General features: G+C 36.4%; 5 protein-coding genes and 1 long non-coding RNA gene across 6 annotated transcripts; 1 reads left to right on the top strand and 5 right to left on the bottom strand.

The window, feature by feature from the left end:
- Window positions 1-19,613: 19,613 nt before the first annotated feature.
- Window positions 19,614-20,570, bottom strand: LOC131920106 (olfactory receptor 4K2-like). The gene has a single exon (XM_059274516.1). It carries the CDS (start codon window positions 20,568-20,570, stop codon window positions 19,614-19,616), a length of 957 nt encoding a protein of 318 aa, XP_059130499.1.
- A 3,454-nt stretch (window positions 20,571-24,024) lies between these two features.
- On the top strand, window positions 24,025-108,680 carry LOC131920071 (uncharacterized). The gene is made up of 3 exons (XR_009381490.1): window positions 24,025-24,160; window positions 65,674-66,379; window positions 108,438-108,680. It is a non-coding gene; the product is annotated as an uncharacterized LOC131920071 (long non-coding RNA).
- LOC131920068 (olfactory receptor 4K2-like) lies at window positions 41,867-42,841 on the bottom strand. The gene has a single exon (XM_059274487.1). The coding sequence runs from the start codon at window positions 42,839-42,841 to the stop codon at window positions 41,867-41,869; it is 975 nt and encodes a 324-aa protein (XP_059130470.1).
- Window positions 67,592-68,518, bottom strand: LOC131920070 (olfactory receptor 4N4C-like). The gene has a single exon (XM_059274489.1). It carries the CDS (start codon window positions 68,516-68,518, stop codon window positions 67,592-67,594), a length of 927 nt encoding a protein of 308 aa, XP_059130472.1.
- Window positions 88,205-89,131, bottom strand: LOC131920069 (olfactory receptor 4N4C-like). The gene has a single exon (XM_059274488.1). It carries the CDS (start codon window positions 89,129-89,131, stop codon window positions 88,205-88,207), a length of 927 nt encoding a protein of 308 aa, XP_059130471.1.
- A 1,295-nt stretch (window positions 108,681-109,975) lies between the features above and the next one.
- Window positions 109,976-110,917, bottom strand: LOC131920067 (olfactory receptor 734). The gene has a single exon (XM_059274486.1). The coding sequence runs from the start codon at window positions 110,915-110,917 to the stop codon at window positions 109,976-109,978; it is 942 nt and encodes a 313-aa protein (XP_059130469.1).
- Between the last annotated feature and the right edge of the window lie 2,717 nt (window positions 110,918-113,634).

The following is a 113,634-nucleotide window of genomic DNA, read 5'->3' as shown; positions in this document are numbered from 1 at the left end:
ATGTTTGCATTTCTGAACAGGTTTATCAGTTTCAAATGCTGACCTGTGGTAACAAAAGTGGAGAACTACAAGGATAGAAGATTAGAAGACTGGAGGACTTATTCACAAATCAATTCTTCTAAGAAAAATTGTAGAATGGGCAAAAAATAAAACACAGATCTATGGTCACTTTCCACTACTAATTTTAAGTATGACATTTGATTTAACCATCTAAGGGATATACAGAACTTGGTAGTTATTTTGTAGTGTAAAGTAACACTGGTTAGTTTAGGCTAATATTTTTTCTCTTTTTTAACTCTTCATGTTAAAAAATATGTGTGTACCTACTTTACAGAAGGTAGTATAGTTTAAGTATGACAATGCATGGCATTTACCATATGAGTAATTTTATTATAATGTTCCTCTTAATACATTAAAATTCTATAATAAAACATATAAAAATTCAAACTGTTGCTCCAAGTTGTATACACTTTAGATGATCCCTACTAGAAGACACTATTTAATACATGTCATCTTGACCTACAGTTCTAACATATTTGTCAATTACTAACCTCAAACAGTTCATAAATGAAATTATTATTATTAAAAATGTGTTTTTACTTATTGTTCATGAATAGTACCTACATTTTCATTTTATTTTCCTATAAAAATTAGGTGCTACTTATATTCTTTTTTTTTTGAGTGATTATTGGTTTCTGTGAGTGCTAGCTTTGGTGCGTTGTGGGGGGGGGACAGGGTTGGAGTTTTCACTGCCCTGTAACTCACTAAGTAGCCTATACTGGTTGACCATTGAGCCTCAGAGATTCGCCTCTTTCTGCCTCCCTGTCACTGGGATTAAAAGTGTGAAACACCACACCTGGCTTTAAAAAAAAAAAATGAGTTCTTAGGATCAAACCCAGGTTTTTGTGCTTGCCCTCCATGAATTTCTCAAGGATAGCTGAGTTATTTCAGAATTGTTTTTCAAAAAGAATAAATCGTGATTAGATTGTAAACTTCCTGTGTTCTTAAAAAATACTTTGATTAGAATCAGAATAATCCTTCAACACACTCAGAGTCTCCTTTCTTATCTCACAGTCCTGGCACTACAAACATTTGGGTTTGAGTGGTTCTCTGTTACAGAGGATGGCACTGTGACAGAGCAGCATTCAGAAGCCTCTTTGACGTTATGTAGATGTCAGACACACTTATTCTTCAGTTGTTGTAACTAAAATGTCTCCACACATTGTCAAATGTCCATTCAGACAAGAAAATGATCTAAGACAAGAACCAAAATGTTAAACCATCTTTAACTCAGGTTGTTAGTTTCTCTTTATATCTACCAACAAAATGTTTAGTCTGAGTGATAAGAGATATAAGTAAACATAATTAAGATAATAAAATTTCAAAGTAATCCTTCCTCAAATGTTTCAAATATCTTTCATTGTTTTCATTTTTAATTTCCCCTTTTTTTAAAAGAAATGTCTTAGGTGCATACATGTTTCCTATCCAATCATTTTTCAAGCTCCTTGGATCTTTGACACCCAGCTATGCCATACTCAGAGAACGTACTTCATCAACTTCCCTAAAAGAGCTGCGATTACAGCTAATTTGTGAGAAGTTTCAGTAAAAGAACTTCTAAGTTCCTTTTAGAATGTTTCCCATTAGCTTTCTTTACTCATGGAACTGCCCTAGAAATAGATGTCACTGAGTTTCTGGCCTCTTGGCTCTCCTTCATTAGCTCTTCTCTGTACATTTCTTGCATATTCATTTTTACCTGGTTTATAATATTAATTTTTTCTTTTCTTTTTTCTCCTCCTCATCTCTTCCTTTGGTATTTCTTTGGCATTTATTTCTGTGACATCAATTATCATTGTGTGCAATTATCATTGCAATATATCCTGGTATTTCAAACATGTTCCTGAACTTTTTGTAGATGTAAATATTAAATAGCTACCTGAGATTCGAGTTCACAATTTCTCTTGCCAATTCATTCTCCTCCCTTGAAATTAATAATCACTTCAATGAAATAATAAACCTTCTCTTCCTAATAATATCCCATCACGTCTTAAATTTAAAAAAGAAAACCAAAAAAAATCTGACTTCCTTAGAATGACAGTCATGAACATATAATCTACTTTTGCTGATACCATACTCAACACATAGCATTGATCAGACTATTCAGTATTATTTAAGCTTCAAAAAAGTTTTACTCATCTTCTCATGTCTTTTGCAGATGTCATATCTTCTAAAAGCCTTTCAAGAGGCAGTTTCAATCTCTTTTTCTTGATGTCACTACAGGATGTTTCTTGATACATACTTTATATTGATCCAAGGTGAAAGAATTTATTGCCTATATCATTTTCCATAAAATTAAGAGTTCCTTCAATTCTTATATTTTTGTATGCTGCCTTTAGGATTAGATATAAAAATATACTTGAATTAAAATTTTCATATGTTAATTTTAGTATTTGATTACATATATTCACTTTATTTTTTCTATCTTCTATCATCAACTTTTCTATCTTCTCATTTTCCTTTGCACAAAATATTATATAGTATATGTTCTGGAAATTCAATCAAACAATTCATGACCTGCATAAATTTTAGCTTTACATGGGTCAGAATTATTTTATTATTTGAGAATAAGTCACAGTTAAATCATTAAAGCATGACAATAACCAACTAGAAAATTCAATGAGAATAAAATAATTAGATTGAATTACAAAAGAGAGGAAATTGTTTGTTGTAATGGAAGCAAACCGTATTTGGGTAGCCATGTTTTTAAAAGGTGATAAAATAATTATAAATACAATCTTAAAAAGAAATTACACTCCACTTCCACACAGCCAAACAAATCATTTTGTCCACTTAATGCTCAAATGCTCAGTGTCTAACAAATTATTGAAACAAAAGTGCTCTAACTAGAAACATATAACCAAACAATATTTAACATTCAAACATTCTAATGGTTCCTTATAGTCTCTCTCTTTCCCTCCCTCCCTCCCTCTCTCTCTCTCTCTCTCTCTCTCTCTCTCTCTCTCTATCTCTATCTCTATCTCTATCTCTATCTCTATCTCTATCTCTATCTCTATCTCTATCTCTATCTAACTCTCTATCTCTATCTCTATCTCCTCTCATTTTTGACTCAAATGCTTGCTTACTTTGTTTAATTAGGTGACAGAAAAAAAATTCATGATGGATTTTTCAAAAGTCAGTCATACTTTTTCCTACTTTCCCCAACAATATTTTATAGCTTTACCTAAATTCTAACATATTATCCAAAGAATGCTAAAATACAGACATGAACATCTTCATATTGGCTTCCTGCTTCTGATTATATTTTCCTCCTTTTGAAATCCTCTCTGAGGTACAATGTAATAACTGAATATACTGTGTAATTGGACACACTCTAAGCATATTTTTGTTAAGAATATCTTACCTGTACAACATACATCAAAGAGGCAAAGTGAATTCTTCATTTTTTAAATGTCCATTTAATTTCGTTCATTTAATGATATTTATATGTGCCTATTTCTTTTGTCAAAGTGGAACAGCACATAAATTTAGTTAAGTGACCACTTGAGGCTTCTGAGAATATATAGCCAAGGTTTACCTTCCAATGGGGATTATTACTACTTTCCACAACATTTTTCACTGTGACAAAGTAAATACATCTTTCAAGATAGGCAATTAAATGAGCATTGGAACATAAGACAAAAAGTGATGTTCTTTTAGCTTTGAGGGTGAATGTGCAGAATAAAATGACTTTTGTGAATTCTATTCAGTTGGACTTACTACCCCAGGTGAACTATGTAGAAAAGTTCATTTTTATGTCCTAAATAAAAAGAATATTTACTTGAAGTTATAAAGATATACTATGTTGTTGATACTTCACCATGTGGAGATATAGAAGAAAGTCTAATTTGTTAGAACCTAGAGAACAGGTCTTTTATTTTCAGTTCTATCAAATTTTGTATAAAATCGTTTTTCTCAAATTGTGTATAAAATTATTTTTCTTGTTTCATGTGCTGGAAAATAAGAGAAATACGAAATTAAAATACATATGTGATATTCTTCACAGTATTTTATAATTGTTTTAATTTTATTTTTATTACATCTAAGATATGATTAGAAGAAATATATTGTATAACATTCCCATAAAATATTATATCATTTTTAATGTCATTTTTAATTTTTACTCTTTTTTACCCAAAATAGTTTTTTCATGCAATATATTCTGATTATGGTTTACCCTCCCCCAATTCCTTCTAGTTCCTCCCCACTGCCCTGCCCACCAAATCCACACCCTTTCTTTCTCTTCTTCATTATAATGTAAATAGGTATCTAAATAATAATAATAACAATAAAGTTTAAAAACAGAAGAGGACAAAACAGAAAAAAAAAGAGCCGAACCAAAATCACAAGAAATACATACAGACACTGAGACACACACCTTTACATACACAAAAAAACCATAAAAACAAAATCAGAAATCATTATAGATAAACAAGAGAGTTGTAAGGTCAAAAAAAAAAAAAAAGAAATACATAAAGCACGATGTAACAAAAAATCCTCCAAAAACACCATTAAGTTCATTCTGTGTTGGTCATCAGTAGCTGGGCATGGGTCCTGCCTTTAAATGTGGTTTGTATACAAGTGAAAGTCCTTTGGAGAAAACTAATTTTTCCTTCAAGAGTGGTTATCTATTTAAGATAGCTTCTAGGTTAGGGATGGGGCCTTGTATCCACTTCCTCTCTGAGCACTGGGACCCCCACCTGGCTCAGACCAGTGAAGGTCCTATGTATGCTGCCACCATCTCTCTGACTTCATATGTGCATAAGCTCTGTTGTGTCTGGAAGGTCTTGTTTCTTTGGTGTGTTTCCATCTCCACTGGCTCTTACATCTCTTATTTCTCCTCATAGTTCCCTGAGCCCTGAGGGGAAAGATTTGATAGAGACATCCCATTTAAAACTGAATATCCCAAGGTCTTTTCCTCTCTTCACTTAGTCCAGATGTAGATCTCTAAATCTGTTCACATCTGCAGGAAAAGCTTCTCTGATGTTGGCCAAGCAGGATACTGATCTACGAGTATAACAGAATATTGTTAGGAGTCATTTTATTGCTACACTCTGTTAGCAGAAAAGGAGTATTTGGTTTTCCCCTAGGCCCATGGCCTGTCTAGTCTCAGGTTCTTGGTCACCCAGACAGTGTCAGACATCTGTTGTTGGGCTTCTAGGCTGTTCCCAATATCTGGCTCTTATATAGAGAGCAACACGTGTCCAGCACCAATTTTAACATGCTGTCTCCCTTCCAGTGTGTATTTCTGGCTTCTTTATCAAAAATAAGGTGCCTATAGGTGTGTGTACATATTTGTTTGTCTTCAGTTTGATTTCATTGAATAAAATTTCTGTTTTTATGCCAATATCATGATGTTTTTATTACTACGGCTCTGTATTCTAATTTGAGATCAGGTGTTGGAGCCCATTTAGGTTTCCTAGTAGCTTTACCCAGCAGGTCTGCATAAAGAGAATGATTGGACCACCGGCCTAAGTACCAAGTGTCTGAGATGGTCTGCACTTGGCTGTGCTGGGGGAGTGTCTTTTGCTCCACCCCTTGCATTCCTTTAAAAACCCTAGGGCGAGTTTCCCTTCTAGCCCCACCGGGAAGGAGCCCCTTCTCCAAGACCCCTGGCAGACCCTGCAGTCTCCACACCCTGCCCCATGCCCATCCGCCCAGACCCCAGCCACTTCCTGAGACTTAGAGGCTGGCCCCCAGCTCCCATCCTGCCCCAGACTTCCCTTCTGGAAGAGAGAGAGAGAGAGAGAGAGAGAGAGAGAGAGAGAGAGAGAGAGAAGAGAGAGAGAGAGAGAAGAGCTCCCATCCTGCCCTGGACTTCCCTTCTGGACAAGAGCTCCCATCCTGCCCTGGACTTCCAATTTGGACAAGAGAGCTCCCATCTGGACAAGAGAGAGAGACTTCCTGAATCTGTCAGCTCTGTCTGAACCAAGTGTGCGGATAAGGCCAAGAACGAACCACAAGGAGATGGGTAGACATCAAGACAGAAACACATACAACAAAATGAATAGCAATACAGCATCACCAGGACCTAGCCCTCATCCAACACCTAGACCTGAACATCAGAAATTGGAAGAAGCAGAAGAAAACAGCCTTATGAATGACATCATGAAGAAGCTAGAGGCTTGTGTAGAGGAAAAGACAGAAAAATGGGAAGAACACTGTAAACAACTAGAGGAAAGGGCAAACAAATTAGAAGAAATCAATAAAGTCCTGGAAGAAAACAATAAAGTACTGAAGGAAAATCAAGAAAAATCAATGAAACAAATGAAGGAAACAGTCCAAGACCTGAAAAGGGAAATAGAAAAAAATGAAGAAGACACAAACAGAGGGAATGCTGGAAATAGAAAATAGGCCGATAGTATCTGGCAGATTTTTCAGTTAAGCAGAAAATTTAAAGAACTGTTTGCCTATTTTGGCAAAGCTCATCAGTTGCTTTCCTCTGTGTTCTGCAGAATGTATGGCAATTTTGAGAATTAGAGTGTAGTTTTCTACACTACTTCCAGATGAATTGTGGGTGCTAATGATCTTGAAAGACCCTGAGAAAATTTAGAATTATGGTTAAATCTTGGCTGTAGTAGTCTGTGAGGCTGCATCATCTCAGCCAGTTGCCTTGAAGCTGTTCTGGATGTTGGATCATCTGGGCAATAGATCCCATTGGAGACCTCTCAGGGGTTCTTCCTTGATGGAACCATATTAACCCTAGAGGAATCCACAGCTTCTCATCCTCTGTGGAAATAAAAGCAGAGCTTCTTGTCCAAAGCAACATATCCTTAGATCCAAATTTTGAAGTCAAGACAACTTTAAAATATATATGTTGGTTTAACTTAGCAGCTCCACAATCAAATGTCTCTCTGTAGTCAAAAAAAAAAAAAAATCCCAAAGACAACACAATAATATGCAGTATGCAGACTCTCTGTGTATTTTCCACCTTTATGTGGCTTTCTTTTATACTACTTTTACTGTCTCTCTAAAGACTTTATTTTTTTAAAGTATTTATTTCTATTTATAGTGGGAATTCACTCCACCCATGACCTTGGCTTATCTGGCCTGATAGAGGTGGTGCTTCTTATCTGCCTACATGACTGCTTAAATCAGAGAAAGGGGAATCGTGCTCTCATAGATGGTGAAAACCAGATCAGGTGGTGTGAAGCAGCGTATGATCATATGATCGGTCCCCAGCATTCCAAAGACTCTGCAACTGGATTTACTTTATCCTGTATCAACCAGTGTGTTTTCCCTATAGAACCCCTTAAAAAATTGATATATATATAGATCATTGAGGCTCTCATTACACTATGAATTTCTTCAGTGTCTGTTGTTATTGCTTCCTTTTTGTCTCTGATTTTATTAATTTGAAACTTCTCTTCATCTTTTAGTTAATTTAGCTAACATTTATCAATCTTGTTGATTTTTCTCAAAAAATCAAGTCTTTGTTCCATTGATTCTTTTATTGCTTTGTTTCTATTTATTAATTTCAGCCCTGAGATTGTTCTTGTTGTCTACTCCTTTTGGGTGTGATTTCTTCTCTTTGTTATAGAGCTTTCAGATGTGATCTTAAGTTATTAATATGGGAACTCTCTTTTTTTTATGTAGGCACTTAGTGGTATGAACTTGACTTGACTGTGTTCCATAGACTTGGATATGTTCTGTTTTCACTTTCGTTCAATTCTAAAAAGGTTTTAATTACTTTCTTAATTTCTGTCTTGATCCATTTATCATTCATTAGTGAGTTGTTCAGAGGAGTTTGTAAATTTTGTTCTTTCTGTTATGGTTGATATCCAGCTTTAATCTGTGATGGTCCTAAGCAACCTGCCTGACTCCATTTTGAAGGCAGGAGCCATTTTGTTGTTTTGTTAAAAATAAGTTTCCATTTCCTGTAAAAACTGAGTTTCTGTTTCTAAATTTCTGTTTCCGAGAACCTGACCTGCCCCAACCCATGACCTTGACTTGTTTTTGAGAACACTCTGACCTTCCCTAATCAGTGACCACTTGATGATGAGTGTTTTGGTTTTGTTTTGCTTTGTTTTGAGATTTTTTTTCTGTACTTCCTACAAAAATAAAATTAGAAATGAAATACTACAACAGACACTGAGGAAATTTTGAAAAGGGATATACCTTAAAAATCTGTATTGCCCTAAACTAGAAAATCTAAAATAAATGGATGAATTTCTTGGTATATCCAATTTAATGAAGTTATAGCAAGATGAAATAAACAATTTAAACAGTCTCACAACACCTAGCAAAATGGAAGCATTAATTAAATTTGTTCTAACCAATTAAGAAAGCTCAGGGCCAAATGGATTCAGTATAGAACACTACTAGACCTTCAAAGAAATAATGTTAACATTCCTCAAATTATTCCACAAAATAGATACAAAAAGAACATTTCCTAATTTTTGTATGAATTACTATTACCTTGCTATTAAAACCCTAGAAAGATCTGACAAAAAATAGAAAATTATAGACCAATATCCTTTATGAACATATGTAGATGTAACCAACCGTCTTATTAAATAATAAACACAGAGCCAATTCAGAGAAGAAAGCCAAGAGGTCAGAACTAAGAGCCTTACCCTTCCTGCTTCAGCCAAGAGAGCTCTCCAAAAAGGGCTACTTCCTGTCTGTTCATCTTTATATAGACTGTCTGTTCTGCTTTCTTATTGGTTGTAAACCCAAACACATGACTGCCTCATCACTGCCTGTATGTACATCCCTCCAGGTCCTCTATGGTATTGAGATTAAAGGCGTGTGTCTCCAATGTTGGCTGTATCCTTGAACACATAGAGATCTACCTAGCTCTGTCTACCAAGTGCTGGGATTAAAGGCGTGCGCCACCACCGCCAAGCTCTTGCTATGGCTCTAATAGCTCTGACCCCCTGGCAACTTTATTTATTAACATACAATTAAAATCACATTTCAGTACAAATAAAATACCACCATAAACATAGATGCAAAATTTCTCAATAAAATATTTGTAAAAATGAATTCAAGAACATATCATAAAGACTATCCACCATAATCAACTTGACTTAATATCAGAGATAAAGGGATAGTTTAACACATGTAAATCAATAAGTGTAATCCACCATATGAACAGGTAAAAAGACATAATCATCTCATCAGATACAAAGGAGGCCTTTGACAAAAATAAAATATCTCTGCAAGATAAAAGTCCTGGAGAGACTATTATAAAAGGAACATACCTCAACATAACAAAGGCAATTTACAGCAAGCTCACAGTCAGCATCATCCTAAATGGAAAGACACTCAAAACGTTTCCACTAAAATCAGTAATAAAAAAGGTTATACACTGTTTCTAAACCTATGCAATGGAGTACTTGAAGCATTCTTAGCTAGAAGAATAAGACAACTGAAAGAGATCAAGGGGATTCGAATAGGAAATAAAGACATCAAAATATCCTTATTTGCAGATTATAAAATTTTGTACATTGAAAAACCTAAAGACTCTACAAGGAAACTTCTATATCTGATGAACACATTTGGTGAAGTAGCAGGATATAAAATGAACACGCAAAAATCAGTAGCCTCCTTATGTACAAAAGACAAATGGACTGAGAAGGAAATCAGGGAAACAAAACCTTTCACAAGGCCCTCAAAAAGATATTAGGATAACTCTGAGAAAATGAAAGACTTACATGATACAAACTTTAAGACATTGAAGAAAGAGACTGAAGAAGATATCAGATGATGGAAAAATCTCCCATGCTCATGGATCGTTAGGATTAATATAGTGAAAACGGCCATCCTACCAAAAGCATTCTACAGATTCAATTGAAATCTCTATTAAAATTCTTACATAATTATTCACAGAAATTGAAAAAAATCTTCAACTTCATATGGAAGCACATGCACACATACATAGCAAGATAGCTGAAACAATCCTGAATAATAAAAAAAACTTTTAGCAATATCATCATCCCAGATTTCAAGTTGTATTACAGAGCTATAGTAATAGAAAAAAAGCTTGATATTGACATAAAACAGGTACATTGATCAGTATAATAGAATTGGAAACCCAGACATAATTCTACACACCAAGGAAAGAGACACTAAAAACACACTGAAGAAAAAAATACTGCCTTTTCAGCAATAATGCTGGTCAATCGGCATAGCAACATAGAGAAGAATAAAAATGGATCCATACTCATCACTCCTCACAAAACTCAACCCCCAATAGAATGCAGACCTCAAAAGAAGACCAGATACTCCTATCTGATAGAAAAAGAAATTGGGAATAGGCTTGAGCTCATTGATACAGGAAATGACATTCTAAAAAAGGACAGGCACTAAGAACAACAACTAATAAATGGGACCCCATAAAGCTGAAAAACTTCTGTATGTCAAAGATTCCATCATTAAAGCAAAACATTAGGCTACAGAATGGGGAAAAAATCTTAATCAATTATACATATGATAATGGGTTAACATCTAGAATATACAAAGATTTTTAAAACTGGAAATCGAGAATCAAATGACCCAAATAAAAACAGATGTGGGTACAAGCTCTAAGGTTCTCCACTGAGTGAGAGAAACCATCACCCTGTCATGTGTAACAGGAATAATTCATCTTCCCTGTAGATAAGGAGGAGGTTTTCCTAGTCAGGTCTACTCAGCCAGACACAGGAGCAGCAGACTTCTGCCAAGCCTTGCTTCCCAATGCATTCCTATCCTATAAAGCAGTTTACTGTGATGGGGCCTGTGACCCATCCAACATGGGGGTACTACTTAGCCTGAGGGTGTCCTGCTACGCACGTGAATTGTAAACTTAAACCATTTTTTATTCAAGCATTCACTTTTCCATACCAGTTGTTTTAAATATACTTGATTTTTGAATATTATGTTAAGTAAACTTTAAGTTTACTTGTAAACTTGCTCTGAGTTAGCTGTTTGGGATTTAGCTTTAACAGTGTGTGCAGAAGACTACAGGATGGGATATATAAATCCATCTCTCCCTCCCATCTTGCATCTATAAATAAATTAAATTTGTACTTATTATGACTACAAACACAAAGACATTTAATCACTGAGAAGGACAATTATATTTGTCTTAAGAACTTAAAATAAATTAGTAATTCTGACAAGATTAGGATTTTAAGAATTAAGGTAATTTACGCCAATTATGATTTTGAGTGTTAAAAGTTACAACTTTTGAATTGAAGTTCTTTTACTATCCCAAAACATTTTAAACCAGAAATACTGTCCATGGAAAAACTGGTAACTCTATTCTCCTGATTCTCCTATAGAGTAGTTTTACAAAATACAAATCAATTTAACAAATCTTTGATATTTTACCACAAATAATATAATTACAAGAGAGAACAATAATATTGGTTCATATAAGGAAACATTTATAAGAATAAAAGGAGATACCCTGGGAGGAGGGACCCTGGATTAAAAAAATGCTTCCATAAGATGAGGCTTAGCAAGCCTATAGGGCATTTTCTTTATTAGTGATTGATGGGGAGGGCCTAGTCCTTTGTGGGTGGGGCTGTCCCTGGGCTGGTGATCCTGAGTTCTATAAGAAAGCAGGTTGAACAAGCCCTAGGAGCAAGCCAGTAAGGAGCACCCTTCCCTGGCCTGTGTCAGCTCCTGCTTCCAGGTTCCTGCCCCGTTTGAGTTCCTGTCCTGACCTCCTTCAGTGATGAACTACGTCATGGCACTAAGTCATATAAGCCCAGATCTCACCCTGGGCATGACTGACTGGACAAAATGAGAAATGGCCACACAGGATAATTAAGAATGGCAGAGGATGCTGGATGGGAGACCTAAACTTCCTGCAAGGTGACTAGTGACATGTCTCCACCAAGTCAACCACCTAGGGGCCACAAAAACTGCTGAACTCTTCAGACCTAGGTATTATGCTCCAAATTTGAAAAGCCATCACTTTTAGGGGTTCCACCTGTGCTCAGGTAAACCCCAAAGGGGGAAGGAAGACCCAACAGGGATCCAGGCTTGAGGAAATGGGCCTAGGTAATATTGGGAGTTGGGCTTTACTGAAGTCAGGCCTACTGTCTGAGGCTATAAATATTGGCTGGTGTTTATAAGCACCTCAGAATCGGTGGAGGCCTGCCCCACCAGGACAGAGACTGTTGCAGTAATTATTAAGAAACTTCTTTAGGAATAAGTTTAAAAAACGAGGTCATGAATTTAAAAGTAAATAGGAGGTGGGGGTACTTGGGAGGAGCTGGACAGGAGATACAGAAGGTGGAAATTATGAAAATATGCTATGAAATTCTCAAAAACATTGAAATAAAGACTTCTAGTGACATATTGTTCTACCCACAGACCAGTGCTCTCCCTCCATGGTCTTCATTTTCCATGCTGACATAATAAAGGGCCAGGTAGATCAGAACTAAACACATCTCACCACAGGGGAAGTAAATGGACTACATAAACACAATGGCACAAAATGTCCTTCCCTATTGGAAGAGGCTGGGCCTGAGTCAGCAATTCTGATGAGCTGCCTACCCCTCCCACCATGCTTCACACCAGAAGATTAGTCTGAGGGGATGGGGAGGGGCATTGTCTCCAGACTAAAGTACTAATGGCCCCAAAGCATAAGATGGGCTAAGGAAGCAGGGCAGGAATGTTGATATACTACCATACCTGAAGGCTGCCGGGCTCCAGGGAGTCTGAAGCAGTGTGGCCTCCTAAACTGAGGACAGGATGATGCCATCTGCAGGCTCCGAGGATCCATGAAGCTCCTGACATGCAAAACCAAAGGATGGTGTGGTCTCCTGAGCTGCCCCCATTTGTAATTACAACTGAGACAGCAGGAGACTGAGAACAGACCTGCAGATAGAAACCTCCACCTCAAGAACTCCTTTTGCTCATAAAACCCCAAGGCCCGTTTGTCATGTATATGCAGTTCCTCAACAAAACTGTCTCCCCACATTGTACTAATTAAAATACAGTCTGCTTCTATTGAAGGTCCATTTGCTCTTTCTTTTATCTCTACACACACATCCCAATCAATCTCAGTCTAACACAGATAATCAACTTGTGATCACATCAGTTTTAAAAGATTTTAATTGATCCAGCCCCATCTCTCAGCCAAGGCCAGCTCACCCAGCAGCAGATGGTAGGGGCAAGGTAAGTCACTTCCCAGTCCCTAGGGCTGGTCCACACCCTGACTTCCTCCTAGACGAAAATTAATAGAGACACATAACTGAAAAGAAGTAGAGAGAGTGCTTTGGAATGCTTGGCCCTAAATGGAATCCATTATCACACCCATCCCATCAAGGCTCAGGGATCTATGCAGAAGAGGACATGGGAAGACTGCAAGAGACAGAGGCAGTGGGTAATTTTAAGGAACCTGTTTCCGAACATATGAGGGTAGATGCACAAATGAACTCACAGAGACCATGACAACATGTACAAGACCTGCAGAAGCTCAAGACAGAAAAAATTTCAGCACGAAAATGAAGTAAGCACAACGTCCCACCACCAGTCAAGAAGCTATTCCAAAATGATAGCTGCTGGGAAAGGGAAAAAATCAATTTCATTCAGTAGAGTGACACTGGGGGTATAACATACTGTGGGCAAGCCCCATGTTCAGGACTAGTTGGCTAACACACATAAGACTCTTTGTTTTTAGTGGCTTTGGGGGTTTTGTTTTAAGAGAGAAAGGACACGAACCCAGCTAGATAGAAGGTGGGCAGAATCTGGAAGGAGCTGGAGGATGGGAAAGAATATGATAAAAATATATTGCATGAGTTTCACAAAGAATAAAAACTGAAGGGAAGAGAACAGGAATAAAATGTTTTATATATGTGTATGCATATATATAAACATATATATCATGTTTGGATTGCTCTGATTTAATCAGTTTGTTTATATTATGTCTATAAATACCTATCATCAGAGAAGGGAGGAAGAATAAAAAAGGAAGATTTGAACTAACATTTTATTTAGACAATAAAAGTAGCAAAATTAAGTGAAAAATAAAGGTAAAGAGGTCTGTTTTCCCATCCTCAATTGGAGTGAGGATACTCAGGGGCCACCTGTACTACATTGCTCTTTTCCTTTGAGTTTGGGTTGGTATCTTCCACTGAGAGCAAATCAGTATGTGGCTTTCCTTGTTGACTCTGTCTTGTTTTGGCCACACAAAAATGTTGTGGTTTGTGGACTGGGCTGTGGTTATTATTCTGGGTAAACCTCTGTCTCTAGCTACTAGGCAGTACCATCAGCAAACTGTATACTAGTCTCTCTTAGGCTCTGGCACCTTTAAGATTTACTACTATTTCTTTCTTCATGAAAACTAGTGACTCTCATTGCAGAACCAAAACAAGATTTCTGGTTCTTGATCAAAGATTTCCGCTTTAGTCAGAGGAATTTTGTGAAGATCGTAGATGGTTGGCTGTGGGCCTTTAGGATGTCCAAACAAGATATGTATTTTAAATATATTCAGTTTATTCACACAGATATTCATTATAATATCACACTAATATAAAAGTCAAACAGACATCCCAACAAGCATAGAATAGTTGATTGGTCAGAAAATGCCACTGTAAGGATCCATTGGGGAATTTTTGCCAGTGAAGCTGTTTCAGAAGCTTTCAGGCTCAACACATGTCTGCTAAGGAATTCTTTAGATGTGGCAGGCTGGGAGGATGGCACTGATGGAGGCCCAGAAGGTCCAGTGGCTAGTGCTGACAGGCAGGCATGGGTGAGCCCAAAGCTAATGTCAGAATTTCAACAGTCACTGAAACCAGGGCTACCCACAGAGGCCAAACTCAAGTCCTCTTGGTAGAAGTTCAGAATCTTGGGAGCACTCCAGTGAGATCCTAGAGACCATTTTCCAAGTTCCAGTTTTTATATCCTTTCATTAAGCGGTGGCTTTGTGCTATAAGTGTTCACAGGCTAGTGGTGGTTCACATATCAATGTCACTTTAGTGGTAGTCATTAGCATATGAAGGCCTGTCTTGCGCTTGGCTCCTGTCTGAGCCCCAGGTCCAAGGTAGCCATGTCTCATAAGAACTGCATGGTGGCATCTCTTATCTTCTAGGCATTATATTATTACAAGTGGCATAAAATGGTTTTTAAGTTGTATAAAATGGTTTCACTTTATGTTCCTAAAAGTTTTGAGGACAGATCCCAGCTGATACTCCCTTGACATTTGTTCTTGCTTCTCAGAGTGGAGAGCACAAGGAGGGAGGTTTTCATTCGGCCTCCTAGTAGCTAACTCCAGGAGAGTCATTTAAAAATGGCTTCTAGAGACCATTTTTCTGAGTCAAAAATGACTCAGAAGGTAGAGGCACTTACATGAAGGACTGGTGACTTTGATCCCAAATCCCACAAGGCTACAGGACAGAACTAACTGCTGACAGTTGTCCTCTGACTTACACACACACACACACACACACACACACACACACTCAATAAAGAAATGTTTTAAGTGATACATAACATTGTACTGGCAGAATGCCAAGAGGAAAATAGAATTTTCTTGGCATCTGCATGACATACACACTTGAGGATTCGTGTCTTGTTGGTCTACAAATATCTCCGTTAATGTGATTTTTAACATCTCTTTTTCTTTTTCTCCCTCAGGAATGTGGCTTTCATCTCTTGCCCCCTTTCTCTCTCCCCCTCTCCTTCCCTCCATCTCTTTCCTTCCCCATTTGCCTTCTCCTCCCTCCCTTTTTCCTGTCTAAATTCTCTAGAAATAAAAGCACGATGCATATTCTCTGAGGCTCTCTTTGCCTGTGGCTATGTTCCTGACATCTGCATCAAACTCACTCCACACTTTAATCTAAACATTCTTATATTACTCTACATCATAAAATTTTCTCCTTTTGGGGGTGGAGTTAGGGGAGAGTGTTGCTATGTGGCCCTGGGTGTCTTGCTACTCACTACATAGCCCACAGGGGCCTTGAACTCACAGCAACCCTCCTACAACAGTGTTGGAATTGTCATGTTCCAGCACACACATGAAATATATATCCTAATATATACCCCACAAATACCTTTTGATAAGTAGTGTGGTTATGAAATCAAGACAATACTAAGCATTGACCACCCAGAATGATAGTGACACTCATTGAGCATGACTGTGTGCTGTATATGATTTATGTCCTTGATTTGTAAAATATCTCTATATTAATTTACAGTATCATTTTCATCTCCTAATATAGAAGCTAACTCTGCAAGATGTCAAGTGTCATGCCCAAGTTTATAGTACAAATACTATACAGGCATTACATTATTCCAAGTCATGTGAAATGGTCTTTAAGTTACACAAAATGGTTTCATTTACACTCCCAACACATATTTTGTCTCCATTATTAAAAATTTTTTAAATGATCAGAGTCAAAGATTCAGAATAGACTAAGGTCTGCAAAGATAAAATCTTGTAAAACAGAAGGGAATCTCTTAAAGGAAAAATAAATTACTGGAGAGTTGCAAGGACTGTCCTAGGAGCCTGCAGGGCATGTCATACTTATATTTTACTGGCTTCACAGTGAACCTACCACCTTTGAAGTATCCCATATTTTGAAATTATCCTCAAGATATTTTGAGAAACAAGCATAATTTGAAATTATTATTGTCACTACATTTATCTGGTCTCATTTATCACAATTTCTATCTTATCTATTTTCTCTCTTACAGCTGACTTGTGGGTAAGTTTTACATATGCTAGGCAAATATTTTATCAACCAAACTCATCTCCAGCTCCTCATACCTATTTCTTTCTTTCTTTTTCTTCTTCTTCTCTTCCTCCTCCTCCTCCTCCTCCTCCTCCTCCTCTTCCTTCTTTTACTTTAAGTATTTGTGGCAATCTATGCTAATAATTCTGACAGAATTTGTTTGCCATCACCAACCATTTTGTCTACCGGCTCTTCATCTTAATACTCTGAAATTTCCTCTATAGCTCAACATCAAATTATTCTTGGCCTGGTATTATGTTGTTAGCTGATGTCTATGCATCTGTGATGCTTTGCAGTCTCATTTATGCCTGAGAAACTCAGTGGTAAATGGCACCATTCTTACCACTGCTTAAAGACTCTGAATCCACTGCTTATTTAGGAAGCATTGTGATAAAATTATCCTCTGTAGATTCCATTTAAGAGGTTTAAGTGTTTTTGTAACACTTCAAGACATCTTGAATGCTGATTCCTCATGTTGATACCCCAAGGAAGGTAGTACTCACTTTTCTTTATAAATGAAGTATTCCACAAACTGAATAGTCCTACTCATTACCAGTTACAAAGTCATTGGTACTCAATTTCACTATTTGACTTGCACTGCAAAGCCCTGTCCTGACCAATTTCGTTCCTGAAGGATTTGGGCATATGCTTTTAAGTTTGAAAATTCTGCATGTAATCACTGAAAATTGATAATATCCCTTCCAAAACACTCCATATTTCATAATTTCTTTGTATTTTTTGAGATTATCATATAATTACATCATCTCTCCCTTCCCTTTCCTCCCTCCAAGTCCTCCCATATACCCCCTTTGCTCTTTTTCAAATTCTTCTTGTTGTTATTGTTGTTTCGTCTATGTTTTTATTTCCTTCTAGTTTACATTAAAATTTACTCTGAACAATATTTTACAATTTATAGTTTGAAGATTCTCCTTCTTTTCTCAAAGTTTCAAGTAGCAGTTTGACTAAAACAATAATTTATTTTCATGACAATTACATTTTATAGTGCAGCCATTTCAGTGATGTTCTGACGGATGAGAAATATTTAATATTGTGAAAAGCAGTTCATTTTTTAAGGGATTCCTTGAGCAAATAACTACTATATGGAGTAATTATTTGGAGTGTTACTAAAACATTAACTAAGGTAGTTTAAATAAATCAAATCATTGAACTTTAATATGTAACTATGACTAAGAGATCACAACCTAAACTTACCTATTTAGAATACAATTTCAACTAGAATTATGCAATTCTGTCACTGATATAATGTGCTCTCTCCCTGTGTTAATACCACCAATGTCTTGGTTGTTATTTTCAAAACTGACTTAAAATCTTAAACACAATATCACACAGTTTTACATTAAATCTGTTTCTTTGGTTGTTTAGTGTGTTTAATGAAAAAAACACAAAGTTGAAAAGTAGTATAGCCCCCTTAAATTTGGCTTGAATTGAAAAGTTAGAGATGTCTTATTCTAATTCACCTCCTATATATGATATAATACTTTAATTCATACGTAATTTTTGTGGTTCCCTTCATTGTTCAGTAATTCCAACGAATAAAAACAACCAAGTATGCATAAGTATTTGTTTGTTGCATATTCTACCTTTGGTGGTTACACCTGGGAAAATATATTTGATACCATTTTTACAAATACTATTTAGTAAATTTCAAATAATAGTGAATTACTCAATGTTTGCTGTCATTTTAAAAGGTCATTTGCAAAGTACAATAAACAGAATCACAATATTTTACAACTTCTAGTACTTGGAATTTGAATCACTTTCAGCGGGCTGAGAGTCATTCTTAGTGTACAAAGATGAAAATGTTTAAAACACTTACCAAAACTTGCATATATGAATACACATATTAAATGAACAGTGTGTTACTAAACAGAAACTTATTTTTCCCAAATATGAAACAGAAGTAACTCTTTAACCAAAGGATAAAGCTATACAATAATTTGGAGTTAAGCTGGCCAGTAGTGGCACGCGCCTTTAATCCCATCACTTGGGAGGCAGAGGCAGGGGGGTCTCTTTGAGTTTGACATCAGCCTGGTCTACAGAAGTAGTTCCAGGACAGTCAGAGCTGTCTGGAAAGATCCTGTCTCAAAAAACAAAAACAAATAATTTAGAATTAAACATCACTCTTCACAAATTTGATTGTTATTATCAGCTATCTTTCTTAATTTAATTCTAATGTTAACGTCCATGGACCTGCTGAAACACAAGACATCAGCCTTGCAACTCACCTCATAACATTGTCTGAATTTCCAGATTGTTGCATTAGTCCATAGATCTCCATTGTCAGAAGGAGAGGTCAAAGTAGTGTCACCGTGATGATTAACGAGGTATCTGGGTGTAAGAGTGAGATACTAATATGCCCCTTAACTGGTGTGGTTGGTGGAGAATCACCTCACATAATTTCTTTATACCTCATTTATATTTTCATATTTTATATACCAGGAATTCTAGAAGTTACAAATTGTTCTAAATGTGAAGTAGAAATGGCTCAGGGATGTAGAAAAATGATGGTTTGGGGACAGAAATTAATTTTCTACAGCACTGCAGAATTCCTAAGGATCATAGAAATCTTACACATTTGCCATGCTTTAGGAGGTATCTTGAGTTTCTGTGTGTTCATAACTGGCATTATTTCCTTTAATCACTTAATTCCTCTTTAAGCTGTAATCATTATGTGGTCCTTTTTTCTATTGAGTTGATTATTCAACATCCTAACTAAACAGCAAGTCCTGATATTTTTATAATTTTTTCTGTAAACAATTACTTTCATTAACTTCTTTTTAAGGTTTCAAATGTACCTTTTTACACTCATCACACAGTATTTCTGTTTCATAACACCTGTTACACTTAATAATGAAGAATTTAAAACTAAAATGAATGGGGACGAGCTTCTGTACTGAAATTGAGAAACTTACTTCTCAGTTTCTTCATGGCTGAATTTACTTCGTGATTTCTCAAAGTATATATTACTGGGTTCAGAATAGGAGTGAAGATGGTATAAAATACAGACAGGGTCTTTTCTATCACAAAGCTGTTTTGTGGCCACATATAGATGAAGATGCATGGTCCAAAGAACATGAAGACCACAATGAAATGAGCTGTACAGGTGGAAAGGGCCTTAGATGATCCTCTGGAAGAATGATGCTTTATTGTAACCAGCACAATAACATATGAATTAAATAACAGAATAAAGCAAGACAATGCAATTATGCCACTTGTTGAAATCATAAAGAGACCAAGAACGTAAGTATCCACACAAGCCAACTGGAACACCACAGGAAGGTCACAGAAAAAGCTATCTATCTTATTGGGACCACAGAATGGTAATGTGAGGGCAAATATGACCTGGCTCATTGAATGCATGATTCCCATGATCCATGAAGACACCACAAAGAGAATACACACTTGGGGACTAATGATTGAAGCATAGTGCAAGGGTTTGCAAATAGCAATATACCTGTCAAAAGACATAGCCATTAGTAAAATAATCTCAGTACCAGTGAACAGGTGGAGAAAGAATATCTGGGAGATGCACCCGCCAAAAGAGATTGTTTTATGGTCAGTTAGATAGTCTATGATCATCTTGGGAGTGGCGAAGGAAGCAAGAGACATATCAATAATAGAAAGGTTGGTAAGCAGAAAATACATAGCAGAGTGTAGGTGAGAGTCAGATACGACAATGACAAGTATGATGCCATTACTCACCATCGTTGCCACATAAAAGAAGGAAAACACTATAAAGAAAAATATCCGTAGTTCCCAGGAACTAGAGAGTCCCAGCAAAACAAATTCGGTCACAACAGACTTATTATCCATATTAATCATCTGGATTCATAGGTAGAGACCTGCACATATACAAAAATATGCATAAATATACATGTGTGTATATTATTCTTACTATCCTTTTCCTCCATCTTATCTAATATGTTGACTTGAGAGAAGATTATATAACATTAGTAAAGAAACAAATACTTTTTAAATAAGTGTCCTGAAAACAGCACTTTTTTCTGGCACTAAATACTAGTCAAATGCAAATAATAAGAACAGATCTACCACGTATTTGTCCATCTGTTCATCTACACAATCTTAATGATTATAGCTAATGCATTGTAATAACTTCCTTCACACTGACAATATATTAAGCATGTATAGAGAAACACACATTTGTTTACAAATATACAGCAAGTCATTGCAGACATAGTCATAAAGATACCCATATTCAAAAATCAAATAAAAATATATCACATGTAAGGGAGCTTAAGTAACGTAACAGCACTTCATAGAGCAGTTGCAGAAAAATTATAAATTTCCAAAGAACTGATGACATATTTATAAATATGAGTTTCCTGGTTGATCCACAGCACACATACTTAGAAAACTACTTTTACTGGTACTGATGGAGAAGGCTGTCCTACTTACAATGGACAATGCCCTATTTTCATACACATCTAATGGAAGAGCATTATCCCCTATAATCATTGGAAATGAATTACCTTCTTTTTTCTCACAATTTCACTCGTACTAAATTATGAATTTGTTCCTCCTACAGACATATGCAAGTTTACAATTCAGAATTTATTTTTTGCTCCTAAAAGATACATCACACAAATTTCTATGGATGAGTTCAAAAATAAATATATCTCTTTTGTCAATTTTTCAACAAATTCTTTCTGTTCTGTGGTATATACCAACATACATAAGCTGCTTTATTGATGGGAGGAAAAGGACCAGCAATTAAGACTGTCAGAAGAAGTCTTTTATAATAAAACATTACTTACTCTGTCTATGGCAGAATCCAGGCTCTAGATTTATTGAATATTAAATAAGCTTCTTTCTGAGATCCCTAGGAGACAATTTCAAACGTAAATGAGTGACCCTGCCTACCCATTTGTTGTTTAGAAGCTGTAAATTAAACAAGCATTGTAGGGAACTGGAAATTGACCAAGAAATCATCTTGCAATGGGATTTATTAAAAAAACAAAGAAGTATCACATTAGTGAGCTCACAAAGAGAATTCAAGAATCTTATGGGATTTTATAAAGGTTGTTTTCACCTGGACCTATGTGCTTTGAGAGCAGAATGGAAAATGGAAAGGTCATCATTTCAAAAGGCTTGGAAATACCAAGCCAACTAATCACAAGTGTTGGTTATTCAACCCGGTATGGAAGTAATTGAGAAAAAATCAAGAACACTCACCTCTGCTTTAAGTAATCTAGGGTTCTTTGAAGATTTCAAACATCAATAAATAAAATATTTGGGAACACGCAATGAAACATATCCTACATGGAAACTATTTTCCTGGAATCATGAGGGAAATGGACCTCAGGCAACAAAAAAAGTCTTGTAATGTGCCAACTATTATCAAATTGTAGAAAGTTTTCAGGCAATCCAAAGCAGTATTCTATGTATGGACTCACCAAGGAGCTCTCAGAAGGAAATTAAGGCAGGTAATTATTAGTTAAATAAGTATAATAGGTAATTTTGACTAAGGTATTAATGTGAATGTGATCATGAAAATTTTAAGTGAATATTGTTCTGAATAATTTCACTTATCAAGTGGCAGTTCCTGCAGTGGACTGCATTTATTAAAATAAAAATTGGTGGTAGGCTGTGGAGATGACTCAGTCAGTAAAGTACTTGTATGCAAGAATAAAGACATGATATCAAGAATTCACTAAAATCTGTGCACAGTGGCACATAGTTGCTTACTTTCAATCCCACTGTTGGAAAAACAGAGGCAGAAGGGCCCCTAAGACTTTCTGGCCAGCCAGTCTAGCTGAGATCACGAGCTACAAGTTCAATGAGAGACCCTGCCTCAAAAACTCATGCGGTGAAGAGACCAGGGTTGACATCAATGCTGATTTCTATCTGACTTACATACACAGGCACACGTGGTACATGCAGCTACACACATATCACATGTATACACACACAAAATTATCCTCACACACAACACACATATATATATTCATAAGTTAATAAATATAATAATCCAAACAAAATCTGGCTACTGTTTTATATGTGATCCCTTCCATTGGGGATTCTACTGTGCCATGGAGGAGCACAGCTCCTGCTGTATTTACCAAATGCTTAGACACATGGCTTAGTTTGTTCTACGTAATTTGAACAGAAGTGACAACTGTGTTGGCAGTTTGTCTATTCAGCACCATTTCCTTCTATCTCCTTGGTCCCCGGACAAGTAGAATTAATACAAAGACAGAAGGGAGGTAACTATGCTAATAAGTAGAATGATAAAACATCATTAAGACGACATTTCAATTTTAGTTGTTCTATATATTGAACACCATGCAGATCATTATGTTCAACAGGCTTTAGGTAAAGGTAAGCTCAATGAAATTTACATGGGAGTGAAAAGGACCTAAAATTACAAAAGCAATATTTTAGAACAAACTTTGTATACTCATTCTCACTACTAGAACACTTAAAATAAACAAGTTATCAATATACTTACTACTTCCTAATACTGTACACGCTGATAAGTGGAACAGAGTAGAAGGTAATAAAAATATATATTTATAAAGCATTTTATTTTATTTTTCTTCTATTTTCAAGATTATAACAGTATTACATCATTTCTCCTTCCTGTTCCGCACTCCAAAACCTTTCATGTACCCTTCCTAGCTCTCTTTCAAATTCACAGCTTCTTTTCCCATTAATTGTTGTTACATGTATTTATGTGTGTGTATGTGCATATATATTCCCAATATATTTTCCTACACCTAACCTGCACAGTCTGTGTACACACACACACACACACACACACACACACACACACACACACACACGTACATCTGAATTGTTTATGAGCCTTAAGTATGGGACCTGTTTTGCAGCTGTACCTATAGGTACTGGCCTACCCAACTCTGCATTTTGATAAGCTGTAGTATTCTGTAGTGGTCTGTTACAAAAAGAAATTTCCTTGGTGGGAGGTGAAGTATACACATATCTTTGGGTAAAAAGGACAAACATTTAGATGTTCTTAGAGATTGTGCTGTTTTAATAAATTAGTGGTTGCAGATCCTTATCCAAGATCCATGACTCCATCAGCCCTGGGTAGTTGGCTAGGTTTTTAGTTCCAGTCATGATTATTCTCATGTTGAGAGGGTTTTAAGTCCAAGTAGAGAGCTGATGGTTAGCACTAAGGTATGTGTGCAAGTACTATAGCTTTAAGATTACTATGGCATACTGGTCATTGTTGAGTTCATAGGCATCATAGCAGGGTAGGACTGTTGGTTGCTTTCTCCACTGAAAACTTGCACAGCAGCTTCTAGTACAATGAAAGCTAGTCATCAGAGAGGAGCCTTTCAGATCAGTTCCAGCTCATCGGCCTCTTGCCCCTGTTTCTGAAGTACATGGTGTCTTAGGAAATATGGACATCCCTTTCACCTCTGGGGGTAAGGGAAAACCAATGGCAGTAGCAGTAGTCTGAATTGCTTGGAGAGTCCCTTGGACAGTCCTGGCCAACAACTCAAAAGAGAGCTTCTCATGCCTGTACCTGGGAGTTTTCATTGGGCTCTTGGAGGGAGCATTATCACCCCAGATAAAAAAAAATTCATTTAAACTACACATGTCTATTTATACACAGATGTATATGTGTTGTAGATTTTTAGGTAAATATTTAATAGTATTATTCCTTTTGACTTTTTCAGAAATCCTCATAGTTATTTTACCTTCTTCTGTATTCATCTCCCTCTCTCCTCCCTAAATAGTCCCCGTCTTTTTTTTCCATTTCTTCTGTCAGGTCAATTGTAACTTGTCTTCTCCTCTCTTGTTACCCAACCACACACCCCAGAAATGGTTCCTTATTACATTCCTGGCTTCTGCAGCTATCCCAGGATATTTACTCGTATCAGAAGATTTGGAGTTAGGAGCCTCCCATGAGAGAAATCATGTGATGTTTATATTTCTGTGTTTGGCTTACCTCGTTCAGTATGACCTTTTTTCTAGTTCCATCCATTTATCTGCAAAGTCCATGAGTTCATTTCTCTTTGCACCTTTAAATAATATTCTAATGTATATATGTAGCACATTTTCATTATTCATACATTGATTGAAGGATATTTAGGTTGTTTCCTTTTCTTTACTTATGTAAATACAGAAGCAATGAATGTGACCAAGGAAGAATCTGTGGAGTAGGATGTCGAGTCTTTGGGCATATGCCAGGAGTGCTATGGTTACGTCTAATGATAGATTTATTTTTAGCTTTTTGAGAATTTTCCACACTGATTTTTTTTAGCGAGTGCACCATGCATCAGTTTACAATCCCACCAACAGTGAGAGTTCCCTTTCTGCACACCCCATCCAGCATTTGGTTGTTTTCACGATCTTTTGTATTCTGACTGGGGTAAGATGAAATCTCAAATTTGTTTTGATTTGAATATCTATAATTGCTAGGGATGATGAAACTTTTAAAAATATTTTTTATCCATTCTTTTCTTCTTTCGAGAACTCTCTCTGCAGGCACCAGGCATGGCACAATTTTCAAAAGGGTCCTCTTCTTTTTCTTGACCCATTATTTTTTAGTTCTTTATGTATTCTGGATAGTAATCCTATGTTAGGTGTATAGCTGCCAAACATTCTCATTCTGTGAGATTCCTCTTCACCCAGTTGGGTATTTCTTCAGCTGTGCAGAACATTTGAGTTTTATGAAGTCCCAATTGTCAATTGTCAGCCTTAATTCTTGGGCCAGCAGAGTCCTATTCAGAAGGACCTTTCCTACACCTATATCATTCAGAGCACTCCCTATGTTTTCTTCAAGCAATTTTAGTATTTAAGGTTTTAGACTTAGGTCTTTGTTTCATTTGGAGTTAGTTTTCTGTGCAAGGTGATAGATACAGATCTAATTTCATTCTTCTGTGTGTGGACATCTGGTTTCCTCAACACCATTTGCTGGAGATGCTTTCTTACTTTTGTAGAATCTTCTCCAAATATTACAAGGCTGAGGTCATGTGTACTCATGTTGGGTCTTCAGTTTTCTTCCACATGTCTGTTTTTGTGCCAGTACCATATTGTTTTTATTACTCTGTATCTTAAGACCTAGAAAGGCAATCCCTTAGCTTTATTCTTTTGTTCAGGGTCATTTTGGCTATGTGGGGTCTTTCCTGATTCTATATGAATTTTAGGGTAGTTTTTTCTTTGTGTGAAGAAAGAAATGGGGATTTTGATTGGTATTGCATTGGATATGTAAATAGCCTTTTACTGGGTGTCATTTTCAAATTATTATATCTACCAATTCATAAGCATGGGATATCTTTTCTAGTGCCTTTATCTCTCACCCTTATACTTACACCCATATACTTACAATTTTCATTATAAAGTTCTTGGTTAGATTTATTACTAGGTTTAATCAAAGTTAGGTAGGTTTAGTCTCAAATATTTATTTTTTTTGAGGCTATTGTGAATGGGAGTCTGTCTATGGTATCTTTCCCTATATGGCTTTTTTTCTTTTGTTTTCTTTTGTTTTTTAGTGTATAAAAAAGCCAATGATTTGTGCATGTTGATTCTGTTTCCTGCCTCATTGCTGAATCTGTAGAACCTTTCTAGATTATTTCTGGTAGAATATTTGGGATCTATAATGTATACTAACTTGTTACCTGAAAATAGGTATAGTTTGACTTGTTCTTTTTCTATTTATATCCATTTAATTTCCTTTTCTTGCCTTTATTGTTCCAGCTACAGTTTGGAGCACAATATTGAAAAAGAGCAGGGACAATGAACAGCCATGCTCTTTCCTGACTTAAGTGGATATTGCCTCAAGTTTTTCTCTGTTTAGGATGGTAATGGCTTTGGTTTCCCATATAGAATTTTTATTAAATTTAGATATGCTTCATGTACTACTATATTATTTAGGATTTTAACATGAAAGCACATTGGATTTGGTCAAAGGCTCTTTTTTGCATCTATTGAGATAATTATATAATTTTGGGGTTTAAATTTATTTATATCATTTGTTACATATGTTGATTTGCATATATTTAACCATTTTAATCAACTTGTAATCAGATTGATGACTACCCTAATTGTCACCATAGAACCATCATCTAGTAACTGATGGAAGCAGATGCAGAGATCCACAGCTAAGCACTGGGCTGAGCTCTCGAAGTCCAGTCAAAGAGAGGGAAAAGGAATTATGTGAGCAAGGGGGTCAAGATCATGATGGTGAAACCCACAGAGACAGCTGACCTGAGCTAGTGGGAGCTCATGGACTCTGGCCTGACAGCTGGGAAACCTGCATGGGACAGAATTAGGTCCTCTGAATATGGGTGACAGTTGTGTGGCTTGGGCAGTTTGTGAGGCCCCTGGCAGCGGGACTGGGGTTTATCCCAGGTGCATGAACTGTCTTTTTGGAGTCTATTCCCTTTGTAGGCATACCTTGCTCATCCTCGATGCAATGGAGAGGAGCTTGGTCTTGACTCAACTTGATATGCAAGACTTTGTTGACTCTCTATGGAAGGACTTATCTGTAGCTGAAGGCTTTTCTGCATCCCACCCAGTCCAACAGCCACTTATAAAATAATCATTCAGAGGCTCAATATTAATTATAATTGTTTGGCCAGTGGCTCATGCTTATTACTGGCTAACTATTACATTTAAATTAACCCTTTTCTATCAATCAATGTATCACCATGTGTCCCGTGGCTTACTGGTAATGTTCTAGCATCTTACTCTTCTGTTGGCTGCTACCATCTCTTTCAACCCCACTCTTCTTTCTTTCTGTATTCAGTTTGGCTTTCCTGTCTAACTATAATCTACTCTGCCATAGGCCAACACAGCTTTATTCAACCAATAAAAGCAGCATATATTCACAGCAAACAGAAGGATATCTCACATCATTTCCCCTTTTCTGTCTAATTAAAAAGGAAGGTTTTAACTTTAACATTGTCAAATTACATATAACAAAACCGTTATCAAACAATATTTAGTCTATTTGTGTTTGGCAAAAGTAAAGAAAATACTCAATTATCTGTTCTATCTATGTGAGTCTAAAGTTTCATATCTAATATATCTTTTATCATAACTAAGAAAAACTATAACTATCTAGTCTTCAGCTCCATCAAAGACACCAGAAGGATTTAATATTGCCTGAGTTAACAGGAAGTGCAATGCAGGAAACTTCCAAAACTCTAGAAATGACAGAGACATCTGGCTGCTTGGACAGTCACTCAAAGTTCTTCTGTGACATTGGGACATCCATCTTCAGCCTATATGCCTAGAGTGTGTGGCAGACTTTTTGGTGAAGCAGGAAATTTGACAAACTATTTCCACCTATTTTGGCAAAGTTCATCAGTCTTTTTCTTGTGTGTTTTGTAAATTCAATCTGCATGGCACATTGTTAGCAGTCAAAGGCAAGAGCAGTTTGTTTGCCCAGTGGCTCACCTTGCTACAATGAAAGCAAACTCCATAAGAAGTTTCTTCAATGTCCATCATCTTCTCTGAGTAATTGGTGCTGCCAGAAGCAGACATGTCTCATGGTTAGGAAAAGCCCTAAGTTAACAAAACATTTAAATGTCATATTCTGTAAGTCTTTGAAGTGTTTGAAGATTATCTATCCATCTGAAATATATGTCTATATATCTAGAAAACCTAACTAATATGACTATAAGTTTGACTATTATAGATGACTATTCATTTGTATTTCTTAACTACACATTACATTTTGAAATGAGCTGCATAAACATAATACCTTAAATAAGAGTAGAAATATACATATGGTATAACAAAATTGACCTTAAATTTGTATCAAAAAACCAAAATCTATACCAATGTAAAATATTTTGAGATTAATAGTTGTTTTTGGATTAAAGTAGACTCAATAATCTACCTTTTTCATCATTTCTATATCATATTTCCCTTTTTTCTTTAGAAAGAGATTGACTATGTCCATTAACCATTTATAACCAACCCCCTTTAAATGAAAACAAACATCCATAAATAGTATTTTGGGAATTGAGGTGTAATTTTCTATACTACTTCCTGATGCTAGAGAATGCTGGTAATCTTATGGGGAGTCTGGGAAAATTTAGAATTATGGTCAAGTCCTGACTAGTGTACTTTGTGTGATTGGTCCATCTCAGTCAGCAGCCTTGAAGCTGTTGTGGATGTTGGATCACCTGCACTGTTGTTCCCATTGGAGACCTTTCAGGGAGTCTTGCTCAATCAAACTATATTAACCTGGAAGCAATCCACAGGTTCCCATCTTCCGTGGAAACAAAAGCATAACCTCTTTTCCAAAGCAACATATCCTTAGACCCAAATTTCAAAGTCAAGATACCTTTAAAACATATATGTTAGTTTAACTTAGTAGCCCCCACAATCAAATGTCTCTCTGCAGTTAGCTCATTAACAGTCAAAAATTCAAAGAAAACACAATATTATACATAATTCAAACTCTCTGTGTATTTTCCATCTTTATGTGGCTTATTTTTTACATGTTATTTTTACTGTCTCTTTAAAGACTTTATTTTTTTAAACTATTTATTTCTTTCTATAACTGCCTATACTTTTTCCTCTCTCTCCCAAGCCTACATACATTTTTAAAAACATACTGTGACCTGTTTGGAGGTTATATGCTTAACCAGGATAAATTGACCATAAATTGGTGTGGTATATTTCAAAATATATAGAAAAGAAACAAACATGCATTTATCTATGATCATCACTGGTACCATAACTTCTATGGTAGTCTCACCTGCATTAGACAAGATTATTATAGTGTAATTGCTGCTCTATATTTAAAAGTGCTATGTTATTCAATAATCTAGCCTTTCTTTACACAAAGAATGTATCCCAATAGAATGAAATCAAAAACATAAAATCTTTTATGGACTCAGCTCTGCATCTCATCTGATATTTAATCTATATATTGGCCAATAAATTTACAAGTAAGCATAGATACAATCATAGAAACTATTCTGATAATACTTACTAGCAATAAAAATATGTTATTGAATATAATTATTTATAGTCTACCTATGTGAAAATACATTTGCTCAACTCAAAAACTGCTAAAATTATATCCAATCAGAATTTAATTAAAAATCCAGGATTGTGTTTTACACATTAGCTGTGGGTATTTATGACAGTTCTCAGGGTGTAGTTCTTAATATTCTATGAGCCAGAAAGTTTGTTCTGTTCCCCCTTCCAAATTACAAATTCACAAGTAAGACAATGTTCAGATAGTTGCATTAGATTTGGAAATTCAAACAAAGACAAATGAACAACATGTTCATACTAGTCATTGCCCCCTAAGTTTGCTGGTATACTCCAAGGGCATATTTATACATTCCATACTCAAGAGTAAAGGGCTAAATTTGGCTCCTGTGCAATTGGACAAATTACTGATTTAATTAGTCTCAGATTCTGTCTTCTAAATTATCCATCCTTTTCCATAATAGCTGTCTTTATTCTGATGAGTAATTCCTTTAGTCTACTTCTGTTACAAAAACTAATACAATCGGGAAGCACTTTCTGTCCTTGATAGTTGGTGCAGTATCTCTAAATAATCAATGAAATATTAAAATGATAGCTGAAGACTTCACAATTCTTGAAAGAGACACAGATGTGAAAGTCAAAGAAGCCCCTAAAACTATTAAAATAATTGAGCATAAAAGGTCTTCTTTGATGTATATTATAGTCAAACTTTCAAAAGTGTAAAACAATAAGAAAAAGCATAAGGTTATATATAAAAGAATCATCATCAACTGAGCAAGGACAATAGCAATGCTACAGTGGACATGGGAAAGCCCACAAGGCCTCAGCCCTACACAAAGAACTACAAGCAACTGCAGAACGCTAACAGTGGAGAAAATAGTCTTCCCTGGAGAAGAGCACACCAATTAGTTATCCAACATCAAATGACCATCCCTGAAAACATTCATGCAAGTAGTATTATATAGACTGAGCAGGTTATATTTAGCAATATGTATTTTTATACATATATACATGAAACAACAATTGATGAAAAAAGAGGCCAGAAATCTAAAAAAAAAAAAAAAAAAAAAAAAGAGCAAAGCAGGTATATGGGAGGGTTTGGAAAAATTAAAGGGAAAGAGAAGTGGTGTAATTATATTAATCTCAAAAAATAAAATAAATACTGAAAACAATCATCACTAAAGACAGTAACTGTTAACTTCTCACTGAACCTTACAAGGTAGAAGAGAGTAAGATGAAAGAAAAATGAAACTATCAACTAATAATGCTGTATTCAGAAAGACTGTTTTTCAAATAAAATCTTAAAACACAAGAAAAAAATGATATGCGGGATGCTCTTCTACTTCTGCCATATGATCCAGTAGACCTAATGACACTTCTTAGCATATGAGGATGGTGTTTGTAGACGTTGCCAAGCACATTTAGTAAAACACAGCAGAAGTTCTTAATAATTTTTAGTAAGACCTTACCATCACCTGAAGGCAAACATACTATCCTTGAGTGACAGCACTTATCCAGCTTTTAAGAATCAGTGGTAATTGATCACTGACAATGTAACACCTATTCATCATTTAGTCTGAACTGCACACTATGTACTGGGTATTATCTGCTCCACACAGCCACCAAGTTGGAATGCAAAACCACAATCCATTATCAAGTAGAAATGAATCTGACATGATTAAGCCCAAGAAGATCTGGAAGCCACAAGTAAATTACTTGAAGAAGCTGCCCAAATGCCTGTCATCCCTACTCCTGCTATAAGACTTTATATCTGCATGGATACTTTTATTATCTCTTGGGATGTTCCCTATGATAGGCTGATGGAAGGACAACTTGACTGAGGCCAGTACAGTGTGTGTGTGTGTGTGTGTGTGTGTGTGTGTGTGTGTGTATGTAAAATATTATATTTTTTATATTTATTATATTATACTGCATCTAAATGAAATCACCAGATAATGCCCTAAACAGACACCTTATGCCCTCTAGTTCTAGGAATAGGTTACCACTTGCTGAGTCATTTGTCAAAGAGGTCCCACAAACCTCCACCCAAACATCACAGGCTAATGCCAAAGCTGTTAGCATGAACATCTTAAAATGCAGTTATATTACCACCTACACAGCAAGATACTGGAGAATTGTGGCCTGGTTTCTAGATTCTTGTATATGCTCTGGATCAGCATCAAATATATAGTAATGTTTCTCCCATATTCTCATTTTATGAGTTCAGTATTAAAGGACAAAAATTGGATGTGTACCACTCATCATGATCCATGTGGCTTTTTTTTTCTTGCTGCCCCAAAAATCTTGGTTCAACAGGGGAAATGAACTGGAAGCTAAGACTTCCCCCTGGCCATTTGAGTTCCTGATTCTCTTGAATCAACAGTGTAAAAAAGGACTTACAATGTTAGGAATGGGGAATTATCTAGATTAGGGTCAAATTGATCTACTACTCCACAGTGGAGGAAAAAAAGGGGGTATGTCTGCAGTGCAAAAGATCCTACATGGTGTTTCTTAGTGTGACCACATCTGATTGTTAAAGTTGATGGGAAACGGGCTGGAGAGATAGCTCGGTGGTTAAGAGCACTGGCTGCTCTAAGGACCTGAGTTCAATTTCCAGCAACCACATGGTGGCTCACAACCATCTATAATAGGATCTGATGCCCTCGTCTGGTGTGCAGGCATACATGCAGAGCACTCATACATAAAATATAAATAAATTAAAATTTAAAAAAGTTGATAGGGAACAATAACAACTAAATCCAAGCAGGATAGTAAATGGCCCAGACACATTAGAAATGAAAGTGTTAGTCATATCTCCAAGTAAAAAGCCAATACACACATATACACACAAAATTAAGTACAAATTTGACTGATAAAATGGATGGCTGTGGGAAAATAATTGATATTCTAGAAGTATAAGTTTTTCACAAGGTTTCTGAAGTGTAAAAATTTAAGGAATTCATCACTATCAGAAAAACCTTAAACAAAATGCTTTTTGGGGTTTTTCATAGAATCAGTGATGGTATAGCTACCATCATTAAAACATGGAAAGTGCAAACATATTAGTAGAGTAGATATACAAAACAGAAAAAATAAGTGTACTTTCTTGATACAAAAAAAGTGCTTCTTAATAACGTAGAAGAAGTGAACTGACTCCCAAAATGTGCCCTCTGACTTCCATGTACATTGTATGGCATTTAGGTGCATATACACATAAGCATAAACACATAAATAGATAAAAATAAATAAAATAAATAAATAAATGATAAAATCTATTTTAAGATAATATATTGCTTACAAGAAACTCATTTTTTGCCAGGTGTATATGCATATAATCACAGAACTCGACAAGTGGAGGCCAGAGGATCAGGAGTTTAAAGCCAATGATAGCTACATAGTGAGTTAAAAGCCAGCCAGATGATTTCTGAGCCTGTAATTTGGATTCTCATTTTCTTTTCTTTGTTTAGCTGATCCAAGGGACTGTCAGTTATGTTTATCTTCTCAAAGAACCAGCTCTTTTATTCCTAAATTTTTTGTATTGTTTTCCTTATTTCTATTTTATTGATTTTTGCTCTGACTTTTATTATATTTTGCTACTGAATGGGTTTGGATATAGTTTGTTCTTGTTTTTCCAAACTATTGAGTTAGATCATAAAGTCACGAATTTATGGTCTTTCTGATTTCTTAATATAGCATTCAGAGCTATGAATTTCCCTCATAGGACTAGTTTTATTGTGTTCCAGAGATTCTGTTTTGTTCTGCATTCATTTTCATCCAGTTCCAGGAAATTTTTTTTTTTTACTTCTGATTTCTTCTTTGACCAGTTCATAATTCAGCAATACATAGTTTAATTTCCTTGAGTGTGATGGCTAATGTTGGTTGCCAACTTGATTACATATGTGGAAACAATTAAACCTAAGCAGTTGGACACACCTGTGAATAAAAACCAACATCACACCCTTGGAGAAAATGCAGAAATTAATGCCACTGTCAAGGACCTGAAATATGCAGAGGTAGGTGTTCCCCCTACGTCTTCCTTTAATTCCCTCTCATAGTCACTGTCTGTTGCAGCAAAGAGACACCATCACCAAAGAAAGTCTTACAAAAGAAAACATTTAATGTGCAACTTCCTCACAGTTTCAGGACTTAGTCCATTATAATCACAGTGGGGGAGACGGCACTAGAACGGGAACTGACAGCTACATCCTGATCCACAGGCAGAGAGGAGAGAAAGAGAGAGAGGGAGAGACAGACTGGTTCTGGCATGGGCTTGTGAAACATCAAAGACACCGCTAGTGACATACTTCCTCCAACAAGGCCACATCTCCTAATCCTTATAATCCTTTCAAAGTGTTTCACTCCCTGGTGCTGAAACATTCAAATGTATGAGCCTATGAGGGCCATTCCTATTCAAACCACCACATCTCCTATCTTGTCTGTGCATATGGATCATGGAGAATGACAGTTGACTATCACAAACTTAATCAAATATTGACTCCTATTGTAGGTACTATACTAGATATGGTGTACTTATTTGAGCAGATTAACAGATCTCCTGTAGCACAATATGCAGCTATTGATCTAACAGTTGCCTTTATCTCAGTACCTATCTAAAAGAACTACCAAAAGCAATTTGCTTTCAGTTGGCAAAGCCAGCAGTATACCGTTACAGTTTCAATTCAGGGGTACACTAACTGTCTATCCCTATCATAACTTATTTAGAAGTCATCTTGACCATCTGCCTCTTCCACAAAATATCATACTGGTCCATTATATTGATGACATTATGCTGATTGGAAAAATTGAGCAGGAGATAGCAACTACTTTGTACCTGTTGGTAATGTTTATGCACATCAGAGTATGGGAAATACATTCAGCCAAAATTCAAGAGCCTACGATCTCAGTAAAATTTTTAGGAGTCCAGTGGTGTGGATAATGCAGAGATATTCCTTCTTAGGTGAAAGATAAGTTATTGCACATGCCACTCCCACCACCCAGAAAGAAGCATACATTAAGTGGGCTGATTTGGATTCTGAATACAGCACATTCCTAAATTAGATGTATTACTATAGTTCATATAACAAGTGACCTAGAAGGCTGCTGGCTTTGAGTAAGGCCTGGAACAAGAGAAAATTCTGCAACAAGTGCAGGATGATATACAGGGTGCTCTACCATTTGGACCATATGATCCAATAGACCCAACGGTACTTGTGGCATCAGTGGCAGATAGAGACACTTATTTAGAAGTGATCTTGACCATCTGCCTCTTCCACAAAATATCATACTGGTCCATTATATTGATGACATTATGCTGATTGGAAAAAGTGAGCAGGAGATAGCAACTACTTTGTACCTGTTGGTAATGTTTATGCACATCAGAGTATAGGAAATACATTCTTTAGTAGACCACTAGAGGGAATCACAGGTATTTGGGATTTGGGACCAAGGCTCAACAAACATCTGCAGAAATCTACTCTCCATTTGAAAGACAGTTCTTTCTTAGCATGCTGTTGGACCTTAGTGGAAGGTGACCACTTGAAAAGGGGCTACCAAGTTACCATGAAACAAACTGTTAACTATCAGCTTGATAATATCTGACCCACCAAGCCATAAAATAGGTTGTTCACAGTGGTATATGCATTATCAAGCCTGAGGAAGCCCTAAAGGCATAAGAAAGTTACTTGAGAAAGTTTCCCAAATGATTATTGTTTCTACTGCCATTAAAAGACACCACACACCTTAGCTGCAGATTGCAGAGACAAAAAAAATGCTGGAACTGAGTTGGAAGCTTTGTCTCTAGTAGCTAGCCTTGTGTGGGCAGCTGGGGGAAAATCCAGCAATGGTCTTGTATACAGACTACAATGCAAAAATGTAAGGAGTTAGTGCCTAGTAGGGGGAATTCATGACCTATAATGTAGGCCCATGGCTGGGGAGGTCATGGACACCAGGGCTGAGTTTACTACTTTAGTTTCACTAAATGAACAAGTGGTCAAACTTCCTGTTAAGTACTTATATTTATATTTATAAATGAGAGCTGTTCTCAGTCTCGATCAAGGGATATTTTCTTTTTATTGAATGGCATTTAGTGAAAAAAACTCATGAATAATCAAGGTATTGATAACAAGTGAGTGTTGAGTACTCAGCTTTAAATGGAATCCCTGTAGCACCTTCTTTAAGGCTGAGCGAACAGTGAACAAAAACTAACATAAAAACTAAACAATATAAAGAATGCCATGGAATATTGTCTTTATATTGAGTAAAAGACTCATGGACTCACATATCTTCAGTTCTCTGCATAGGGTCTGCATAAGACTGAGTAAGTAAATATTCAGTCATAAACAAGGGAGGGGCCCATAGGACATCTTCCTGACAAGGCGGTAAACAGCACTGGAGGGCTACTGGAGAATAGGGATTGTCTTCAGTTATGTAGGCATTGATGAATCACTGGATACTTTCACATTGATGCCCATTGAGTGGCCCTGGGTAAACTCATTTTATCATAAAGCAAAATAACCCCAACCCCCAAAAAGAGAAAAAATTATAGAAGTGAGGAACTTAATCAAAAGAAGGGTGGAGAATTGGTTAAGGTGTGAGGGGACAGAGAGGGTAAAGAGATGAGTGTGAGAAATATGTTATATACATGTCTGAAATTGTCATAGAATAAATTAATGGTAAAATAAAACAAAATATCAGTGATGATGAAATCATAAGTATTAATAAAGCTGTCTGCATTTATGATTGACCAAAAAGGAGGTATATGAGAGATTCATAAATGGGAAATACGTATTTTTTCATCTGAGTTAAAACACATTAGAATCCTGCTTCTATATTTTGGGTATCTGTGATCTACAGACTCAGAACTCAATTTGTGCCATTCTTTCTTATGTACTTATTGGCTTAGATATTGTTTCATGAATATATATGAACATAAAAGTTGTACATATTTATGGGGAACCATGCAATTGATGCAATCTATGTACTGTGTAATATTTTTTAAAAAGTAGTTCTGTATCCTCAAATGTTCATCACCTCTTCATGGTATAAAAATTCACAAACTTCTTTTTGGTATTTTTCAAATGTATAGTAGTAGTAGTACGTTATCATTGTTTATAGTCATCCAACTTTGCAGTTCATACCAGAATTTCTTTTTTATGTTATATAATTTTTATTTAAATTTCTTGTTCTTTTAAGAATAGAATACACAAGTGCTGCATTACATCATTTCCACCCTTCCCTCTCTCCCCACAACTCCTCATTTGCCCTCCCCTCCCTCTTAAATTCATGATTTCCTCTTCTTTATTATTGATTCACATTCACACACTGTTCTGAACTCATTTAGTGTTTATATATATATATATATATGTGTGTGTGTGTGTGTGTGTGTGTGTGTGTGTGTGTGTGTGTGTGTATTTAAGGATTAGCATTAGCACTTGGGACTGTATATGTATAAGTGGACTAATACTCCAAAAAGACTGATTCTCCCTCCCTCATCAGCCACTGACTGTATGTAGCTCTTCATCCAGAGATGTGTGAGATTTCCTTCAAACATTTTGGCATGCCAACTGGTTTTGTTATTATGCAGGTCTTGTTTAGACAACAATATTGTTTAAATTTTATGGGTATAGCTCTGCTGTCATGCTAGAATATAGTATCCTGGTTCTTACAGTCTTTATATGTCAGCTTCTGAGATGTTCTCTGATCTTTAGGTATAAGACTATGTTGTAGATGTATAGAATGATGTGAGACTCCCCAGGCTAGTTGTTCTCTGCGTTTTGACCAGTTGTAGATTTCTGGGATAGCCTCTCTCTGCTCTAAAGAGATGTTTCTTTAATGAGGGGTAGGAGTCATGATTATCTGTGCGTATAAAGATAAGTATTTAAAATTCAGTTAGAAATTAGGAAAGTGGTAGTAGTGGGATAATCTCTAGGGTTCATAGCCTCATCAAACATAGTACGTTGGATTTTTGGTACCAGGGATGGACTTCCTCCTATTGAGTGCCTCTTAAGTCCAATTAGACAGCTGTTGGCTATTTCTAAGATAAAAGTGCCAAAATTATACTATTGGAGATATCTTGGAAGGCTGATCATTCTTGTGGGCCATAGATTTCATGGCTGGGCAGGACTATTGATACTATTGATTCTTTTTTTTTTTCTTAGTAGTTTGTATAGCACTTTCAGATTCTATGTGAATGAATCATCAGGGAGGAAGCTTCCTGGTCAATTATAGCTGGGTTCCTCCAAGATACATGCCCCAAATATGTGGTGTCATCAGCAGTATGGTTTCATCATTTAATTTTACACCAGTGTTTATAAATTATATTTAATTATAACTAGAGTCAATTTTACCTTTATCTCCCTTACTTCTCCTCAATCATTGAATAATCATTAGGGAAATGATGGGAAAGTTATTTATCAAGTTGATACAATAGTATTAACTAAGCTATACTTTATGTACTTTCAGTAATAATATAATCTATAGAAAAAAAGAAAAAACAAAAATGTGTGCTTGCCTCCTCTTGAAATCTGTCTTTAGTATTTTTGATCCTGGTCTACAAATGTGAGAGAATAGATAAAGTCAATATATATTTTTTCTCCTTTGTGCATTCTAGACTTTAGATACACAACATATATATGCATAGATAGATAGATAGATAGACAGACAGACAGACAGACAGATAGATAGATAAAGAGAAGGAGGACTAAAAGAATGAAAAAGAAGAGAAAGAGAGAGCAAAAGGAGGACATAAAGGGGGTTTAATAGGCAAATAAGGTCAAAGTACATAATATACTTAAATTTTCATTATGAAAATTAGTACTAACTACAATAAATGTATAAAAACAGGTAAAAATGAAAAGGAAATCAAGAGGTCTCTTTTAGGAATTGTAAAGGTTGGTGGATTAGAATAAAATATTGAATTAAAAATGTGAATATGTTTGTTAAATATCTATACTACTGAATCTATTTTTATATCCAATACAGATCTTCTTCCAATTCTGATTCACCTTCATTCTTCAACAAGTACTGTATAATGAGCCAAATAGAAAGTCAAGAACAATACAATGATGACAGTTGACCTCAGACATTTGAAAAAGTGACATGTTGAGAAAAGGCCACCCTGCTATGTTGTATGAGTGCATAATCTTAACTAGATTCAGTCTGAGGAGTTGTGAGGTAAAGTTCAGGACTGAATTGGTTACCCAGGAACAAGCTACCTGCCTACACACTCATTTTCTAGCTTCAGAGACTTATTTTCTAGATGAACTATCTGCTTTGAACATATTCCTTAAAAGTACTTTCTACTATATCCTCAAACAATGTTTTCATATTTTTGAAAATTCAAAGTCTCCATGACTATAATTAAATTTGTTTTTAATGTGCTTGATATAAAGTATAGATACAAAACCATCATTTATTCCCAGTTATTATTTTAAACAAATAATATCATATAAAATTTAAAACATTTCCATTAATTCTTCAAATGTATGAACAAAGACAAAATACACTGACCAGACTTGAAACTTCTTAATTATATTTACTTGTAGTTGAAAACATTGTAAGGACTCTGACCTATCAGACACAGTATACTTATCTTACCTTTTCGATACAGTTATGGAATATATTTAAATTTAAGATAAAGTTGCAAAACATAATACTTATTTAGAAAAACACAGATATAAAAATGTAACAATAACAGTATAAATGAATCCAAACTAAAGTAATTGACACATATCTAATATTAGAGAAATTAACACATTTTTTCTAATATAAAACTGGGTCATGGAAGTTCAGGTGAGATCCTTCATTTCTATTTCAGTTTCTACGCTTTTGTACTTTTATAACCAACATCAAAATTAGCAATATTATTACTTAGTATTTATTGCTGCTAGATATTTTACACATTTTTGTTTAATTTCAACATCAGTAGTGGTTACACACAATGACTACAAATCTACAGGCAAAGAAACTTTAAAGAAATTTGCTCAAACTTTCAGAGGTAGAACAAAGTTCTGAGATCACAATTCAGAATTAAAACAGACTGATACTATCTAATTACTGGATAGACATCTCTCTCTCTCTGTGTAACAAGGAAACAGACTGTGGACTTGAATGGGCCTTCAGAAGCCAACAAGGACTTGAAACACAAGAGGTGCTCAGCAATGAATTATTGAACTAAACATTGGTACTTTCAGAGCCAGAGTTCATATTTTTAAATAAAGATATCTTTCCATAGGAATAGAAGTGAGGCAAAAGTATCTCTCCATACTAAAATTTTTCTGTATGTTTTGCTTATATGAGGCAATAAGAATGAGTTTATAATTTACTTAAAAATAAACTAGCTCTCAAATTAAATGTGTAGTTACACACCTAGTTTCAACAGTATATCTCTTTATAAACTTCTGCACACTACTAAACCTCAGATATTAAAGTTTATCTTTGAAGTTGTTATCACAAAAACATGTTGCCTCTTTGAGAGACAAGCGCTTATGTTTTTACATGATTCTAATGCTCTAAGTCTCTGGTGACAGTTTACTCTCACAACTCCTAATATCCATTAAGTTAGGGAGAAACAATCTCATAGTATATCAAAATACTAGGCATTCTAACCTAGCTTGATCACACATTCCAGACTGCAAATGGAAATCAAAATGGTTTTATCATCTGTTTTAACAAACCATAGTTTTTAAAACAACACAAAATTAGAGCATTGTGTAACTTTGCTAGTACTCTTCCCAGAATGAAGCTACTATTCAGAACCATATTGATTAAAAATAAGACAGAGTCTAGGTAGTTCAAGGAAAATGGAAGTGACATGTCTACTTTTTGTAAAATATTACCATACTAATTTTAATCTACTTTTCATAATTCTCATATTGGAGTTAAAAAAGGATAAAGTGAATCTTCCAAGATCTAATTCAGTAATCCTCTGGTCTCCATCAATGTTGTTTGTGTCTTATCATGACTAATAAAAATTATTTTAAAAAAAAGTAGTAAAAATTCTCTATGCAGTTTAAATTCTTCAGCAGTTTAGAAAATGGATTGTCTATCTGAATTTCAAAGATTATGTTGATAAAAAAAAATCTACTTACCTTTATTGGTAATAAACCAAATTAGGTAGAAATGAACTATAAACTTTTAAAATTAGTTTCACCTTTTCTTCCCACTAACCATATGATATTAAAAACTAGATGCAAAGTTAATAAAATGGTAATAATAGTTTGAACTATTTTATTTTAAAAACTTTAAGTGTATCATGAATTCAACAGTTAATAGTATTCTCACACAAAGTTTAATAGCAAATGAGTCCATTATACATATTATTTGTAGCTAAGTTCTAAAAGCCAGTCTATTTAAGCACTCTACTCGATGATTTAAATACCAAAGACTCTCAATTTGTTAGTTATTTCCTGTATCAATCACCTCATAGCAGTAATCTGTACACTAAGAATCTATACTGCTAAAGTTTTAATCTGTTATGTTCAAAATTGTCTTAGAATTCAAACAATTTGACTCACTGATTAAAACTGTTCTGTGTTATTTAAAAGAATCGTTGTGCCAGGCGGTGGTGGCGCACTCCTTTAATCCCAGCACTCAGGAGGCAGAGGCAGGCGGATCTCTGTGAGTTCGAGGCCAGTCTGGGCTACCAAGTGAGTTCCAGGAAAGGCGCAAAGCTACACGGAGAAACCCTGTCTCGAAAAAAAAAAAAAAAAAAAAAAAAAAAAAAAAAAAAAAAAAAAGAATCGTTGCATAATATAAAATTTTCTAATGTTATGAATAAAGCCTGTTGTGCTCCAAATTCCTAATTAAAGCTCTAATTTCAAGTGGAAACCATAAAATGTCACAGGAAAGCCAAAGAGGAGTGCTCTAAATTAGAAAACAAGAATATATTTCATATTAAGCTTCTTACGGAGTTTAATCCTGGTATGAATGTGTATAGATTTTTACAAATACATGAAAATGAATCTATGTTAAAAATTCTGGCAACGTAACTTTTCTATGAAAACACAATATAGACTTCAACATAATATCAAATGGATCTATGATCACAAAATGCTACCAAACACAGCACTAATTTTAAAGCTGTTGCATATCCTTCAGCCCCGACGTCTTGATATCATGAGCAGATTCTAATTTAATTATCTGCTATTCTGTTAGAAAACCTGACTTCACTTTTAGGATCTCTCCAGTCCTTTCACTGTATAATGTGGAGTTGTTTTCCCAAAAGTAAAATGTTGGTTACTTATTTTTTTCTTCACTGCTGTCCTCACTTCCTGGTTTCTCAAAGTATAGATGAGTGGATTCAGAAAAGGGGTGAAGATGGTGTAGAAAACAGAGAGAATTTTATCCACCAGAAAGTTTGTGAAGGGCCACACATAAATGAAAATGCAAGGTCCAAAGAACATTAGCACAACTATGAAATGTGAAGTGCAGGTAGAAAGAGCTTTAGATGATCCAATTGAGGAGTGGTCTCTGATAGTTACAAGCACCACAATATAAGATATGAGCAAAAGCAGAAAACTTACAAGAGCAATAACGCCACTGGTTGTGACCATGAAGATACCAAGAACATATGTATCTACACAAGCCAGTTGAATTACCAGAGGAAGATCACAGAAGAAACTGTCTACTACATTGGGACCACAGAAGGGTAAATACAGGATAAAAACTAATTGGCTCATTGTATGCAGGAAGCCTACCATCCAAGAAGTTACCACAAGCCCAACACACACTTTTGGGCTCATAATTGTTGAATAGTAGAGAGGTTTACATATGGCAATATACCTGTCAAAAGACATGGAAATCAGCAGTACAATTTCAGTTCCGGTGAAAAGATGCAAAAGAAAGATTTGAGAAATGCACCCCTCAAAAGAGATGGTCTTGTGGTGAGCAAAGAAGTCCATGATCATCTTTGGTGTGGCAAAGGAGGAGAGGCATATGTCAATCAGAGAAAGGTTGCTGAGAAGGGAGAACATGGGGGAGTGGAGATGTGAAGTGGAGAGGACAGTGAACAGAATCAGGCAATTCCCAAGCATTGTCATTAAATAGAAAATGGAAAATGCCACAAAGAAGAATATCTGTAGCTCGGGAGAATCAGTGAGTCCAAGTAACACGAATTCCGGTACTCTGGAATAGTTAAGCCTCTCCATCTATCCGTAGACTCTGCTCTGTAGTCATAAAAGACACACAGTTACAGTGCTGAGAGCATACAATATTTCCATAACTACATACGAAGAACTTATGATACTACTTAATAGTTATCTAGCTCACTGGTTACCCAGTCCATCTAAAAATGCTCTTAAGTGCAAGATACTTTTCTTTGGGGACCACTAAGACAACTGATGCTGGATAACACTTGAGAAGCACAGCTTAGATCTATCTGTCCAGCAGGCAAGCACAGTACATGTCAGGTCAGGCTGAGCATCATGGCCCCCACAGCACATCTGTCTAACTGCACCTGTGCTTCGGGATGCACATGTATCGAAAGGTGTATTAAGTTTGTGGGATGTGCTAAATAATACATATATTGAAAAATAAGATTTGAGCTCTCAAAGATTTTTTCATGCAGAAGTAGAATTAATTTGAATCAACTAGTGTATTTAATTAAAAACTTAATATGATTTCAAAAAATTCACTCAATACCCTGTGAGAGTGACAAGTTACTTTCTTTTGTATTTTTAAGCTCATGAATTATCAGTGACCAAAAAGTATACTTGTAAATAATTGAGAGGTAATATCAACTTATATCATGTTATAATCTATTCCTCTTTTGCTCTATGCAGCACGAAGTCAATCTATTAAACTGAGAAAAGATGTTTAGAACCATATTTTCCAGACTCAGAATCTTTTTAGGTCGATTTTTTCCATTTAGAGTTCTCCTACATTCTCAAAATTTTATCATATACTAATATCTATCAAATTATCAAAAACATAGTAGAAATGAAATAGAAATTGATCTGGCTGATGAGAGTTAATGTAAGGGATGAGGTTTAGTCCTCTAGACACCTAATCCACTGCAGACATCTGACTAAAGAAAGTATAACTGATTTGTTTGTAAAGTGCATGCTAATTACAAAAATTTATCGACTATAAATCAATCAAGCAAACAATAACCTAATGTTATTTCAGCTCAGTTATAGATAAAAAATGTCTGTATGGCACCAATACAACTTCTTTCCTCGTTTTTAGTTAAACCACTTTTCTTTACAAGTAAAATTATTAGTCTTTCATGCATTAAATCACTTTATATTTGTCACTATATTTTACCTATGATTTGATAATAATTTAGCTAGTAATATATATGTAATATATAATCTTATATATCATCCATCTTTGAAACTATGATTTTTACTTTTTATTTTATTTACAAATTATCTGAGTAAACTAAAAGTGATTAAATTTTAAATATGTGAATGAAGCAAGGTGGCTCTGTACCAAGAAATGTGAAGTGTCTTTCAATAGTAACATTTAAGTTATTCTTGATAATTATAGAGGTAGAAAAGAATGAAGTCTTTGTCATAAATCCAGAGGATGCTCAAATGAAAATAGAATCAATAAGCTCTGAATTTCTCCACTATTTCTCTTTCATTAATTTACTTATAATGATCCTCAAAATGTGCGTGAAATAGTAATAAAACATGTACTAAAAAAGCATTAAATGAAAATTTGAGACTAGGCTTTAAATCACTTTTGACTGAAGATTAATACAGAGAGAGAGAGAGAGAGAGAGAGAGAGAGAGAGAGAGAACCCTCCTGTCGATATCAATGTACCAATTCAATGAACAATGTTGAAGGTGGTCTCCTTCATCTGAACTAGCAATTCAGTCGTGTGCTTACAGTTAAAGTGGTATTATGGTTTCTAGCTGAGGAATAAATCTTAATAAAAATTAAATTAATTATTTTAAAATAACTTGGCTTCCCTTCTGAGCACTTAACACAGAATTCCCATTCACTACATCTTCTGCCTTAAGAGAAAAACTCCTATGTCAACTTTTCAGTTGTGATGTACCCCATAGTCCATTCAGAAGCAGGAAGATGACAAAAGGGAATAAAATCTCAAGTTCATATCTTAAATGATGTACAAAAGAAAAGAATTTTACTCTCCAAATTACAATCTTCCTCATTGCTTTATCTTTAATTGTCACTGCACATCCAAGGCCCAAATTTAAACCATTACTGTTAATACTATTATTCATATAAGTTGCTTCCTGAAGAAAATACATTTACACACTGTTTAGCTGCACATATTCTTTTTTCATGATTAATAAACATTGTTACTTTTTTCAAATAACAATATTGTAAAATTCTTAAAATGGACCATCACTCAGTAGTTAAGAGTGGCAATGATGTTTTTAAACTAGATAATATCTAAGCAGCCTTTCTCCTTCTGACCTCATTTATTGTGAGAGTTAGATTATATGATTTATATAATGCTCTTGGATAGTTTCTGGGTGATGGTCAAAGACATTCATGAGATTGAAAATAAAAATGTTGTTCAGAAATTATCTTTTGTCTAATTTTATTAGAAATAATTGATACGGAATCATACAGCAAAATGTTGTAATTTAGTTTTAGTTTAGGGATTCAGTAAACACTGTATTACAAAAGTAATTAGATCTTTTTAACTAAATTATTTCCCTTCATATAAAACCATTTAATTTATACTAAAATGTTTGATCTACACATTTTATTATTTCTCATGCTTCTCTAACAATGATTTAATTATGATGGAAACCACTCTTACAACCACCATAAATAAGTTTTTCATCTCTTCATCTCTAGATAGGCAGCTCTATCAATATAGAATAGTCTATCTTTTTTCCCCAAGATAAATATACATTTTCCTTATTATCTCTATTTACACTTTATATAATTAACAAACAAGTGCAGACTTTTCCTACCAGAAGACACAAGCCACAGTATGCTTTCAAAATCTTCACTATTGTATCCATTTTTTAACCTACATACTAGCTATGCAGTCAGAATATGGTTCACCACAATCTAAACACTGTGTAAGTCAACTGAAATCACGATGGTTTCAGCATCAGTAGCCAGGAACATGAATATATATTTTCTTCTGTCTTGATATAAAAGCCTTTAGAAGGCAGTGACGTTTAGGAGATCAGGGATTAGATCCTACAATCTACTTGCAGTGGGAGTCATTAAAATGCTAAACTGTCATTTCAGAGTTACAAGGAGAACTGTGGATGTGTCTCCTTTAGTTAAAGTGAGAGGCATTCTCATGATGAATCCGTGTTCTTTAGAGAAACAGTATAACTAGAGCCTGCCTATGACAAGAAGGCAAAGAACAAAATTCCAGAGATATTTCCATTACACTCCAAGGTTCAAAATATCAAAGTTGGAAATTATTCTTTTACGGCACACTAATTTATCTCCAAGAGATACATGCTTCTATAGTACCATTGAATTAAAGTATTGTACAAGATGTTAAACACTTAGCAAAGTCAAATAAATATAAAGTTGGCTGTTTCTGTGAATAGGTAAAGTCTAAAGGATATCACAAAGTCCAAAGTATCTGTGTACAATAACTTCAAATAAAATCTTGTGTGTATTTCTGTGGTGTGTGTGTGTGTGTGTGTGTGAGAGAGAGAGAGAGAGAGAGAGAGAGAATGTATTTGAAGTTTGTAAAATAGGTTAATAGGTTTCCATGAGCCTTTCCTTTTTTAAAATTTTAAAACTTTTAAATATGTATTTAGTTCATTTTATTTCACACACAAAAGTGTTTTGCCTGGATGGCTGTGCACTACATGTGTGCCTAATGTCCTCAGTTTATTGTTAGCCACCATGTGATTGCTAGGAACCAAACCCAGGGCCTCTTAACTGCAGAACTGTCTCCAGTCACAGTGTGGCCTTACACTCTCCTTGGCCCTGCCTTCCCATTTGCCTCTCCACTTAAACTGCCCCCCATTATCCTCCTTTCCAAGTTACAGACCACCACATGTATTAAGCCAACCGGGAGTTTAATGAGTCCTCCAGCTAGCTGACCAAGTGCAGGCTCATGCCCAGGGAAAGTCTCTTGTCTTCCTGTTTGTTTTTAAGTCAGAAGGCTGCAACCATTTCATACCACGTGCAGGCTGAGGGGTTTTTCACAATGCAACCTTGGGTGCTGTAAAACATCAGATAAGGCCATTCTTCCAGAAGAACAATTTGTACACAGCAAGATCCTTTCTCAGCAGTGAAGAAGGACCCTCTTGGGTCAAAAAGAGTGAGGAACTGTTTGTTTAAAAGCAAATGAGGCTCCAGAGTGGAGGAGGTATATGGCCAGGCTAACATGACTTTGCCTAAACCACCTCGATATCACCAGTGTTCTGATATCCTCCTCTCTAGGAAGCCCTCAGTGATCCCCACATAGTTCCCCGGTATCCACAAGTACTCAAAATTACACACACAAAGCTAAAGGTCCAATGCCAGGATTCACATATGAGAGACATTACGCTACATTTGTTTTTCTGTGTCCACACTGTATTAGGTAATGTAATTTTCCAGTTCCATCAATTTACATGAAAATTGTGGTGGGAATTGAATTGGATCTGTAGATTGCTGCAGGTAAAGTGCCATTTTCACAAGATTGATCCTGTAGATCATAGGGGTCCTTCACTTCCTCTTTTAGGTTTGCTCAGCGATTTGTTTTTATTTTATTTGTCTATTGTGAAAAGGATTCTTTCCATGATTTATTTCTCAATATGTTTATACTTAGCATGTGAGAAAACTACCGGCTTGGCTGGATTAGCTTGTCAACTTACCACTTTGCCCTAACTGTTTGTCAGCCCTAGGTGTGTCCTGTTAAAAAAGCCTTTGGGGGTCTCTCATGGACAGAATCACATCATTGTCACAGAGATATTTTAACGTCTTTTCCTATTTTTATCCCTTTTATTTCCTCCTCTTATTGCTGTAGCTAAGACTTCAAGCACTGTATTGAATAAAAATGGAAGAATAGGCACCCATATTGTGTTCCTGATCTTAGTGGTAATGATTTAGATTTTCTTCTCCATTTGATATGATGGTGGTTATAGGTTTGTCATGTATAACCTCTGTTATGTTGAGATATGTTTCCTCCATTTCTGATCTCTCTGGGATTTATACCATGAAGGGATGTTGGATTTTGTCAAAGGCCAATTTTGCATCAGTTGAAATTATCATGAGATTTATGTTCTTGAGTCTATTTATTTTATTGACCTAAGTATGTTGAACCAATGTTCTGCATCCCTAGAATGAAGCTAAATTAATCATGTTGCATGATCTTTAGAATGGGACCTTGAATTATTTTGCAAATATTTTATTAGTAATTTCTGCATACCCTTTAGCTGGAATTACAGGTAGTGGTAAGCCACCCAACATGGGTTCTAGGGACCAAACTCCAGTCCTTCAAAAGAGAAAGTACTCTAAGCTGCTGAACCATCTTTCCAACTCCCTTCCTTATCTAATGGTAGAATAATTTGAGGAACATTTATATTAATTATTCTTGGAAGATCTGGTAGAATTATGGGCTAGTTTTATGTATTTTCTGTAGTTTCTCTAGCTGTTGATTTCCAACTCTTCCATTGTGATCAGATACAATATAAAACCATGTTTCAATTTTGCTGAAATTGTTAAGCCTTATTTTGTATCCTAATACATGATCTATTTTAGAGAAGGTTCCATAGACTGCTGAGAAGAATACCTATTCTTTGGCATTTGGGTGGAAAATTTGGTCCATTAGATGTGTGAGTGCATTTAATTCCAGTCATTATTTTTTTTTGCACACTTCATCTGTCTAATTGTGAAAGCAGGATATTTAAATCGATGGTGCAGATCTACTCAGATCCGTTCATGTCCTCTTGATGGTAGTCTTTCCATAGGTATATGCTATCCTCTTTACCTTTTTACAAGATTTTATTTGAATTGCATTTTGTCAGATGCTAGAATAGCAATGTCTGACAATTTCCTGATTTGTTTGGGATAGTCTTTTTCATCCTTTTGTCCTAAATAATGTTTATCTTTGATAGCAAGGCATGTTTCTTGGAAGGCAAAAAAAAAAAAAATAGAGCGATTCTTATTTCTAATACTGGTAGTCTTTATCTTTTCACTATTATTTAGTTGGTTAGTTAGTTGTCAAGCTTTCACTATGTAGCTCTAACTAGTCTGGAACTGACTAGACAGACCAGATTGGCACTGAATTCACAGAGATCTACATGGCTCTGCCTCCCAAATGTTGGTGTTAGAGGTATGTGCCACCGCACTTGGCAGGAGCCATGTGACTTCTTCAAGGGACAAGGCCTGAGAAGAGTACGAACAAGTTCTCCTTGTATGGAGGCCCTGAAGAAACTCTGACCCATTTGCCAAAGCCTGTGGACAATTCATTGCATAATTCTGGGCATGAACCCAGGAGCATATGTGCTACCTGCTTTCACTGTGCTAGCCATATTGCTGGCTATCTTTAGTTTCACTTTCTCACTTATGGATAAAATAGCTGTTACAAAAGGAAAACTTCCCCCTGACGACTCTCCTCTGAGTGAGCCAGAGGGAATGTTGTTTAAAAATATACATTATACCTGATTCTGCCCCTAAAGCCTTTGATGTTTCAAGTGTGACCATGAATTTAGAGTTTTTAAGAACAGGATGTTGCCTTTCCAATGTACCCTGTAACTAGCCTGAAAGAGTCACAACAGTTCATGAAGTTAACATTGCATATTGCATAACTGTTCTGGAGATAATGCTGATTAATAGATGATATCAGGAGTTGATGGGAACAGTCTAGAGACGGGAAATGAAGCAGAATCATAGAAGCCCACAGATCTCTCATAGCTGTGCCAATATCCTAAGAAGTTAAGACAGAAGGAGATGAGAACAAGGGATAAACAGTGTCAACCAATAAGAGTAAGTTTCCTAGTTACATTGCTTATAGGATAAAAGGAAAAACCTGGTATATCCCCGGAGGAGATAGGGTTGTACAGAATGTAGAATGGATTGATCCAGCTTTGGCTGGTGAGTTGATTGTAAGAACCCAGACTTTACCAGATGTAACTATTAACCACTAGAGACAAAACTGTCTCTCCCCCTGCATGACACTGTAAATACAAATGCTGCCAACTGGGCACACTGTTCTACATGTAGGTGTGCCTAGTTAGAAAACTTTCTTTGTGGCCTACAACACTGCTCATGCTTTTAACAGTAGAGCTATGAGTCAAGTAGGTAATGGTTACTGGTGGGAAAGTTGGGGGAAGGAAGGGGAATGAACTGGCAATTATTGTAACCATCTTTAGAAACTTAGGGGGACAAATCTGATTGTAATGCTGTTCAAACAAACCATTAAAATTGTATGAATGAAAACCACCCAGTCTATCCTGGGCCACCTGTTTGAAACAGGTAGTCACTGTTTCTTCATTGAGCTGACTTCACACATCTGCCCCAGGTCACTGGACCTGTCTGGAGATAGGCTTCCAACAACACTGGCTTTAGTTTGTGCCACTTGTAGGAAATTGAGACCATGGATATTCAGTTATTATTCAGATTTGTGTATTGCTCCCTGTCATTTTGCTGATTTTTATAGTGCTTGGGAATTTCTTAGTCATCCTTTATAGAATGTATTTGCTAGCATTATTTAGTTTTTTGTCCTATAGTCTCTTGGGTGTGTTTATCTTTCTCTTCAGACTGAGAAATTCATTCAGTGTCCTCTGTTGAGTTTGATGGGAGTCATATATTTCTCTAGACTGCTTTTACCATGAAAAGATTTTCTTCACTTTGATTATGACATATAGTTTTGCTGGGCAATTTAAACTGGATTAACAGTTGTGATCTTTCAGAATTTAAAAGAAACTAGTCCCAAATCCTCCTGCTTTTGTATTTGAATTAAAAGTCAACAATTATTCTAATGGACATATCTCTGTATGTGACTTAGCCTCCCTCTTTTACTATTTTATATATACTTTCTGTCTTCAATACTTTCAATGTTTTAACTATACTATAATGCAGAGAGTTTCTTTTCTTTTTTCTTTTTTCCTTTTTTTTTTTTTTTTTTTTTTTTGGTCCTATATGTTTAGTGTACTATGTTGCTACTAAATCTGGATGGGCTTTTTTTCCCCTCAATTTTGGAAAATTTCTGCTATGGTTTGATTAGAAATATTTTCTTTACCTTTTGCTTGGAACTCTTCTTCCTCTTTTTATATGCCTATAATATTTCAATTCGCCTTTCATGCTGTCTCGTAGTTCTAGTATGCTCTACTCATAGATTTTTTAAACTTTATCATTTACTTTGATTGAATAACCTACTTCCTCTATTTGGGATTCTTGCATTGATAGTCTGTCTTGTACTTGATGATTTTATTTATAGGGCTTTCCAGTGAAGTTTTTGTTTAACTGACTATAGTTTTCCTTTCCATCATCATTTCAGTTTTGGTTTTCTTCAGTTCTTCTCTTTTAACTAACTTACAATTCCATGTTATAAACTGGCTGCCTTATTTCATGTCTTCTTGAAGTTGACTCTATTTATAATCATTCTTTCAGATTATGTGTCTAGAACAGTGGTTCTCAACCTGCGGGTCACAATCCCTTTGAGGGGTGATTTGAATGATCCTTTCACAAGGGTCACTTATCAGATATCCTGCGTAACAGATATTTACATTATTTTTTGTAACAGTAGCAAAATTACAGTTAGGAAGTAGCAACAAAATAATTTCATGGTTGCGGGGGGGGGGGGGGGTCACCACATAATGAGGAACTATGACCCAAAAGGGTCGCAGCTTAAGAAGGTTGAAAATCACTGGTCTAGAGTTTCATCTAAGCTATTTTGACCTAGGGTCATTACTATAGGATTGATAATTTTTAGAGAGGATAAGTTGTTTTGTTTTTTTCATGTTAGTTGTGTTTTGTGCACAGGCATCTGCCCATCTTGGGGTTAGATCATTGGCTAAAATTTTTATTGTTGTTATTGTTCTTTTAATTCATGTTGCCTCTTTTCTTACATGGGATATATTTTCATTGTTCAAAAGAGACTAGATAGTAATGCAATCATGATGATATTTTAATGTTTGACTAATCTTCCCAGAACCAGGCTCTGTCTCCAATCTAGCAGCTAAACTACTCTGATAAAGAGTAAAAGACATGTTTTAAGTACCAGTTGGTTTAGAGAATAGAGGGACCTTGATCATATTAATATCCTAGCAGTTGTGAGCACAAGTGGAAAGGAAAGAAAAGAAAATGTTAAAGAGTTACAGTGAGATAAATAATTAATATGAGGTTGTTGGATGGGAAGTAGAAGAAAATAATATACATCAGATTGGTAATACTAGAAGCAAAAGGAAAACCTGGAATGAAAATGTGTGGGTGTGGGTTAATGGTAAACTGAAAAGGGTGAAGTAATTATATACCTAGATATAAACCAGGTGAGCTTTGGGGATTTGGGAGACATAACAGTAAGAGAAATGGGTACAGGAAGAGAGAAAAGAAAAAGAGCAAAAGAGTAAAAGTCATGAATAGCAGAGGACTGTGTAAGAATGATACACTGACATACTATACTATACAGAAAATACACAGTTGAGTTGGGGAATAGCTGGGTGGATATGCAACATAGTAAAATCATCAAAAGATACAGTATAGCTGTAAAGGATAAGAAGGCCTGGGTGGAGATACAAGAAAATGGGATCAGTGGCCTAAATGTGGCTTTTGTCTCCTTCGAAGCCGGATTGCTTTGTCTCCCTTGCCTTGTTCTGGGATAAACTCTGTGTTGAGTTTACCAGCTTCGTTCCTCATTTGTGGACTTTCAGTTCCCCTTGCGTGTGGAGTTTTCTTGACTCTCTTCTGTGAGCAGTGGAAAACCAAGTCAACCTCCACCCATCTGTGGCTGCTTTGTGCCCACGGAGCTGTGGATGGCTGTGGTGTGAGCCACGCACACTTTGGAGCCTGTGAGCTACTCCCACAGCTGTGCCTTTCCTGTTGGAGGGCTAATGGTTGTCCTGCCAGAAAGTACCAGGAACTCCTTTTGTAAAATTTGTCTTGACACAGCTTTGGTAGATTTCCTAGTAAGAGTCTTTTAGCCCAGGCTGCTGGCATCTCTTGAAATACTCAGCTATCTCAAATTATATTCACTATGGATTTATTATTAATAAATTTGATAGATAAAATAATAAAAAACATTTTTACTAAATAATCTAGGTATAGATGAGACAATGGAAGAAGACCAAGAACAAAAGTGGTGTTTATCCTTAATGTACTTCATGGAATAAAACATACACTACAGTTTACAAATATGAGCCATAAACGTAAATCTATGTTTTATCATACCTACATTTAAATTTTTTATTTTGTTGACAGTATTTTGTTGTATATCACAGGCTGGCCTTGAACTTGTAATGCTTTGCCTTAGCCTCCCAAGTGCCTGGATTATAGGCATGAGTCACCATGTCTGATTTATAAGCATATTTTTCACAAGAGAAAAACACTGATAAAATTAACACTAGTTTTATTTATTCAATAAAACAAATAAAAATAAAATCCAAACTATTATTTTTGTATATAGAAAATTCTTCTTTTCAAACTCAGTCCTTGAAAGCAGGTATATATGTATTAAACCTTGCCTCAAACCAGTGTAAACAGAACATCCACGTCGTAAAGCCTCATGGGGCTGGTGACCACAGTTGGCCAAATTGATGAAATAATTAGATTTCATAAATTTTCTCTCAGTCTTGGTCAGGAAAGCTTTTCTTTTCAATGAACAACAGTAAATTCAGAGACATATAGCTCAAGGTACTAAGAACAAGTGATAGTTGAGTTCTCAGCCCTAAGCAGAGCATTTATATCACCAAGGCTAAGAGAATATCTTGGAAGGTGAAGTAGAAACAATGTAGGATCCAGAAGATATGGAGAGGAACAGTGTATTGCTTTCTTTTGGGCATGATATGTCTAACACAAATATAATTGCACATTAGCTGTGACTAACTGCAATAGACTTTCAGAAAACTGGGCCTGAAATCAGTCAGTTATGGATTAGAAAAAGGCCCATGGGGCCTTATCCCTCTATGCTGGATAATTTCTGAAGGAATTTCTGAGGGAGGGACAGACATTGTCTTTGGTTGTCTGTCTACTGATGAGCTCATCGGGCTCTACTATATATCTCCAAACCATAGTCACACAGATGGCACTTCTGGTTAAACCCAGTGGGTCACAAGCAAAAGAGAAGGACATGTGTGTGCAAAAGGGCTAACAGGGAAGAGAATAAGTGTGGGAACAGAGGAAGAGAGGGAGTAGAGGAGAGCGTAATCAGAAAGTACTACTTCTGTGTGAAATTGTCAAAGAACAAATGTAGATAAAAGATTTTTAAACCTATTGTTTCATGGATTTTTTTTCCTTTTGTGTTGTTCAGGCCAAAGGAGTAAATTCAGTTCCTGTTACTCTACCATGGTCACAAACAGAAATACACTTTGTTTTAAGATTTATTCAGGAACTTTAAACACTGGCTAGTAAAATAGCTCAGGGGGTAAAGATGTGGCTCAAAGCCAGACTTCAATTACTATTACCCACATGATGGAAGGAGAACCAGCTCCCACATGTTCACTGAGGCACATGTGCACACACACACACACACACACACACACACACACACACACACACATACACACACTTAATGAATGTTAAACATTTTTAAGAAATAAATAACAAAGTCAATTTACTTCATGTGTCTACAGATGTTACTACTGAATGGAAAAAAATGAAAATGCCTGTTTTTGAAATAAAAGAGCATACATGCAAATTGAATATACAACATTAATTTTAAAAGACAGATAATTTCAATTATTGTTGGTAAAAGATTATTGACAGAATATGTTAATTTGCACAAGTGTAATAGAGTAAGGCTTAAGGTTTAGCTTAGATTCAGGATTAGAAGAGATAATGGTGGTTTGGACCAAGGTGAAGGAGTGATCTTATATGGTAATTGTAGGATGGCAGAACCCAGTTTGACTTGCTAACAGACTCTTTGTAGACTATGAGAAACTTGTTCTCAAAATATTTTAAGTCCAAAGTTCTGGAGAAGATACTAAACAGACAGAATTTATTTAGCTAAGATTAGCTGGTGCCCTGAAGAATAGAGGATGCTGAGGAGTCAGGAGATACTAGGATTTGCTGGAAGAGAAAGGAAGCGGCGACAGGAAAACAAACCGTGGCTCTTAATAACCCACAAAGGAGTAAATGTAGAGGTTCTGGGAGTGTAGATAGATTTTAAAGCAAAGGAAGGTGAATAGTAAGTAGAAAGTCTCAAAAAGGAATGAAGGACCAGCTGATTAGGTAAAAAGGAGGTGGGAGGACAGAGAATCCTACAGGAAGCCAATCTAGTTCAAGGAGGAGAGAGTCAGACACTGTGGCAAATGATAATCAGAAATCAAGTAATACTTAACAGAGAGGGGAGTACAGGGAAGTTTTAGAACAAACTATTCTTTAGGATAATGTAATTGTGACAAGCAAAACCCTTAAGGCCCATAAAACTGCACAGCACAAATAGTAAGTCCTAATAAAAATTGTGTATGTTAATAATAGTGTATTCATGCTCATCAGTCATAACAAGCATTATTTTAATACAAGATGTTCATAGTAAAAAAAAAGCATGTGTACTTATGTGCACTTAAAAGTTCATATACAAACTTTATTTTCTAATTGTATTTTCTGTAATCCTAAAACTACTTTAAAAAAAACCTTATTAGCTTAAAAAGAAGTGAAAGCCGTTATTGAAGATCATTAATGCAAAGGGAAGGGGGAGAATAAGGTTACGTGTAGAGGGGAAAATGTCCAATAAGTTTTAATAGTAGTAAAGAATGTGGCTATATGCTGAAGGTAATATCAAAACAGAGGACACAATTAGTGCTGTGGAAAAGGAAAGAGATGGGCTGGGGTGATGGCTCAGTGGGAAAAAGTGTTTGTCATCAAGCCTGATGATCTGAGTTTGATCCCTAGAAGCCACATCATGGAAGGATGGAGCCAATTTTTACAGATTGTCCTCTGACCTCTACACATGCACATGACATGAATAAATATCTATGTATGTGCATGCAAACACATAATAAACAAACAAATATAACTAAGTAAATAAGTAAAAAAAAATAAAAACAAAGGCTGGAGAGATGACTCAGTGGTTAAGAACATGTACTGCTCTTGCAGAGACTGTGAGTTCAGTTCCCAGCACCTACATCAGGTGACTGACTCTGCAACTGCCTACAACTCCATCTCCAAAGGATCCAATTGCTCTCCTCTCAACTTGCCAGGCACATTTGCTCACATGTGCACAAACACACATAATTTAAAAAACAGATCTTTAAAAATAAATTGATTAAAAAAATGTTAAAAACAAAAATATAAAGAAGGAAAAGGAAAAGGAAAGCAGTCAAGAGTTACCATCTGCAGCAGGAAGAAGAGGATAATTCCAGTTTTGGGGCAAGTGGAATGGCCTTGTTGTAGGCCCAAAACCAAGACAACCAGTCTTAGGAGAGACCAAAAAAAACACAGATCGGTTATATCAGTAGTTGGGGCCGGACCTTAAAGAGATTCTTTTCTGTTCCTTTTCTCAGAGAAACAATAAACAAGATGATCAGAGTCACAATGGAGAAGTTTACTTAGAGATTGAGACTACTTTATCTATAGCATGAACTGGACTTTTTTGCCAAGCACATCATTTATAACCAAAATAATTTTTTAATTTTTAACTTTTAGTAGCAATATATATATATTGGTTTTTCGAGACAGGGTTTCTCCGTGTAGTTTTGGTGCTTGTTCTGGATCTCGCTCTATAGACCAAACTAGCCTCAAACACACAGAGAACTGCCTGGCTCTGCCTCCTGAGTGTTGGAGTTAAAGGTGTGTACCACCGCCACCCGGCAGCAATATGTTTTTTAATTAAGGCTGGACTGAATCTATGTTTTAAATGATATATATTAAACATAATAATGTAAGATTTAAACATGTATTAATTTAAGTAAAGAGGAAATGTTTCTTACTTAAGAGGTACACAGTGATTCTGAATCTTCTTGATCCCAGACATAAGAGTTATTTAAAGTATCAGGTGATAAGAGTATGACCACGTTTCCACAGTGAACTGTGAGCCTTTGGAGGAGGGTATGGTATAAGTGTTCAGTTTAGAGATTGAACATTCTGAAAATGTCTCAGTTTCTACATTTTGGCCAATGTGGGCTCTCTGTTGATCTTCACCTACTTCGAACACAGCTTTCTTCATGAGGGTTGAAAAAAGCCTTACTCTACAGGAATAATGATAGGTCATTAGGAGTTAGTATGATATTATGTACATTTAGCAGAATACTAGAAGTAGTTTTTCTTGTAAAGTCAATAATATATTTAGCCATAGGTTCTTGTCTGGTAATGGTCAATAGTGGGTTTCATCTTGTAGAACAGGACCTAAACCAATACATGGGGTGGTTGGTTAATTCCATAACATCCATGTCATTATTGTACTACTGGGAAATACACTGACAGACCAGCAATTATTATCGTCTTCTATATAGTCTAGGTATTAATCCTCTGTTAGATAGAGGTGGCAAAGATTCTTTCCCATTCTGTGGGCTTCTGCTTCACTCAGTTGATTGTTTCTTTAGCTATGCAGAAGAATTGTAGTTGTATATATTCCTACTTATCAGTTGTTGGCCTCAACTCTTGGTCAAATGGAGTCCTATTCAGAAAGTCCTACCATACACCCATATCATATAAGGTACTGCAAAAGTATTCCTCTAGCAGTTTTGGTATTTCAGGTTTCCTGCTGAGGCCTTTGATCCATTTGGTGATAGTCCAGTAACAAATATGAGTCTAATTTAATTCTTCTACATATGGATATCTAGTTTTCCCAGTACCATTTGTTGAAGACACTTTCATTTCTCAAGTTTATGTTTTTGGGGTCTTTGCAAATATTAAATGTCTGAAATTATGTTTACTCATATATACATTTTCCATTTTTTCCACTAATCTACATATTTAGTGCTGGTACCATATTGTATTTTTATTTTTTAAATTCTAATTACAGTATTTCACCCTTCTCTTTTCTCCTGACAAAGCCTCTCATATACAAATACACTTTCTTGCTCTCTTTCAAATGCATGCCCTCCTTTCTCATTAATTGATATAGCATGTATGTAGTTATGCATGTATGTATGTATGTATATGTAAATATATATGTATTCTAAATATAAACTGCTCAGTCTGTATAATGTTAGTACTATGTATATTTTCAAGGCTGACTATATGGTAATGGATAATCATTTTTTTCTCTTCTCTGGGAAAGACTACTTCTCTTGCTCCCAGTATCCCTTAGCTACTCTTAGTTCTTGGTATATGGTTGAGGCCTTGTGGACCTCTTTTTGACCCTGGGCATGTCTGTTATTGGTGTCCTTCTTTTTCAGTTAATGTTTATATACCCATCTGATAAATTCTGCCATGAGCCGGGCGATGGTGGTGCACACCTTTAATCCTAGCACTCAGGAGACAGAGCCAGGCGGATCTCTGTGAGTTTGAGGCCAGCCTGGTCTACAGAGCAAGATACAGAATCAGGCACCAAAACTACACAAAGAAACTCTGTCTTGAAAAAAGCCAAAAAACTAAAATAAAATAAAATAAAATAAATACATAAATACATAAATAGACAGATAAAAATAAATAGATCTGCTGTGAGTTCGTCTGGTCCTGGACTTTTCTGGTTTTTTTTCATTTATTTATTTATTTATCCTTTTTTTCTGGAAGGCTTTTAATTTAGCTTTTCTCTTTTCATTGAAAATGGATTTTTTTCTCACATAATATATTCTGATTACAGTTTCCCCTCCCAGTTCCTGCCACTGTTTAAAATTAAGTATAATTTGTGGATTTTTTACTACCATTTCAATATCCATATTTGTTAAGGGTCTATTTCTGGTGGTGAGTTCTTCTTGGTTTAATTTTGGTGTTTTGCCTGGAATTCATCCCATTTTTTAAAGCTTTCTAACCCAGTGATGTCCAGGATTTTAAAGTGTCCTCTTATTGTATTCTGAATTTGTCAGGTGTCTCTTTCAATATTTCTTGCATTGACTGAGTTTTTATTTCATTAGTTCTTGGTTTGTTTTTTACAAATTTTTCATAATTGTCTTTTTGGTTACATGGTGTTGCTAATGATAATGATGTGAGCAGAAAGGCTGGTTAAAGATGATTTAAGACCTCAAAAATGACATTGAAATCATAATTCTTCTTAGAGAAAATGATCTGCTAACGTGGGATAAAACATTGCCTGAAATCAAATGAGAGAAGTTAAATGAGTTCATCTTGCAAACTTCTTTTTATTTTTATTTTTCTGTTTTGAAGAACAAAATTGAGTTGGTGAGCCAGTTCAGCATAAAATAATAAACACATTTTATGAAATAATCATATATCATAATTACATGTGTAATTATTTTCATCCCAAAGAAATACTATGTTTCCATCTCCACCCACTCCAGTTCACCCACAAAGTCTATTCTATTACACCTTTCAGGGAGATCCATGTGTTAGCCTAGAACCCTCCTTGTTACTTAGCCTCTCTGGATCTGTGGATTGTAGCGTGATTATCCTTTACTTAACAGCTAACAGCTAATATCCACTTGTAAGTGAGTACATATCATGTTTGCCTTTCTGGGTCTGGGTGACCTCACTCAGGATGATTTTTTTCTAGTTCCATCCATTTGCCTTCAAATTTCATGATGTCATTTTTTTCTAACAGCTGAGTAACACTCCATTGTGCAAATATACCACATTTTCTTTATCCTTTCTTCTGTTGAGGGACATCCACTTTGTTTCCAGTTTCTGGCTATTATGAACAAAACCACTATGAACATAGTTGAACACGTTCCCTTATGGTAGGATGCAGTGTCTTTTGGGTATGTGCTCAAGTGTGGTACAGCTGAGTCTTGAGGTAGACCAATTCCCAATTTTCAGAGGAGCCACCATATTGATTTCCACAATGGCTATACAAGTTGGCACTCTCACCAGCAGTAGAGGAGTGTTCCCCTGGCTCTACATCTCATACATCTCATACATACAGCATAAGCTGTCGTTTGTATTTTTGATCTTAGCCGTTCTGACAGGTGTAAGATGGAATCTCAAAGTCTTTTTTATTTGCATTTCCCTGATGGTGAGGATATTGAATGTTTCTTTAAGTGTTTGGGAGAGAGTACAAGGAAAGACTGGGGAGCATTCGGGGATTATTGGAAACCTAGTGCAGTGGCAGCTTCCTGAAATATATGAGGGTGAGCCTAGTGAGGACTCCTAATAATGTAGAAGTACTGAATAGAGCCTGAACTGGCCATCTTTGAGCCAAGCAAGGCTCCCAGTGGTGGGACTAGGACGCTAACCCAGCCAAAAAACCTTAGACCCACACCTGCCCTGCCTGAAAATTGTTCTAGAACAATGGTGACTTGGAGCTTGTGGGAGTGACTGACAATGGCAGGTCTAACCTGAGAGCCAAGCCACAAGAGGGCGCCCGTGCCCAACACTGCCCAACCGGATGGCTTAGAGACCAAGGTTAAAATCCTGATGTCATTCTTCTATACTCATAGATTGGTGCCTACATCAATTTCCATCAAAGAGGCTTCATCTGTCAGCTGATGCAAGCAGCTGCAGAAACCCACACCTGAACATTAGGCGGAGCTCAGGGATCCCTGCACAAGAATGTCAGGAAGGATTGTAGGAGCCAGAGAGGTCACAGGCACTAAGAGAACACAGCCCACAGAAACAACAGGGACTTTAGGGGCTCACAGAGACTGAAGCAGCAGTCACAGAGTCTGCATGGGTGTACATTATGTCCTCTGCATACATGCTGAAGTTGTTTAGCTTGGGGTGTTTGTGGGGCTCCTAAAAGTAGCAGAGGGGGTGTCTCTGGCTCTTTTGTCTTCTCTTGGGACCCTTTTCCTCCTACTGAGTTGCCTCACCCAGCCTTGATAGGAGGGTTTGTGCCTAGTTATTGCATCTTGTTACTCCGTGGTAGGTTGATATCACTGAGAGGCCTGTTCTCTGAAGGGAAATGGAGGAGCAGTAAAGTAGTGGATCTGGGAGAGAGGGATAGTTGGAGGGGAAGTTGGGAGGAATTAAAGGAGGGAAGAGTGCATGAGATATGAATGAATAAATAAAAGTTGAATGAAAAGAGTAGAAAATGAGAAAGAAGCAGCAAAGCACAGTTTAGAGTCATCAAAATGCAAACCAGGACAAAGGAGGGTCAATGGAAGAGCAGAGGCATGAATGGAAAGGTGATTGATCACATGGTGTTAAAAATTGAAATGACAGACAGTAGTCCACAGGAATGCCCTGTCCATGTAACCATATCACCAGAAAAGGAAACAAATGATAAAGAAAGCTAAAGAAAAGTAAGAAAAAAATGTATAAGGTCAGACAGGTATTTGAATACTGACTATCCTCAACTAGAAGTAGGCTAGAATCTTCTTACAAAAGCAAGACTCAAGAAGAAATGGTATGTGTTTTTCATAATTATATACCTAATCCAGGAGCTCCTTCATTTCTAAATGTTTACCCAAAATATAATCTAAAACTAATTTCAAAGTCTAAATTAGTCCTCAGGATGGAGACTTGTAACTCATTGTATATTTAGAGCATATAAATAGATACAATAGGATATATTTACAACCTAAGAAAAAACACGTAAGTAATCAATGCACCAACAATGTACCAAGAATCAAACAGATGAATCTCTGAGAAAATGAAAAACACAAGGCAATTTTATCAATCTTATAAATTTCATATAGAAAATATGTATAGAAATATACTAATATAATTGAGATAGTTTAAGTGAGTCCTCCCAAAAAATTTCAAACAAAAAAAAATCTCTGACCGCCCCCACTGTCTTCATTTGATAACAGTTGGAAAGGAGCCGTGGAAGAAGGGGAAAGGGAGGGATGCAGGGATGGAGTAAGGGCATTATTTCTGCACTTGAATGCTAAATAAAATAAAAAAGAGAAATGTTTCCCAATACAAAGTCTAAGTTCTGAGGAGACAGTAATTATTTCACTTGGATCACTATATGCACTGTGTGTATATATTGAATTATCATACTATAACTCTCATAAAGTGTAAATGATACTTTTAATAAAATGAGAAAAATAATTAACTAGGGCTTATCAAAGTAAGAGTAAGGGTCAATATAAAAATCTATGATATACTTAATGAAACAAAATAAAAATTAAAATGTTTAAAAGTAATATTTACAATTACATGAAAAGCAATCTATGTTTATTTGACTTACCATAATGATATAAACCAGATTCAGAAAGACGAGCATTACATGTTTTTCTCATGTGTAGAGCACATATGGACAAACAGTCATAAACATGTGCACTGGACTTTCTCAAGAAGAAAATGGGTGAGGGGAAGAGGAAATGAATGAAAGAACAATGGAGCCAAACACAGCTAAAATGCTTTAGATAAATTATGAAAATGGTAAAGTGAAATCTGTCATTTTGTATAATTAATACACAACAGTATCTTTTTACACATGAAAGCATCTGTGTGGCTGAGGTATAATTTATATGCAGTAAGTGCATACTTAGTGGCAATTTGATAGTTTTTAATTCTTTTTCATTATTAGTCACTTGAGAATTCTTACAATGCATTTTGATCATATTTACCCCATCCTCACATCTCCCAAATACACTCCCCTTTCTCTTCCCACTCAACTTTGTGTCCTCTTTTCTGTTTTCATATAACAATTACGATTGTTTCTTCCCATGGATGTGTGGCTTTTGATGGAGTTTGGCAGCACTCTAAAAGAAAAGAAGTTTATCCTTCACCTAGCAGGTATGAAGTGTTGTTATCTCCTCTGCTATGGGTAGAACTTCATGTCCACCTCTCTTCTGCATGATGGGATTTGGTCTGGCTTTAATTCTCAGCAGGCTTGTGTACCTCACAATTACTGTCAGTTCATGTGTACACCTGCCTTAATACATCTGGAAGACACAGTTTCTTTGTGTTCCATCAAATCTTTTGCCTTTTATGCTCTTTTGCCACTTATTCCACAATGATCTCTGCGGTTTATGAGGAGGATACAGACGTGCATTTGACGGATGAACATTCGGTGGTTTATTATTCTCTGTACCTTGACTAGTTCTGACTCACAGGGTTAAACATCATATTCTGCAAATAGAAGCTTTTCTCATGAGAGTTGACAAATGTATAGGTCTATAAGTCATTAGGAAGTCATTTAATAGTATGTTCACTTAGTAGAAGAATATTAATAGGTTTTCCCACATGCCTATTAGCTAACTAGACACAGTTTCTTAGTCCCAATAACGGTGACAGGTATGGGTGTCATCTTCTATAGACAGAGTTCAATCCACTCAGCAAGAGTTTGGTTAATCTCATGATATTCCTAATACTACTACATCTGTGGGTATATCATGCCAGGCCTGTTGTCACTGTAGGTCACAGAGTTCATAGAGCTTTAATTCTTAAATATTTACTTGTAAAATTAAAGGTACAAAAGCAATCATTCTTTATACAGATACACTGCATCACACACATGAACATTATGAGGAGGGAAAGGGTAGTAAGGACACTAAAAATCAACTCTATCATTATATTTCAAGTCAACAGTAAAGTATTATTGTAGTCATGGTTTTGAACACTAGAACTTCAGGAACTATTCAGAAATTTTTCTTTTTTTTTTTTGGTTTTTTTTTTTTTTTTTTTGAGACAGGGTTTCTCTGTGTAGCTTTGCGCCTTTCCTGGAACTTGCTTTGGAGACCAGGCTGGCCTCGAACTCACAGAGATCCGCCTGCCTCTGCCTCCCGAGTGCTGGAATTAAAGGCGTGCGCCACCACCGCCCGGCCAGAAATTTTTCAATTGATACCATAGCCGTTTGACTCTGACAAGCAGCTTCCCCTTTTCTTCAGTTTCAGAGCCTAGTGAGTACTATTACGTTATCTGGTTTTATGATTTCTATTTTTTAAATTATAACTACAATTAAGTTGTACAGGACATCCTCCTTTATGTGTTTTTGATTGGATTAATGAAATCTCAATTTATCTATGCTGTCACAAATACCAATATCTTATCCTCTTTTGTTAAATAATATTCTTGGATGTATACCCATATATCACATTTTAGCCATGTATTTATCAGTTGACTTGTTGTTTTCGTACAATAGCCACTGCAAATGTTACAGTAAGCATGGAAGCCCTGATATTTGTTTAAGGTACTGATTTCTGGATCTTCAGATAAATGCCCAGGAATGGGATTGATTGCTGGGTCGTGTGGACACTCTAGTTTTTCAATATTAGAGCAACCTCTGTACCATTTTTTCTGTAATGCTTGTACTTTACAGATCCATTAAAGTATACAATTGTCTCCTTTTCTGCACAGTCACCAGTATATAATGGGTCATTAATTAATATGTATCACTAAGCCATAAATCATGCACTGCACAAAATATTTACATCGCTGATTAGTTTCCTCATGGCCTTTTTGGTGAGTATACTCCAAGAAATGTAACTAATATTGTGTCACCACAGATTTGTACTACATAATCTTTGCTCCACATAAGCATAATAATGAAGACAACATATTGTTTCTAGATTTTCTCAATTAGTTAACATAATGCTGGCAAGTTATTTATTTTTAAAAATACTGTTTAATTATATTCTTCAATAAAGTACATTCAACAATTTTTCTTATTTCTTGACAACATTAATATTGGTCTCATTGTTAACTACCCTCAGAGAAAACCCCACTTGTTAACAATTTAATCAAAATATCCATGGTGGATAACTCTATTGCCAAAATTCATATTTCTTACCAAAAATCAATATCCTTAACAAACACAAAAGTGATTTAAAGCTTAGCATGCATTTGTTGAAATTTGTTTCTACAAGATCAATATATCAATTATCTTTCAGAGTTGTACTCTTACATTTGTCCTTTACGTATATTAGGAAAGAGTGTGTGTTGTTTCTCATAAATATGTTCTCACCATGAAAAAACTTACCCTATTCTGCCATGGAGAAAAATGATGACTAATATCTAGAGAAGAAGGAAGTAATTTTCCAGGAACGGAGCAATATGGGTAATAGGGGTGTCAAAGATATCTACCCCAATAAGGGGGATCAAGAAAACTAGTCCAGAGGCCATCAGGAGTAAGAAAATGTTCCCAAGTAAACAGTACAACCAAAAAGGAACACCTATCTGGACAAATGTGTCCTTGATGATGGGTTAAGACTACCCTTATCTGTGGGTATAAGGACAAATGCTTTAGACTATAGTTAGGGATTATGCTGTTCCAATTGATAAGGTTCAGTGAACATTGAGGAAGAGGAGGCAAAAAGATTTTAAAGGTCATAGTATCAGGGAGCTTGCTGTGAGATTATGTCTCCTTAGTGACATCAGAAATGATACAGATAAAATCTCACCAACATGACTGCTGATATAAACAGAACAAGGATGACAGGAACAAACATACAAATGGAAGGGAGAAATGGGCACAAGATCTCAGTGCCACAATTAAGAACCACAGGCCATTGTGAGCAGGAGATGTGGCCCACAAAAAATTTTGCTAGTCTACATATTCTCATTTTTCTCAATTCTTATCAAAAATAAACTTTGAAGTGGTATAATATAAATAATATCACAAAACACCACAATTGTTTGTGGACTTGATTAATCCAAGTAGTGAGAGATATTTATTAACTTGTGAGAAAGTTACATGAAAGAAAACTGTGAAAAATGATAAACGCTTCCTGTACAGGACACACAAAAGGAGGGTAGAAACAGGCAGTGTCTTCTTGAGTTTCCTTATAGATGAGTATTTTCACAAGGAAGTTGAACAGAGACTAAAACACATGAAAAGTGAAATAGGAGCTGCCTTCCTTTGTCCAGTAAGCACTCAGTAGTGGCTATGTCTAAGTAAGCAGGGCAGGTACTGGTGTGGATGTAAACTGTTGACTAGGAGCCAGAGTGATGTCTCAGTGATTAAGAGAATTTACTCTTCTTGCAGAGGACCTAGGATCAACTCTGAGAACCCATTTGTTGGATTACAACCACACATAACTGCAGATCCACGTGATCCAACACCCTTTTCTGAATTCTGTGGGCAACAGGCACAGATGTAGTGCACAGATACTAGGCAAAACACTCATATGTATAAAATACATGCTTAAAATACCTAAATAAGTACTACTGGCTACAAGGAACAATTAGTCAGTGGCCATCAGCTATACCATCGAGAACTGGCTATGTGGACAGATGATCTAATGTTGGCCTATAAGTCAAAGAAAGACAAACTCCAAAAACTTCCTGTTGATTCTCAGTATAGTAATCATGTGTCTGTGTTACTAATAGTTAAAATTGCCTCATTAGGAGAATTTCCTTTACATCCATATATTTCACAATAGTATGAGAAATGGGTGTTTAAAATGGCAATAATCCATTTTGCAAGTGCTTAAAAAAAGTAGGAGCAATGGAAATCTGTTACAACCATCATTATACTTTGGATGAGGAAAGTAAAAGAAAATGAGAAAGGAAAGCTAAGGCGGTGGTGTGGACAAAGTGTTTGAATCAGAAGCAGGAGCAAAGGAATGCCAGGAAGCAAGTGCATTTTTTCTTTGGAGAGCCACAGTAGCCTGTTAACCAGAGAAACTACGTTTGTGTGGAGAGCACAGATGATGATAAAACTGAAGAGTGGGTAATGTGAAGAAGGTCAGGTAAGTACTACATTAGCATCTCACTTTTATACGGAGGCAAGGAGAAACATCACTTAGCTTGACTGTGAGGGGATGAAATGTTTTAAAAAGGACACCCAAGAGATTTATCTTGTAATGCAATGAGATACTAAAAATAAGATGCTTCTCCCATGGTCTAAATAAAGAGGAAGGCATTAGACTATAGTGTGAGCAGTGAAATAGAGAATGAAACCCCAAAAGATCAAAAGAAGTTGTGTCTCAACTCTTGGAAAAAAAGAAGAGATTTTTTAAAAATGTCAAAAAACTTGCTTGTGTTTTATACCAGATGATGTTGAGAATACCAACAGGTGAGGACCTCAGCAAGATAATAGAAACCCCTCTGCCATTTGGTTCTTCATGCTTTATAACATATTAGCCCATGAATCAAAATGAGTTAACCTATTCATAGAATCTTAGAGTAATGCTCCACTACACAATGGACAGAACTGTGGGTGAGTTATTCTTTTGATTAAGATATTGAGATGTTATTAGTAGATTTAGAGGACAGATACTGAAACTCTTTGTTTCAACATAAAGCCTGTCCTAGTTAGGGTCAGTAATTCTATGATAAAACACTATGACTGAAAGCAAGTTGGGGAGGAAAGGGTTTATTTTTCTTACATTTCTACATCTTAACTCATCAATCAATAAAGTCAGCATAAGAACTCAACAGGGCAAGAACCTGGAAGCAAGAGCTGAAGCAGAACACATATAAGAGTGCTGTTTATTGGCTTCTTTGGCTTGATTTCTTATGGGACCCAGGACCACCAGCACAAGGGTGGCACCATTCACAATGTTCTGGACCTTTCTCTATCAATCAGTGATTAGAAAATGCCCTACAACTAGACTTTATGGGACATTTCTCAATGGATGTTCACTCCTTTCAGATGACTCCAGCTTAGATCAAGTTGACTTAAAACAAGCCAACAAAGGACCCTTTTTAGTGTTTTTCCCTCATACACCTTGTGAATTTTAGCCTCTACGTTTATCACACTCATCCAATATACTTCAATCACTCTGTTAATCCTTTTGCAACCATTAAAACATACAAAGTTTAATCCTGCACTATGTGTAACTCTACCAAAAAACCTATACAGTACCTGAAAAAAAGAGAGATACTCAGAAGATTAGCATTTGTTTTATAACAATAAATGCCATGCAAAATTATCACCTTGATACTCATTCAAAAACCAATTAACAGACTACATGCCTAATGATTAACTTTTTCATGGAAGTTTTTACTTCCTGGTTTCGAAGGGTATAAATCACAGGATTCATCAAAGGGAATATTACTGTGTGGAAGAAAGAAACTACTTTGTCAGCTGATAAGGTTGTGAATGGACGTGTATAGATGAAAATTGCAGGTCCAAACATAAGAAATATGATTATAACATGAGTGGTACATGTGGATATAGCTTTGTTCTTTCCTTCAGAAGCTGACCTGTGAACATGGCATAAAATAACTGCATATGAAATCAGAAGCCCAAGAAAGCACAAGAGAGTAAGCAGGCCACTATTGAAGACCATTAGAATCTCAATAGCAAAGGTATCTGTACAGGCTAGCTTGATGACCTGTGGGACATCACAGAAGAAGTTATCCAGATGGTTTGGCCCACAGAAGGGCAAGTGAAGGATGAGGACAACCTGAACAATGGAGTGAACAAAGCCTCCAAACCACAGAGCCAACAACATCACATAGCAAGCTCTAGGGCTCATGACAGTGGAATAGTGTAAAGGCCTGCAGATGGCAATGTAGCGGTCAAAGGCCATCACAACCAGAAGTAACCCTTCCCCTCCTCCAAGGAAATGCAAGAAAAATAGCTGAGTGATGCAGGCTGTATAGGATATTATCTTCTTTTCGGAGAAGATGTCCACCAACATCCTGGGAGTCACAATGAAAGAATAGGAGGCATCCAGGAAGGCCAAATTTCCCAGGAAGAAATAAAGTGGGGCATTGAGTCCAGGGTCTGATATGATGGTAAGGATGATGAGAATATTTCCAGGTAAGATGATGATGTAGAAAATTAAGCTCAGAACAAAGATCAAGAGTTGAATGTCATATGACTGGGTCAGTCCTATGAGGATGAATTCTGTGACAACTGTCCTATTTTCTGTCTCCATCATCAGTCCCTACAGAACATAGCAAGTAAAGCAAATTTCTTTCTCTTCTGAGTAGATAACAGCTATTTTTCTTCTAGAAGCATGGATAGACACAAGTGTATTATTTCACCCCACTCTATGCCTAAACTATCTCCTCTGTCCTTTAGCTTTTACATCTCATAATTGTCAACATTTTGCTCTTGAAGCCACACCTTCTGGTCAGATTTAATGCACAGCTTCAGTCTGACTCTCTTGTGAAATAAATATATCATTGTTCTGGGTTTATTTCTCATTGCCCTGAAAGAGATTACTTGATTCCCTGAGAGGAAAAAAAACAATTTGCGCCGGGCGGTGGTGGCGCACGCCTTTAATCCCAGCACTCGGGAGGCAGAGCCAGGTGGATCTCTGTGAGTTCGAGGCCAGCCTGGACTACCAAGTGAGTCCCAGGAAAGGCGCAAAGCTACACAGAGAAACCCTGTCTCGAAAAACCAAAAAAAAAAAAACCAAAAAAAAAAAAAAAAAAAAAAAAAAAAAAAAAAAAAAAACAATTTGCTAAAGATATTGAAGTCTTCATAAATATGTTTTACAAGGGACTGATTTAATTAATAGCACAGAGAAATGATGCATCTGTTAATTATAATTGTTTTATATGTATATATTCATCAAAACTATTGAACTGTATACTAATTGATCTTTATTTCTTATTATGCCTTAAGAATGCTAGAAACCACTCAATTCTTGAGAACATTTTATCTTTCTTTGCGGAAGATGTAGTCATAAACCAGGTATAATATAGAACTTTTGCTCAGTTGGAGAATGGTAAGCTGATACTGTCCTGTGTAATTAATTATCATGCTCTGAGGCCATTATGTCATTATGAGGCAATTGTCTCATCCAATCAGAATGAGCATGATGAACCGCTATTACAAAAACTTCAGCAAATTCATGGCATGTATATTTCTGTCTGATTTTTTGAAGTCTTGTCTTTTAGTTGTCTAGTTTATACAGCATCATGGTGTGTTTTATATATAAAGAAAACTGTTATGCTGTTGGTATGTGCCACAAATAGGTGTGAGTGAGATGAAATTTGAATAGCAAATAACCAAAGACTCATAAGTTACATAAGTATTTCAATCTAAGAAATAAATATGTTTTACAAAGTTTTAGTTACACAATACATTGGTTTTTTTAAATAATATCGTTAATAATGAAGTATAGAGTTGGAGGAGAGAAGCCTGCATTACCTACAAGTAGCAAGAGAGACAGTGTGAAAGAGAAAAGAAATGAAGGAACAAATATCTCAAACTGAAAAATCAGCTCAAATATTTTTAAATATCAAGAAATTTTCTCTATCTCTATCATTTATCCCTCATCTTACCTTATCTTGATAAATTTAATAATGGCACCGATTCCCATGCATTGTTAAACTGACAAGAATAGAAGCACATTACATCACACATACAAACACACATGTAAATACACACAAATATGTTCTCTCAAAAAATACATAATACATACATATACGTTGTATCCTAAGCAAAATCAAAATGTGTGTAGTGGATGGTCACACACCCATGTGCACATTGACAGACATGTATTTGGAGGAGACAGGGAAGGAGGCACTGAAGGAACCAGGGGGACATAGTGGTGGATGAATATCATCAATATACTTTGTAGAAATGTACAAATGCACAATATTCTAAGTTCTAAAAAGTAATATGTGGTAAAGATCGTCTGTCCCGATATTCAGAGTGAAATTCTTGAGTTTGAAACTACATAAATCAAAGATTACAGAATCAAAATTACATAGGTTTCTCTTCAGCTTGAGCTCAAAGCCACAGATCAGTGTCAACAGCCTTACTCGTAAAAGGAAAACTAGGATATTGCAAAACCAGGATCCTTTTTCATTTTCACTACACCATTTCTGTATTGTTTATTGGTTCTATATACTCACTTGTTGCAGTTGTTATATATAAATTTATGGCTAAAAATAAACATCAAAATGATTCGTAGTTTATTGACCACTATTCATTCCAAATATGACAACTGTAAGTATCAGAAGGAGAGAGAGCTATATTATTGAGAATGCACTTTAATTCAGCATTCACATACCAGTTTATTTCTGCTGTATGTCTTTGAACTGAACTGATGACGATAAATGTAACAACTGAAGAGTTATATCATTATATCTGTTTGTATTATTTTTTATTTTTTGTAAATTTGAAGAATAATAGGAACATTTACCTAACAGTTCACCAATACTCTCACACAGCAAACATCCCAACTTCTTTTGAGGAAATAGATAATACCTGATGGCTCCAAATTTATTCTTAAATTTCTCTTCTCACAAAGGGCCCCTTTAAAGTTTGAGAATACACGGCTAATTTGTGATGCAATGGAGAGTGAGCCTTGGGGATTTGAAGGCTAACAAAGCTGCAGGGAGTTTCAGTGGGAATTGTCAAAATGCCAACAGGTTATGGACAAAGAATTAAACTAGGTATAAAATAAAACTAATGTATAAAACATGTTGAATGATAGTATATTAGAAATTTATATATATATTTGTATTTAGAAAATTACCCTGTGTTAAGATGTGTATTTCCCCTTTCCTCAAATCTTTATTAAAACTCAGTTAGTTTTCTATCTTAAGATTTATTACATATTTAAAAAATAGGTGCTTACAAAGATATTATCTAAATAATTAGAAATAGCCTGAGGTTAATTTACACTATGTGCACCATAAAGTCTATTTTCTACATATGATCTATGAGACTATATTTGTATACGATACAAGAATATCTCAATATCATAAGAAGCATAGTAAAGCTGAGAAATTTGAGATGATTAAGAAGCTATGGTGACTAAAGAAATATAATCACATACAATGCTACTGTCCTGTATTTGTTTTTCTTTTTTCTTTTCTTTTTTTTTTCTTTTTTTTCTTTTTTTTTTTTTTTTTTTTTTTTTTTGGTTTTTCGAGACAGGGTTTCTCACGTCTTTAATCCCAGCACTCGGGAGTCAGAGGCAGGAGGATCTCTGTGAGTTTGAGGCCAGCCTGGGCTACAGAGTGAGTTCCAGAAAAGGCGCAAAGCTATACAGAGAAACCCTGTCTCCAAAACACTGTATTTGTTTTAAAAGAACTTAACTTTTGTATGGTTTGGATAAAAAGTATTAAACTAAATCCTTGGGCATGTATAGCTAGAGTAAATGGAATTGGAGTCACCAAGTTTATAAAACACTTGAGCCTGTTATATACCTTAGTAGAACAACTAATTTATTATATTTTAATATTTCTAATATCAATCAACTTGTCTTAGAAGAATTTGTACTTAAAATTACAAATGTGTTCAAAACAGATTTTTTGAAGATTGAAAAAACATTTTCTTAAATTAAAATCTAGATTAATTTTATACAAAATGAACTGAAAATAATGACAAAATTATAAGAATATTGAAAACTTTTAAACATGAAAAATATTTTCAAGTAAGGTAGGGCACATGATATCATGAATAATGAAAGAAAGTAATAAACTCATTTGTAATTTATTAAATAATGATTAGCTGTATTTCACCACTTTGGAATATGCTAAGTGGAATATTAAAGATCAGGAACACATTCTTAAAATATTTAATTATAAAAGGATTGGAGAAACATAAAAAAACAAAGGAAACCTTCAGATACATGGGGTATTCAATGTGAATGTAGTTGAAGGTAAGTATCATCCAGCATTTTAATTCCACATAGATGTGTTTTTAGATGAAGTTGGCACATATTTGTGTGAGAAATGTGAGTCTAAAAGTCTATCACCTTGAGATTTGTAGTACAGCAGGAGGTGAGAACCACATAGTAATCTTTTCACTCAGATCAGAATATGGTTTTTTGCGTGATGACCTTTTTATTCTTTTAGTTGGTGGAATTTTCTGGTTCTCTTTATCCTTCCAGGAAGAACTTTTAACTAATTTTGAATCTTTAGTTATCGTGATGAAAAGTCCTTTACAACACTCCATGTTTTTCTTTAATAGAGATGGCATATAGATTTTAATTATTTTTTATAAGATGCCAAATAATTATATGAAAATAATGAATGTTTTGTAAAGCAGGAAACTTTAGAAGGCAGACAAAGATTTAGGCAATTATCATACTTATTCAGTGTTTTTTGTTTATTTAGTAGACTAATATTTATAAATATAATTAAATATTTGTCTACTGAAATGAATTTCAATTTCACTACGTCATTTACTTGGACTGTCCCACCAAGTCTTAAAGCCGTGGGTATCTAAATTCAAAGTGTATGTCATGAGAAATATATAAAACAAACAAAAACTCAAATCCTAGGTTTTTAATGTTTCTTCTTGTAAAAAGAAAAGAAGGTCCTGGTTTTTCTAGGCCTGTTTTTGCTATAAATATTACTAAAAACAAAGTCATAGTTAGTGAAATCTTTGTTTATGTTGGCCAATTGCTTCTAGGCATGGGGCCTGTCCAACAGTGTGATTGATATACCTAGAAACACCAGTGGACAAAACTGATTTCCTCTTTATCAATGGTTTCTTTGAGAACTTTTGGTCTCAACAATTTTTCTTATTGTTAGTCTTTTTGTTATGATTTTTAAATTTTTTTTTTGGTTTTTGGAGGGTCTTTTCTTTGTTGTATATATATAGAGAGAGAGTGTGTGTAAGAGAACATATAAGTAGTTGGGTTAGTTGGTGAGGAGGATCTAGAAGGAGTTCAGGAGGGCAAAGAATATGCATAATGTATTGTACAAAATAATTTTTTCAATTAAAAAATAATAACCTCCTGCAAAACCACAGGTCATTCCTGCCAAGGAAGCACATAGGCTGAGTGCAGATTTTCACCTCTCCTTCTGCTCCTTCAAATCCAGTTCCTCAGTCTCTTCCCAGGTCTGTATCAGAACACCTGCTGCAGTCTCCCTTTCTTCTTTGACCCCATCCCCCAATGGATCACAAAGATCTTCTCCTCCAGCCTTCCTTCCCCAACTCATCCATTGTCTCAGCCTACAACACCAGCAGGCATTCCTCGGAAACATACCAAATGAGCAAGGCAGGAAAATAGATTCTTAGAGGCCAGCATAAACACACAGTCAAAAACAGACAGAATAATGTCTCCACCAGAACCCAGCAAAACTACCAGAGCAGGCCTAGAATATTCAAAAAAAGCTGAAGCACAAGAAAAACCTCTTAAAACAGCCTGTATGAATGTGATAATAGTTCTTAAAGAGGAAATGGATATATTCCTCAAAGAAGTCCAGGAAAACACAAACAAATGGGGAAAGGAAATGAATAAAACTGTTCAATACCTAATAATGGAAGTAGAATCAAGAAAGAAACTAAACTGATAGAAATATGGAAATGAAAAATTTAGGAAATCCAACACGAATAACATAAGCAAACTTCTTTTTTTTTTTTTTTTTTTTTTTGGTTTTTTTTTTTTTTTTAATTTTTATTTTGCAATACAATTCAGTTCTACATATCAGCCACAGATTCCCTTGTTCTCCCCCCCTCCCGCCCCCCCTCACCTTCCCCCCAGCCCGCCCCCCATTCCAATCTCCTCCAGGGCAAAGCCTTCCCCACAGACTGAGATCAACCTGGTGGACTCAGTCCAGGTAGGTCCAGTCCCCTCCTCCCATGCTGAGCCAAGGGACCCTGCATAGGCCCCAGGTTTCAAACAGCCAACTCATGCAATGAGCACAGGACCCGGTCCCACTGCCTGGATGCCTCCCAAACAGATCAGGCCAATCAACTGTCTCACCCACTCAGAGGGCCTGATCCAGTTGGTGACCCCTCAGCCATTGGTTCATATTTCATGTGTTTCCGTTTGTTTGGCTATTTGTCTCTGTGCTTTATCCGACCTTGGTCTCAACAATTCTCTCTCATATAAACCCTCCTCATTCTCGCTAATTGGACTCCCAGAGATCCACCTGGGGCCTAGTCATGGATCTCTGCCTCCAGATCCATCAGTAGTTGGATGAGGTTTCTAGCACGACAATTAGGGTGTTTGGCCATCCCATCACCAGAGTAGGTCAGTTCGGATTGTCTCTCGACCATTGCCAGCAGTCTGTTGTGGGGGTATCTTTGTGGATTTCTGTGGGCCTCTCTAGCACTTTGTTTCTTCCTATTCTCATGTGGTCTTCATTTACCATGGTCTCCTATTCCTTGTTCTCCCTCTCTGTTGTTGATCCAGCTGGGATCTCCCACTCACCCAAGCTCTCTTTCCCTCGACCCTCGCCCTTCACTACCCCCACTCCTGTCCAGGCTGTTCATGTAGATCTCATTCCATTTCTCTGTCGTTGGGCGATCCCTGTGTCTTTCTTGGGGTCCTGTTTTCCAGGTAGCCTGCCTGGTGATGTGAGTAGCAGTCCAGTCATCCTTGTTCCACATCTAGTATCCTAAAGAATACAAGAACTGGGAGACCTTGGGCCTTGAAGATATGAAAGAAAAAATAGATACATTGGCCAAAGAAAATGTTAAATCAAAAAAAAAAACCTAACAAGAAAATCTGTGAGATGTTAGTAGTTCATGCCATAAACTAGCTGACCTGCAGGAAAGATGTTTAGACCAACTAAGCACATGGAAAAGACTCCCTCAACCTGTTGAGATGCCTTCAGGCTGTCCAGGGTGCTCCTGGTTCCTAGCTTTGATAGCTGTCACCCGGTGGGCTCTGGTGGTTCAGTTGTCTTTGAATCATTTCTGCTCTTGCAAGTAGCTCCTCCCTAAATCCCTTTAAGTAACCCAACAAAACTCATGATTCACCAAAAAAGAAAAAGGAAAAGAAAGAAAGAATGAATGAATGGATGATGGATGGATAGATAAGGAAATACAAATACAAATCTGAATAAAGTAACAAAAATAATTCAGGATTTAGAAACTAAGTTCAAAAGGAAATAGAAATATTGAAAAAAAACATAAACTAGAATGGAGATGGAATTGAAAACCTCAATATCTTAATTAGAAATCTCAGAGGAAATCCTGAAAAAGAAGAATTCATTATATAGAAGACAGAATATCAGAACTCAAAAGAAAAGTAGAGGATTTAGATAAAATAAGCAAAGAAAATGAATTATTTTAAAGCATAATATAGGAAAATTCATGAAATGAAGGCACCATTTGGTCATGATGGAAGATCAAATCTTGTTCTTATAGGCATAGAAGAGGAAGAAGAATCCTTAGGAAGAGGAAAAGACCAGATATTTAATATGATCATAGAAAAAAACTTCTCCAAACTAAGAAAAGACATACTCATACAGATTCAAGAAGCACAAAGAAGACAAAACCAAAAAAAGCAACACACCACAACATATCATAGTTCAACATTAAATACATGAAACAAAGAAAAAATATTACAAGTTTTAGGTTCAGGAAAGAAGGGAAAAAGAAAAAGAGATGTCAGGGGACAGACAGACAGACACGAAAGAAGCAGGAAAGTAGGACATACACAATGAAAGAAAGGTAAAAAGCCCTGAGGTATAGTGTGGATGAAGAGAAACAGGCTAAATTAAGTTAAAAAGGAGCTAGTGGGACAAGCCTAAGCTAAGGCCAAGCATTCATAAATAATAATAAGTCTCTGTGTCTTTATTTGGGAACTGGTTGGCTGCCCAAAGAAAATGCCAGCTTTAAATGGTGACCAACATGGGGCCTGAATCTCCACATAGGGCCTGAGAAAGCTGAAGAAAAAAAGAAGAAAACAGATATGACTTCTTTAAGAGGCACTGCTGTGCAGCAGAGCACTTAACCATCAGTCAAGCTAAGTAGAAACAGCAACTAAGTAAAAATGCCTGCCACAGTGTGAGCATCAACTTCCTAGAGCTGGGGTGGTTCAATGCAGCACAGCCTATACTTGTGTTAATGCAGATATGTGTGTCACTTTTGAAAGTTTGTAATTTCAGAGCAAGAGGACCAGATACAATGAAAAAGGGTGGCCCAGGAGGTCTAGCCTTTCAGAGTGCCTCCGTTGAGTTTCCTTAGAGTTCTCTGTTCAGAACAACTTCAAAGCTGCTGTCTGAGATGGTCCAGCCTCACAGACTATCCTAGCCAGGACATCAGAAAAGCCTTATATTTCACCATTACACAGGGACTGGACAACAAATATTATAGCTAGATTTCTTAGAACTTGACAATTATCTCAATTTTCTTAGTGTCCCCTGGGCATGCTGTTGCTCCCAGACAACAGAAAGCAGTCTAGAGAACATAATGCCCATATTCTCAAGAGGTGGAGTGGTTTTTGATTATTTGATGTTTTAGGGATGTCTGTCATCATTTAATGGGGATATAGGAATATAGGATAAGAGGACAACTATTTATCTCAAATATTTTAATTTGGTATAGATTTTTGTGTATTGATATAAATTTAAGGTTATTTTTGTTATACCATATATATGTTTCTACTCATGTTTAAGGTATTGTACCATTGTAGCTTGTTTAAAAATGTTCAAAGTTCAAGTACTTGAGAGATATTATTACACTGTTTAGGATAATTAAGAAATGTAGGTTAGTAATTAGTCATCTATAACAATCAAATTTGTAGTCATGTTAGGTATATTTTCAAGGTTAAATATATATTTTAGATAGATAGGTGATCTTCAAACACTTCAGAGAAGTACAGAATATAGCATTTAAGATTTTAATAACTAGCAAGGTCCTATGCTCTTGTTCCCTTTGGTGGAGAGGGCCAAGTATGTGCAGAGTAAACAACACAGACACTGGGAGAATGTTGAAACAACAAGCTCAGTTTGTTTAGGAAGAGGCGAGCCTTATGTACCCTCCACCCCACTTTGGAAGAGGAGGTCTTATGAATATGCATCTGCTGGTGTGACATACCTGCCTCTCATTGGTCCAGGTCATCTCAGATCGTGTCTAAGCTGCTGTTGCTAATGCCATTAGGCAGACCCAGGCTGGCTCTCATAAAGTATCTTATTACTGGTTTGGGCTGGCTGGCCCTCAAGCCTGTTAAGGATGAGTCATCCCATGAATAACCTAAGGCTTTTCATGACAGTGAGACATGTCTGCTCCTGGCGGCACCAATCTGCTTCATAGACGGATGATGGGTATCAAAGAACCTCTACATGGAGGTCACTTTCATGTGGCAAAGCTAGACATTTGGGCAAGAAGCTGCTCTTGCCTTTACAGTATAATGTACAAACTAGACAAGCAGGACACTAATGGTTAAAAATGCTAAACTTTGCCAAGACAAAGTGCAACAGTCCTTCAAAATTCCTGCTTCACAGAAAAGTTTGTCAGATATTCTATGCCCGTAGGCCAAAAATGGATGCCCCAACATTGCAGAAGAAGCTTGGGTGACTGTCCAGCAGCCAGATGTCTTTGTCATATCTATAGTTTTGGAAGTTTGCTCTGCACTTCCTGTGTACTCATGTAATATTATATTCTCCTTGGGTCTTTGTTGGAGTTGAAGATGAGATAGTTATAGTTATAGCTGTCTTGTTAACAAATTCAGAAAAGAAACTTACATAAGAGACATAAAATTTGTAAGACTGAGAAACATAAAAGCTTAAATTGTTTATCTGAGAAAATGTTTTGAGGCCTAAAAAAAATAATTTTGTGCTAGTAATAAAAGTTAGGATAGAAAGTAAATTAGGTACACAACTTTGGACTCATCAAGACAAGATAGATAATGGAGTATTTTCTGTGAATTTGCCAAGTGCAACTGAACTAAATATTGTAAATGTAATTCTTAATTGATAACTGTTCTTATTGTGTATAGTCTTACTATGTTAAAGCTAAACCCTTTCTTTTTATTTCGACAAATGAGAGGGAAATGTTGCAGAATATTTGTTTAACTATGTAAAGATGTGTTGCATTTGTTTAATTATGTGAAGATGTTTTGCTGGTTTACCTTGCCTGCCTAAGGCATCTGATTGGTCTAACAAAAAGGTGAATAGCCAATATCAATGGAGGAGGTATAGGTAGGATGTCTAGGGAGGGAGAGTAAATAGGGAGAGGAATTTAGGCTCAGGGAAGAAGGGAGAAAGAAAGAGACAGCAGGGAGACACCAAGGGCCAGATAAACAGACACAGGGGAAGCAAGAAAGTATGACATACAGAATGAAAGACAAAAGCCCCAAGGTAAAATGTAGATGAAAAGAAAGAGGTTAAATTAAGTTAAAAGAGCTAGAAGGACAAGCCTAAGCTAAGGTGGAGCATCCATAATTAATGTCTCCTTGTCTTTATTTGGGAGCTGGTTGGTGACTCAAAGAAAATTTCAACTACAGAAGGTTACAAGAGAAAAAACACAAGTAACATATAATGGGAAAACTTATAAAATTAATAGCTGATTTCTCAAGTGAAACTCAGAAAGCCAGAAGAACCTGCAACAGTACACTCTGGCAGATAGTTTTCCTGTGTACAGTAATCTTGATTGGCAGTTGTGTCAGAGTTGGAAAAGAATCTTTCCATAATCCAAACAGCCTAAAAATCACATTCCAAACAAAACAATGAGCAGCCAAAACACTAAAAAAAGTAAAAGGATAGAAAAAGTATTCCCAGAAAATGAGATCAAGAATCAAGTAGGCATTCTCATCTTAATATCTGACAAATAGACTTCAAACTAAAACTAGTTAGAAGGGATAAAACAGGGCCTTCATTCTGATCAATGGAATCAGAAAAATATCACAATATTAAACATATGTGCACTAAATTCTAATGCACCCAAATTCATAAAAAGCCTACTAATGGAATTGAAGACACAGATTAACAAAATCTATAGGTGATCTCACCACCCTACTTTCTTCAATACATAGATCATTTTGACAAATAATAAACAGAGAAACCTAAGAATTAAGTGACACCTTACATCAAATTGGACTAATGTTACATGCAAATGTAAAAAAATATACATTCTACTTAGCAGCACATGAAAGCCTCTCTAAAATAGACCAATGCTAAAATATCATGCCAAAAAACTTAAAAACTGATAGCAAACAAACCTGTAGTAAATGTATAAACTCATGGAGATTAATTCATTACTGAATGATGATTGAATCAAAGAATCAATCCAGAAAGCAATCTATATAGTTCAAGAAATAAGTGAGAACACAGCACAACAAAATATCTGGGACACCTTAAAAATCACTTTAAGAAGGAAGTTTAAAGTCCTAAGTGGCTACATTAAAATTTCAGAGTAAAATAAATGACTGAATGATACAACTCAAGATTTTGGAAAGCAAGAAAAAGAAAAACATGGAAAAAATTAACAAAAATTGAAGCAGAAATTAATGAAATAGAAATATAAAGAGATAACAACACAAAGAATCAATGAATCTGGGAGTTGGTTGTTGGAGAAGATAAACAAGATGGCAGACCCTTTGCCAAACTCACCAAAAAAAAAAAATAAGAAATGACCCAAACTAACAGAACCTCTACTCCATTAATTTGGAAAATCTAAAAGAAAATGGATGAATTCCTTGATTTCAGAGGACACTGTTGACTTATATTCATCCAGTTCCTCTGCTGTTTATACTCTTTTTGCCACTTACTTCTTGATGATTCCTGAGTCTTTGGAGGAGCATACAAATGTCCATTTGAGCGCTGAGTACTCAATGGTTTCTAATTCTCTGTATATTGACTAGTTGTGGCTCTCTGGGTTAATCATCACATACTACAAAAAGAAGTTTCTCTCCTAAGGATTGAAAGATGAATTAATCTTTAGTAAGTGGTTTAGTACTATGTCTACTTAGCATAATAATTCTAATAGGTCCTCTCACGTGCCTATGAGAGGTGTAGACACACTGTCATGGCCCCAAAAATGATTTCAGGTAAGTGTTTCCTTTTATGGAGAGAAAGTAAATCCAATCAGAAAATGGTTGATGAATCACACAATAATGCCTCCACTAATATATGAATAGAAATATCTTGCCAGACCTGTTGCCATTGTAGGTCACAGGGTTCATAGTCCTTTAATTCTTAAATGTTTATTTAAAAAATTGATGGTAAAAATATTCGAGATACAAAAAGAAATCTTTCTTTATATAGACACATGGCACAATCATCACGTCACACATATACATTATGAGAAGGGAAAAGGATAGTGAGGACAATAAAAATCTACTCTATTACTATATTTCAAGTCAAAAGTAGAGTATTGTTATAGTCATGGTGTTGAACACCAGAAATTCAGAAATTATTCAGAAATTTTTCATTTCATATCAGAAAATTATCTCTGACAGCTTTCCATTTTCTTCAATCTCAGACAGACCCTGGTAAGCATTATTATGGTATCTGGTTCAATGAGTTCTACTTCTTAAATTATAACTACAAGTAATGATACAGATCATCTTCTTTTATGTGTTTTGGATTAGATTAATAAAATGTCTTCTTAGTTCACATATATTGTCACAAAGAATATTTCATTCTTTTTTTGTTAAATGATATTCTTGAGTGTATGCCCATGTATCACATTTTAGCCATGTACTTATCAGTTGACACATAGTTTTTATACAGTAGTCACTGTGAACAATGCTACAGTAAACATGGCAGCTGTGATATTTGTTGAAGTTATAGATTCAGTTGCTTCAGATAAATGTCCAGGAATGGTACTGCTAGGTAGTGTGGATACTCTAGTTTTTCAATATTAGAGCAACTTCTGTACCATTTTCTATAATGTCTATACTTTACAGTCTCATAAAAGTGTACAAGAATTCCCTTTGCTACACATAATCACCAGTTTCCTTGTGGCCTTTATGGTGAGTATACTCCAAGGATTGTAACTAATTTCTGTCATCGTAGATATGTACTACATAATCTTTGCTTCACATAAGCAAAATAATAATGACAACCTTTTGTTCCAAGATTTTCACAATTAATTAACATAATGTCGACAGGTTATTTATTTTTAGAAATGCTATTTAATTATATTTTTCATTAAATACAGCACATTCAAAATTTTTTTCTTGTTTCTTTTTTATTAAGAAAATTTTTTCATTCATTTTACATACCATTCAAAGATCCCCCTCTTCCCTCCTCCTGCCCCCCAGCCTCCCCCTCCCAACCCACCCCCCACTCTCCCCATAAGAAGTCAAAGGCATATCCAGTAGAGGCAAGTCAAAGCCCTTCCCCCTGCCTCAAGGCTGCATGAGGTGTCCCATCATAGGTAGTGGACTCCAAAAAGCCTGCTCATGCACCAGGGATGGATTCTGATCCTACCACCAGGGGGCCCCCCAAGCAGATCAAGCTACACAACTGTCTCCTCATGCAGAGGGTTTTCTCTAAAATCCACCACAAACTCAGTCACAAAGCAAATCTCAACACATACGAAAAAAAAATGGAATAACCCACTGAATAATTTTCTTGTTTCTTTTTTTTTCAATTTTTTTTATTTTATATAAGAGATTTTCTAGTCGTTTTACATATCAGCCCCGAATTCCCCTATCCTCCCTCCTCCCCGCCCCAGCCTTCCCCCCACAATCTGCTCCCCATTCCTATTTCCTCCAAGGCAAGGTCTCCCCTGGAGAGTCAGCCTGGTACATTTAGTTGAGGCAGGTCCAATCCCCCTAGCTGCACCAAGGCTGAGCAAAGTGTCCCAGCATAGGCCCTAGATTCCAAAAAGCCAGCTCATGCACCAAGGACAAGTCCCGGTCCCACTGCCTGGGGACCTCCTAAACAGTTCAAGCTAATCAACTGTCTCATTTATCCAGAGGGCCTAGTCCAGTTCCATGGGGGCTCCTCAGCTATTGGTTCACAGTTCATGTGTTTCCATTCGTTTGGCTATTTGTCCCTGTGCTTTTTCCAATCTTGGTCTCAACAATTCTCACTCATACAATCCCTCCTCTCTCTCGATCGATTGGACTCCTGGAGCTCCACCTGGGGCTTGGCTGTGGATCTCTGCATCTGCTTCCATCACTCACTGGATGAGAGTTCTATCATGACAGTTAGGGTGTTCCACCACCTATCACCAGAGTAGATCAGCTCAGACACTCTCTCGACCATTGCCAGTAGTCTGTAGTGCAGTCATCTTTGTGGATTTCTGGGGACCTCTCTAGCACTCTGCTTCTTCCTATTACCATGGAGTCTTCATTTATCATGATATCTCTTTCCTTGTTCTCCCATTCTGTTCCTGATCCAGCTGGGACCTCCTGCTCCCCTAAGCTCTCTTTCCCCCCCCTCGGCCCTTGCCATCCATTACCCCTCCTCACCCCCAGTTTGCTCATGTAGATTTCATCTATTTCTCTGTCACTGGGCAATCCCTGTGTCTTTCTTAGGGTCCTCTTTACTAGGTAGCCTCCCTGGAGTTGTCAGTTGCAGTCTGTTTATCCTTTGCTTTACATCTAGTATCCACTTATGAATGAGTGGATACATACCATGTTTGTCTTTCTGAGTCTGGGTTACCTCACTCAGGATGGTATTTTCTAGTTCCATCCATTTGCCTGCAAACCTCATGATGTCATTGTTGTTCTCTGCTGAGTAGTATTCCATTGTGTATATGTTCCACATTTTAATTATCCATTGTTCAGTTGAAGGGCATCTAGGTTGTTTCCAGGTTCTGGCTATTACAAACAATGCTGCTATGAACACTGTTGACCATGTGTCCTTGTGGTATAATTAAGCATTCCTTTGGGAATATGCCCAAGAGTGGTATAGCTGGGTCTTGAGGAAGATTGATTCCCAATTTTCTAAGAAAATGTATATTGATTTCCAAAGTGGCTACACAAGCTTGCATTTCCACCAACAGTGGAGGAAAGTTCCCCTTGCTCCACATCCTCTCCAACATAAGCTGTCTTCAGTGTTTTTTATCTTAGCCATTCTGACGGGTGTAAGATGATATCTCAGAGTTGTTTTGATTTGCATTTCCCTGATGATTAAGGATGTTGAGCAATTTTTTAAATGTCTTTCAGCCATTTGAGCTTCTTCTGTTGATAATTCTTTGTTTAGCTCTATAGTCCATTTTTTAATTGGACTGTTGAGTATTTTGAAATCTAATTTCTTGAGTTATATATATATAGGATATCAGCCCTCTGTCAGATGTGGGATTGGTGAAGATCTTTTCCCATTCTGTCGGCTGTTGTTTTGTCTTATTGACCATGTCCTTTGCCCTACAAAAGCTTCTCAGTTTCAAGAGGTCCCATTTATTAATTGTTGCTCTCAGTGTCTGTGCTACTAGTGTTATACTTAGGAAGTGCTCTCCTATGCCAATGAGTTCCAGACTACTTCCTACTTTCTCTTCTATCAAGTTCAGTGTAACTGGATTTATGTTGAGGTCTTTGATGCACTTGGACTTGAGTTTTGTGCATGGCGACAGATATGGATCTATTTGCAATCTTCTGCATGTTGACATCTAGTTATGCCAGCACCATTTGTTTAAGATGCTTTCTTTTTTCCATTGTACAACTTATAAGCCAAGCTTTCACTATTTGCAGATGACATGATAGTGTACATAAGTGACCCCAAAAATTCGACCAAGGAACTCATACAGCTTGTAAACACCTTCAGTAATGTGGCAGGATACAAGTTTAACTCAAAAAGAAATCAGTAGCTCTCCTATACACAAATGACAAACAGGCTGAGTAAGAAATCAGAGAAGCATCACCCTTTACAATAGCCACAAATGATATAAAATACCTTGGGGTAACTCTAACTAAGCAAGTGAAGAACCTGTATGACAAAAACTTTAAGTCCCTGAAGAAAGAAAGTGAAGAAGATATCAGAAAATGGAAAGATCTCCCATGCTCATGGATAGGCAGGATTAACATAGTAAAAATGGCAATCTTACCAAAAGCAATCTACAGATTCAATGCAATCCCCATTCTCAAATTCCCAACACAATTCTTCACAGACATGGAAAGAACAATACTCAACTTCATATGGAAAAACAAAAAACCCAGGATAGCCAAAAGAATCCTGTGCAATAAAACAACCTCTGGAGGCATCACGATTCCTGACTTCAAGCTCTACTATAGAGCTACAGTAATAAAAACAGCTTGGTACTGGCATAAAAACAGACATGTGGACCAATGGAACCGAACTGAAGACCCTGACATTAATCTGCACATCTATGAACGTATGATTTTCGACAAAGAAGCCAAAATTTTCTTGTTTCTTGACATCACTAATGTTAGTATCATCATTAACTGCTTTTGAAGAAAACCATTATTTCTTAACAATATAATCAAAGTATCCATGGTGTATAACTTTGTAGATGTAACCAACCTTCTTATTAAATAAGAAACACAGAACCAATGCAAAAAAAAAGCCAAGAGGTCAGAGCTAAGAGCTAAAACCTTACCCTTCCTCCTGTAGTGGTCCTACCTCTCCGAACTAGAACTACCCCTGTGTTAAAGTCTTTATATAGTGTTCCTATTCTGCCTTCTCATTGGTTGTAAACCCAACCACATGACCGCCTCGTCACGGCCTGTCTGTATAGGCCTCCAGGTTTTCCATGCTTGGTATTGAGATTAAAGGCATGTGTATCCAATAATGGCTGTATCCCTGAACACACAGAGACTTACCCAGCTCTGCCTACCAAGTGCTGGGATTACAAGAGTACGCCACCACTGCCCTGCTTTCCTATGGCTTGCTAATAGCTAATAGTTGCCCCCGGGCAACTTTATTTATTAACATACAAATAACATTTTAATACAAATAAAATATCACCATATAACTCTGTGACCAAAATTTATTTTTCTTACCAAAAATCAATAACTTGAGCAAACACAAAAATGACTTAAAGACTAACATTCATTTGTTGAGGTTTATTTCTACAAGATCATTCTATCAATTATCTTTCAGAGATGCAGTCTTACATTTGTCACTTATTAGTATATCTTAGAAAAGAGTGTGTGTTGCTTCTCATAAATATTTTCTTACCCTGAAATTTTATTCTTCTCTCCCATGCAGAAAATGAAGATGAATCTCCAGAGAGCAAAGAAGTGACTTTCCAGAAAAAGAGCAGTATGGATGATAGGGGTGATAGGGATGTCAACGCCATCTAGCATATTAGAAGGAATAAAGAAAATCCTCTCCAGAAGCAGTCAGCAGCAAGACAGTGTACCCATGTAAACAGTAAAACAAAAAAGGAACTACTAGACAGACAAAGCATGAAGTAGAACCTTTGAAAACTATGACTCTACAACTTTGCGTTTTGATTGGCTTGGTTTACTGTAAGTGTTCTCTGTCTGTTGCCAAGAGGTTTTCTTCATGAGAGGTGAAGACTACACTTGTGTGTGGGTATAAGAATAATTTTTTTAGATTGTAGTTAAGGATTATGCTGTCTCAATTGATACATCTACAAAACACTCTCACAACTAAGGCTCAGGGATCATTGTAGAAGAACGCATGAAAAAATTGGAAGAGCCACAGGATCAGGGAGTTTGCTATGAGGTATGTCTCCTAGTAACATCAGAATCTATAGAGGTAAAGTGTCATGAGCATGACTGCCAAAATGTGAGATGAACAAGGATGACATTAACAAGCATGCCAAACTTGAAGAGTAAAAGTCCATGAGGCCTCAATTCTACACAAAGAACTATAGGAAACTAAGTGAAGCTGGGATCCTCGAAGGGAAGAGCATAGCAATTAATTATCCAGTGCCAAATGATCATGCCCAATTACATATATTCAAATAATATTATATGGATTCAAACACTGATATTTAGAAATATGTATGTATATACAAATACATATAAGAATGCAGTAACAGTTGACAAAAAAAGAGGCCATGAATTTGACAGAGGTAGGATGGGTATATAAGAGGAACCAGAGAGAGGAAAAGGAAGGAAAAAGATTTATAATTAAGATATAATCTTAAAATTTAAAAATAAATAGCTTTTATATTTTCTCATTTTTCTATATTTTCATCAAAAGTAAACATTTAAAATTATGTAATGTCACCAAACAGCCTCAATTGTTTGTGGGCTTGTTGAAGGCAAGCTGAAAGAAATATATATTTTTTTGACAGAAGGTAATATGAAGGAAAAAGAGACAGATGCTTCCTAACAGGACACACAAATGGGGATGAAGTCAGCCAGGATCTGCCTTGGGTTCCCTTTGAGATGAACATTTTCACAAGGAAGTTGAACAGAGACTAAACACTTGAGAAGTGAAATAAGAAGTGTTCTCCTTTGTCCAGTAAGCACTGATGTAGCGCCTGTGTCTAAGACAGAACAGCAGAAACAGATGTGGGTGTAAAGTGTTGACTAGAGGCCTGAGTGATGTCTCTGTGGCTAAGAGCATTTGCTGATCTTTCAGAGAAGCTGAACACAATTCTGAGTACCATATAGGTTCTAATTCATTACTGCAGGTCCATGTGACATGACACCCTCTTCTGAATTCTGTGGACAACAGGCACAGGTTTGGTGAACAAACATACATGGAGGCAAACACTCATGTACATGAAATAATTCTTTAAATCAAAATAATGACTACAAGAAGTAATCAGTGGCCATCAGACTGCTAGAACATCATGGAGAACTGACTATATGGAGACATAGTCTAATTTGGGCCTGTAAATTAAAGAAAGATGAACTCCAATGACTTCCTCTTGGCTCTCAGTATGGTTGTCATGTGTCTGTGTAATTGTTAAAATTGCCACATCATGAGAATTTCCTTTGCATTCCTATGTTTCGCAATAGTCTGAGAAAAAAAGTGTTTGAAATGGAAATATCTCAGTTTATAAGTGCTTTGGAAAAGTGAGAGCAGTGGGGATCTGTTACAAATGGCATTATACTTTTGTTGGGCAAATTAAAGAACATGAGAAAGGAAAGCTAAGATGGTGGTATGGACAATGTGAATCAGAAGCAGGAGCAAAGGAATGCCAGGAAGCAAGTGCATTTCTTCTTAGAGAGCCACGGTAGCCTGTTAACTGGAGAAACTGCCTTTGCATGGAGAGCACAGCCAGTGATAAAACTGAAAAGTGGGTAATGTGGAGAAGGTCAGGTAAGTATTACATTAGCAAGTCTCACTTTTATACAGAAGCAAGGAGAAACATCAGTTAGTTTAAAAATGACCTTTGGGAGATTCATCTTGTAATACAATGAGATGCTGAAAATTAGACGCTTCTCCAATGATCTAGATGATGAGAAAGGCATTAGACTATAATGCAAACAGTGAAATAGAGAATGACATCCCAAAGGATCAAAGAAAGCTGTGTCTTAACTCCAGGAAAAGAGAGAAGACAAAAAGTGTCCAGCAGTTGCTTCTAATTCATCCCAGGTGATGTTGGGAATACCAACAGTAAGGTAGCAGAAAGCCCTCTGCCGTTGGGCTCCTGATATTTTGCAACCTATTATCCCACGTATGAAAGTGAATTAATTTATTCATAGAACCTTATGGTGATGGCACATTACACAATGGACAGATCTGTGGGTTCGTTGTTCTTTTGTTTAAAATACTAAGACTTTATTACTATGGTTATGGAGATACTGAAATTATTGTCTTTACCATAAAGTCCTTTAGTGTTTTTACTCCTACATCAATTAAAATTTAATGCCTATATCTATCACACTCATCCATTGTACTTAAACAAATCTATTATTTCTGTTGTATCTTTTAAAGCATACCAATTTTATTTTCTCACTATGTGTAAATCAATTAAAAAAAAACAAAATAAAGCACTAGGACAAAGGAAAAAAATCAAATTGCCTATAATAGCTCCTGACAAATGAGATCTAATCAAGAAGAATGCTATTTATTTTGTAACTTCATAAATGCATGCCAAATTACCCCTGCCTAATTTCTCATTTAAAAACCAATTAACAAACTATTTTCTGAATAAATAACTTTTTCATGGAAGTTTTTACTTCCTGGTTTCGAAGGGTATAAATCACAGGATTCATCAATGGAAATATTACCGTGTGGAAGAAAGAAACTACTTTGTCAGCAGACAAGGCTGTGAACGGACGTGTATAGATAAAAATTGCAGGTCCAAACATGAGAAATATGATTATAACATGAGTGGTACATGTGGATATAGCTTTGTTCTTTCCTTCAGAAGCTGACCTGTGAACATGGCATAAAATAACTGCATAGGAAGTTAGAAGCCCAAGGAAGCACACAAGGGTAAGCAGGCCACTATTGAAGATCATTAGGAGTTCAACTACAAAGGTATCTGTACAGGCTAGCTTGATGACCTGTGGGACATCACAGAAGAAGTTATCCAGATGGTTTGGCCCACAGAAGGGCAAGCGAAGGATGAGGACAACCTGAATAAGGGAGTGAACAAAGCCTCCAAGCCACGGAGCCAACAACATCACATAGCAAGCTCTAGGACTCATGACAGTGGAATAGTGTAAAGGCCTGCAGATGGCAATGTAGCGGTCAAAGGCCATCACGACCAGAAGTAAAAATTCTCCTCCTCCAAGGAAATGCAAGAAAAATAGCTGAGTGATGCAGGATGTATAGGAGATTGTCTTCTTCTCGGAGAAGATGTCCACCAACATCCTGGGAGTCACAATGAAAGAATAGGAGGCATCCAGGAAGGCCAAATTTCCCAGAAATAAATAAAGTGGGGCATTGAGTCCAGGGTCTGATATGATGGTGAGGATGATGAAGACATTTCCAGGCAAGATGATGATGTAGAAAATTAAGCTCAGAGCAAAGACCAAGAGCTGGATGTCATATGACTGGGTCAGTCCTATGAGGATGAATTCTGTGACAACTGTCCTGTTTTCTGTCTCCATCACCAGTCACTATAGAACATAACAAATCAAACATTTATTTCCATCTCTTCCATCTAGAGCATTGATATTCTCCTTCTAGAAGCTTAGTTAGACACAAGCAAATTATCCCATCACTTTCCACATCTAAACTGTCTCCTCTGTACTTTAGCATCTGCATTTCATTACTACCAAACATTCTACTCTTTTAGCCACACCTTCCTGACAGCTTTTCTCCCGAACTTCTGTTTGATTCTCATGTGAGGAAAAAGATGTCATTGTCCTGGGTTTATTTTTCCTTGCCCTGAGGTATTTTTTTTTAAAGAAAACAACCTACTTCCATATATTAAAGTCTTCATGTATATATTGTACAAGAGGATAGACGAAGATTGATAGTAAAGAGGAGTGATATACACATTCAATGTCTTAGCTATAATTAATTGTACATTTATTTATCAAAACTATTGAACTATATTACCAGTTGAAATTTGGTTTTTAGTCATCAATTATGCCTTAAGAATGCTGGCCTAATTACACACACACACACACACACACACACACACACACACACACACACACAATAAAACAACAGCAACAACAACAACAAAAACATTTCCTGAAGACATTTTTCCTTACAGAAAATGTAGCCATTAATCATATGTGAATACAGGTGCTTTGGGGCAGTTAGCGAAGAGAAAACCGATAATTTTCTACATATAATCTCCCTGTGAGGATTGTGCTCTGTATCAGGATGAGTGTGAAAATTTACTGTTATCATAACTGTAGCAATTTCATGACATGTATATTTTTATCCAAGTCTTTGAAGGCCTGTCTTTTAGTTTTATGGTTTTTATGTCACCATTCTGGGTTGTTGACTATAAAATGTACAAAGAAAACTTTAAGATATTTGTGTTTACCAGAAATAGGTTGTGAGTAAGATGAAATTTGAATAACCAAAGGCTCAGATATTACATTAAAATAATTCAGTCTGATAGAGAATGATGTTTTACACAGTTGCTTACAAAATGCACTTTTTAAAAAATAATATCTTTGAGAATAGAGTTGAAGGCAAGAGGGCTTCATTAGCTACAACTGAAAAGAAAGACAGAGTGAAATAGAAAAGAAGGAGTAAAAGAACAAATCTCTCAAATTAAAAATCAGTTCAATTATGTATAATTATACCTCTATTAAATATCAAAGATCTTCTCTATCTCTATGTCTCTCATTCATCTCTACTCTAACCTTATATTGATAGATTTAATAATGACACTAATTTCCATATTTTGTTAAACTAAGAATTACAGAAAAAGCACATTAGATCAGACACACATACACACACACACACACACACACACACACACGTGTGTATATTTGTTTACTATAAAAAATAAATATATAGATACATACACATCGTATCCTAAGCAAAACAAAGCTCAAAATGTGTGCAGTAGATGATCATATAACCATGTGCTCATTGGCAGCACTAACTGAACTTGATATTATTATTATTATTATTAACACTAAAATAAAGACATGTAGTTTGAAGGGAGATGTGGAAGGCACTAAGGGGGAGTCAAAGATGTACTAGTAGATGGATATGCTCATTAACCTTTGTATAAATGTACAAATGCACAAGGTATTCTAAGTTCTAAGAAGTAAATAGGTGTGATACATATTTTCTTTTCCTTAATTTTAGACTGAAATTGTTGAGTTTGTTTACTGAATGAGTCTAAGATTACAAAATCAAAACTTAAATGGATTTAACATCAGCCTGGTGTCAAATCCCAAATTCAGTGTTTCTCGGTATTACTTGCCAAAGAGGAACCTCTTTTCCCAGCTGTGTGGGAAACTATGTCAGTTTGTCTTACTCAAAATCAGGATTTTCTCCTTAAATCTCAGCATAACATTTCTGTATTGATGAATGGTTATTTTCTCCCACTTGTTTCAGTTGGTAGTTATAAATTTATGGCTAGAAGTAGACATCAAAATGATTTGTATTTTAATAAGCACTATGCAATCCTAATAAAACAACTCTAAATATCAGAAGAAAGAAGTGTGTTATTGAGAATGCACCTTAATTTGGCATTAATTTATCATTCTATTTTTGCTATATTTCTTTGCATTCAACAGTAAGTATAAAACATGAGGAACTGTATTTTTGTATTCCTTAGTTTTATTCTTTATCAATATGAAGAATAGTAAGAACATTTACCTCTCTAACTAGCCATCAATACTCGCACACAGCAAACATCGCCTTCTTCTAATGAAATAGGCAATACCTGACTGTTCCAACTTTATTCTTATTTTTTCTTCTAAGAGAGGGGCCTTTTACAGTTTGACATACACAATTTGTGATGCAATGAAAAATGGGCCTTGGGAATTTGAAGGCTAAGTAAACTGTAGGGAATTTCTGTAGGAATTGTCAAAATGCCAACAGGTTATGGACAAAGAATGAAACTAGGGGTTTATTACACAGAGATGTCCAAATAAATGTCAGTCAAGATTTACAAGGTAAGCAGTTGGTTCTAAAACAAATATTCTATCACTGGCAGATTAGAGACCCTTGAACTGGAACTAACTTGAATGCTCTTCTCTCTGAGGACAACCTTCCATGCCACTAGGAAGCACTATGCAAGCTTCCAAAGGAGGGACGCAGCCACAAGTCCTACCCAGCTATAATGCCTATGAGCCACAGCAATGTCCAGTATGCTGTAGTGGCATGCATACCTTGGTGGTAACAAATAAACCTCTAACTAGACTTAAGACTCACTCAACAAGAGGGAAATTATGTCTGGTGCTGGAAGTCTACCTAACTAATCAGTGCTCGTGAATGCATGGTCATTGGAGGAGAATTTACAGCTATTCACTTACTAAAGCAGTACAGTCCCTAACAATGATGTGTAAACATTTGTCCTTGATCTCACAGATGAGTGTAGTCTCCCTCCTCATCAAGAAAACGTCTCTTTGCAACAGAAGGAGACCACTACAGAAAATTACAACCAATTCAAATGCAGATCTGTGGAGCTCATCCTCATTGATACCTCTATAAAACACCCCTACGTGTGTGGCTCAGGGGACATTTCAAAAGAGGACTTAGAAAGTTTGTAAGAACTCAAGAATCAGGGGGTTTGCTGTGAGATTGTGTAACCCAGTAATATCAGAAGCTAGAGCCATAATGTCTCACCACCATGGCTGCCCAAAGGTGACCTCAAAAGGATGACAGTGACCATGACATAGTAGACAAAGAAAAGCCCATGAGGTCTCCATCTTGCAAAAAGTACTGCAGGTAACTGAGAAAATCTGGGTGTGGGAGAAGTGGTCTTTCCCAAAGAAGAAACACCAATTGTCCAATAACAAATGGTCAGTCCTGAAAACACACATACCAGTAAAATTATGACAGAACAGGGTATATTAAGGAAATATATGTATATGCACATATATGTATGCAATAACATGCATATAGAAAAGAGTCACCAAATTTGAAAGAGAGCCTGGAGGGATATATGGGAGAGTTTGGAGGAAGGAAGAGGGAGGAAGAAACGTTGTAATTATATTATAATATCAAAAATAAAAGGAAAAAATCACTTTCTGTGTAACTGTTGGGGGCTATTACAAAAACCACAACCAATATACAGAGTTGTGGAGCCCAGCCAAATAAAAACATCTACAGTACAACTCCTATGTCTAAAGCTCTGGAATAATTTCACAAGAGGGGGCAAAAGTATTCTAAAAACCAGAGTCACAGAAAGTTTGTTGTGTGAGATTGTGTCTCCTAGAAATTTCAGAAGCTACACACATATATATCTCACCAATATGATTGCCTAAACATTACTGACCAAGAACAATAATAATAAACATGCCAATGTGGACACAGGAAAGCACACAAGGCCTCAACCCTACACAAAGAACTACAGGCAACTAAAGAATGTGAGTAGGAAAAACAGCCTTCCCTAGAAAAGAGCACACCAATTGATTATGTAATGCCAGATAGTCATCCATGAAATCATTCGTACAAGTAATAGTATACAGACTGAGCAGGTTGTACGTATGTATGTAGGAAGAGATAACAGTTAATTAAAAGGCTACACATTTGAAAGAGATCAAGGACAGATATATGGAAGGGTTTGTATGGAGGAATAGGAAATGGAGGAAAAAGAAATTGTTGCTTCAACAAGAAAGGATATTGTATAGTAATATAGATTGTATGTTCCTGGGCAGTTGGTTTTTCTTTTGTGGGTTCTTAGGCTTGTTGATGCAAAAACTTAAAAGTGGACTTAGGAGGAATATTTTGTTTTTATAAAATAGTTGGTTTTGAAATTATAATTACATCAATTTTTCCCTTTACTTCCTCCAACTCCTACAAGTCCCTTCTTCTTGCTGTCTCTCATGGTTTCTTTTTATTTGACATTACACACACACACACACACACACACACACACACACACACAATACTAAATATATAAATATAATCTGCACCATCTGTATAATGTTACTTGTATGTATGTAATTTTGAGGGCTGACCAATTGTCCTTGGATAACTAATTATAGGACTGTTCCCTGGTGAACATATTGCTCCTGCTCTCAGCTTTCCTTACTTCTCATTGTCTAGGGTTTCAGCCTTACGAGATTCCCCTATTAGAATGAATATTAAGGACAATTTTGTTAGAGTTTGAAAGAAAAGTAACAAGACATTCAAATAGTAATTCCCAGCAGCTTATCAGAGAAGAGAAACGGGGAAGAGAAAGAAACTCATACTTTCAGTATTAGATGGACAATGGAGACCTGTCGGCACCTACCTAAAGGGAAGGGGTCATCGGAGAAAACAGTGATGTATCCCAGAGTAACAAGGTAAACTTGTTTAGGATTGTGGTTAGGTATCCGAAACAAAATTGAAAGAGTGAAAGAGTAAAAAGAAAAAGTTATATTTTCTGAGTTAAAACTCAGGAAAAAAGGCACAGGACAAGTAGGAAATGCAGGAAGGGAGGTGTTGTTGGGATGTGTAAATGCACTTCTTACTGAACATAAAAGTATTCTTCCCATATTCTCAGCATTTCTTCTGGTAATTCAGATTTTTCTTAGAATGATCTCCTGCTAAGGTGCTTAATGGGCCCACTTGATAGAATATATGAAATATGTTGAGTCCTATGCCAAAAATTAAAATAATTAAGAGCACTCTTCTGCTTAATGGGGTGAAGATAGAGGTGAAGGAAACAAATAATTTGAGCAATACAAATTTACTGACCAGTTGATTGACAGGCCCAGTTGGGTCAGGCTCTGAAGTGAGGGGGTAATAATACAATAATGTGCAGTGTTCTAACATTTGGAGCAGATAAAAATGATATGTCTTCACCCAGTGCCAGAGTTAGAACTCAGATTCCATTGCATTGACCCATCAGAAGTAGCAGTCATTGAATTGGTCTTTCAAAAGACCTGAAACATTCTCCTTTCAAATAGTAACTTCAAGGTTGGATCCTTAGCCAAATGTAAGGGAGGGATTAATCCTCAAAGACCTTCAAGTCTTCTAATGTCCATTGAGCTGCCTATCTTTCCCCCACTAAAAAGGTCAGACCTAAAATCCTTTAGGAGACAGTCATTGAGGTGGTCTGGCCACTTTTCTCTTCGTTGATAATAGAAGAGTTTAGCATCTTTGTTCTTGCTGACTTTCAGTCCTTGCAGTATGGTCAGAGGACCCAGACAGATTTGGATTGTTGCTGGGCCATCAGGGGATGGATACTATAAAAAGAAGAAATAAAATTAACACAGCAGTTAAGCATGCAAAGTGCAAAATCTATTATTTAGTGCTGGGCTCTGTTGACTCCCCATGGGAGATCTCGATTTGGGGGATTTGGGGATGCGGGGTGGCTGGGGGGTGGGAGGGCTGGGGGGTGGGAGGAGGGAGGAGGGGACATCTGTGGATAGTATGTGGAGTGAGTAGAAAATTTCTTAATAAAGAAAAATGAAAAAAATTAATACCAAAGAAAAGGTTTTATAAAGAGATTTTAAATAGAAGACCTTTAATAAATGTGTACAACACTCTTGGCACCTTGATTTTATCTGACATTACATATTTTTGAATTGTAAACCCATAATACAATTTGTGCTGTTCAAAGCCACTAAGCTTGCAGGATGGAGAGAGAGAAAGAGAGAGAGAGAGAGAGAGAGAGAGAGAGAGAGAGAGAGGGAATGTGTTGTGTGTGTGTGTGTGTGTGTAAGCAATAGGAAGATAATATAGAAGTTTGAAATTTATAACTCAAGATTTCCATTTATATAACCAAGGCATTTAGAAAGTGCATGGAAAGAAAGAAGAAAATGAAATAAAAACACCAATTTGAGTCTTAAAAAAATAATTTCAAGTTGAATTTCAGTTTTCAGTAAAAAATCAGATGTACTACCCAATAGGAGGGTTCCACAGAAACACACACAAATAAGTTTCCTCCTTTTGTTGATTTAGATACTACAGAAATGTCTAAACAAAAAGGCCAAACATCAGTAAACTAACAAAACAAAAATTCATAAACCAAAATACATTTGCTATAGTACCAAAATCAGATAAAGGTATAAGAAGATGAAGAATATGTGAGGAAGAAGGAGGAGAGAGAGGAGGAGCAGGAGGAGAAGGAGAGGGAGGAGGAGCAGGAGGAGAGGGAGGAGAGAGGGAGAAGAGAGAAGAGGAGAAGGAGAAGGAGGAGGAGTAAAAGGAGAAGGAGGAGGAAGAGGAGGAGGAGAAGAAGAAAAAGAAGAAGAAGAAGAAGAAGAAGAAGAAGAAGAAGAAGAAGAAGAAGAAGAAGAAGAAGAAGAAGAAAACAACTACCATAAGCCAGTATATCTTATGAGCATAGATATAAAATACTTACAAAATACTTTCAAGCTGAATACAGGTATTATCAAGAAGATCGTACACCGAAATCAACTTGACTTTTTCCCAGAGATGTAAAGATGATTCAAAATACATGAGTAAATAAATATAATAAAGCATATAAGTGGACTTAAAGAGAAAAACTACATGATCATCTTTATAGATGCACAAAATACCTTTTATACAGAATTGTTTTAACAATCTTTGGGTTTTGTTGATTGTTTCCATATGAATTGAAATTGGGGTTGTTGTTGTTTCATATTTCTGTAAATAATTGTATTGGAATTCTGATGGGAATTGCACCGAATCTGTAGATTGCTTTTGGTAGGATGGACCTTTTCACAATATCCATCCTACTGACCCATGCATCTGGGACATCTTTCCATCTTTTTGTGTCCTCTTCAACGTATTTATTCAATCTTATAAAGTTCTTATTATACAAGTCTTTCACTTGCTTGAAGTTATCACAGTATATTTTTTTCCTTTTTAGCTATTATGAAAGTTACTGTTTCCCCCAATTTCTTTCACAGTATATTTGGCATTTGTATATAGGGAGACTACTCCACTACTGGAAATGGGTTACATATTTTTATTGAGTCATTGGATTAAGGGGTCCAATAGAACCCCCTCCAAATGACACTTTCACAGTATCCTCAAAAATAATAAAATGACTTAGGATAACACTAATCAAAATTCCAAAAGCAATTCTTCACAGAAATTTTAAAAATCAATTTTAAAATAAACTTTAATATAAAAACATGTGGGAATAAAAATAATCAAAAATAATCATCTTTCATTTCATATGGAAGTACACATATACTCACAGAGAGGGAGGAGAGAGAGAGAGAGAGAGAGAGAGAGAGAGAGAGACAGAGAGACAGAGAGACAGAGAGACAGAGAGACAGAAATACTGAAGAATAAAAGAATTTCTGGAAGTATAATCATTCCTGATTTTAAGCTGTACTACAGAGCTATAGTGATGAAAACAGCATGACATAGCATGAAAATTGACACACTGTAGGCAGACTTTTCTGACCCACCAGCTACTCCCCCAAATAACCACACAGAGACTTAATATTAAATATAAATATTTGGTCAATAGCTTAGGCTTGCCTCCAGCCAGCTCTTACAACTTAAATTTACCCATTTCTATTAATCTATGTGCTGTCCCAAGGTTTGTTTACCTTATCTATGACCTTCCCATGTTACTTCTTCCATAATGCTTTCATGTTGCTTCCATGTTCCATGTTGTTTCTGGCTCAAGACTCTGAGACGCTGCCCTTCTTCCCAGCATTCCTCTGCCCTGAAAAATCCTGCCTAGTATCGGCAAGTCAACTCTTTATTAACTCAACCACAGTGACATATATTCACACAGTGTAAAGGAATATTCCGCAGCACACTGATCAATGGGGATTGTGATACAGGTTGTATGAACTGGGGACCATTGTTCTCTGCATTTGACCAGTTGTAGATTTCTATGCTGGTCTCCTATTGGGTGCAAGTGAAGAGCACTTCTTTAATGAATAGTGATACCTACATAAGGAAATTGTGTTGATTTGGGAAAATGGCAATAATAGGCTCTTCTCTGGGGTTCAAGGATTCACCAGCCATAGATAGTTTGCTAGGTTTTACTATAAGGCATGAATTCCCTTCTACTGAGCAGGCCTTAGTCCAATTAGTTAGCTATTAGTTATCCCCAACACATAGCTGCCATGACTCTACCCTTGGGGATTTCTTTCTATGTTGATTATTGTGGTTCTTAGACTTTGTAGCTGAGTGAGACAATTGATTGCATCTTTCCCTTTACAACTTTCATAGCAACTTCCTGTACTATGAGAGATACTTTTCAGGGAAGATGATTCTAGGCCAGTTCTTTCCTGATTCCTCTAAGTCTTGTGTCCAAAGTATGTGCTGTCTTCAGCAACAGGGTCTTCTAGGACCAAGCAAGGGCAATTGTAATAGCTTGTATTATTTTCTATGTCTCTAACTCTGCTGACCAAAAATTAAAGGAAGGTTTCTCACACCTGACACAAGGGCTTTCATTGGATAGTCTACGACTCTTACAGGAGGCTACAGTGAGGAAATATTATGAACAGAAGTGGCATAGCTTCATTCAAACTGTGTGTGTGAGTGTAGATACATGTATGCATTTTAAGAGAACATAAAATGTTTCTCTATGACTTTTGCAAATAACCTGAGTATTATTAATCATTTCTCCTTCCCTTCCATTCTGTATTTGACTTCTGTCTTAGTTAAGGTTTTTATTGCTGTGAAGAGACACCGTGACTACAGTAACTCTTATAAAGGAAAAACATTTAGTTGGGGTGGCTTACATTTTCAGAGGTTTAGTCCATTTATCATCGTGGTGCAACATGGTGGTGTGCAGGCAGACATGATGCTGGAGAAGTAACTGAGAATCCTACATCTTGTCTTTCAAGCAACAGGAAATGGTCTGAGTCACATATGAGACCTCAAAGCTCACCTCCACAATGATACACTTCCTCCAACAAGACCACACCTGCTCAAACAAGGCCACACCTCCTAATAGTGCCACTCCATTTGGGGGCCATTTTTTTTCAAACTACCACAACCCCCTTTCTCATTCCCAGTTAATCTCCCTCCCATTTTCCTCAATTTATCTTTCATAGTACCTGCATCCAATTACCCTCCTCTCTGGAGCTCCCTCTCCCCTGTCTTGGACTCTTTTTACTTTCCTGGTTTCTATGGTTACCCCAGTTTATATGTTCACATCTTAAGATTCAGAGCTAGAATTCACAAATAAGAAATATCATGTGGCGTTTGTCTTTCTGTGTCTGGATTGCCTCACACATCATAACATTTCCTAATTCAATACAGAGTGCAAATTTCACTTTTCATGATATCTGAATTGTATTTCATTGTGTACATGTACTACATATTCAGTATGCATTCATCTGTCAAAGCACATTAGATAGTTTCCATTTCCTAACTATTGTGAATAAAGCAGTGATTGACATGGCTGGAGAAATAAGTTCTGTGAACTAAGATGTCAAGTCCTTTGAGCATATGTCAAGGAGTGATATAAGTGGAATAGCTGGTAGATGTTTCTTTTGGCTTTTTGAGAATTCTCTACATTGATTTTAAGAATGAATGCATACTTTGTACTTACACTAGAAGGAAATGAGGATTTCCCTTTCCCCATACCTCATTGCCACTTTTTGGTTTCTTAATTTTTTTATATTTTTATTTTTGAAATTGTGTTTTAACTAGAATATTTTTCCCTTTCCATTTATCCCTTCAAGCCCTCCCATATGCACCTTCCTAATCTCCTTTAAACCCATGGCATCTTTTTTACATCAGTTGAAAATAAATGAATATATGGATTTGTATATTATATTTTTATTTGTATATTATATTTTTATTTGTATATTATTCTTAAATTAATCTTTTCAGTCTGTATAATGTCACTGATATGTACGTTTTCAAGGCTGACCTAGTTTAGCACCAAACAACCAATTGATACTCCCTTCCCAGAGAAATACTACCTCTCCCATTCCAAGCTTCCTTAGGTTGCCTCTCATTCTTTCTGTAGAGTTGAGGCCTCTAGGACTTTTCTCCATATCTTTTGGCATGTTCACTGGAGTCCTCCTTGTTGAGCTCAGGTTTGGACAATCATGCTGGTGAGACTTTATGTTTGTAGCTTCTGATGTGACTAGCGGACACAATCTCACAGCAAACTCTGTCAGCCTCTGGCTCTTACAATCTTTCTACTTCCTCTTCCACAGTGTTCTGTGAGTCTTAGTTTAACCTGAGTGTTTTGTAGATGTATCCATCAGGCTAGGGCTCCACAACTGCATTGTGACTGGTTGTGATTTCCTGTAGTGTTCCCCTTCTTTTTCTAAGAGAGGTTTCCTTGATGAAGGATAAAAAACCACATTTATCTGTGGGTATAGGACAGATGTTTACAGATTTTTGTTAGGTATTATCCTGATTTAGGAAATTAAGTGGTTGTAGATTCTCCTCCAGTAACCATGACTTCACTAGCACTGATTAGTATGCTCAGTTTCCAGTACCAGGTGTGGTTTCCCTCTGTGGTTGAGCAGGTCTTAAGTTCTATGAGAGAGCTCTTTGTTACCACCAATGTTTGTGTGCTGTTACTGCACCCTAAGATTATTGCACCCTGCCGGTCATTGCTGTGGTGCACAGGCATCATAGACTCAGCACAGACTGCTGGTTGGTTTCCTCCTTTGGAGGCTTACATAATAACTTCTGGTACCAGGAATACTATCCTCAGGGAGGGGGCGTTTATGTCATTTCCAGCTCAAGGGCCTTTGGACCCTGTTTCTGAAGTGCATGGTGTCCTCTATGATAGGGACTTATTTTCCACCACTGGGTGGAGGGGGTAGTAACCAAGGGCAACAAGAGGCTGTATATTTTGGAAGACTCTTGGACAGCCCTGGCCAACAACTTCTAAAAGCACTTCTTGTGTCCGGTATGGGAATTTTGCTTATATTGTCTTTGGCTCTTGTAGGGAACAGCCTCAGCCCAGATGATAAAAGTTTATTAAAAAGCATATATGTATATTTATACACTAAATTACATGCATTGTTTTTATACCTTGGTAAATAGTTAATATTATGATTTCTTGCAGCTCTTTTAGTAATACATTTTGTTATTTTAATTAACTTCCTTCCTTCTATATTTGTCTTCCTCCCTCCCTCCTCATGCTCATAGATAGCACAAAGGAAACCAGAAATGTTAAACTTGCAGGCTTTCTCTTCAATGGAAAAGATTTACACCTGTGTTCCACCCAGAAATCTGGGATTGGATGTAGCCAATAATCTAGTGAATGTTTGCTATCTGTAGAACCAGACCTCACCTGAATCCCCAAGACTATTATATTATCCCAGACTCCTGAGCATTGTTTCCTAGTCCATAGGACCCATTCTTATGAAAGAAATCCCATGTATTTTTCAAAAGAATTGACTGTTACACTTATTCCAGACCCTTTCTCACTAGACCTTTAACCTGAACATGGTACTGGATAATCAGTTAGGGGTGGGGCGTCTCCTCTGGGGAAGACTATTTCCCCCACTCTTAGCGTTCCTTAGTTGGCTGTAGTTCTTGTTCCAGGCCTGGGGCCTCATGATAACATGTCTATTTCTTTTTGCCTCTACACCTATAATCCGACTCAACCATAAGCATCTCTAGCAGTGAGGTACAAATTGTGACCCATGAGAATATGCTAAACTCATAAAAAACCTTTTTGAATTTTCTAATTCATATAGCAAAAGTTTGAAGAATATGTATGGGAATGGATTTTGAAAGTGTGGCAAAATGGGGAAAGGATCATAAAACTAGATTAAGCTGCATGTATTGATATGAATCAATTAATCGATAATGGAATTTAAGTTAAATGTTCCAGCTCAGTTTTTAAAATTTGATTAATTGTCTAAAAATAGTAATGAAAAGACGCCCTGCTGAAAATAAGCTGGAGATGCCTGATAACTCATGATCTAATATTAATGGAAAGAATCAAAGGCCTGGAGAAACTAGAATGCGAGAACAGATTTGCCATGTGAAATTCAATATCCACAATGGGAGTATCTAGAAGACAAGCCCTTCGCTGATGCTCTAAGAAATGCATCTGTGGAAGGGTCCCAGCTACCTAGTGATCTCCGTCATTATTTTTCTTCATATGTCAGAATTCAAAATAGGAGCCATGAATGCTAAACTGGATCATTTAAATGCAGTGTTTCTAAATAGACCACAGAGTAGCAAGGGCTAAGTGGCAACATTAAACCACTGGAGGCTAGATGTGTATACTTATCATAATGGACATCACAGGCAAGGAAAATGCACAACTGTCTGACTTCTAGAGACCTTTATCCTTTAATCATAGTGTTGCCAGAAGTGGAATGAATTGGAAACCTTTTAAGTACTTTTTCAATCCTTATAAGAAGTCCACTGGATACCCAAACTCATCCCATGATTATTTCCTTGGTCCTGGAAGCCTAATAAGTATAGGATAGATATATAGATATATATATATATACTCAGAAGATAGAATAGTCCCATAATGCTCCCTTGACCTGTAGAATAGGGGCTATTGTGGTTTAAAGGCCAAATGAAAGGCATTATAGATACTTCTACCAGAGAAAACAATTAACAATTAATAAAGACCTGCTGAGGTGTTTACTAAGTGTGGCTGGAATACAGAATGGGTACTATAGAACTATAGAAAATGAACCAGCAATAAAACCACATGACTAGTTATAGAAACAAGATTAAAATCAATATGAGTGTTTCTGCCTATTTAGTTAAGAATATGCATGTGTGCATGCGTGTGTGAGTGTGTGTGTGTGTGTGTGTGTGTGTGTGTGTGTATGTGTGTAAAACATACTTGCTATGACCTGACCTCTGGTAAAACTGAAGTCAGCCTGACCCTCAGGCTTGTACAATACTTACAGAAATTTTTGCTAACCTACGTTGTTCTGCCTGTGTAACCACAAGGCTTTCTGCTCCCCAAACAAACAGAAGCACCATGGTAACACAACTGTGCCCTATTAATAAAAATTCATATCCGCCCAAGCTTGCTAGCAGTCATCACAGCTATGTCGACAGGGTTTTCCAAACTTACAGTTTTTACCTTTATAAACCCCTTGCTCACTCAGCTTGGGCCTTTCTTTTTAGAATGGTAGTCACAGGAGTGTGGGCCCAAGGCCAGGTCTGTATGGCCCAATAAAAACTTCAAATTCATAAGTAGCTAGTCCTGTTCTCCTTCTCTTCGGTGAGAACAGGCTGACTACCAACAATATTAAGCAGATATTCGTGTTTCCTTCTTTCTATTTATTTACCATGTAACATAACATTGATTAAGATAGTATCTGTAGTTAAATATTGTTAAATCTATATTATCATAGTTAAGTTCATGGGATATTAAAAGACCACTTATTCCTCAAAAGACTTTGCCTTCTATTATTGGACAATACTGGGGAGGTGGTTATGACCACTTTACTGTCTTCATTTGGAAATTTAGCATGGCATAAGGAGATATAGTGGAGTGACAAGTTGACAAGCTAGGTATCCTACAGCCTCCACTTGAAACAACTTCAGTTTGCCTGAGAAAGATACTTCATTTAAGGGATACCCAGAACACATTGGCCTGTAGGAGATTGTCTTCATTATCATTGATATAAGAAGGCCTAGACTACTGTGGGACCCCATCCCTAGACAGGGGGTCCTGGGCTGTGTAGGAAGTCCGTGATCCATGCTCCCACTGACTTTAAAGGACAAGGAAGCTTCCTTTGCAGAGGTACCAATGACTGCAGACTCGCAGTTGAGAAAGAGGGACATAAAAGGCTTCTGTCACAATCCCTAACTCCACTCCACTTCACCCTGCCCCCCAGAAAGTAACAGCCTATACAGAAGGCCATCAAAAGGAACTGCTACAAATTGTGATAAGGATGCTTGGGTGTAGCTCTCCACAGTTGATGGCTTCTGGCAGGAGTAAGGGGTAGGAAAGGACTCAGTTTTCTTTCTTTCTTTTTTTTATGTTCTCTCATATGTTACACCCTGACTGCAGTTTCCCTGTAATTTCCACTCCTCCTGTATTTCCCTTCTAAAAAAAAAAAAAAAAAAAAAAACAGGTCTCCCAGGAACATCAACCAAACATGCACATCAAGTTACAATAAGACTAGGTACCTTCCCTCATATTAAGGCTGGACAAGGCAACCCAGTAGGAGGAGAGGAGTCCGAAAAGCAGGCAACAGAGTAAGAGACAACCACTGCTCCCCCTGTTAAGAGTCCCACAAGAAGAGCAAGCTACAGAACTAAAACATATATGCAGAGGGCCTACGTCAGACCCATCCAGGCTCCCTGATTGTCAGTTCAGTCTCTGTGAGCCCCTATGATCCCTGTTTAGTTGATTCTGTGGGTTTTCTTGTGGTGTCCTTGACCCTCTGGCTCCTACACCCTTCCTCTCCCTCTTCCACAGGATTCCCTGAGTTCTGCCTAATGTTTGACTTTGGGTCTCTGTTTCTGCTCCTGTAAGTGGCTAGATGAAGCCTCTCTGATGGCCACAGTGCGAGGCTCCAGGCTACAAGTATAGCAGAGAATCAGTAGGAATCAGTTCTTTGACATTTTTTTTGTCAGTCATATTTGGTTCTACCCTAGGTCTCTTGGCTATGCAGTTTCTAGTTCCTGGCCCTCCAGACAATATCAGGCATGAAACCTTCTGGTGGCGTAGGTCTCAGGCTGGACCAGTCATTAGTTGGCCATTCCCACAAGTTCTGTGCCACATTTACCCCAGCACATCTTTCAGGCAGAACAAATTGTAGGTCAAAGGTTTTATGGCTGTGTTGGGTCCCAATCCCTCCACTGGAAGCCTTGTCTGGTTACAGGAGATGGCCAGTTCAGGCTCTGTGTGCCCCATTACTAGGAGTCTTCACTAGGGTCATGCTCATAGATTCCTGGGAGTTTCCATTGCACTGGGTTTTTACCTTGTCCCCGAAATGCCCACCAATTACACTTGTCTCTCCCGATACTCTCTCCCTCTATTCCCCACTCACCTGATCCTCCTGTTCCTATCCTCAAGGGGCTGGTCACTGGGAATTTGGCTATACTCCATTGAGTATATGTGCAACACAACACAAATGGAATTTTTTCTTCATTTAGTTGGGGGGGGATAAGGGTTAGGAGGCAGAACTGGGAGGTCTAGATGAGTGTGATCAGGGTACATTATGTGAAATTGCCAAATAATCAATAAATATATTTGTTGGAAAAAAGAACTCCAAATATGGATATCTGAGTGAAACAGCAAGCAGTGTTCCTTCCCAGATTTCAGCTTCAAGTTCTTGCTTGAGTTCCTGCCCTGACTTCTCTCAGTGAGGGAATGTAACATGGAAGTATAAACCAAATAAATCCTTTCTTCCTTTAAACTGTTTTGGGTCAGTGTTTTAATTATAGCAACCCAAATCTAACTAGACTAGAAGGTTGATCTTGATTTCCTGGTTGGATCTGGGAAGGTCTGTCAGAGCATTTCCTAGAAGGATTAACTGGGGTGGGAAGATCCTCCCTGAAATTGGCTCACACCATTCTCCAGCGACCCAACTATTCAGAGTCCACGGGGAAGGCAGTGCTGCCTGCTTCCCTGACTTGGTTTCTAGCAGGCGTGTGGCGCGTATCCCAGGGTTGTTGTTGTTGTTGTTGTTGTTGTTGTTGTTGTTGTTGCTGTGCTGCTGCTGCTGCCATCCTTTCATGCCATTAAAACCCAGTTTCTTGGCTTTCTAATCTGGACTGAAAGACCAGCAGCTCTCTATGAACCTACAGAGCATTTGGTGCCAAACTAGGAATACTAAGGCATCGAGCCTCATGGACTGAGCCCTTTCATATTCTCAACTGCTCTCATATGCCATCAACCATTATTAAACTAGCCAGCTGATATAGCACAAGTCAATCAAATAATTCCCCCTTTTGTGATATGCAGTTATTCTATTTGTTCTGTTTCTCTAGAGAACCCATACTAGTAGGTAGTTCGGCTTAAAAGAAGGAACAAAGTACCAACTTACATTCATGTATAAAAATATCATAATGAAAGTCAATGGTTGGTATAATAAGTACCAACAAAAATTGAAAGGAAAGTCTTATTTACACCCATATGGTTCAGGAGTCCTTTTTTTCTCTTACATCTTATTACTGGGTGATTTATAAAGAAATGCTTTATTTCCACTCTGAAAATGAATCTTTTGGTGACCTCTACTGGTTGCAAATGTATCATTATGTGAGCCTTGGTCTTTATCACCTATACATTTTCACCCCTATTTCTTCTTTCCAACCTTGAAAAACAGAACATATATTCACAGAAAAATTTTCTATATAGCAATTTCTCTTCATTCATCACTCTGAACTCAAAATTTCATTTTAGTTTTAGACTGTCAATATTCTGTATGATGTATGGGTTTAATTTTGACCATGTCTAAAGATGTTTATCCAACATATGTATCTGTTTTTAGTGAAATGTTCAGGATGTAAATGAAATTAAATACTATAATTCTGGTTTCATGGCATTTTATTTCACTTTGCCATCCCTATCTAGACTTTTGTCATATGTTATTAGTTTAATATTGTTTCATTTAGGGTTCTCTAGAGGAACAGAAATGATAGAATGAATTAAAAGTGGGTTTAGTAGCCAGGCAGTGGTGGCGCACACATTTAATCCCAGCCCTCGGGAGGCAGAGGCAGGCGGATCTCTGTGAGTTCGAGGCCAGCCTGGGCTACAGAGTGAGTTCCAGGACAGGCTCCAAAGCTACATCGAGAAAGCCTGTCTCAAAAAAAAAAAAAAAGTGGGTTTATTGGAGTGGCTTATGGCTGTATGAGAGTAATTCAACAACAGATATCTCCCAGTGGAAAAGCCAATGTTTTGTTTTGTTTTGGTTGGGTTTTTTTGGGGGGAGGGGGGTTGTTTTTGCTTTGTTTTGTTTTGTTTTTTTGCTTTTTTCAGTCTATAAGACTAAATGTGTCAGCAGTGCCATTCTGGTGTGCTGGTCTTTAGTCTGTTAGAATCCTGAAGAAATATTTTAATACCAATGAAGGAATGCCTCAGCAACAGGACAGATGAACTTGCCAGTTCAAGAGAGAGCAGGGAGGTAAGAAACAAAACACTTCCTTCTTTCAAATCCTTTTATGTGGGCTCCCACCAAAATATTTGAGATGGGTCTCCTGACCTCAAATGATCTAATCAAGAAAAGTCCTTCACAGGTGTGCCCAGCTCTTGATTTTTAGTTGATTATCAAGATATAGCCAACATAAACATATCTTAATAAAACTAACATTTTATGAATTATGAAATATTAATACATAATAACAATCTTTCATTCTAGCTTCTTATACTTTACATTATTAGTTGTTTCCTGATAATTTCTTGAAAAGAGTTCTTGGAAACAACTTCCTAGACTTTCATCACACAGTTGGAAACTCTTCAATATTGTTTAAACAAATAATAAAATAAAATAAAGATTTAAGTAAATTAAATAAAAAAATTTTGGTATAAAATCTGAAAGTCACACTTATTTCTGCAAATAGTTTTTTACTTCATACCCCACCTCCCCCATTTACATAGAAATGGTCAATTAGATTACAAAACAAAGCATGGTAGGTCAAATGACCTAGATTTAATAGAGCTGGATGAACTTTATGTTTTATTAAAGAACGCTATGGATCTCTGGGATATGTTTTTCAAAATATTGCCCATGGCATTTTGTGTCATTATTCATACAATCACATATTTTGAGCTTTTTTTTTTTTTTTTTTTTTTAGTAATTATAAGCAGGAGAAATGTAAAATACAGCTGGGGACTTTTATTAGATCTAGTAAAGTCCATCTGGATGCTATTGAGGTTAGCAAAAATTATATGAGATGAATCAAATCAAGGTTGTAAAGTTTCACACAAATCAATCTAATTAAATACAACTTCAGTCTTTGGCTAAGAGGAGTAAGTTGCTAAGTCTATATATTTCTTGTTGTGAAAATAGAACTTCAATAACAGACTCTGAAGGGAAAAACAGAATAACAGAGACAGGAAGAATAAAAAGGGCAAAAAAAAAACCCATAAAGGATAGTTTACCTTAACCAGGAAGAAATGCATAATAATACTTTACATGGGGAAAAGACTTTCGGCAAATTTGGGACTTTGCTGGTGATGGTGCTGGATCACTGAAAGATGGCGCTGTGGCACTGGCTATCCCAGGGTAATGCATGGTGTCGGTAATACCTGTCTCTCCTGCCACTGTTCATTATCTAAGTTGGTTCTCAGTGTTAGCAATATTGGCATTTGGGAACAAGTAATTCAGTGAGACAGGCCACTATGTCATATTCATGTGGTCACACATTTTGAACTTCTAATGAACTTTTTTTCGTGACCGAAAGCAGGAGAAACATGTTTATTTGGAAAATAAACTTAAGGATTTTTGTTAGATCTATTAAAAATCATCTCCACTCACTGAATGGTGGGAATGGAAAATGTTCTACCTACTCTTTATTCTAATTATTTCTTCCATGAGTCAGGCTAGGTCATGAATCAGTAGTTTGACAAAGGTTCCCCCTTTCCTGTCAATATTAACTTTTAGCTTCAGATGATTTTTCTAAGTAAACAATTATCCTGCTACTACTTCTTTGCCTTTACATTACAAGCTTCAATATGTGCAGCAAATATTCTTATAGTGATATTTAAAAACCACAAATAGTGAATGGTCTCTTTTCAAATAATATTATTAATAACTGTAGAAGTTATTAATAACTACACAAGCATAAGTTATAAAGACAAAAACGACTTCTGACCCTATATTAGCTGCTTCTGATTTTAAAGAAAGACAATAAAATGATATGAAATCTGTAAAGATAATTCATTATTTATTATGTACGTATATATCTTTTGTATTTTCACACTTTTAGATTGTTTCAAAACTTATAGAAGCCCACTGCTATATTCATTTCCAGATGATGAGGAATCAACTCAATATTCAGGAATCAGAAATCCACTCTGTCATTGTGTTCCTAGAAGAGAAGTTATGTTGAGCACAGAAAATGGAAGAAGGTCAATGTAAGAAAAAAAAGTTCAAACCAAACAGTCAACGTTATATACCATGGAGATCCTGTGTACTTGCAATACACTGGTTTAGGCATAAATTATCTCCTAAATAAGAAAAGCATCTCTGTAAATAAGTGATCATAATAAATAAATATTATCTCTGGGATTATTTTTCATCATTCATATATTTATACCTACCTTTTATATTCTGAAATATGGTCATTAATTGAGTTCTAAGCATCAGAGAATAAGAAATTAACCCCTACTAAACAATTTACTAGTCCACAGAGTACATCATACCTAAGTAGGTATCATCTATATAAACTACAAAACATGATTTAATGGGAAATAACTGAATTATATTGCAAATTTTAAATATTAATTGTAATGCTCAATTTATTGAATATGACACAGGAAATCAGCAAGCATGGGAAACAAACAGAAGAAAAGAAGGAGAAATATGGTTTGTGTCTAAAGTGTGCAGCTGTTTGTCTACTGATCCCAGTCAGCCTAGAGCCCTTTTCCTTCAGGCCTGGCTTCACTCTGAAGGTTATCATGTAGGCTATAAAACCTGTGAGTTGACTGGAGAATACATTTGAAATAGGAAAAATCTTATAACAAAATACATTGTGTTCTGAATGCATAAATATTGTTTCCATAATTGGTAAAAAAGCTTGAGATTTGTCAGTAATGCTGTTCAGTGCATGCTGCCTGAAGTAGGAGTTGAGGTGGCTTATAGAACAGAATTCTCAATTTCTATCTCATTTGGGAGAGTTGGAAACAAAAGGCAAAACAAAGAATGTTTTCCAGGCTCAGAAAGATACTTTGCTGAAAACTCCTACTGGGCCTAGAATGAAATACAACAGCAATACTTAATTTGGTGGCATGAAATTATGTTCACTTGCTGGCCATTTCTTGAAGGATAATGAACATATCTACAAAGTCATATTTATTTTATTATTTCACAGCATTTTCCTTACAGACCTGCTCTAGAGTAGTTGCTCATGAACAATTAATAAAAATGTGTGTTTTAGGAGACCCTTATTAAATCTAAATTCTGATAATGGTCTTCAGGATGTATATGAAAATTTGTTTCCATTTTAATACATTTGTGTTTTATCTTAAAAGGAAATGTAGGAAACTGATGAGTTTAAAAAATAAGGGACTCAGTGGTTGAGGACATCTGCTGCTCTTACAGAGGACTTTGTTCCCAGAACCTACATACTGGTTTACAATCCTCTATAACTCTAGTTCCAAGGGATCCAAGGCCTTCTTCTGACTTCTGTGGACACTAGACATGCACATGGTGCACATATATAGATGCAAACAAAACATTTATACATTCTAAATAAAAATAAATAAATCTTAGAATTCAAATAAGAAGAAGTGAAAGCAACATTACCACCACTTCCTACTTTCACAGAATGTAAAATGTATCATTTATTTTTCACTTTTCTTTACAAAAAATGTATCTATTCACCAACTTCTTCATGGCTCCCTTTACTTCCTTGTTTCGCAATGTATAGATGATGGGGTTGAGTAAAGGGAATATCACAGTATGAAACACAGATACCACTTTATCTAGAGAAAATGAGTCAAATGGGCGAGCATAAATGTAGATGGATGGTCCAAACATTAGCACTACTATGGTGATGTGGGAATAGCAGGTGGATACAGCCCTGCTGGTGCTCTCACCTGAACTTGAGTGTTTCTTGAGCATGGCCAGAAGGAAGGCATAAGACATTAACAGAGCAATGAAGCACACCACAGAAATCAGACCACTGCTAAAGATCATCACTAACTCCTCAGGGAAAGTGTTGGCACAGGCAATCCGGACAACCTGTGTGATGTCACAAAAATAATTGTCTAATTCATTGGGCCCACAAAACGGGAGTCTAACAATGAGAGCCACCTGTATTATAGAATGAACGAAGCCCCCTGTCCAGGAGAGAGCCACTAAGATACAACAGAGACGTCGGTTCATGATGGTAGCGTAGTGGAGAGGGCGGCAAATGGCAGCGTAACGGTCAAAGGCCATCACCGTGAGCAGGAACATCTCCGAGGCCCCAACAAAGTGCAGAAAGAAGAGCTGAGCAATGCACCCACCAAAGGAAATGATCTTCCTTTCCGCAAAGAAGTCTACCAGCATCTTAGGTGCGGTGATAGAGGAGTACCAAATATCAAGAAAGGCGAGATTAGCCAGCAGGAAATACATAGGAGAACTCAGATGGGGATCAAGCCTGATGGTACAGATAATAAGGATATTCACTGGAAGTATAAATAAATAGAAGGATAAAAATATAACAAACAAGACTAGCTGCACTTCTCGAGTCTGAGATAGACCGGTGAGAACAAACTCTGTCACGGTGGTGTCATTTACCGGCTCCATTTGTTCAAATAATTCTTCATTGTAGCTATGGAAAATCAAAGGAAATGTAAGGACTCCAAATAATATTTAATTAGAATTTTATCACTATTTTCAAAGTTATAATATATTCTTATCATTAAGAGATCGCATTATGGGGGGCTGGAAGATGGCTCAGTGCTCTTGCAGAAAAACCTCAGTTCAGTTCTCACCACCCATACAGCAGCTAATAATAATCTGTAATTTTAGGCCCAGAGTACCCAGCCTTCCTTTCTGGTCTTCATGGGCACCAGGTGTGCATGGGCTGGACAGACACATAGGCGAGCAAAACATCCACACACGTGAAAATAAAAACTTAAAGAGATGGTATTATATCTTTGCTTTCCTCATTTCATATTTTAAAAAAACAAGATATAGAAAGTAAATGATGATCTCATAAATGAGGCATTACTGAAACCATATGAACTATGTCACACACTTAGAAACCTACTTCAGGACAGTGACAAATACTTGAAAGCCAAATATCAACTCCTTAATCTTGTAAAATTCTATTTTTTACAAAACTCACTGGCAATCTTTTCTTCAAATATCTACCCTTCCTTTAAATACTCAGTTTAGTAAACAATATGTGTGCTGACTTTTAAAGTTATCCAGTATTTAGACTGACAATTAGAAATGCAGCCTCTTCTCTCTAGATCATTTTGGAAAACTAAGCTTGTGTCCTAGTATTAAGTACACTGATCTTTCAGTGCTTTGTGGCTTTTAATTTATTTTATCATTTTTAATTACAAGGGTGTGTGTGTTTGTGTGTGTGTGTGTGTGTGTGTGTGTGTCCTCTTGTAGAGCACCAAGCACCACTGAGCTTTCTCCCCAGCTTCCAGTACTTTAAGTTATACAAAAATAAATCCCATGATTTTATATGCAGTGAATGAATAACCAAAATTTTATTGCTTAAACCTTGGTAAGAGGTAAACAGAAAAAAAGAAACAGTGATGCAGGCTGTGCATGTGAAAATACTCTCTCTCCCCCTCCTCTCAAAAAGAAAGAAAATGACAAATAAAACAAACAAAAATACCAAAAAATACCCAAGCAAAACAAGATGAAACAAACCCATGAAAAAAAACTTAAAGTCCATTTGTATTGGCCAACATAGAGCATGGGCATAGAGCATGACTGAAGCGTAGTTAGTATACCCAGTGAAGTTGGGTGGGTAGAGAGGTGAGGGGGATCTGGAAGGTGTTGGGAGAGGAGAAAAAAAAAAAAACATGATCAAAATATATAATGTGGGGAAAAATTAAATACAAAGGAAGTCCTCTGCCTGCAATCAAATCCTCTTTGCTCATCACTACCTCAACTGTGAAGCCAACCTTCAGAAAGGGCAGAAAGAAGGACCAGTCACCTGAGAAACAGGTGTGCTTGCCATCATAGCACAGCCTCATACTGGTTGGTTCTGCCATTTCCAAGAGAAAGTAAGAAGAAAAGTATCCCAAAATTTTTGCTTAAGACTCAATATTAAGTGCAGCACTACTGAGAAAGAAAACCTACCAAATAAAAAGAAAACAGTCAGGCCAAAGTGTGGTAGCATGTGCTTGTGAGCCAAGCTTGGGAGACTGAGGCAGAAATATCACACGTCTGAAGAAAGACTGTGTTACATAGAAAGTTAAAGGTCAACATGTGCTATAGAGCAAGAGCCAATCAACAGCAACAAGAGAGAGAGAGAGAGAGAGAGAGAGAGAGAGAGAGAGAGAGAGAGAGAGAGAGAGAGAGAGATGGGGAGGGAAAATGAGATATTTGCTTTCTAAAGATGCTTCCTCTTTCTCATAATCAACAGCCAGCTGTAACTATGGTGATACTTGTGTTTCCTGGTGTGCTACATAGTATTGTATTCCTTCAGTTTTGCTTAGATGAAAGTAAGTATAAAACACAAGTTAGAGTTTTATCAAACCAAGCAGATGTTACTGATTCTTATAGACACTGCATACATTGTTAATTAAAGAAATCTGATGTTTCTTCCTTGGAGCCTACTAAGTCATTTTATGCATAATTACAGTAAGTAGTGTGTGACTTTCAATGATACAGCATCTCTGTTTTAAAAAGAAAGATAACAGGTGGGTACAGGAAGAAAGGCCAGAGCTTTCCAGAAAAACAAAAGTATTCAGAAAACTCAAGAGTGTGAGACTGTTTAGAGAAAAAGCACCTGTCTCCATTCGTGGGAAACCCAGTGTCAGCCTCAGTGAGTTACAAATCACACTTACTGCAACAGAGAAATTTGAGTTCAGCTTAGAACAATTTCAATCAAAAGAAAAGTATTATTCCAGCTTTCAACACTAAGCCATCTTAAAACATGTTAACCTCCAATGACATATTTCAGGAGATTCAATGCAGTGGTGGTTTCTCTTTAAAGGGCAGCCCACGACCTTCCTAGTATTGACACAGCAAGTATGTAAAGATATATCACACTGTGCTCACTTGTAGTTACTGCTGAGTGAACCTAGAGTTTCTGACCATCAAGAAGACCTCCACAAAGAGCATCCTGCACATCCCAATACATACTGTGGATATTCTGCTCTTAGAAAAGCAGATGAAAATGATTAATTTAGTAGTTCCTAATCAAATGACTTCTCTCTCAATAAGGAAAAGAAAAGAATATCTCAAAGAAGTACACTGTTACAAGATGCTAGGCTTCTTAGCATTTTCATGAGAATCACAATGCACTTCTGATCGTTTGTATATCATCTAAT

The sequence above is a fragment of the Peromyscus eremicus genome, chromosome 9 (assembly GCF_949786415.1).
Source record: "Peromyscus eremicus chromosome 9, PerEre_H2_v1, whole genome shotgun sequence".
Classification (NCBI taxonomy): Eukaryota; Metazoa; Chordata; class Mammalia; order Rodentia; family Cricetidae; genus Peromyscus; species Peromyscus eremicus.
Note: the sequence above shows the minus strand (reverse complement) of the source record. Positions and strands in the feature narration are given on the sequence as shown.

Bases quoted from the DNA above. Each gene is read 5' to 3' on its own strand.
- LOC131920106 (XM_059274516.1), bottom strand. From the start codon at position 20,570: ATGATTAATATGGATAATAAGTCTGTTGTGACCGAATTTGTTTTGCTG.
- LOC131920068 (XM_059274487.1), bottom strand. From the start codon at position 42,841: ATGGAGAGGCTTAACTATTCCAGAGTACCGGAATTCGTGTTACTTGGA.
- LOC131920070 (XM_059274489.1), bottom strand. From the start codon at position 68,518: ATGGAGACAGAAAATAGGACAGTTGTCACAGAATTCATCCTCATAGGA.
- LOC131920069 (XM_059274488.1), bottom strand. From the start codon at position 89,131: ATGGAGACAGAAAACAGGACAGTTGTCACAGAATTCATCCTCATAGGA.
- LOC131920067 (XM_059274486.1), bottom strand. From the start codon at position 110,917: ATGGAGCCGGTAAATGACACCACCGTGACAGAGTTTGTTCTCACCGGT.